Source organism: Citrus clementina, unplaced genomic scaffold, assembly GCF_000493195.1.
Source record: "Citrus clementina cultivar Clemenules unplaced genomic scaffold, Citrus_clementina_v1.0 scaffold_3, whole genome shotgun sequence".
Taxonomy (NCBI): domain Eukaryota; kingdom Viridiplantae; phylum Streptophyta; class Magnoliopsida; order Sapindales; family Rutaceae; genus Citrus; species Citrus x clementina.
This window is the reverse complement of record NW_006262339.1, coordinates 42,792,989-42,909,013: the sequence shown is the minus strand read 5'-3', so window position 1 is coordinate 42,909,013 and position 116,025 is coordinate 42,792,989. Positions and strand designations below refer to the sequence as shown.

General features: G+C 34.5%; 12 protein-coding genes across 23 annotated transcripts; 3 read left to right on the top strand and 9 right to left on the bottom strand.

The window, feature by feature from the left end:
* Positions 1-1,751: 1,751 nt before the first annotated feature.
* Positions 1,752-5,912, bottom strand: LOC18046548 (bifunctional TH2 protein, mitochondrial). Of its 3 annotated transcripts, XM_024188506.1 has the most exons (7): positions 5,259-5,912; positions 5,028-5,136; positions 4,324-4,614; positions 3,759-4,173; positions 3,241-3,507; positions 2,312-2,491; positions 2,129-2,199 (listed from the first exon to the last, which is right to left on the bottom strand). In XM_024188506.1, exons 1-7 carry the CDS (start codon positions 5,435-5,437, stop codon positions 2,195-2,197), a joined length of 1,446 nt encoding a protein of 481 aa, XP_024044274.1. In that variant the 5' UTR covers positions 5,438-5,912; the 3' UTR covers positions 2,129-2,194. The 3 variants fall into 3 exon arrangements, with proteins under 3 accessions (XP_024044272.1, XP_024044273.1, XP_024044274.1); XM_024188504.1 differs by having other exon boundaries at positions 1,752-2,491; XM_024188505.1 differs by having other exon boundaries at positions 1,752-2,491; positions 5,028-5,110; positions 5,259-5,384.
* A 14,346-nt stretch (positions 5,913-20,258) lies between these two features.
* Positions 20,259-21,744, top strand: LOC18046547 (photosystem II reaction center PSB28 protein, chloroplastic). The gene is made up of 2 exons (XM_006443663.2): positions 20,259-20,502; positions 20,809-21,744. Exons 1-2 carry the CDS (start codon positions 20,421-20,423, stop codon positions 21,276-21,278), a joined length of 552 nt encoding a protein of 183 aa, XP_006443726.1. The 5' UTR covers positions 20,259-20,420; the 3' UTR covers positions 21,279-21,744.
* A 39-nt stretch (positions 21,745-21,783) lies between these two features.
* Positions 21,784-24,293, bottom strand: LOC112100213 (subtilisin-like protease SBT1.2). The gene has a single exon (XM_024188938.1). The coding sequence runs from the start codon at positions 24,254-24,256 to the stop codon at positions 21,902-21,904; it is 2,355 nt and encodes a 784-aa protein (XP_024044706.1). The 5' UTR covers positions 24,257-24,293; the 3' UTR covers positions 21,784-21,901.
* A 1,609-nt stretch (positions 24,294-25,902) lies between these two features.
* Positions 25,903-28,904, bottom strand: LOC112100108 (xyloglucan galactosyltransferase MUR3). Its single transcript, XM_024188232.1, has one exon. It carries the CDS (start codon positions 28,103-28,105, stop codon positions 26,234-26,236), a length of 1,872 nt encoding a protein of 623 aa, XP_024044000.1. The 5' UTR covers positions 28,106-28,904; the 3' UTR covers positions 25,903-26,233.
* Positions 28,905-32,449: 3,545 nt separating this feature from the next.
* Positions 32,450-36,753, bottom strand: LOC18046229 (NADH dehydrogenase [ubiquinone] 1 alpha subcomplex subunit 9, mitochondrial). Of its 2 annotated transcripts, XR_002906442.1 has the most exons (13): positions 36,522-36,753; positions 36,333-36,432; positions 35,850-35,914; positions 35,596-35,681; positions 35,406-35,490; positions 35,238-35,308; positions 34,640-34,771; positions 34,199-34,314; positions 33,929-34,052; positions 33,786-33,854; positions 33,357-33,477; positions 33,022-33,228; positions 32,574-32,819 (listed from the first exon to the last, which is right to left on the bottom strand). XR_002906442.1 is itself a non-coding variant. In XM_006443660.2 (12 exons), the coding sequence occupies exons 1-12, from the start codon at positions 36,613-36,615 to the stop codon at positions 33,089-33,091; spliced, it is 1,203 nt and encodes a 400-aa protein (XP_006443723.1). In that variant the 5' UTR covers positions 36,616-36,753; the 3' UTR covers positions 32,450-33,088. The 2 variants fall into 2 exon arrangements, 1 of the variants encoding a protein (XP_006443723.1); XM_006443660.2 differs by having other exon boundaries at positions 32,450-33,228.
* A 2,231-nt stretch (positions 36,754-38,984) lies between these two features.
* Positions 38,985-47,518, bottom strand: LOC18046228 (ABC transporter C family member 5). The gene is made up of 12 exons (XM_006443658.2): positions 47,079-47,518; positions 44,537-46,771; positions 44,059-44,379; positions 43,894-43,980; positions 42,754-43,449; positions 42,455-42,619; positions 41,825-42,119; positions 41,252-41,466; positions 40,461-40,766; positions 40,048-40,111; positions 39,708-39,947; positions 38,985-39,577 (listed from the first exon to the last, which is right to left on the bottom strand). Exons 2-12 carry the CDS (start codon positions 46,643-46,645, stop codon positions 39,465-39,467), a joined length of 4,611 nt encoding a protein of 1,536 aa, XP_006443721.1. The 5' UTR covers positions 46,646-46,771; positions 47,079-47,518; the 3' UTR covers positions 38,985-39,464.
* Positions 47,519-55,942: 8,424 nt separating this feature from the next.
* LOC18046227 (tyrosine decarboxylase 1) lies at positions 55,943-60,823 on the bottom strand. Its single transcript, XM_024186885.1, has 13 exons — positions 60,647-60,823; positions 60,441-60,564; positions 60,197-60,269; positions 59,753-59,983; positions 59,178-59,341; positions 58,543-58,683; positions 58,046-58,105; positions 57,465-57,629; positions 57,312-57,368; positions 56,962-57,026; positions 56,624-56,747; positions 56,391-56,528; positions 55,943-56,258 (listed from the first exon to the last, which is right to left on the bottom strand). Coding segments are annotated over exons 1-13 (1,476 nt in total). The 5' UTR covers positions 60,649-60,823; the 3' UTR covers positions 55,943-56,126.
* Positions 60,824-70,008: 9,185 nt separating this feature from the next.
* Positions 70,009-73,500, top strand: LOC18046226 (WD repeat-containing protein 70). 2 transcript variants are annotated; one of them, XR_002906398.1, is made up of 9 exons: positions 70,009-70,695; positions 70,810-71,022; positions 71,102-71,302; positions 71,443-71,550; positions 71,725-71,862; positions 71,980-72,231; positions 72,394-72,714; positions 72,821-73,194; positions 73,281-73,500. XR_002906398.1 is itself a non-coding variant. In XM_006443654.2 (8 exons), exons 1-8 carry the CDS (start codon positions 70,207-70,209, stop codon positions 72,986-72,988), a joined length of 1,890 nt encoding a protein of 629 aa, XP_006443717.1. In that variant the 5' UTR covers positions 70,009-70,206; the 3' UTR covers positions 72,989-73,500. The 2 variants fall into 2 exon arrangements, 1 of the variants encoding a protein (XP_006443717.1); XM_006443654.2 differs by having other exon boundaries at positions 72,821-73,500.
* Positions 73,501-73,685: 185 nt separating this feature from the next.
* Positions 73,686-84,665, bottom strand: LOC18046225. Of its 5 annotated transcripts, none has more exons than XM_024188039.1 (19): positions 84,402-84,665; positions 83,456-84,140; positions 82,681-82,881; positions 82,167-82,250; positions 81,821-81,880; positions 81,525-81,569; positions 80,605-80,804; positions 79,979-80,482; positions 79,565-79,661; positions 79,279-79,458; positions 79,109-79,198; positions 78,630-78,692; positions 78,407-78,481; positions 77,848-77,898; positions 77,224-77,301; positions 76,471-76,605; positions 75,984-76,091; positions 75,827-75,892; positions 73,686-74,187 (listed from the first exon to the last, which is right to left on the bottom strand). In XM_024188039.1, exons 2-19 carry the CDS (start codon positions 83,795-83,797, stop codon positions 74,113-74,115), a joined length of 2,454 nt encoding a protein of 817 aa, XP_024043807.1. In that variant the 5' UTR covers positions 83,798-84,140; positions 84,402-84,665; the 3' UTR covers positions 73,686-74,112. The 5 variants fall into 5 exon arrangements, with proteins under 5 accessions (XP_024043807.1, XP_024043808.1, XP_024043809.1 ...); XM_024188040.1 differs by having other exon boundaries at positions 83,456-83,959; XM_024188041.1 differs by having other exon boundaries at positions 83,456-83,942.
* Positions 84,666-91,027: 6,362 nt separating this feature from the next.
* Positions 91,028-94,547, top strand: LOC18048554. 2 transcript variants are annotated; one of them, XM_024189142.1, is made up of 4 exons: positions 91,028-91,869; positions 92,870-92,956; positions 93,081-94,233; positions 94,390-94,547. In XM_024189142.1, exons 1-4 carry the CDS (start codon positions 91,567-91,569, stop codon positions 94,422-94,424), a joined length of 1,578 nt encoding a protein of 525 aa, XP_024044910.1. In that variant the 5' UTR covers positions 91,028-91,566; the 3' UTR covers positions 94,425-94,547. The 2 variants fall into 2 exon arrangements, with proteins under 2 accessions (XP_024044910.1, XP_006443715.1); XM_006443652.2 differs by having other exon boundaries at positions 93,081-94,547.
* Positions 94,548-95,026: 479 nt separating this feature from the next.
* Positions 95,027-100,759, bottom strand: LOC18048553 (ribokinase). Of its 2 annotated transcripts, none has more exons than XM_024189394.1 (13): positions 100,540-100,759; positions 100,355-100,409; positions 100,179-100,268; positions 99,830-99,907; positions 99,619-99,693; positions 99,252-99,304; positions 98,215-98,365; positions 97,790-97,900; positions 96,298-96,424; positions 96,048-96,145; positions 95,748-95,886; positions 95,522-95,574; positions 95,027-95,406 (listed from the first exon to the last, which is right to left on the bottom strand). In XM_024189394.1, the coding sequence occupies exons 1-13, from the start codon at positions 100,641-100,643 to the stop codon at positions 95,326-95,328; spliced, it is 1,215 nt and encodes a 404-aa protein (XP_024045162.1). In that variant the 5' UTR covers positions 100,644-100,759; the 3' UTR covers positions 95,027-95,325. The 2 variants fall into 2 exon arrangements, with proteins under 2 accessions (XP_024045162.1, XP_006443714.1); XM_006443651.2 differs by having other exon boundaries at positions 95,028-95,406; positions 100,355-100,406; positions 100,540-100,758.
* A 2,926-nt stretch (positions 100,760-103,685) lies between these two features.
* Positions 103,686-111,384, bottom strand: LOC18048552 (receptor-like serine/threonine-protein kinase ALE2). Of its 2 annotated transcripts, none has more exons than XM_006443646.2 (9): positions 110,743-111,384; positions 109,869-109,952; positions 109,291-109,404; positions 109,101-109,211; positions 107,086-107,454; positions 106,742-107,002; positions 105,340-105,729; positions 104,992-105,232; positions 103,686-104,662 (listed from the first exon to the last, which is right to left on the bottom strand). In XM_006443646.2, the coding sequence occupies exons 1-9, from the start codon at positions 110,801-110,803 to the stop codon at positions 103,951-103,953; spliced, it is 2,343 nt and encodes a 780-aa protein (XP_006443709.1). In that variant the 5' UTR covers positions 110,804-111,384; the 3' UTR covers positions 103,686-103,950. The 2 variants fall into 2 exon arrangements, with proteins under 2 accessions (XP_006443709.1, XP_024044347.1); XM_024188579.1 differs by having other exon boundaries at positions 109,839-109,952; positions 110,743-111,152.
* Between the last annotated feature and the right edge of the window lie 4,641 nt (positions 111,385-116,025).

Sequence of the window (116,025 nt, the reverse complement as noted above, 5' to 3'; positions counted from 1 at the left end):
AGAAGATGAATCAAACTGCTGCAGTAAAGATGCATCATATATTTTCTTCTAAAGACGTGTAAATGGAATAGATTAATGGCAAAAACTACTTTGAAATAGTACTTCAGAAGGGTGAGGAACCCAAGGCTGCATGGTGAAATGATTTAGATATCTTGGATCCAAACATTCCCAGGCTTTCCCACAAGTAAAGGTACTCAGCCAGTTAGCTACTAGATAGGGTAACTTCTAAGTATGACAAGGATTTAGGAATCATATAAGACTTTGATGTACATGTGAACAATTCAACCCACATGAGTCATACCAATGAGTAGCTACTAGCTAGAGCATTGTGTACTTATTTTATTCTTTTAAATAAGCGTACAAAATAGTCAAATATGTTTAAATCCTTGTTCTAAGTTGTACAATTAATGAATATTTTTCAAAGATGCCAGATCAAGCCCATCATGGATAGATTAATTTAATTTTAAGTGGGTTAGTTATTCGTTATGTATGATTGAAAGAGAAGGAATCTATCCATGTTAGGGCCAAAGCTAAAACCAACTTATTTAGAACAATGACAAAATAACCAACCAAGTTCTCTTCCTGCGTTCTAAGGATCACTCACTGTGGCCACTATGGGATCAGAAATTAAAATTCTCATTAAGTTATTAATTATTTTCTTAACATTAAGGTGGAATTCAATTAATTGTCCCTAATTAATTAGAGAATGGAGTGTTGTGCTGTATCGCCACTTGAAAACCAAAAGAAATAGTAAAGAAATAAAAAAACTAACATGATGAAGAAATGGGAGGAAAGTGAGAGAAGATAAAATTGTCAATCATGGTCTGATGAGACTGAGACTGAAACCAGAGACAATAAACTAATAGAAAACAGAATAAAAATATGAAACTTCACATGGAATCATGTGATATCAAAGTGAAGTAACATAAGAGTGGAATTATTTTTTTTATTTTTTTATTTGGGTATTATATTAAAAGTACGAGCAGCTTCCTAGGGAAAGGATCAATACTAGCTTCCTGCTTCCCTATTATTATTAGAGAGAGAATAATTAAAAGAAAAAAGAAACTAAATTCATATTGCGGTAACGAGTAAGGTGTTGAAAAAATAAAATGGGATTTGCCCATTTTGGTTCATGTGGAGATGAACTCTTACGCGGCTCCACATGTATTTATGCCAACCAACGCATCAGAAACCAGCCTTTGACGATCGTGAAAAAAGATAAAGAGAAAGAAATGAGATCACACTTGTGACACTGCGCATGTGCCACATGCTTATACATGTTATGTAAACTAGCATTAAGGTGGTCATCAAAAATTTAATTTCGGTGGTTTATTTGCTTTTCTTCTTAGGATTAGACTTTGTCAATTTCCATTTCCTTCTAGTTTGTCGGTATATAGACGATGATGAATTCTTTTATTTCTGATTTTACGTGAGTGTTTCAAAGACAAGGAAAGAATAATCAAATGTACATTTGTCACAAGTTATATTTATTGGTTATTATTTTATTTTTTTCAATTACATTCCTAAAATATACCTTAAAATTTATAACTAAATAAACATAATTGATAATGAAAATTTTATAAGATTCAGACATACAAAATTAATTTCTTAATCGACACATAAAATTTTAAATTTTGTGAAAAATAATGCTAAAGAGAGAGAAAGACAAGAGAAAATGAGAGAATTTTATCTTCTCTCTCTAAGATGGGGGAAAAAACATTAAACAAAATATACATATGACAGCATGTAGATATAGCATCCTTTTCCCTCTTTAACTAGGATAAGAGTTTTGCAACTCCAGTTCAGTTGCAGCAACAATCCTGAAAAGAACAACTAATGAACAGGGGGAGAAAAGAAGTGGGTCAATAACTTCTACCACGAAACAAGACACTTTTGACGACCCCAATTACAAGATCTGTGTATTTCTGCAACGCAGACTGACCAGTGGCCCTAGTATAAAATTAGCCACCATCTGTATTCTGTATATATCCTACTGTAAGTCTGTAAATGAATTTCCCTTCGGGTTCATATCTGTTTAAACAAGAAGACGCCGCAGAGAGGGAAAGGGTTCATGGATTTTATGGCCCCAAAATGAATGCATGTATCTCTGCCCAACTAGAGACTGTGTATAATGTGCCAGTCAGTCTTTTCCATTTATATGAGCTGCCATCAACGAGTTCCTTCTGTCTCTCTACTAAGCTGGAGAACAATGGGACAAAAGAAACACCAAAATGATCTCCTAGTCTCCTTAGACTTGAACTTGAACCTATTACAATTCCTATATCCGCTTCGAGAAGGCAAAGTAAGTCACCTGGTGAGCCTCCAATATAAACTGTCAAGTTCTGCTCATCATTACTGTGGTCCTTCAGAATGTCATTGAAGGCTTGAAGTTTTTCCAAGGGAGACTCCAATTTATTGACAATTTCACCAGTTGAAATGGATTCTTCATAGACTAACTCATTTGAATGCACTCTAAATGCATTTAGATCCCCTGCTCAATGTTAGGAAAGATATTAATATCATTATGATAAGTAAAAAAAAGTCACAGCAACATCTCATATTTTGGGAAACCTTGGAATGCAGCTTATCCACACAAATACGTGCATTCAAAAGGTATTAAATTGATCCTGTTAATACGGGAAATCATGGCATCCTACCAACAGCAACAGATTAGAACTAATATTTAACTACATCCAGTCCAGCTCAACAAACCTCTGACCATCCAACGATGAAAACAAGAAAACATCCTCTCAGACATGATAATTTTAACAATATCTACCTGGCAGCCAGCTCCAATAAAATTGATTTTGAGGAACAGAAATAACTCAGTGCACAGATAAAACTGACAGACAATTAGACACCAAGTAAATTATTCAAGAAATTACAAACTTCCAATGTTGATGCCAAAACTGACACCATTCCTTCTTAACCCTTTGTAGTTTTATTGAAAATTATTTATAAGCAAAACAACAGTCTCCTGTAAGCAAACAGCAAACTAGTGAACTTCAAAGACGGAAGAAAAATAAATTTCTTTTTTAAATCCCTTTAATAACTTTTCAGTTCTCATCTGAGGATACAGTTTACATATGCAGTGATGAAAAAGGTCAATAATTGTCACCAGTTCACCACCAACGGAAACATAAAATAGACCTGATAACATAAGTGGTGCAGAAGAGTTTTCAGACAAAGTATGCTCACGAAAATGAATGATACAAGATTTATATGTTTCAGAAAGGATACCTGATGCAAAAGCCGACCTAATGAGATCACCACACCAACAGTACGAAAGTACATGAACATCAGTTTTAAAATTAGTACTTTTTATGGTATTTTGGAAGAACCTTCTACATCCATCTTGAAAAATGAGATGTTGACTAGCCCGCTTTATGTCCTCTAGATTTAAACCCTTCAGTACTCCTGACTGAACCACCCTTGAATTTTCCTTCTTCTCGAAATATGCCAGTTGCTTGAGTGCTTCACGCAGACCTTCATATTCAAATTCTGCCACTGACAAGACAGGAAACAGGGTAAAAATAGAATTCCAGTAAATATTTCTTCTCCATAACACATAAAAGTGGGTGTGTTTAGCTTAAAGATTTGGCATTGATCCCTAGATTTACAACAAATCAATCGAGAATTTTGTTTCTGGATGAGCAAATGGAACTTTCTTTGAATAAAAAAATGGTAGATTTTATTGACACACTACTTTTGGACTATGAAACCATGTAAGTCAGGCATCCACCAATTAGATAGCATACCTGCTTCACTGGACATGATGCTTTCTATGCATTGTTCATACTCTTCGGTATACTTGGTAGAAAGAACATCCCATGTGTTCCTCAAGTCAGCTGATGACATCCGAGTAAGTTTGCCTTCCGATTGATCAGGATCAGACTTTTGTGCAGTAACAATTGCAAGTTCTGCTAAAATCGAAGAGGAGTCAAAAGCCGTGCATGTCCAGTCAAAGTCACAAAATAGGGTCAGATGACCTTCCACAGGGTCTTTCACCCAAGACAAAGGAACGGTGGTTTGCTGTTTAACTGGTTGAGCAGCGAAAAAATTCACATGAAGTTTTATAGCTTTATAATAAAGCTTTTTAATAACTTCAAGCTCTTCACCTGTCAACAAAACACTTAACTTATCCAGCAACTCTTCAGTTTGCAAAGCTGATTCCTGATATCAGAAACAGAGTCATTAGTACCATCAAATGCATTTTGGCAACCAACGAAATATGAAACTTTTTTTAATAATTATTTTATCAGCATAATTAGAACAAAACATTATAAGACGTCTTAGTAGTTGGTCATCTTATAAAATACGAACCTGAAAACTTTGAGAGCAATAGTAATCAATCCATTTCTTGTATAAGTGACTACCATCATCAGGATTTAGAAGAGCCTGGATCTCTTTAGCGATGACTTCAAAGAGCCTCATGCAGGGTGAAATAGCACTAAGTGTATAAGCAGCAACTTTTATCTTCTCAAACGGAGTTTCAATTTTCCCAAGAACTTTTTCTCCCTCAACTTTACCTGAAGCCGTTGATAGTAAAAAGTCAGTGCATTTGACTGTTGCATCGTCGGTAATGATCTCTTCTGGAAGTTCAAAGCCCCATTCCTGCACAAGGGATTCCTTAAGTTTATATACATAGATATACATGTGTAATAAGAAGTAAGATTTTCTCTAAGTGCCGCTGTGGCTGTGGAGCCAAATATTTACTACTGTTGAACTTCTTGCATTTCTGTTGAATCAAACAGAGAACTTGGTAGTACATTTCAGCAGACAAAATTTCAATTAACTGCTTTTATTTTTTTTATCTTTCCCCTGAATTAGCTTAAGGATTCAATTAACGGACATGCTTAACTGTCGAGTGATCACTACATCTGCTCCACTACATTTCAGAAATTTGCATAATTCTACGGTAGTGTGCTAATATCAAAAGTTAATCTTTTTAATCAACAAGTTATTCCAAAAAAAAAAAAAACTATAAAAAGGGAATAAACAAAGCTTGAAAAAAAAAGAAAGCATACGCGGACAAGGGAATCGAGCGTTTTAAGCTTTTGCTTGACCCGTTTCCTCAGCTTGCGTATTGCAAGCTTGTCCTCTTCATCATCTGCACATTCTTCAGCCAATTCATAACTAAAAAAAGAAAAAAGAAAAAAGAACGGAAACACAGGAAAAGTTGTCGTTTAATATATTGAGTAAGAACAGAACGGCAGAGAAATAAAACCGGTGATGAAAATGTGTACAGAAACTCTTACGCGAGAGCGAAGGCTTTGAGAAAATGGACATCTTGAGAGATGAAATGCATAAAAGTATCGCAGTTTAAACTTCCGGAGGCTAAGCAAACGAAGAATGGAGTGTACTTAGCAAAAACAGACTCATCCTTGAACTTGATCCACCACTTCCTCGCAATTCCTCCTTCGTCCGCTTCTCCCATTCTTCAAAACCGGCGCCGTCACAATCTTGCTAAATGAAGACAGAGATCAAGGCTGTTGTTGTGATGTCGTTTTGAGTAACGAGTCTGTTGGTGTGGTGGTTACGTTTATTAAATAAAGAAAAATATAGCCGGCGGTCAAAAGTGAAGGAAGGAACTCATGCGAGTTTTGAATGGAACCGAGGCGAGGAGACTGAGTCAGTTTGGCCCACTCGGACTCAGTTTTCAACTTCCATTCATGTTAAGTAAAGAGAGGAAGAAAAGAGAATGGTCAACGACGGTAAAAGCCTGTTGCGCCAGGCCGGTGGTTCCGCCACGTCAGATGAGGTTTAACACGTAGGATAACCATGGTGGATTTTTCAACGCGCTCTGGTTCCCTAAAGTCTCAAGGTTTCTCAACGAAGAAAGACGTAGATTGTCCGTTTCATGAAATAGGCCCCTGCTCTGTTGAAATTTGAAAATGAATGTCTGGATGAAATAAATGCCCCTTAGCACAATCTTTTAATGTAATGGGCAAAATTGACTGCGACATGGGTAATTTAGTCATTTGAATAAGAGGTAGGGACTTGTTCGATGCAAATGGACAAAATATGTGCTTATTTGAAAGAAAATATTAAGGATATAGCTATCTTGGAGTTGTTTTAAAATAGAGCATGAATTATAACTACACACATAAAGTGATGAATAATTAAAAAAAATTATTATAATTTTGATCGTATGGTTATAAAAAGGTACTCTACTTTAGAGTGGTTCCAACGTATGTAGACCCAAATATTAAAATTTAGAGGGAGAATATTATTATCTATTTTCAATTTCTCTAATGTAAAAGCGTATATACTATATCTTTACCAAAAGTGAAAAAATAATTTACTTGGTAACTATACTTTTTTCTTTTTTCTTTTTTTTAATACTAACTCACCTAACATACATATGACCCTCAAATAAGATAAATAATTGTTTGATGATATTGAAATGATACAAATCAAGCATTTTTCTTATTTATTTGAGTAAATGCTCAACCTATACCTTTCTTATAAAAATGAGCGATATTCGAACTCAATCCTTTCTCAAATCATAAAAATGAGCGATATTCGAACTACATACGACTATACTATGTACATATTTTTATTGAGAATTTACCAATTGAGCCAACAACATTCACTTGTATTCTTGCTTTGCAAATATTAGTATTGTGGTATGAGAGTAATGATGTTCATAGTTTTTTCTTTTTTCTTTTTTTCAAGTTAAACTCAAAATTATATTAAAATATAATTATGCTTCTTTATCAATTCGTTTAATAAAACTTCTCTTATATATGGAGCTGTTGAGGTTTTCCTGACATCCAAGCTCATTCAAGCATGCGCACCAGTCCTTACTCATGCTGGACGTGTGAGTGACTAGATCTCTTTGGAATTATGGTGGCCGTGGCCCACGGAGGATGTGGAAAGGAGGTGTGGGCGGCCATAAAATCTTGAAAAAACACTTTTGCATGATTAATTAATTAATAGAATATGCATTTCTTAATTATAAAATAAATAAGTGGAAGTGGATAAACATGAGAGCAGAGTACCAAGACAACAGAATTTTATTAAGACACCCCTTTTCCAAGATTTGCTGCTGCTTGGTTTGACACACTGGTTCTGTGAATTTCATGTACAAATATGTGGCGGCACGGCCAAAACCCACCCTTTTTTTTAATTTTTAATATAAGAGATTTTATTATTATAACTCATTTTTCTCTTTTGAGACTATTAAAACAATTGACTTATTAGTCCAATTCATGACCCCTAACTACATGTACAAGTTCGGAATTTGTATTAACTTTTGCTATGAATTGGGATTTCCCAAAAGTGCTCCAATGGCTTATAAAAAGAATCTTGAATAGTTGTGTGTAATCGCGTGAAATTAATTCTAAGTGTGCGTGGAAGACTTGGCACAATAAAAACATTGTCATCTAATACTTGTCGTGAATCATGATCCCAAATACAATATTCATTCATTATTCAAAGCATTTTTGGAAGTTCATAACCCATTATCCATCCCGACAAATATGGAGTCTCTAATCACATTGTTAACGCTCGATAAAAACGGGGCGGATTCATTTTCACATTGTCATGATAGATTAGACAGCGTAAATGCGTGAGGAACTAATATTTCACAAATAGAAACAATCTTGAATTTGAATCTGCCCATTTTATTACTATTATTGTGTTGATTATTTGAATTCGTACGCTACGATGGGTATTTCAATATGACTTGTGCATTATAAATTCTCCTCTAATGTCTTTACAGTCACATCTTGATTGATGCTTCTCGCCTTTATCTTGTAATTCTGCGCTTTGTTTGGTTATATTTTAGCCTCCATAGGAAAAAAATTAAAAGAAGACAAAAAAGGCCTATTTGAGGCATTGAAAAATAAATATAGTAAGGTAGCGTTTATATTTTGGATAGAAGTGTGAATCTTGAGATTAGGCGTGTGGAATAGAAGTGAGAGTATGTTGTTTACTGAGTGAAAGTATGGAATTGTCTTAAATTGGGAGTAAATGATTTTAAATTATAATTTTACCTTTATTTAAAGAATTATAATTTTTAATTATAAAATCAATAAATATATTTGAAAAATAAAATATTTATTTTATTATATTTATAAATGAATAATAATTAATAATATTCTTAATTATGTAAATCATAAATTTTTATTAATTTTAATTTGAATTATGTAAATAAAAAAACTATTAATAATAGCAACACAAATGAAATATTATAATTGATAATATAGTACAAAATTAATATTTTTTAAAAATAAAATATTTATTATTATTAAATAAATAAATATAATAATATTATATTTTCAAATAAAGATATAATATAGTAATATAGGAGAATGAATTTTCACTCTCACCTCCCCCATGGGAGTGGGAATCCCACTCCCCACTCCCTACTCCAAAATTAGGTGGAGCTCATGGAATGAGATTCCTACTCCCTTTAAAAATTGTAAGTAAGCATTGAAGTGGACATTGATATCTAGAAAGTAAACACTATATAATAGGAGTGAGGCTATTTGAACCCACCAAACCACTCATTAAACACATTTAAACAAAAAATTTATTAAAATACCTTATATTAAATTATAATTATGGACATTAAAATCTAGTAAAAAAAATAAAAAATTTTACACTTTGAACCCATCTTTATATTCAACATAATTTTGTTAAACTCTAATCATATTTTTGTCAAATCCTAATCAACTAGAGGCGTGATTTTTCTTCCAAACTACATATTTTTATTAATTAGGCAAATGTAATTAGATTCAGGACAATAAAGTTGGTGGTTACATCTTTGTTTGTGTTTGACTGTGGGCAACAATCAATGACAAGTAGTGTTGTTGAAAAACTTCTCTAAACCACTTCTAGGCACTTCATCCCCTGTCGCCATCAAAAGTTGCAGTGAAATATTGAGAATGTAAGAACACTGAATATGCAGGGGAAGAAGGAAAAAAGAGAGGGTCTCTTGGTGGCTAGGCCAAATTACAAGAAAGCCTACGTGACTCTGAAGAATCCAATATCTTCTGCCATTGACATGCCTTTTTCAGAGCTCAAGAGATCTTGAATAAATGGAAATTTAAGGCATATAAAATGTCATATATTTCTGTTGAAGAGATTGTATTTACACATTTTAAGCAATAGTCGGCAACATTGATCATTTTTAAATTTTCTAAAAACTAGAGTATGACAACAGGAGTAATTAAAAAAAAAAAAAAGAAGACAAATAGTGTTGTAGACAACCATAAAACAATTCTTATTTTTGCCATAACGCAATTCTTTTTTTTTTTATGCTGGTGATTACTGCAGAAGCGATGATAGATAATGTTTGTTTGTTGCCTCCATGAAGAATTTGTATAATTTTCATCTTGAATCAAAAGTTTGAGAATTTTTAAATGGTGTAAAACAGGTTGAACAAGGTCTAGTAGTTATTAATTGTGCTGCAATAAATTTATTTTTGAAAAAAAAATAATAATAAGAAGGATGAATATGCGCTGTAACTATTTTTTTAGAATCATATTCATAAAGAAAATCTTCAGTTTAATGGGAAAAAAAGAAACATTTATTTAGGGTTTATAAATGAATTTAATGGGTTTAATAAGTAAAAATAGTATTATTATAAAAAAAAATGGGTTTAATAAGGATATATTGGGTATTTATATAGGTTTGTTGAGTAAAATTTAAATATGAATTTATTTAGTAAATAAATTTAGTGAATGGTTTAGTGGATTTTAAATAGCATTACCCATATGTTTGTCGGGCTATGTCTTTCCCTTGGTCTTCATTTGCTAGTTTACTTTAGAGTCAGGCTTTTTGACACCCCCTTAAAAGTCCTTCTAATATATATTACTAAGGATACCCCAGTTAAATAATGCCAACTGAAGTCGTTCTAAATCTAATAACACCACATTGCTTTGCTTTATTAAGGGAGTCCTCCCTAGCGTCAACACCACCGTGTCATCGGCTGATGTGGTGACGTTGGCCAATTAGTTTTTGTCATGAGGCAGAGACTTGGCAGTTATTTTATTTTATTTTCTAATTAGAGTTTTATATTTTTATTTTCCAAACTTATCTTCATCGCCGCGTCTAGCTTCTGAACGCCCTTCAATGACTGGTCGATGAACAGCTTCGCTAGCTTGCCGCTATCGAGTTCGATCAAAATCGATACGGATTCTTTGGTGATTGAAACGTGATTTTGGGATTAATAGATAGAGTTAGGGGAGGGGCAGAATGAGAGAAAACACACACCACCATTTTTTATTTTTCAGTTACTGCCTTTATCCTCCCACCTGAGTTTAATAAGAGAAATTAGAATGAGAAAGCAGTGGAGCTGCAGGGAATCATAATTAATTGATGCTTCAGTAAAACAATTACCTCCCGGCTGCCAGATAAAACAAAATAATTGACCAATACTACAGCGGCGACCACTGACCTGGTGGTGTCGCTGCAACAATTTGTCATTTCAATCAATGGTGAAATCATAAATATTGTAAAGGGGTTTTATCAGGACTTTCCAGGGGTGTCAAAAGTTCCACCCTTTACTTTATTGACCCGCTTCGTGTTTTTAAAGGGCCCGTCGAAACTTAACACAGCCCATGTGTTATATGTTTCAAAAGAGGTTAGAGTGGGGGGGCTCCTGACAAAATTCAAATGTATCATCACCAACCGCGTGTCCACCTCGACTCTTCAACTCCATTTACTAAAGAAGAAGTATCTGCCCCACCAACACAACACGTGGCCAATATAAAAACCAAATGAAAATTAACCCCGACAGCCTGGCGAAGTAATCGTGAGTTCGTACAAAACGAGATCTATCCTTTAGATTTCTTGTAGGTTTTACTCCTCTACTGTCATAGCAGTTCCGTTAAACTGGTCCTGACCTTCTTCTTCATCAACGTGAGCCACCAAATAGTGGGTCCAGTTAAAAATTAAAACACTTGTCTGTCATGTGCCACCAACTGTAAGGCTGTAAATAAATGACACGTGTACCGAATCATCATCATTATCATCATCAAAGAGCGGGACGCAAACAGTTTGGCGCGGGGAGATGATAATTATAACTTACCACCCTTGATCTTCGGCAAATTATCACTTGGATGAAAAGTATCAACTACCAGGCACTTGACTCACTTGCTATTAAGTGTCAATTAAACGAGGGCATCGGGATCGGCCTTCGGCCGCTTAATCAACAGGGGGGTATGTTCCTAATAATCAATCTTTCCATTGGAGTGATAATTTCTCAAACCTTGGTAGCGGTAAAGTGATAATTCCGCCAGAGGATGTGATAACTTGCAGAAGCGGGCAGTGGCCCCCCAATGGTCTCTGTTTTTCATTTTTCTTTTTCTCCTGTTTTTGAATTTGAGTTGTCACATCAGCGTCTCTTTTGTCTGATCAAAATAATCTTTATTCAACGGCTACCATTCATGACTTTTCCCCCGGTTGTTTTAACCGGCACGTGTAACTCACGACATAAAATTTGATATCTCGCGAGTTTGTTAAAAACTCGTGCAACGTTGATAAGTGCGAGATTGACGAGAGGAAACCATTTCAAAACAAACAAAACAAAACCAAGAAAAGGGAGTGATTATTTTGCATCATTGAAGGTAACATTTGATATTTTGGTAAACATTTTTTCTTTTCATCGTCACCACGGACCACTTTGTAACATGTAACAATAGTGTTGTCACCAAAAACATTTTTTTTTTTAAAATATAACGTCTTTTTTTGCGCTAAAATTTGAATATGTTTAAATCTTTTTGAAGTTACAATGGGTGTAAACAAGAATATTCAGGTGATTTTTTTTTTGTATTTTAATATAAGTGACATTTTGTTTATTTTTATAAATATAAAAATTATACTTATTTGACATTTATATCCTTGTTAATCAAAAGAAAAAAGAGGACTAGATTTTATAGTTTAGGAAATAAATATATTTTATAAAGATATTTTTAGGATATTTTTAAAATATAATGTAAACTTCTCATTCAAAATTTTTCTCATTTAGATAAAAGTAAAAAAAAATTACTTTTTTCTATTAAGATATAAATATTTCAAAATCATATAAAGTTATGTTGATACCAAAGTTTGGGTCAACATTACGAGTTGAAAGAGAGTTATCTTACTTGAAGAATGGGTTGTGGGAGAGTTTGATGTTCTCATGATTGCCATTATTGAGAGTGAAGAGCTCAATGACCAAAATCGAATAAAACAATAACACATCAAGGTCGACAGAGGCGTTATCGGTGTAGATCCTCGTATTCTTAAGTTAAGATTGAAAATGACACGATAAAAAACAAATAATAAGAGAGAGAAAAGAGAGTAAGAGAAATGACTTAGATGATATTATACCACCTTCTCTAATATATCTATTTTTCTATGTATATCTTTGAGTGATAATCTCTTTATATAAGAGAAATTATCATAAGAATAATTAAGTTAGGAAAGCCTATCTCTTATATTGTAAGATTTGAGTTTGGCGAGAATTAAGACTTGTATTGTTTAATCTTGTTTAGATCAAGGCATGTTATTGGATGTGGCTTAGGCTTGGGGCACATTTGTTTTTGTCATTGTGTCGAGTTTGGTAAAAAAATGGATATAACAAGTTACAAAAGAAAAAGTAAATTTTAGAAAAGATTTGAAATTAATAAAATTTTAAATTTTAAACATTAGACAAACAACCCCTACATATTTATGTGTTTGTTAATGTACAATTTGAGAATTTATTAGGATCAACAATGGAAAATAAATGACATTGTGCATGTAGTTTGATGATAAGCTGAACATGAATTTAAGTTTTTGCAGATGTCACTTTAATATCGCTTCTAATTAATAAAAGTTTCTGAGTATCGCTCACTATAAAAATTGTACTATGAGTATATGGATTCAAACTCTTAGTAATTCAAATTATAGTATATTTGTATAAAAATGCTGTTCAGTTATCAATACCAATAATTAATAAAATGTGACAACACACAAACTTATAGCAAGTGTATAGCGTAGTAGCTCTTATTTAAATAAAAAATAAAAAAAGATATTTGCGATTCACACAATTGGTGTAAGAGTCTAAGAGTCTATGATTGTTTTTTGTAGGTTAATTCTACCATATTCCATACAGCATGTAAATTGAAAACATCAACCAAATTTTGAGTGTTCATGATTTTTACTCTCCAAAGCGTGCCTGCCCTTTTGCTCATTTATCCAAAGTTTCATTTATCTTCTTTTACGACAAAATAACAGAAGTGAGAGGTACATTTTAAGCCTTTGTACAACATACCAATGAGTCAATGACCATTCACAATCAAAGATGGAAAAAAAGAAAAAAGAAAATAGGGCCAAAGATGCCTTTCATCATTCTATAATGCTAGACAGTCATTAATAGCAATATTTTTAATGACGGGTTCAAAAATATCATATGAGTAACACTGTAAACTTCACCACCAAAAAGAAAAGAAACAAGAAACACTTACTCTGTAGCAATAAAGTGAGGATGAAAACGATAAAATGATACGATATTATATTTAGGGATATTATTAATATATCGCGTGGGACAGTGCATGTGATGATCACAGTTAACAGAGGGAATCTAATGGAGCGCAGTTGCCGAGACAGTTGGTGATAATAATAGATTAGAGGCTCTACCCACCCTCGCCCTCCATTATTAATTGGTTCAAATCAACTTCAACCCTACAGCACTATCCATACAAGAAATTGCTTCCCCTTCATTTCAACTTCATCTTTACCTCAAAGCACTTTTTGTGGTTTTGGGGTTATGAGTTTTTTTGGTTAGTTAAGCTAGGGTTTGACCGCCTGTTTGCTGTCGTTTTTCAGGGATGGTTCTTGAACGTTTGACTTAATTTGGCTGTTGCAGATGTATATTATATGGTTGCTCGTTTCGTTTAATTTCTAGCCAGGGTCCTTTCTTTATTGGTGGGTTGGTGGATCTGGAAGTTCCTTGAGTGGTTTTATAAATAGAAACACTGAAAATGTTTTAGGGTTTGTATGGATAGTCTGGATCTGTAAAAGATTCTTTGTGTATAAGCTACCTAACCAGTTTGCTTAGGTTTTCTTATTTACTTTATATTGTTTTTCTTTGTTTCTTGATGACTTGATAAGGGAAATAGGAAATAGTGCTCGCAGTTTGATTGTTAGATAAGAATGTTTATGCATGCTCTTCTTGATCTAGGGTCAGGGAAAAAGGAGCCTTGGGCTTTTTGATTGGTTGGTGATCTTGTGGGATTAATTAATTGATTGGTGGTAAGAGGGTTAAGGAGTGGAGCTCCTTGAAGTCCAAAAGAGGTTCTAGCAAGGGTAAATTGAGCTGCTGAGCTATGGATCCCACAGTCCTATGTATCAGATTTTAGGGTTTGTTTCTGATGATGGTGATGATAGGTTTGTGGCTTGCATATTTCTGGAGCTTCATTACCCCTTAAGTTTTACCCTTTTTTGGATTGAAGGGAGCTCTACCTCTCTACACACTACTCACTTTTTATTTGATTAGTTTCTTCTCCATTTACTCATTTTTTTTATTGTTATTAATATCTTGCTTGATGCTGTAAATATTGTTGCATAGATTTTGTCTATTATTATTTTGCAGGAAGCTAACACATTGCCAGAAAGCACTTGCCTTTACTTCCGAAATTACAGTCTCAGCTGGCTGCTGGGAGAATCTGACACAAGGTTTTTGGAGCTTGAAGTCAAATATCCTGAACTCTCTCTTATCTTCATGCTAAAGCTTGCCCTGACCAGAATAACACTCTTGAATTGTTTTTTTTTTTTTTTTCAAAGTTTCAAGCTTTTGAAGTTGGCAATGTTTGTAGTTTTTGTACTTCAGCATCTTTGTAATTTAAAACCTGGATCCCTTTAGGATGCCGGTTGATTCAGCTTGTAAATCTTTATCTCATTTTGTATTCAACTGGTTTTAAACTTGCAATGTTAAAGAAGATAATTATTATATGTGTATCATCCCGTGCTTCTACACTCGACATTTTCCAGTCCGGATTATTTAACAAGTTCCCTACTGCTAGAATCTGGACGCAAGGCTCGAGAAATAAACATATAAAAAGGGAAAAAAACTACTGATTTAAGTCTCTCTTTCCGTGGCTGGCGTCTTGGTCTGATGGCTTTGCCGGTCGAGTTATATCGTTTTCACACCCCTCAAATCTTGAAATGAATCTCTGGGGTCTGGAGGAGTCATTTTTAGGGGTACCGTTCGTTCGCAAATGTGTAGCTTGTACTCTTTAGACTGCGGATATCACTTGCAAATATCCGGATGATATTAGGGTTTTATGGTTTAGCAAATAGTGGATTGATTGTTTATATTGTGATGTTATAAACTCGTGCATTTGGGCAAGGCAAGCCGCTCCTTGTCCTTGATTGTTGGGCACATATTCTCTTTTATTTCTTAATCAAAGTTGAGAGCTCTCTAAGAGTCTAGGCTATGCTTTTAGTTCTCTCATGTGTGTTTTGAAGGTTGATGTTTCTTTTTATTTATTTTTTTACAAGAAAATACAATCGTGTTTCACGTGGCTTTAAAAAAAAAATTTAATATTATCATTTTTTCTTATTTTACATTTGATGAAACTGATAAAAAATATGAATTGATTTTTTTTAAGATGAGATAGCTTTATAAAAAATAAAAAAGTTATTAGCCAGCAATACAAATAAAAAAGTAATGCAAGATAAAGAATAAAATGAGAGAATATATTATAGAGTGATTTTATTCATTCTAATTATGTGTGTACAAAATAAAAAGATGAGCTCTCATTTTATAGTTATATAATCACTCCATGAAATTAATGAAAAATTATGAATCATAATTCCTTGTGAGATAGTGAGAGTTGTAGGGAAGCTAAAGGTTGCTAATGAGAGATAGTGGGGAGACTAAAAGATATATGTTATGAACATCTATATTTATTTTAATAAATTCATAACACTCCCCCTTAGATGTTCATTACAAAGAATATGACTCATTAAAATCTTTACATAATTGTTATTGTATAATAATAATCAAATTAATGATGAGAAAATGAAAAGTCAAATCCAAAAGAAAATTTCTCTATTTATTAGATAATAGAGAATATACAAAGATGAAAAATGGTGATGCCACATCACCTCCTCAAGTCCCAACTTTATATATATACTAGAAAATAGACCCGTGTTTCACGCGGCTTTGAAAAAAGAATTTAGTATTATCCTTTTTTCTTACTTTACACTTGATGAAACTGATAAAAAATAAGAATTGATTTTTTTTTTAAAGATGAGGCATCCATATAAAAAATAAAAAATAAAAAGCTATTAGCTAGCAATACAAATAAAGAAGCAACGCAAGATAAAGAATAAAATGAGAGAATATATTATAGAGTGATTTTATTCATTCCAATTGTGTGTGTACAAAACAAAAAGTTGAGCTCTCCTTTTATAGTTACATAATCACTCCATGAAATTAATAAAAAATTATGGATCATAATTCCTTGTGAGATAGTGGGAGTTATATGGAAGCTAAATGTTGTTAATGGGAGATAGTGGGGAGACTAAGAGATATATGTTATGAACATTTACATTTATTTTAATAAATTCATAACACTCCCCCTTTGATATTCATTACAAAGAATATGCCTCATTAAAATCTTTACATAATTGTTATTGTATAATAACAATCAAATTAATTATGAGAAGATAAAAAGCCAAATCTAAAAGAAAAATTCTCTATTTATTAGATAATAAAGAATATACAAAGATGAGAAATGGTGATACCACATCACATCCTCAAGTCCCAACTTTATATATATATATATATATATATATATATATAGATATAGATATATAGATTCTTTTGAAATTTTGAAATAGATTCCGCTAACTCTAAATTTAGGTATTTAAATTGTATTATTAAGGAATTTTTTTCTATTATTATAACTTACAAAATCGATTGAAGTAAGTTAGAATAAAAACCTGTGTCTTCGAAAGGCTTTTGTTTATCACTAAAAAACTTTATTATAGAGTTGATAAAGAGTTTTTAGCTTTAAAAAAAAAACTTTTAAATATCAGTAAATTATGATAAGATGGTACAAGGCGAATCGTCATGCTGCTCATGCATTCATGAAACAATCACCTTCTATACTTAAAAAATAATGATAAAAGTCAATTTACAGAGGCAACCATCGCACAAAATTACTAATTATTAATTGTCAACATTTGTTGAATAGTTTAATGGTTATAACGTTTTTACTCAAATAATATTAAATTTAAGTGAGAAAAAAAAAAGTTGGGCCTAACATTATAGACTCTACTGTGCTTTAGCAAAGTATCAGCACATAATTGGTGATTTAAATTAGGAGTGATACTATTGGCACCCCTCAATAGTTCCTATAAAACTCCACTACTATGTATTTTACACATTTAACCTTGATTGAAATTATAAGAACTCTAATTCAAATAAAAAAGAAATGAGTAATGATACAGCCACAAACTCTTGTACAAACTTATTTTGTACAAACTGATGTGGCATGATAAGATTGGTTGAATTAAATATCACTTGGCCCACATGATTTGTTTTTATTAATTTATATTTTCATTCAACCAATCTTATCATGCCACGTCAGTTTGTACAAAATAAGTTTGTACAAGAGTTTGTGGCTGTATCATTACTCAAAAGAAATTATAAGAGCTCTTTACACCCCTATATTATTAAGAAGCGAATTGTTTAAAAAAACAAAACGAATTGAACCATAAAATAACAAACCTAAGCAAAAGAGGCATAAATATAATTTTTCCCTTAATACGTAGAACTAGCAAAGTAGCAATCAAAGGGGTATTTAATACTTTCATTAAGGAAGAGTGGAGGTTTATTAGTCATGGTGGTTTATTCTTTAAATTTCATTTACCGGTTATGGAAAATGTTGTTTATTGAGTGTTATATCTAGCCGAATGTTACTACTGGTCATGAGATTTAAAAAAAAATATTTTAGGGTTCAATGAGGAGGAAGAAGATGGGGCTATTTGAGGAATTAAAATGAGTGTTATTAGTAAAATAGTAATTTTAGTACTTTAATTAATGGGTGCATTCAGAATAGGGGTTTTATGAGATTATTAGAGGGGTGTTAATAGCTCCACTCTTAAATTAGGGTGGGTAAAAAAATTTAGGCCCACGGATTTTGGCCCAATCCTCCACGTGAGGACGTGAATAAGGGCTTAAAAAATGTTGGACTAAGCTTGGTGGTTTATTTTTTTTTTAAATTATAAATTAAAGTTTTAAAAATAATAGATAAAATAGAAAAAAAATTTAAATTCTTAATTCATATGTCAATAACCTAACATTCTAATATTAAACTCCCTCTAAAGCATTAATTAGTTGAGAGGTTGCTTAGATCAAAGGTTACAGTAATAAAAAGAAATTAAATCTCTAAGCTCTTATTTACTTTATTTATTATTTTATTTCTACAATGGGCTTGAAAAATCTTACCTCAAACCTGCATTTTGCTATCCGTAATTGAAACTACTGGCACCCCTTCAAAGTTCTATTAAAACCCCATTTCTTCTTTTCATTCCATTTATATATATCATAATAATATAAATATTTAATGACACCCCTTCTAATTCGAAAAATAACCTTCAACAGACTATTATGTTCCAAACCCTAATATTAGTATGGTTCTTATTACTCACAAACTATCTTCAAACAAGTTTTTTTTAGTAAGAAATTTGTTTTTACTAGAGATTTAGAGCGAGACTAAGGGCGAGAGATCAAGCATGAGTGCGCGATGATGAGAGTGAGAGATAGGAGAGAGAAAGAATAAGTATATCCTTTCAATTTTAGAATTTTAGAAATTTAGATATTTATAAAAATATTTTAATAAAATAGGTTTTACAACCAATTAATACGTTATTTGCTGGCTATGTTTAAAATGGCAATAAATATTATCCTTAGTTCCTCACTCTGTTGCTAATATAAGAACTCCGGCAACATTACTACGTGAAATTTGAATTTCGGGCACAAACTTTCCTCGTTATACATCCTTTTTTTTTTTTTTTTTTTCACTTGTAGTGTTATGTAATGAATTTTAGTATGGAAAACGCTAAATGTCAAGAAGGTAGAGAGAAAAATGTGTTTCTATTAATTTTTTAATTTTTTAAATATTTAAATAATTCATCTTTCTCTCAGTCTTCTCTATATTTAATAGCACTCTTTTAGTATTCAAATTGCTGTGGAATTAGGACTAGCCCCATTAGTTGTAGAATCAAATGTTCAAAATATTATTAATTTGGTGTTGGAGAAAATGGGCAGTTTTAGGGAGATATATAAGACAACCTTATAAATCTCGAAGAGAATTAAAGACAACAAAAAAATTAAAATGCTTTATGTCCCAAAATATTGGAACGCTGATAAATGCTCCTCATAATATACCTACCATGTCCTTTAAATGGCTATATTTATAAATTTTTATAGTGACTTAAATGAATATCCCATTTCCCAAAAGAGATTAAACAGAAAAAGAAAAAAAGAAAAAACGTATGTTTGTCTTTTTTTGTAATTTCCATTAAGGGTAGGATCAATTCAGCTCAGTTTGATTTTATTTCAATTTGTGAATTTTTGGTTCGGCTCGGCATGTGAATTTAAAAAAATCATTTTAGATATTTTTATTCGGTTCAGCTTTGATATTAATCAATTCATTTTTTGACTTATAAACTACCGAACTGAAACTGAAAAAATTGAGCCGATTCAATTTTTTTAGCTCAATTTTTTCAGGATCTAGTTCGGTCCAACTAATCCTTGAACACCGCGCGACATTACTTTAATTTAAAAATTATTTTTTCAATTTTTCGGTTTAGTTTTTAGATTTGAAATTCTGAATGGAAAATTAAATTGGAGTATTCGGTTTTATGCCGAATTGAAATATTCAATTTTTTAAAGAAAAAGTAACTAACTGAACCGTAAAAAACCGAACCGGACCAAAAGATTTTTGGGTCCGATTCGGTTCTGCTCACCCTCTAATTTCAACCAAGTTTAAAATTGTCAATGTACAAGAAGGGTTTTAAGAGTACTTAAACTGGGTGCCAATTGCGCCACTCATAATAGGCCATGGGGGATGGTGGGCGGTACACTGTAAATTGATTTGCCGGTGACCTAAGTGAACTCGGGCTACTTACACATAGAATCCACAGGCCTATCAATAAGCCCAAAACAGAACACCCACAAGTGCCACGTAGGCAATGGTGTCGGATTCTCATGTCCAGCCATGCATGAAGTGGGGTAGGTATAACGTAAGCTTAAGCTTAACCAATCTTGTGAGTTGTGAGGACGAAGAGCTAAGAATTCTCTGGTAAGTGAATGGCTATCCTTCTTACACATAACTCTCCCTCGTCTCAACACAACACTTAACTCTCTCTCTCTCTTTTGCTACCTCCTTCTTTCTCCGACTCCGTCTCTGCTTCAGTGTCTTTGTGCAATGGCAGCTCTGCGGTCTCTTGCATTAGCCTCTCCAATCTCACACTGTTGGCACCCACAATCCCGCTCTCCCTCTCTCTCTGGTAAGCTTCTTCAAAAAAAAAAAAAAAAAAAAATCATATATGAACGTAACCTGTAACTAGAAAATACATTGTCTATGCATGAGCACGAATGTTTGAATGTGCAAATTTGTTGTTCTATGGGGCAGCATATCGAAAAATTTATGCAATCCCATAAACAACATAAACTGGATGCTGCCAATAGTAATTTGCGTATCTAGTTGGTTAAATTTCATTGAAATCCTTTGTCTTTGATAGAACCTCTCTTTGGTTGTTGTGAATTTGGTAATGTTAAGAACAAGACCTATCTTTGCCTGTTCTGTTTCACAGGTATTGTAACATGGGCTGTGCATGGAAGTGCACAATCACCATTCAACGGCCAATCTGTACATATGCCTCGTATGCGTTTGTCCCCGGTAACACGAAATTCTAAGGTATCTGGACCCATAACGATGGCGGTGAAACCGACAATTCAGTTCATCCAAGGAACTGATGAATTGACAGTTCCGGATGTGAAGCTAACAAAATCAAGAGATGGTTCAAACGGTATGGCCATATTCAGTTTTAGCGAACCCTCCGTTTTTGACTCGTCCGGTGAAATTGGTGATATCACCGGATTTTACATGATTGATGAGGAGGGAACTCTTCAATCAGTTGATGTAAGTGCCAAATTTGTCAATGGGAGACCTTCTAGGATTGAAGCAAAGTATATCATGCGGTCTCCCCGAGAGTGGGATAGGTTTATGAGGTTCATGGAGCGGTATGCTAATCAGAATGGCTTGCAATTTGTCAAGAAATGAGGCATTTTTTTTCTTCTCCTTTGCTTTGCTTTACCCTATTACATCTTTGGTTTTGTGTAATTTGGTCAGGCAAATGGTGAAGGCTTTGCTTGACAGCCATTTAAGTTTGATGCAAAAACCTTATGCTCTCTTCTCTTCAACATATTTTTGCTGCTGCTACTGATGTTCGATTTTCTTCCCTTCATTATGTACATGCAAGGTGATGGTCCGTGTTCTTGAACTTCTCTTAATGAATTAATCATCTGTTTTTTCCAAATTGTCTGAGAAGAGAGGAATCCGTGCATGTTTAATGATTTAGTCTATTATGGGAATGTATGTCTGAGAAGTGATGAGAATGTGATTCCTGGAAGATACAGCTTGTTAGATTAGATGCACTGCAAGTTGTCCAAGCTTTGGGAATGTATTAACCTTTTGTTGTTGATGACATGATATGTCTGCTTATGGATAATTCGATTATGTTTCTAGCTTATCATAATTTAGTATTTATTGATGTAATAATCAGAAACAAAAGGCATAATTTTGGAAATTTGTTCTGGAATCATCCTGAACATAAGTACATAACTATAGCAATCAGTAGAACTCTCTCAACTGTTAGCAATGCCGCCTCTGTCCCACCTCTGCTTTTACTTCCAAGTTACTGAAATGGGACTTCGAACCCTATAAAAGCTGCTGTTGCCCGAATGCACCCATGCCAACTGCCCTTGTGCGAAGCTCATTCTATCTTTTGTCATTCTTTTCCTTGATATAATCCAGATTCTATAAATTAAGCTTTGATTTACATATTTGAAAATAAGCCGTTGAGGCTTAATTCGCACTTCGACATCTTCCGGTGCCGTTACTTTCACCGAGTAGATGGAATTAGGGCTGCCCACGTTTGTCAATCGTCTTCTGATCATTGTGCTTTTCTTTCCATGCTTAAAAACTACAGAAATAGAGGGGTAATTGAGGCTGAAACCCCTGTTCATCCGCAAATTTTCATGGCAGCTTACATTCCTGTGTGTGATTGTAAAAATTTCTGACTCTGTGTAACCAAGAGTGCACAGATGAGTGACATATTCATCTGGCGTGATATCATATATCAGTCCAGGATTGATGGCTTTTTCTGGGTTTACATGCCCAGCTCCAATAGCAAACACCGCAGGAGGTTTATTCCCATCCATTATTGGTTTTCCGAAATGGTCATTTCCATCAGCAGTTGTCATTATTGCTGATTTGATAGCTGCAGGGCTCCATTTGGGATATGCTGAGCGGATTAGAGCTGTAATTCCACTGACATGGGGACAAGCCATGGAAGTTCCTGACATGACAGTGAAGTTCACTCTTCTATTATCTTCTGGAAGGCTGGAGGGGCCTAAGTTTTGTGGCCAAGCAGCGATGATGTTGACTCCAGGGGCGATTACATCTGGTTTGAGAATGGTAGGAGTATATAAACTTGGTCCTCTGGCTGAAAACTGTGCTACTGCTGGTGCCCTTGATCTTCCAATAACAGTTCCTCCAAAGATAATTCGAGCTCTAGCTCTTCTTGTGGAATTTATGTAAACCTTTAAGCGAACTGACTCAGCAAAACCTACCAATGTTGCTGGCAGGACATGGACATCAACTGAGTCTTCCTCCAGGTTTATCTCTGTATTTGCTAGAATCATTGCAGCACCACCAGCTTCCTTCACAACTTGACCCTTTTCCGCCCTTCCATTGACACCTCGGTCACATACCACCATTTTGCCACGTACTTCGGCTATTGGGAGAGACCCTTTCAAGCAAAATTCACTTCCCCCATCACCACCTGTCACGTAAATTAGATCAAGCTCCTTTTCTGTCTTTGAGAATTGGTTTCCGGGGTACATGGATTCTCCGTAAAGAAGTCCTCCATCAGCCATTCGAACAATAGCTGGAAATCTTCTATCAATCGTGCTTGCACCAACGGTAGCAATCCAAGGTGCTATGTTAGCAACTGAGCTTTGGAGTGGTCCATTGTTTCCTGCAGCACATACAACTGAAATCCCATGTTCCATTGCTCGAAAACTGCCAATTGCAATGCTATCATCAAAAAGAGGTAATGGGAAGCCACCAAGAGATAGAGAAAGAACATCAACTCCATCTCTAATTGCCACATCCATTGCAGCTAAGATATCAGAGCTGTAACAGCCATTGAACCAGCAGACTTTATATACTGCAATGTGAGCACCAGGGGCCATTCCTCGAGCCACACCACCTGCATTACCAAGCACACTAGCCATAGAAACCGAAGTCCCAGCAGCCGTTGATGATGTATGAGTTCCATGTCCAGTGGAATCCCGTGGTGACACATATTCCTGAATAATGTTCGGTGACACTGTGGTTGAAGCCACTCGATGGCCCTTAGTGAAGAACCTGGCACCAATGAGTTTCCTGTTACAATTTGAAGAATTGAAGCTCTGGCCCTCTTGGCAAACCCCACGCCATTTTTTTGGAACCGGGGGCATTCCATGATCATCAAAGCTTGGACTTTCAGGCCAAATTCCGGTGTCAAGGACACCGATTATTGATCCATGACCAAACTGTGACTCATACCAAGCTCCTCCGTTTGTGGGGCTCAGTCCTAAGAATTTGTAAGAGTAAGTTGTCTGAACTTGAAGCCTTCTGTCAGGCCTAATTGCAATGACATCAGGCAACTTCTGCAAGGATTCCAATTCTGATCGAGTGAGTTGAGCTGCAAAACCTTCCATGGCGAAATGGTAAGAGTAAAGAAGACGCGAAGCAGGATCTTCTTCGGAGGAAAGAGTTTGTTCAATGAATGAGAGATGCCAATGAAGCTTAGAAGTGAACAAAGAGCTTATTACGCCATGTGGGTGTAGCTGGACCACGTAGGTTTGGAGAGTGTTTGCATGGAGAGAAACAAAGGATAAAAAAAGGGTAGAAAATAGAAGCTGAGATTTGGCTTCCATTACTCGATAACAAGTTGAAGCTTGAAAAAGCATGCATGATTTGGTGAAGGACATTGTGGGGTTTTTAAAGATGTTGAAGAGAGGCCTGTGTGAGACTATGAAACTCGTGAAATTGAAGAGCTCTTCATCACGAGGAACGTTTGTTGTGACAGGCAGTGAGAGAAGAGGCTCTAGTTTCTTGAGGAGCTAAACGAAAGGGCTTAACTGTGTTAGCTTTCACGAGATACTATAGTAAGTTTTAATACATGTATGTTGATAATAGTTGATTCAAAATTCCTACGGGATCTTTTATGAAGCGAAAAGGTATTAAGGAAACAACAAAATATTAATGGGGGGTGTCATTAAATGCAAAGTTGGAAAGTACATAAAAGATGCATTTATGTCGGAGACGCTCTATCTATGTTATGCTATGACTACGACTGCAATTGCAAGCAAATGCAGACATGCAATGGCTCCCAGCTCCCCCTTGCCTCATGCGGCCTGTGCTTATGCTTGACTGCAGTCTGCTCCTCTTCATTTTGATGCTACTATTTTTGTATGTCGTGTAATTGAACACACACGTGATGGCTCTTTATTTTCAGGTTCCTTTGTTGGATACGTGTATTTTGTAGCCGGTCCCTGATTTTTCCAGACATTTTCTAGGAATAGGGACTTAAAAGTCCCTAGTGTTTAACCTTAAAAAGAATCTATAATAAAACTGATATTAATTTGTCCTGTTAATAATGAGGGTATATTCAAATTCAAGGGAGCAGAACTGAATTGAGAGCTAAGATTATTTAATATTCAGTTAAATTGAGTGATTACAGGGAATATTGACAGTGTTGGTCTGAAACACCATAGAGCACAGCCTACTGTTTATGCCCTGTTTCAACAATCTAAGAAAGATTTCATTGCATTAAAGTTGTTTTGTAACTAGAGTTACATGCAGCTGCTAACAAACAAGGAAGTTTCTCCGCTCCTAGGCCTATTAAATTGTGTGGGGTCTCTCATTTTGAGTATAATTTTATAATAAAATTAACATGTAAAAATCTATAGGATGAGATGAGGAGGGACATGGACCTTCTCCTTGTTCTTTATTTATTTATTTTTCTTTCAATCTCTTCTTATTAAATGAGTAGATAATATTGAGTTTTAAATTTTGATATTAAGAATTAGGTCATTTTTTTTTTTTACTTTTGTTTATAATTAAATTAATTTTTAAAAAATTGGATTTGAAAAATAGAGCAGAGTGAAAAATAAGGAGAAGATCCTAACTGGAGAAGGAGAGGCATTTTGATTTCATTGACAAAAGCGCGGGACCTATACATATTGGGCTGGGTCGACAGTCGATCCATTTTGGAATTTGGAAGAGTCCACCCCACCAAACACAAATCAGGTTGTGTCCAGCTGGGCTACTTCCGGACTTCCAGTTCATACATCCGTTTTGTTTTGTTCTGTTTTTCCAGCTCAACAACCACTTTCCAATTCACATTTCATATGACAGTCTACCCAGAAGAAGAGAGAAAATTACATGGAATAATGGGTCTCCCTCCCTAGGTATAAAAAAGTATCGAGCAGTATTTTATTACTAAACAGGAGATGGCGACTAACAGCTTAAGAGAGTAAGTGCTCACGACATATAGATAGTGAGTTGATTCTTACACATTCCATTGCTGATGACTCCGGGGGTGGCTACAAGACAAGAGTGTGTGCACTCAATGGAGCACAAAAATAAAATTATTGATTGTTTTGTAATAATTTCTGGTGTACACTGATTGGATATTATATTATAATATGGAAAAAAAAAATTGAATTCTCAACTACAGTTCATTACAAAGAATTTGCTTAGCAGATTCAAAATGCAAAATGTGAAAAAACAACTGTATTAGAAGCACCAAAAAAAGTGTCTATTATCCCCAGGAAACTTTATGGCAGTTTCAACAATGATCAATCCCGTAGGTAACATGCCTATCTGCACTTACTTTGCGCATCAGTTCAACTTCAATAGCTACTTCCTCAACTTCTTCTCTCATGAATGAGCAAGCTCTTAGCTCATTCTTCCATGAATTTTTTGCGACCGCGATCATCTCCATTCTTTGGTTTTGAGAAGAAAGGATCCCACTCATGAGGTCCTACTGAACGCTGTCCTTCATCTAGCAAAGCATATTTCCAGCCATTCTGCTCCACAAAATTATCATATTCTGGAAGACCTTCAATGGTGAGCCTCCTCAACCTTGTTACTCTGTCAATGATCGACTGTACAGCAACATCAAAAGAATCCTTGAAAGTCGCCAATTTTGAGCGAGGATCTGCATATATCACCCTTGGAATGAGATTGATAACCGTCTCCCTCATCTCCATAATCTGCTCAGGAGAAATTTGTTTCAGTCTTTCCTCTATGCTTACATTCCTCTTACGGATGTCATCCTCTGGAATGAAAACAGAGTATGAAGAATAATTCTTTGGGAGATGCCAAGTATATTGTGTGTAAGCTGACCCGGGATGAAAGAAAACAGGTATGCAACCTGCCAGTATAGAGTCGAAAGCAGATCTTCGTGTGTATGAATCTCCCTGAGGTTGCAGACAGAAGATGGACGTCTGAAACATCTGCATTATGCTGCTCGGAGAGTGACACTTGCTTTCCCCGAAATCACATTCCAAAAGCTTACCCACCTCTGAATTCCTACACTGTTCCATGAGCTGCCCTCTAATTGACAAGGGGTCTCCAGGCCGTGGTGCACCCGCAAATGAGAAGAGCCACTTCCTCTCCAATTTCCTCATCCGATTTTGCCAATCAAAAACTTCAGCATCCTTTGATGGATGGAAATATGTGGGATAAGGGATTGCAAAATCATTTGCACCCCATGGGCTAGATTCAACCACAAGCATGGACAAATTCTTTGTGGCAGGTAAAAACAGAAGCTTACTTCCCCAATCAGATTCCTCATCTGATCCTCTCCTGAAATCCCAAGTTATCCTCCCTGCCACCAGAAAGTGATCCTTCCCTCCCATGATACCCCACTCAGGCCTCTTCGTCAGCCAATTGACCAAATCAAGTGAGGCAGCATCTCTCATGGATATATTATACCCCCAAAGATACCTTGCTATGTCAAACCCAGCATAAAAAGGCACAAAAATTGCTGCAGCAATGGAAGAATCGTTTGTCAAGCACTTATACTGCTTCATTCGGTTGTTGAATATCACATCAACAGCAAACTGGTTTGTAGTATACCACCCAGTATTCGAAAACACTCCTTCAGTATTTGCAAGCGGAGGTCCTAATCCCGCATTAGCCGTGTACTTACACATATTGGTCCAAAGACTCAAACTCTTGCAATCCTTGAGCATATCCTCATTAAACCTAGAAGGAAGATCGTGCACATAAATATACCTACCCCCACAAGGATCACTCTTGTTTTCTATTGTTTCCAGTGCCTTCATAAATGGAAAACTCTTAACTTCATGACCAGCACTCTCTTGACTAATGGGTTCTGGAATAACGGGATTGGGTTGTGATGCGGGAGATTGATGAACAATGGGTTCTGGGTTAATGGGTTTGGATTGTGATTGGGGAGATTCATGAACGACTGGTTCAGGGTTAGTGGGTTCTGGATTAACTGGTTTGAATTGTGAATCAGTAGATTCACGAAAAGTGCTAGGCTGGGTGGCTTCCTTCCGAGGTTCTGCTAGATGATCATCATTAGTTAAATGGACAAAAGAAGATTCTGAGTTTTTGATACTGGTTTCCAATTGGTTAGATTCACTAACATTATTAGTCCCGAGCACAATAAAATGAAAGTACAACAACAGAATCCAAAAGAAAGCAGACAATGTAACTAAAAAACATAGCCTATTTTGATGATTCTTCCCGGCTCCCTTATCCATTTGCTCTGTCGGGCCACTCGCCGCCACCCGGCGTCTCATCAGATTCTAAATTTCCCCAAATAAATCAACCAATCAAACAACTTCCCATTTCACCAAAAACACTCACAAACCCAGTTATAATCTAACACCCACAACTCGCAAAACCACGTAAATTACAAAAAATGACAAACCCTAACCCTAGTTTCGATAGTTCAGCTTAAGTCTCCGGAAATGAAGCTTAAATACAACAAAGATAAAAAAAAAAAAAACTTTTAAACTGTAACCGACTAATCACCAAAAGGGTAACTGAACTATCAAATCAAAAGAAGAGGATCTTGATTTTCAAGAACAAACCGACGATTCAACATAAATGATGAGAAAATGAGGGCTACATATGATCTGTTACGGACATGTCAGCAGCAAAACAGAAAGAATTCAAGGACAGAAATGATAGAAAAATTAAGAAAGCAAAAGAGGAAAACAGAGGAGAGAAATAAACTTACAAGATATTTAATTTGATTTGATTTGGATTTTGTGCGAGATGGAGAAAATTTTGCTACAAAATTTGTAGAACAGAGACAGAGAACTCGGGGATGGGCGTATATAAGAGAGAAAGGGCAGCGTTGTCGGTAGCCGGTGGAAGAGTGCCACGTGGGTACGCGTGATTACGTGTCAGCTTTGTCACACTGGCATTTCCTGGAATTACGTCGTATGATTTGTTTATGATTGTTGATTTTGATGATGATGAATGTGATAGTCCAAAGAGGTCTTGAAACACCGAAACAGGATGCGTAGCACACGTGGCGGATATCCAGTGGAAGGGTCAAAGGAGACCGGTGACTTTTTAGCTTTTACTCAAACCCAATTGGCTGATTAAAAATTGAAATCAGCGTTTTGCAAAATTTGGTGTCCTTCGATTCTTGAATTGAGTTTCGTTCTGCGGAAATGACACCGAAGCTGCCATTTTTAAAAGGGAGAGAAAACCCCTTGATTTTTGATCGGTGGGTGGGGATTCATTTTTGAGTTTGTTTTACTAAATCTGTATGTAATTTGCGTTTACTGTTAATTAGACCAAGTCAACGGTGAAGTTATTCCATTGATTTGCATATCGGTCAAGTCAACGAGGCTGCTAAACTTAAATGGGAACATAGGATTCAGTGATTAATTGGGGGGATAATTTGGTGGTCCTAATTTAATTTTCCAAGGGGAAGAAGCCGGAGCCAGCTAGATGCACTTGGCGGCATCTTGAGGTATGTGACACGACACAATTAATGGCTGTATTTAACACTACTGCTGCAACCTCCTGTGAAGGCAGGATCCTTACTGTGAGGATAAAATTAACAAGATTTCAATTTGGCTGGTTATTTTAGCTTATTTCATTATTGAGATTAAGAGACTAGTTTTGGTCAAATATTTAGCTTGCATCATCACAAAAACTGATTTTAGGAAAAAAAAAAAAGGTGGAGGGGGAAGGTAGAAGAAGAAGGTACCTGTTTTAAAAGTTTTTAAGTATTTGCTATTAGAGATGGTCAACGAGCCGTGCCGTACCGGCCCAGGCCCATCAAAGAAAGCCCGCACGTGCTCGTGCTCATGCCGTGCCGTACTCACTATTCATTTCGTGTTGTGTCGTGGGCCGTGCCTAGAAAAAATAGCCTACTAAGCTTTTTTTCCTTTTTTATTTTTTTAAGAGCGCATGCCAAGTTGTTATCTTATTTTTTTAAGCATATGAACCTTTTTTGGATCCATGTGCTTTTATTTAAATTTAATAGAATAAAAAATTCAAAACTCAAGTTCATATTCAATAATAATAAATTAATAATAATAATAATAAGAGAATGTAATATTAGTTGCTAAGTTTGACTCTATGGTATTAGAATTCCTTTTTAGTACTTAACAATAACAATAATAATAATTTTTTTTAAGAGTTAACTTAATTGTTAACTTGAAATTACGTAGAGTCATATATCATAGTTTATAATAATATTAATACATATTTTATAAAATCATGATATTTATAATTTTATTTATTAAAATCATGATATCAATTATTTATTTAATAAATTATAAACATAAATCAATTATAATTTTTTTGAAACTAAGAATTAAATAAATTTAAAAAACTTGAGCTAATAAAATATATTAAAAGATTCAATTTCAAGTTATTTATAAAATTATAAAATTTTAAGTTTACTTTCATAAAAAAATGAAACGTGCTTTTTCGCGTGCCGTGCTTTGGCCCATCTCTAATCGTGCCTTATTTTTAAGGTCCACGTGCCTAGAATCTAAGCCCGGCACGGTCCACGTGCGTGCCGTGCTGTGCCGCGTGCTCTGCTGAAACGTATTCGTGCCGTGCCGTGCCGTGCCTCGTGCCGTCCGGCCCATTGGCCACCTCTATTTGCTATATTGGGAGTCTATTATTGATGCACGTTGTCAACTTGTCATCTCATGATTGCGCTAATCTTTTTCCCACTTCCAAAAGCGCACTTTAGACCATAATCTGATAATCAGTGACACATCAATGGTCATATATTTTAATATCAAAGACAGTGCAAAGTTAATCTCCTGAATCTGACCAATGCTCTACTTCCCTGAAGACTAAAGATGGAACCTAATTAATGATGCTCTCCAAATATCCGAGCACGAACTTCCTTCAGTTTTTATTTCATATGGGGTTGGCTATAGGAGAGGTAGAATTTACAATCTCGCATTAGATGCATGCAAACGTAGATTAATTTTTTTTTTTTTTTTTTTTTTTGCTAAATTCGAAATAGAATTAACCACAGCTGGAGCCTGGAGTGATGCAATTAAAATCGCTTTCAAAATCACTGCAAAAAGTAGAACCGAAACAAAATAATACCGCAACTGGACAATGGATGGACACCACAAACTTAATTGTAATTTGTGAACCACATATATATATATATATTTAACCTTTCAGTCCTTCCAGAAAAAAGTTACATAATTGATGGGCGTGGGTCAATACATACATAATATAATGTATTATGGTTTCATTTTGATAACAACGGCAAAGCATATACAGCCAAGCTGATGCTGCCTCCATATATTGTTAAAATTATGCTCCGGTTGATAGAAACGTACGCCACAAAAATTATTAATTATATTCGAACACGGTATATAAATCAATCAAAATCAATCAATCACATAGACACTAGCCGGCCGGCGTGGTAAAGTCAACGGCAAGTCAATTTTTAAACAGATATCAGATCCGACAATATAAGCAAGCATGAAGCTTGCTGAGTTGCGCAACTTGCAATGACATAAGTAGTCGAGTATCGAGCATGTTGCCTGTCTGCATGTAGGGAAGCTGGAGTCTGGAGGTTGGGCGGCAAACTGTTAATATGAAAAACATGACAACAGAAAGAGTGGATGGCCACGAAGAGTACTTTCAACACCGTCTTAATAATATATTAATTCAATCAATATTATAACGCTGACCGTACAATGTATCTGATTCAATATCTGTTAGTTACCGTTAATCATAGAAATGAAAGCAGCATGAAAATTGAGATGCATAAAAGAATAAACATCACGGACCAATCGGGCTTGCAACTCTTGTTATTTGACCCCGGCCGTCTCCTATTCAACACGACATCTCCGAAAAAATATATGCGAACTCCAGGATCTCTTAATTTTACCTCGCTTCCAACCAAAATGGAGTTATTGACCCCCTGAACGTTGTTGTTTATGTATATGTTAAGGCAACAGCAGTCTGGTGATGACTCGCCCGAGGCGTTGCGGCGGACGAACATTGTAGCCCCCACGTTCGTCCCGTCCAAGTTAACTCGTCGGAGGCAATCGTGGCTGCTCTCTCTAGCCATGACCAGGAGACTCTCTGATCGGTCTTCTTACTTTGGATTTCGCTCTTCCTTTCCCTTGTTTGTTTGTTTCCAAAGAATGAAGAAGCTACGGCTAGGTCTGATTGTAACAAATGTAGCAGCTATGTCCTTTACTTGTGTGCTCAGTTAGAAGGACTTTCACTTGCCTCTAGCTACAAGGAAAGTTTATGATCCCTTGGAATGACTTTATCCTCAAGGCATGCCATACTCCTGTTTTCATGTTATTCATACTTCTGTTTTCATGTTATTCATACTTTCTCTAGTTAGCGGATTTGCTCCTTTGCAAAGGCATCACACAAAAGGAAATCCGACAGTTGTTTAGATAACTCAAGGCACATTTTTCACCTACTAGTAAGCTTTATGAAAACAATGTATAAATAATACCAACTTCATAAGGGTTCAGATTGCAGGAAATCGATACAAGAGTTTGAATAGAAGCAGCTTCTCTTCTTATGGTTGGTCGACTTGATCGGAACATGAAATCTGTGACGCATTAGTATAATTTTGGTGAACTGAATAATATGACCATATAAATGGTATGGTAAGGTTAGGCAAGCTCGTACACTTCCTTCCATGCATATAAGCCTCCTCGGAAACACTCGCACCTTTGAGTGTACTTGTTTTAAAACAATATCCCAAAATTGAACAGAAACAACAACACTAAAGAAAGCAAAAGCAAAAGCAGAAGTCACTTTAAGAATGATGCAGAAGCAAAATACAAAACAATTTCCTAACAAGAACTAGAAATACAGGGCTTCAGAGCAAAGGCCAAGATAAGTCATTCCAAATCCTTTTAGAAAAATACAAATGGCCAGAATACTTCTCAGTAATTTTAAATCTGAGTTATTGAAGAACTCTCTCCACAGCGTTATTATTTCCTGGTCTGCCTCTGAAGAAACATCCTCCGTTCTGGAAACCTATTGGTTGCAAAGGCTCAAAGCTATTAGTATCTCCACAAAATCCAAAACGCTAACGCTTCAATTGTTATTTAGTGATCATCTACCCAACTTATTCGATGAATCCAGATGAATATGAATTTTTTCTCATGAGAGAAACAAACAAAAGTGTTTGCACTCAGAGGTCTTTTCACGGTCTTAGGGAAATGAAAATTAAACATACCATTCCCATATTTCCAAATAGATGGTATTTTCTGACAAACAAATGAAAATAGAATAGCCAAAGAAGATCATGGCCAAGCTTCCGGATTTATTCTTTCGCTGACAGTAGAACCAAATTTTGGGCCACCCTTACGATACCAGATAAGATATTCAGTTGGGTATCCCTTCAACTTATGTGGCACAATTCCCAGATCCTGAAATGTTAAGGCTGCAATGCACACCACAAAATGAGAAGAACTTGAGAGATTCAGGATGCTAACACGGAGACAACTAAACATGCAATGAATATGATTGGAAAAGCAAGTGACATTGTAATCCTAATAGTAATGAACCAACCATTGTCTGACACAATTGTATCTGAAGTATAGGCATTAATCTCATCCAGATTGAATAAGCCAGGACGGGGCAACGGAAAGGGAACCTTTTTAAGTAATATCTCCCGAGGCATAGCAACCGCCTGAAAACATTTAAGCCAAGATGCAATTAAATAGAGACTCAATTCCAAATTAACTGGGAACACTATCAGACATCAAAAGAAATATATAAATAGCACAAATGTTTTGGCAAGCCAGCACAGTGAAAAAAGACACGTAATTAAGACAGAAAAAAGGGTAGATTTATCAAATACTCAAATCTGATGCACCATATAAATTAATTATTTTATAATAGCAAAAACATCCAGAAGCATGTATAGAAATATTTCTTATCCTTTTAAGGAGAAATTTATTCATTCAAACACCCAGATACAACAGCTATATAATTTACCTTTGCAACAGGGAAAGGAACTTTCACATAGTGAGGATATTCACGGATTGTATCATACATAAGCTCTGCCTGCATGGCAATACAAGTTCAGAAATAAAAACCTGGAAAACCACAAGAACTTGAGAAGCAGAAAGAAAAATTACCAATTCATGCACTGTAAAGATATCTGGACCACCCAACTCGTAAATTTTTCCCATGCTGGTTCCATCATCTTTTAACGCTGCAGTGACTGCAGCAGCAACATCAACAACATATACAGGTTGGATTCTGCAAAGCAGGCAATGTCAGGAATATATCCACTAAGGATTCAAACGAAAAAATAATTTTCTGCCAGGCCTGCAAAACATTATAAAAGCCTTCAAACAAAGAAAACTTTCTGCATCTGCGATGGTAGTTGATGAGTTAACACATACCTGGTAGATCCATCCCCAAAAAGAGGAAAAAAATTAAATTTTTTCACAAACTGTGCCCACTTATTCAAAAGCCGATCCTCGGTACCAATCATTGCAGCAGGCCTCATAATTGTGGCCTACAGAAATTATATTATGTTAGAAGCTCCGCATATCGGCGTATGAGAGCAAAAATGTAACAATTAAATTCAAAAAGCATGTGATGGATAGACCTTGTAGGTGGTCTAACTTGAGATAGCTATGCTTGTAGTCTTGACTCAAACATCCTATCTAACTTAACATCCCCTACCAGATATTGGCAGGACAACGAAATGAGGTTTAGTCAGAGAAGAAGGGTTATGCAGAGATAAGATTAATTCACACTTGGGATGACCATGCTCTACAAAAAATTTCAATGCAAGGGAAAAAGCAGCCTAGCTGATGGAAAGAAAAAGTATAACTCACCCAAGGTAATTCTCTCAAAACAGCTTCCTCAGCAGCAGCTTTAGTACTAAACACTCTTGATGGAGATGATGAAGATGCCCCTAAGCAAGAAATTTGAATAAATCTCATGATACCACCATGTTCTTTTGCAATCTGGACAAATTTAGGGTAAAAGAATTATTAAAAAAAAAAATCAAATTATTAATAACCAAAACACCAACCTCATGAAAATAAACTTGGATGACAACAGAAGAAAATAACAAATACAAGACCGTCATAATGTAACCCAAAACCATACGTCAGTGAAGATACTGGTCCAGAAAGAACATGAAAATTCACAATTGATAGATATAAATGCAGTCAACAACAACTGCAAACCAGCAGCAATAGATAAATGTTACTTTTCAACAAATATTTCAACCCCATTTACAAGGTTTGGCCCACACAGAATTAGTCATTATCTCTATTACAAATCAGGTTCAACTTGATCTCCAATGAATACATGCAATTTTTCAATTAATTATTGCTCAACCACTCTATTCCTGATTCATACTCTGGCAAATATTACCACAGTTCAATAAAAGTTAAACATGACAAGGATGACTGTGCAAGAATCTACCCCTGCAATGCGCTCAGCCATAAAATGGTTCACATCCTCAAAGCTGTAGTTTCTGGTCTCATACTCTCTTCCTACCAATAAGAAATATTAGCAGTTATAGTTAATATTTTACATACTCCTAAGATTAAAAGGATTTAATAGGCAGAACTGCAAGTGATGAATGTCTACCAATAAGATTGATAACAACATTAGCCTTTGCCATTGTAGCCTTGATTGTGTTATCGTCTCTTGGGTTAAACTTCATCGGTACAATCTGAGAAAGAGAAATATCAAAAGATCATTGGATATAATCATAAATGCACAGCACAGAGATTTGTATTTCACGTCCATTAAAAGAAATTGCATACTACTACTACACCTGTCCCAAATCTCCCATCAACTTGAGATGACGAGGATCATCCTCACAGCCCCGGAAAGGAACTAACACTTGAGATCCCATTTTAGCTGGAAGAAACATAGAGTACAAGCGGTCAGAGGAAATAACCCAAAAAATTCACAGTTGAAACCTAAAAGTAAGCTGAAACAAAAATCAACACGATCGAATATCACTCGTCCACACCAGGAACAACATAATATCAACTAAAATCAATAGCTTTGAAACAAATAACTCACCAAGTTGTTGCACAACATAACGTCCAAGGAACCCAGTTGTGCCAAACACTGTAGCTATAATGCCACTGTAAACATAAGTCATCTTAGTCACAAGGCAATATGAAATAAAACAAGAAGAAAATTCTTCAAAAGCAAATTAAGGGTCCCTTTAAGGGTTTTTGGAAAAAATTTTTCCCAAAAAGGGGAAAAAATTTTAAAATTGTTGGTGAAAATTGCCCCTTAAAAACTTTTTCCGGCCCAAAGTTTTTTTTTTTTTTTTTTTTTCCCCCCCCCCCCCCCCCCCAACCAAAAAACCCCCCCCCCCCCCCCCAAAAAAAAAAGGGAGATAAAACACAAAATTACCTATCAGCTAAAGGCGACAGCGCTTTTGAAAAATACAAAAAAATGAGTACCCATTTGGTGATCACATTATCCCAAACAAAGTACTCAAAATATTATCTACATTTGACGGAAAATGCAAAGAGAAAATTGGATAAAAATTACCTAACAGAAGATCTTCCACCAGTGCCCTTACGAACAAGGTGGCCGGTACCGGGAGTGGCGATCGAAGTAGTTCCAAATCTCCGATGATCAGCTCCATTATCTGTAAAATTTTACAAAATATATATAAAAAAGGGGGGGCCAAAATTTGACGAACAAACCCTAAAAGAGACAAGGAAATCATGGAATTACAGTAATCGGAGAGCGGGTAAACCGATTTAAGAGAAGAAATGGAAGTTGCGGGCTGTAGAGATTGGTGCCCTAATCGCCTTGTGATGGCCTGCATCGTTGTTCCTTCTCAGCTAACACAGCAAGAGACACACACACACACACACACACACAAGAATCTGCTGAATGTAATTGGGGAATTTGGATTCGGAAACGGGGATGAACACTAATTTGGATCTGGGTCAGGTATTTACCAGGCCCAATGCCTCCTGGTTTATTTTTGTTTTTAATATGATTTTCTGTAATAACATTTGTCTTTTAATACTTTGCCTTTTAAAAAGATAATTTTTATATGAATATTACATCATAAATGGTGTGATCTTTTATCTAAAAAAAATTGGGCGTTGACGTATGCCTTGTTATTTATACTTTGAATTTATATTTCATGTCATTTACATATATTAAGAACATATATGGCATGTCATAAATTAGAAAGAAATTAAAATTTTACATGACTTGTAAATACGACACGTCGTAAACTTTTTACTTTGAATAAAAAATTATATGACAAATCATTTATAACTTCTACACATGAATAACATGTACCAATAGAATTAGGAATGTCAACTGGATCGCTCTATAATGGATATCCATAATATCCATCCAATTGGATCGGATAATATCTATCTAAAAATTTTTAGATCTTAAAATTAATATTTTAAAATTATATCCAGATGGATATGGATAATTATTTTTACCCAATGAATATCCGTTTAACCCAACACAAGTTTAAAATTTTTTAATTTTATAAAATTAAAAATAAAAATATAATAAACAATCAATTGTAAAAATATTATATTAACTAGTGAAAAATTTAAATTCTTCTTATATTAAAAACTAAAGTTTTCAAAATTACCCTTTAATTTTTTAACTTATTTAATACTATTAATAATTATTATTTTATTTTATTAATTTAATATTATAAATGGACCTACACCGGAAAGTCACCGGACCTCGCCGGACCACCGTCGGACATCGCCGGAATGTCGCCGGAATTACTGCCGGACCTCGCCGGGCCTCCGCCGGAATTCACCGGAAAGTTGTCGGACCGTCGCCACCGACCACCGGACCGCAATTTTATTATATATATATATATATATATTATTACTAATATAAATAGTTTAATAGCCAAATTTGATATTGGAATTTTAACTATTTTATATTATTATTTTTATATAATAAAAATAAAATATCCATAGATATCCATGGATCTACATAGCTATTTAGATAAAATCCATATCCATGTCCAATATTTAAATACTAGATATGAATATAGATATATCCATTATGGATAATTATGGATTTATGTTTGGATGGATATTATCCATTCATAATTGGATATTTGACATCCCTAAATAGAATCATAAAATTTACCCAGAAAATAAAATTAAATAATTGACAAAAATCTTACGGTTTTTCTTTCCTTTAATTGTTCTTGCGGTGTCCTAAAAATTTACCAATTTAAAATAGATATAATCAAATAGTGAAATTGCGTTATGACGTGCCTGTATATCTTAAAATTTATGACAATTTAAAAACATAACGTAAAGAATCATGTAATTTTAAATTACTTATTATTAGTAGTATTATTAATAGAGATATTTCTAAAATAAAAGAGACCTTTAAAAAACAACGGCCTAACCTCCTAATTCATCCTAGTGAAATAATCTTAACATTTTATATTGATTTTATTCATCCATTATTTTCTTATCCTTTTTAAGAGACAATGAAGTAGGTCTACACAAAGAGTTGGCAAAATGGATTGCGAAATCATGTTCGTATTGTGTCAAATTTGCATCGTGCTAAATTTAGACCAACTTAAACACGACCTATTTAGTAATCATGTCAAAATATTGAGATCCTAACTTAACACAGAAAACAAATGAGTTACTCAATAGACCGCTTATATATATATATTAGACATTTACATTATTGAAGTTTTGAATTTATATAGAATTATATTTTATAAATAAAACATCATGTATATGTTCATCCTACCAAAAAAAAAGATAATCACATCCAATACTTGAGTTTTGATGATGAAAACCTACAAATTAATTTTAGAAAATATAATTGTTATCAATCAAGTAGATGAGTAAAAACCTTCAACCCTAATCCAACCAAAATAAATAAATAAATATTGAACCCTGACCCAACCTATTTAATAATCATGTCAAATTTAATAACCTTCTAATCTAGAATCATGAAGTGAAGTCATTTATCAATTCAGTGTGACACACTAGATACAATTGCAGAGACGTGTAACACCCATTTATTCATGTCAAATTTTAATACCCATTTATTCATGTCGGATAACTGGACTGTATAAAATTTTGCAAGCCCTAGCAACACCTTACTTCTTGATCAACAACAGTTACAGAGAGATAGAATTAGGAGTGACCAGTGTAATAAGCATTTTTCATAATCAAAGGAAAGGCAAATCAGAAGCTAATACAAAAATATGGAACAAAACTCCCGGCCTTGGAAGCAGGCTAAAACTGAAATTCACAACTTGTAACAGTTGAATTGAATTCAACTATTATACCTCTTCAAATTTCCCAACTAAACAAGAACAACTTGGTTCGTCTCTAGACTGTTTCATTGAACATTGACGAACAAATATTATCAGCTGCCCATTTTCCTTAGAATATGACTATTCTGCCTACCAACTTATTTTCCGGTTAAAGAGCCCAAACCGTACATGAATTCCCAGTTATGCTTATGGGGGATCAAAGAACTCATTATGGACTTGAAGTAGAAACTAATTTCCTCCGATGGGCTTCTGCTTTAATAGCAACCTTTGTCGTTCCCCTTTGCCTTTGATTTTCCCGAAAGCCATAGCAGCAGCAGTTCATTCTCTGCTCTCGCAGTCGCTGACTTGAAAGGTTTCTGGGCATGCCATTTAAATTAAAAATCTGGTATGCCACTTGACCTTGAGGAGTACTCTGTTACCAACTTAAGAAACATGGACGATTTATCTTCCAAAAGTCTCCCTGGAGTATCAAATTCTGCAACTCGTCCTGCATAATCATCAAAAACTTTTTAATTACTGCATAGATGAGCACAGTGAGCTGAGTAACAGAACTGGTATTGGACTTCTGAGGAAAAGCTAACAAATTCAAATAAACTCATGAGTATAATTGCACGCACCATCACTTAATACCAAAACCAGATCGCTGTCAATTACAGTTGGTATACGATGTGCAATAGTGCATACAGTGCAGTCCTTAAACTCTGTACGAATAATCTTCTGGATAAGATTGTCTGTGGCTGTATCAACTGAAGCTGTTGCTTCATCAAGCACCAGTATTCTAGCCTGCTTAAGTAAAGCCCTACCAAGGGAAACAAGTTGACGTTGTCCCACACTCCAGTTATCTCCATTTTCTAGCACTGCATATTTGAACAAAAAACGCAACTAATGGATTAACTATCTATCCAAAAAGAAATGACTATATATTAACAACTAATGTTGAACAGGAGAGCTGTAAACCTGGTGTTTCAAGCTTTTGGTCTTTCCCACGAACAATGTCTCCAAGCTGAGACTTGTCAAGCGCCTGTCCGAAATCAAAAGCCATGACTTTATAACTTTGGGCAGAGCATTAAGCATTGGAAGTTAAATAATTTGGTAATTCAAGGATTTCTTTTGATCTCACTGTTATTGGGGAATAAATTCACCAAGAAAACACAAATTTATATATTACTCCAAGATTATCTATAACTTGGAGATTATTTAAAATAAGAGCTAAAACTTTAGTTATTTAAAAAATTAACGAAATATTAAGAAGTTAATAATAATTCAGTAAACTTTGTTCAAACAATATCTAAGGACATCTCCTAAACCAGAAAATTTAAGTTGCCTTGCACATGTAATTGAAAGAACATATATGGTGTGCGATATTATACCTCCCAAATTTCTCTATCTGAATGCTCTTCAAGAGGATCAAGATTGCATCTAATGGTCCCTTCAAATAAATTAGGATCCTGGGGTATAATACCAAGACGGCTACGTAGATCGTGGAGGCCAATTGTTGAAATATCAATGTTGTCTATAATGATCCTCCCACAAGCTGGTTCAATCAATCTAAACAATGCCTGAATCAATGTAGATTTGCCACTCCCAGTCCGCCCAACAATGCCAATTTTTTTTCCTCCAGGAAATGCACAGGTTATCCCATGAAGCACCAAAGGAAGATTCTCACCATAACGAACCTTAGAAAACAAAAACAGAAATGGTCAGCATTTTGTGACCCAACAAACAAGAATAAAGGAAGTTAATTTCTTATTTTCCTTCTTTTACCAAAAATACATAAATAATTACTAAAATAAAACTTGTACAAAAGATTACACTATTTTATCAGTTACTATTGCTTGGCCTCTGTTGCCAAGAACATTTCCCATTTCTGTAAAGAACAAAGTTTACCCAGAATCCAACTTTCCACGTTCAAAAGTCAACTCATAAAACAAAGGGCACAAATGAGCACTTTTAGTCAAATATAAACCGAGATGCCTCCAGCTAATTGTCCACGATCATAATATGCAAAGCAAAGCGGAAACAGATCTCAAACAAAATTTCAAAATTCATGTGAAAATATATCATTTAGTAGACCAGATATGAACAAAGTTCCAATTCCAAAAGTTTTTATCTTTGACCCAAAAGATTGAACAAGATGTACGGTCAATGCAGAACTGAGTACCTTTAAATCAATAAGTTCAATTGTTCCATTTTCTGGCCATGAGGATGGAGGGCGAGAATCCTCAATAACTGGTGGAGCTTCTCCTGGAATTTGGCTGTACTGATAAATCCTTTCAATGGAGATAATTTTGTTTTCAAGCTTGCAAAAGCTAAGTATCCACCGTGATAAACGTGCATTTAAATTAAGGCCATATGTCACTGCAAGGCCAGCCATGCCTGCATACAAGAAGTAATTGCCCTTAAAAATCAATTTACTCTTGATAAAAAAATTTAATAATCATTTTTAGAGAAATAAAAACACATTATAAGAATGCCAAATGGGATGCATCTGCAGTACACTATAATGGTACGAACTTCTAGGAAAAACTATGATAGGATACAACATACAAGACCGTAATAACTATTAGTTTCATCACCCCAACCATCAAGCTTAGCTTTTTCTCCATGTGCAGGCATTTTCTTTCTAATGGTTATTTCACTATACAACTTCCCTTTTGTTAAGTCTATACACCCTATTACATGAGATGGGAAAAAGTAGAAATATTAATTAATTAATAAGCAAATAATTACTTACTCGGATCAATAGCTCCATGTGGAAAACTCACAAGTAAAACCATGCAAAAGGCAAACACAAAGGTTGAAAGCAATTCCATGCGTAAGCAAAGCCATTCAATAGCTGCAAGACTGCAGAAGAATGGACGAGCAAAACAATCAAGAAGATAAAGATTCCTCTTCATAAACCTTTTTTCTTGCCCAAAACCTCTTATTGTGGATGCTCCAGCAATGGACTCACCAAAAAGGTGGATAATTGGAGATTTTTGGATGCTCACAATACGGACAAGTTCCCTGGATGAAGCCATGTAGTATTTCTGCATTCAGGATGCAATAACATTTATATTCTTTATCCATTTTCCCTTATAAGTAGAAGAAAACTGAAAATGAGGAGGAATGACACGACAAGCAGACAGTGGTGTACAAAAGGATAACCTGTAATAAAAAATTAAAAACCTTCCAAATAAACAGACTTGAAAAGTGACAATTTGATCCCTTGTTTGATTCCAAGAAAGAACACGGAAAAATGGAAATGATTCAAAAAGGAAGGGAACCTTGACAAATAGCCTTTCATTTTCCTCTATCTCCTTTACTTTAATAGAAAACACAATAATTGACACCAAAACCTAGGGGAAAAAAGATAATTAAGCACCTGCATCCACAAGCATGCAACTGCCATTGGAATGACAAGAAGCAAAACTTGCCAGGTAACCATTGTCATTACACCAATGATGCCAACAAGTTGTATTGTTGTTGAAGCAAACCCACCAAGTCTAAAAGGAATATCAAGATCAACAACACTTTGATCAATGGATACCTGAAACGTCATAAATAGTTGGCATTATATAATGTGAGAGAAGATCATATCACGCCAAGAAATAAAGGGAAAAAAAATGCTCCAAGCGCATGTCAAAAGGAAAAATAGATCAAAATTATTTTCTGAAAACTTACACGATTCAAGATCCGTCCCGCTGGCGTAGAGTCAAAAAACGACATAGGAGCTCGGAACACACTTCTAAGCATCTTTACAAACAATTTCTGTGCAGCTGCTAAACCAAATGTAGCTACTAGAACAGCCCGCACAAATATAAACCAGGAGCTCCCAAATGCAAGGGCCATATAAACAACAAGAAGAACCATAGGATTAACTTTGGGTTGATCTCCTTCAGTTTGCGGATTGGCCCAAGCCATCCACCAATTACCAGCTATTTGAAGGAATTGAAACAACACTTGTGCAAGGATTATGAGAGGAATCAGTAAGCCTCTATAAGCTGCAGCCATATATGACAAGTACACCTTCATGCTGACTCTTCCTCTTACTCTTTCCTCTTCCTGAACAAGTTGCTTTTTCCTCGAGCGTTTTGCTTTCTTTTTTTCTTTTATCGCTTTCTGCTCTGAAGCTGATGAACCATCTTGCACTTCCTTTGCCAAGTTGTCAATGTTATCTCCAGATGCATCACATTTTTTACAAGGTATAACACAACCATCCAGAGTCAGATTTTCATCTGAATCTTCTGACGAGTGATTTGGAATATCCATAGCTTCAATTGCTTCATGGTGAGCTGAGACCAAAGCATTAAAATCAGTCCCTGCTTGCAAGAGATCATCATATTTTCCTGCCTGTATGATCCGACCTTCCTTCAGAACCTACAGAATACACTCACCCAAAATAAATAAAAAAAGAGAAGCTTGAATCTTTAAGAGGTTGGACGCATAAGGTAAAGGGTAAAAGATGCTGAAACGTAAATACTTCCATCATTTAAATAAATAACTGTAAAATATGATGAATGTGAAAAGCCACATAAATCAAAAAACGTGTCAAGAAATGAAAGATTTCTAATATTTTCGAACTAAATGTCAAACTTGAATCATGCTGCTCCATCATTAAATGAAAAAGAACATTGTAGAATGAGTGGCACAAGCGAGAACAAGATGCCAAAAAAAAAAAAAAAAGTCAATGATTGACGTAAAAACACCATTATAAGCTTATACAAAAAGCCTTCGGAGAAGGAAAATAAAAAATAATAAACCTTTCTACTCGGTGTAAAGCCAACATAAAAAGTAAGTAAAATACTTTAAAAAATCGCATACCAGTATAAAATCTGCAGCAGGTAGAAATTCAACTTGATGAGTCACAAATATCACAGTCTTATTTGCCAGTGCTGTCATTATATATTCCTGTAGTTCAATAACAAAAGTTTAGCCAAATGCCATTTGCTGAATTGCACCATTTGTGATACATTGTGCAAGTCTAACCTTGAACAGTTCTGAACCAGTGTGCGCATCCACAGCACTGAAGGGATCATCAAGTAAATAGATATCTGCATCTTGATAAAGTGCCCTGGCAAGCTGTACACGTTGTTTCTGGCCACCACTCAGATTTATACCTCTATCGCCAATAATAGTCTGGTCTCCATGTGAGAAAAGTTCAAGATCCTTTTTTAGTGAACAAGCATGGATAACTTTCTTGTACTTTGCTTTATCCATGGGGCTGCCAAAAAGAATATTTTCTTCTATATTTCCAGATTGTATCCATGCTGATTGAGAAACGTAAGCAGCAGTACCACAAAGTCTTACCTGAAAAGCATTGAAATGAAAAGGGAAAAATATATGAGGACCTACCAGTTCTGACCAACTATGGAAGAAAAAAATATCATACAAAACATTTAAAAAGAAAACAAATTAGCATTGACAAAATATAATTAAATAAATAAAGTTCCATAATTTGACTTACTTCGCCAGAGATCTTTGGTATCTCCCCAAGTATACAAGAAAGCAAGCTTGATTTACCAGAACCAACCATGCCGCAAACAGCCACTCGCATGCCCCTGTCCACTTTCATTGATATTCCTGATAATGTAGGCCTTGAAGAAGAAGGGTACCAACAGAACTCAGCATTTTCAATTTGTATGGCCACATTTGTCATTCCTCGTGGCAGAACAATGGTTGCATCTTCCTGTAACTCCTCCTCTTGCAGAAATCCAGAAATCCGATCAAGAGAAACTTTTGTCTGAGCCATCATTGAAACTAAGTCGGGAAAATTCCTGAGTGGTTCTTGGAGGATTCTGAAAGTAGCCATAGCAGAAAGAACACTCCCTGCCGTGAGTTGAGCTCCCAACAATATAGAAGTACCAAATGTTACAGCAGCTACAAATATGGGGGAGCTCCAGAAAATGAATGTAATAAAAGCTTGAGAATAAAGCGCTTTTCGGAGCCACCTGAACTCTACACCTCGCATTTCCTCCAGCTGAATCCGATACCTGTCTTCCCAAGCCTGCAACTTGAGAATTCTCATATTCCTAAGACACTCTGAGGTTTTTCTCATCCTTTCATCCTTGGCAGCCATTAATTTATCTTGGTACTCTTCTTGGACCTTCGCCACAGGGACAGTAACAACAATGGAGATAATGGTGGCAATCAATGTTGCAACAGAAGCGATTCCAACATTTTTATACAAAATTGCAAGGGCAAGAATTATTTGCAAAGGAAGCATCCATATGTCATGGAGATACCAAGAGTAGTCCCCTACTCTCTGGACATCAACTGCCATATAATTAACAATCTCTCCACTGGTGTGACTTTGCTTAGCCAAGCTTGAGAGCTTCAGTCCCTTTCTGTAAACCATTGCTGTAAGAGCCGATCTTACATGCATACCCAAAATGTCAACCCCAAGATACCACTGCCGGGTCGTTATGGTCTCCACCAGCTTAGCCGAAAAGAATATCCCAGCAAGGATATAACCCTCATGAGGGAAAGTTTCCTTTCCCCCTAAATAATCAACAAAGTAACTAACCAAGTATGGACCAACATAGGAAACAATAGTGTTCAGCCCCGCAAAGACAGCATTCAAGGCCGCTTCCTTCCAGAATGACTTCAGAATTGCCAAAGCTAAAGATGGTGTCTTAGTAGGATTTTCAGCCTTCAATTTCTCCCAATTTGAATTCAAAGCCTTATAATTGGTCTTGGCCCGATCCTTCGGGGCAAGAAGAGGAATATCTTTGAGCTCAAGGGGCCTCTTTGCACCAATTGAAAGAAGTGGATTCAACCAAGAAAGTGTGACCAAGCTAAAGAGGCCAGCATCACCATAAGGAGTGACCTTCAGACACCCTGCCTCTTCTTCAAGAAGCAATGGTTCCTGAAGATCAGAGTTTCTACAAACCTGTAGACCAGTAACACCCCTAATTGCAACAAAACAAAGGAATGCAAGAGCTGGGGTTGCTGCGAAATTTGCCACAACATGAGAACAGAGGTGCTTTGAACCATCTACCAAGAGTCCTCGCCCATCAACATACAAAGCACACAAACAGATCAAAAATGACACAACCCACCATACCCTTAACAAAAATGGGAATTTCTCAGACAACTTAAATTTACAATGGAGAGCTGAAAAGCTCAATAGAAACCAAGCTAAACCTTGGACAGCAGGCAAGCAAAGTGCAGACCAACCCACTACCTTCCCATCAACAGCCTTTCTTACCAAGCCGACCCCATCAAACCCCAATACTAGAACTTGTACAAACAACACATAGAAACAACAAAAGACCGACATTTTAAACCAAGTACCAATCTTAACCTCTCTAATTTCTCCATCGACACTAACATTACGTCTAATCGGGCTGGAACTTGCAGCAGTATCATCCTTGAAAAACCGAATTCGACCCACACAAACAGATATCTGCCTAGCAGATATTATAAAAAGAAACACAAGGAGAAGTGTTAAGTTGATGCATATAGAAGAAAGCTCCAAAACGGGTAAGCCTTGAATTGCCTTGAAAAGGGCAAAATGTGATTGCCTTGTTGAATATGAAGCTGAGATTCTATCCAGCAAAAGAGAGATACCCATTATCGAACAAGGTGAGTAGGTGAAGAAAACGCTTATTTAAAATGAGAAGAAGGGAACCGAGTCGGTGTTGAGTTAAGCTAAAATAGAGATCGTCATCAAATCGTCCGAAGCAGGGCATCTCACCATCTGTACATGAGAAGCAGAAACCAAACAACATATAAAAAGAAAGTATTATCTGGAGATAGAATCTACGAACACATTGCATATAGAAACAAAAAATCCACACAGATATTAATAACCAAAAACAGAAATCCATATAGAAGAAAAAACACTTTTTAAATGAAAAAAAATATTTTTTCTTTATTTTTGTTTTCATATTTCACTTAGGCATGGAGACAAATATTGAGAGAGGGAGAGAGAGACAGAGGGGACGTGGGAGCTAAAAATCAAAGAAAATGAAGGAAACCCATTTGAGAAAATAACAAAAACTGACCTGGGTTTGTCCTTGAAAACCGTTTCGGTGGCGACAGCCGAGGCAAACCCTGTGATCTATACAAACAAAAATAAAACAGAGCAAACAATGCTCTGTTTCTTTCTTTTTCTTTTGTTTTTTTTTTGGGTTATATCCACAGAGGAATTAAATTACTACAACACGTACGATAATAATAATCAAAATGAGAGACACATAGAAGAGAAGAAGAAGAAGACACAGTGCCTCTCTCTTTCTCTCCCCTTCTTCTTCCTCTGTTGTTTTGTCGTTTCTATTTTTGCTTCAGGACTTGCCGTATTTGAGTACAAGACTCGAAGCAACAAAAATGTTTTTGAGTTTTAATGTGTTATGTGTTCTGTTTATGATTTGGTTCGGTGAGTGGAAAGCTGAATGAGTGAAATCAATTTTTCTTTCTTTTATTTTTTTTAATCTTAGTTTACAATATCATTTCCTCTGCTTTACTATTGTTTATATAGCCAGATTTGAGTCCGTCACAGCAAGAGAGAGACGGGTGAGAGATTAAAAAGGAATATTATTATGTAATCATCATAAGAATATTATTTTTTATTTACATGTGTCGTGAAATGTAATTAATTCATCATCACGATGGGGATCTCACCTTGCCTTTTCAAAGTCACTATTATTTAATTTCTGACCCTTGTTCAATGTTTCATTGTCTCTTTTTCAACACCCCACATTTGATATCTTTCCTTTTACAGTGTGGTGGGTGTTGTGCTTATGGTTTTGGATCCATTTCAATCTTATATTATGACGTTTTGTCTTACTATATGGTAACTTCATGTTCAACGTTAGCGTATTCATATATGTTTAGTATTAGTGATGGAAGTAGAGATGAAAACCGTGCGTAATTGAGTGAAATAACATTATACAATACAATCGTCGTTTGTTATATTGGCCACAAGAGTTTTAAGAAGTGCAACGAACTAAAAATATACAATTAGTATCGTTTGTCACTCTTATAATTTTGCACAACAACTTTAAGGTACACATATATTTTGAATTTTGATTGAATGTGGAGTAATGCTGTTAAGCTTTTCAGGTCATTATTGTCACAATGCCATGATTTATGGACACTTATGAGAGAAGTGGGGGGCTCTGTTTCTGAGGTTAGAAGAAAACCAAAAGTCCTGGAGCTGCACTTTGGTTTTTGGTTTGATCGTTGATGGAGAGCAGGAGAAGCACAGTGCTGGAATATCGCCGGAAGTTGCCGGAATATCGCCGGAAAGTTGCCGGACCACCACCACCACCAACCACCAGACCGCCATTTTATTATATATATATATATATTATTACTAATATAAATAATTTAATAGCCAAATTTAATATTAGAATTTTAACTATTTTATATTATTATTTTTATATAATAAAAATAAAATATCCATGGATATCCATGGATCTCCATAACTATATGGATAAAATCCATATCCATGTCCAATATTAATTATTGGATATGGATATGGATATATCCATTATGGATAATTATGGATTTGTGTTTGGATGGATAATATCCATCCATCATTGGATATTTGCCATCCCTAGGAGTGGGTCCAAGCCATAAAGTCATGATGGGTAATCCAAGTCATTTAGCAATTAGCAATTAGCAATTGATTTATGTTGAAACTTGAATATCCCAGCTACCCCACTTATCATCACACCGGCTTGTCTTGGCTGGTTGTGTGAAAAGAATGGAAGTAAACTTGAATATAGTTGTGTGAAAAGAATGGAAGTAAACTTGAATATATCACCAAAATCCTTTTGTTTGGTTCTTGGGAAAAAAGTGGTGGGGTTTGAGTTGAGGAGGCTGAATGGGATGACTATATTGTCTCTCTTTTTAGCATGTAAATGTCCGGGCTTTCTTGACCTTTTGTAACATCTTTATTCTCAATATCATATGTTGTGGTGTGCGTTGGACGCATGAATGTTAAAGAAAGAAGATTTAGTACAAATGGCAAAATCCCAAAGATGGGGTTTGTGTGGTTAAACTTTAAACATTCAGATATGAAAATGAAGTCGCATTTATTAAGCTAATAATACAAATCCAAGTAGTTTGGCATAAATTAGCTTTGGCCCTTTCTGAGAAATTCATCGTCAGCTGTCAATTATGATAAATTGGTAATGCTACATTAAGGTTGCATTAAAATTTAATGCACCTTTTTTATTTCCCCAACATGGTAGATTAGAAAGAAACCTCTCTTAATCTTCTTCATTTGAGATCCATTTAATTGCCGCGTACAGCTAATTGACATGCAGCTCAGATTGTATTGGAAGCCATTATTTGCTGGTAGTTTTACAAACAATTTTGCCTTTCATTAAAAGCAAAAGTTGATGTCGCCTTTTTTCATCCTTTTTAAGCTTTGAACGAAATTACTTTCCAAGGAGTTCAGTTCACAAACATTTCCCCTCACGTCTTGCTTAGTTTTTTCCACTAAATTTATTGCTTTAAAGCAACAATTAATAAGCAAGTAAATACCTCCCGGCAACAAATTTTCTTCTTCCAACTCAGATGTAACAGAAAAAAAAAACCCACATTTATTATACACTTCTATCATTTCTAGATTATAATCTAATGTATGAACAAAAAATTAAATGACATATTTACGACGTACTTTCCAAAACTTCTAATATTTTATTTGAAGGATGTAGTAATTTACCTTCACAAGTATTTTTTATTTGTGGAGAACTTGTGATCTCTTGTTGAACTCGAATCCGACAAGGTGGGTACCTGAAAAAAATACTCCAGCGCCCAAGTCAATGTTTGATTTAAGATTTAATAGGAGTAAGAACAATAAATAAGATTAAGGTTTTTCTCTTTTGAGGGGTGAACAATGCTCTTCTTTTTTGCTCATGAGAGATCTCATTTTTTCTTGGTGAGATGGTTCTTATTTATAGATGATGGGTGACATGTGTTTAGGGTTTTGTCTTGGCATATCTCCTTGATGACACGTGTCACCCACTATTTTTGTACACGTGGATGTGAATTTTGTGAAGCCGAAATTAGTTATATTCTGTTATGAGCTTGCTGAGGTGGCTGATGAGCTAGCGTTAGTGGGGTCCAAGAGAATAAGTAGTTAGTCATAATGGCTTGTTTCTGTTAATGGAAACACACGTGTGAAAAGCAGTATATATGTGTTGTTTATGAAGTTCGAGAGACAATGCTTTACTGCTTCATTACAGAGAGAAAAATGTTAAGCATATAGTGGTTTTAATCTGTATTGTGGAGTATCATTGTAATCAGCCATTCTTGTTCAATAAAGCTTCTGCCCTAGCTGGCATTTTCAGCCGTGGATGTAGGTTCCTTTGTGGAATTGAACCACATTATCTTTTTTTTTTTTTTTTTTTGTTCAACAGTTCTTGATTCCTTCTGCATTCTTACTTCTTGGTTTTCTTGTATTTGTTGGTTCTTAGTTTAGGTGTTAATTGATCATTCTCTCATAGCATTTCGATAGATTGCTCTGTTTTGCATAACAAATTTAATTGTAGGGAAATAAATATATTCATGATCCACGTCATTTATTCCGTACCCATGTGCTTATTTGTTTTTATGATCTTCGTTGTGGTTTCCTCAAACCCTGGAACTGAGAATTTGAATGAGTTTTTTCTCCTAATTGTTATAGTAAATTTATGGGGAATTTTATCCTAATGTTACTTTCTCCAAAATAAATTGGATATAATTTATTTATTATTTAATTTTCCAGAATAATTTCTTTCTTTTTTTTTTTTTTATTTAGACTCTTGGCGTAATTTAGTGCCTCTAAATTATGGCACCTACATTATTGCTTCTCGAAATTTATTGAGTTTGACACCTTAAGTTTTATAAAAATAATTAAATACTTAGGGAATTAATAACGAAAAAATTCGAATACTTACATTTTTTTCTATTGAGAGGGAGTGGACTCGTTTTACATATAATATTATATATTGCAGTTACACTTATAAATTGTGTTTGTTGTCACCTACCAGTCAAAAAACTTCGAAGCAGTGGGATTAAGAATTAGATAAAAGTAGTTTATTTGATTGAACGTTGAATTGTTTTTCTCAGAAGTCCAATTTGATGCTGACTTTGTGCCAATCTTGCCCTTGATTATCATAACACCGGTCGGACTCAAAACCAAATTGCCTGTGACCGACGGTGGCCCCACCGGTCGGACCGACCGCCCACACCATATGTCGACCGTCGACTCACTATTTAGACCTCATTCCTTTTAAAAATTAATTCAGTATATTTATTTATTATGTATTGAAAAATATTTTTTACCTCTTTTTTTAGCCACAAAGGCAAAATCAACTGGGTGTATATCCTTTTTTTTGGAAAATTATTTATTTAATTAAAATGGCTAATTGTTGACCTTTCGTACTGATATTTGTTGTACTTTGAGGTAGACACTCGGCACACGACTCTCATTTTATTTAAGCCCACAATTTCATTTTGTTGACAAAAACAAATAAAAATTTAAGCGGTAACGGAACTCCTTAAATTAAATATATTTCTCAGATTGGCGGCTGACGGCTGACGATTGACGAGGAATCATAGTCGGTTGATCCCAATGGGCGGGCAAAGAAAAGATGATAAAAAGATTTTTTTGTTGATTTTCAATTGATTAATTACAATTAAGACTAATGAAATCTCCACTCAACTGATTCCTTCCCGTGTTAAAAATTTCTGATAATTAATTAAATGACTTGGAGTGTCATGGATTAACGATAATTAATCACGTTTATATATATATATATATATATATATATATATATATATAGAGTCATATTAAGTCAATCTTGGTAACAGATTCCCCGGTATTGACGTCCCCTTTTTTAAGTTGATATCAAATCCATCAATTATTAATCAACAGCCATCAAGCTGCAAATATTCCGGTGATCAATATCAATTAATTAATTAATTTTAATATCCCATCAGTAACTTAATTACGATTAAGAGTCACTTTGGTAATGTTGTAACATTTTAAAATAATTAATATTAGTTATATTGAAAAAATAATTATTTATAAAGAGTATTATGGGTTTTAAAATGAGGTAGATGTGTTTGATAAATATTACTATTAAACCGTCGTAAGAATATAAATAACTAAAATAGACATAATGTTATAATAAAATTTGTTTACTTACCTGTAAGCATGCACATATTTTTTTTTTTTATTGTGTATATATAATAATTGATGACTAAAACATATATTTTTATGTTATTAACTTTTTTTTGTTATCTTAATATAGTTGACAATTAAATTAAATTTTTTTATTTCCAAATAAATAAAGATAATTTTAGATTTTTATAATATGCATAAGGATAAAGAATAAAGCCTCTATAACTTAATTCTCACTAAATTATTAACCGCTATTATATAATAATTTTTTCGTTGTCCAACTTGGGTCAAAGGGCTAAATTAATAATTTCAATAAATTAATAAGATAATAATTTTTTTGAAAACCCTTATACAACTATATGGTCTCATTCATATCATAAATTAATAATTTATCGAATTTATAGATATAATTGCTGTCACATTTAAAAAAAATAAATTATGACTCTATTGTTACTTCTCTTTCTTGAAATTTAAAGATAAGTGGATCTCATCTAGAATTTTGCTTATTGCTTTTAGAAGTTCCAAGGTTAAATTCTGAAATTCCAAGAATTGTAAAGTTTTTTTTAAATCTAATTTATATCAAGTGCATTAATTTATTTTCAATTGATTAAATTGGTAAAATATAATGAAGTTTTAGTCGATTAAAATGTATGTTCATTGAATTGTGATACACTCTATAAACTAATAATTTATAAATCAATAGGTCTTGTATGGCCTCAATATTATTAATTTATAATTTTTTTACAATATATATAGAATTGTATTAAATATAAAATTAATTTTTAAAATCAAATATTTAAAAGTTATTTCTTTTCTATTTTTCAAAATCCGCTATAGAAAGGGCGTGATTTTACCAAAAGTGATTTTTAAATCAAAATTAACTTTTAACTTTTCAAAATCAATTTTATACATCTCCATACATGAATGCTTACACATGAAGAAACTGATTCCACATACACCCATCCATGCATTTAAAAAAAAAAAAAGAGAGAGAGAAAGTAAGAAGGAAAGAAGCGTAAGCTTTTTGATGATCAAATGATATAAAAATAAACGCAATTTATTAGTACATGGTGTTATTCTTTGTAATTTTCTATTATATCTTTGCTTAGGAGCTCTTAAGGAATAATTTTGACGGTCTGTTTATTATAATCTTTAAGAAAAACCATCTGTCCGGTGCCCTGTTCGATTAAAGCGATGCGAGGATAATGGTATCTTACCACAATTTCCCTACGTAAAAAAGCACTTTTTTTTGCAGTTGCCACGTCTTGATTATGTGCTTGACAGTTAAATTAAGCGTAAAGCGCTTTTCGGAATTGTTAAAAGCAATACGTAACACAAAGACTCCAAGCAAAAGGTGAATTACCTGGAAAGCATTTTGTTCGAGACGTGCCTCTTGCAAAGTTTGGCATTTTTTTTATTTATTTTAACCTCGAGGTATTTTAGGGTATGTCTTAATTATGAGAGATATTTTTAAATCCGTATTATAATTTAGATTAAAAATTTCTGTTCAAATCGGGAGGCACATGTTCTCCCAATAAAAATGATTTTCCTGCGACTTGAACTGAGGAACAAACCCAATCAAATCACTTAAGGGAACTCTATTACCAATTGAGCCAATATTTTATTGGTTGCAAAGCTTGGCATTGATTCTCGAGCGCATGCATTATCTTTTGATCATAGACTATATGTTGACCTGACACATACATCACTGTATCTTGTCCACTTTTTTTCTAAACTTCTAAGCAAACTATATATACCTTTAAAATTGAAACATATATACACTATCTCTGTATCATCTATACCTTTAAAATGTGTGACTTTATTTTATTTTTCTTGCAACAGAGAGAGGAGTCTATGAAATGCACATTATAAACGAGTGCTGAGAAGTTAGATGCTACATTAAAGAAGAACTGTTTCCACCAACAAAGTGTTGGCTCCACTGGCAATGGAGTCCCCTTAAGTGGCTTGACTGGGTTTGCTCCCCAGTTCGAGTCGCAGGGAAGTCGCATTTGTTGGAAGAACCTGTGCCTCCCGGTTCGAGCGGAGACTTCTAGTCTGGGATGTGGTACGGGCTTAAAGATGCCTCCCACAGTTAGGGCCCTCTCCAAAATACCTCGTGATTAATATAAAAAAAAAAAAAAGAAGAACTGTTTCCCCTTAAATATATCATATTAAAAGGCACCTACACCCTGACAGGTTAAGGACCATGCCCTTCAATGTTTTCAAAAACCAATTGAGGAACACAGCTGGCAGCACCAACTTAATTGAGGTATATCTAACACGTGGTTGAATTGGTGTTTGCTTCCTGAGCCGACCTGTTTTGTAAGAATGAGTTATGAATATATGCCGACACATAGATTAATTTGATTAATGTTATAAAATTCTAGAATGCACATGAGTTTGATATGAGGCTCTCGTGGATTAATTAGTGGACGTTGATTTTCTTTTAAATATTTCAAAAGTTTATCGAATTTCTTAAAATGTCAAATAATATTCCAACAAAAACCACAAGATCATTTTATTCAAGCTCAAGTAAAATGATATGAAGATCTAGTGGAAATAAGTAGCAGCTCCCCAAGAATCCAATTCTTTCTCTTTGCTAAACATTCAAAAGGGGTTCTCATTCATCCGAAGTTGGGAATATAAATATAAATTAACGACGATAATTTGATCATTTTTTTAGAGAATGAAATATGGTTCCTTCTACCCCTGTCACTCACTCTGATACGTGGCTTTGCCAATTTGTAGTACCACTTTTTTTTTTTATTACATTTCTTAAACATCTATTGATATTTAAAGTCATGAATCTACTAGGGTCGGGGTTACATCAACTGTGTTATCATATTAGTAGACCTTAAAATTTACTAGAACTTGTTTGAATAGGCTTTATTACGAGACAACCCAGATACCAGAGACTATAACAAAAACCTAAATCTACGCTTTAAGTATTCGAAAGAAAATCTTCCCTCTAAAGATTACCCTATCTTGACTTTGTTTTCAATTTTGCCTTCGAGTATCTTTGGAGCATTGGGATCATATCTTCGGAGAAAATCTGCCCTCTAAAGATTACCATATCTTTGATGCATGTTTGTTTCTTGAAACTTCTTATTTCTTGACATTTGTCATGTTTTAATTTAATAACAAAACGAAATATATAAAAGACAGTTTTCAGTATATGCCTTATTCAGATTCTAGAATTATTCAAAATTTAAGTCCTTTTCCCGAGAATGGTAATGATCAATGAGGTAGAAGTGGCAACTTCATTTCGCTCATTGTTAACATCATATTATGAATATGCCAAAAATAATTCAACGAGCCAATGATAATTGCGGCCACGGATGAATAGGATACTTGTTTTGGATATGCTGCAAAGAATGCCTGCTGATATGAATATGCCAAAATAATTCTGACTGCCCAGTGCCCACACAAGGTCTCTTTTGCTGTAAGAAACTAACAAAAATGAACACTACCAGACATATCCAAACAAGCATCAAGATTTACGATCATTTCGGGACAAACTGGGACAGCTCTAGACTTGGGAACATTATCCAGATGGACCATTTTCAGATAGCCTGGACCATTATGGTGGGATCAGTAAGCAGAATAACTGAAGAAAGATCAAAGCAGAGGGGCAGTGCTAGCAAGACAAAACAGGAATGAAATCAGGTTGTGGTAGCTGTTCCAGAATTTATGCTCCATTTGCTCTTGCATAGTACATATTGGAAGAATTGGAATAACCTGGGCTAAAAATTGTGATGGAAACAACATGTATTGCTCGACCATATATATATAATTTTCTTTTTCGGGTTTTTTTTGTTGTTGGGGGGGGGGGATCCGTTGCTGTTTTGAGGCAATGACATAAATCAGGGAGATAAAAGGGAATCAACATATTGATGTCATCAAATAATGAAAGAGAGAACTTGAAACATTGTACTTATTCTATGGACAGCCTAGCTAGTAAGGCAGAGGCCTTGTCTTGCATAACTTCCCAGGCTGCATTTACGTGCCTCCATTCAGTCAATGGTGCTCCAACAGCAAATCGCAATATGTATTTGCCCGACAAAACCTGCACAAAATGGTTAAAGCATTAAGCACATTTCACTTATTGGCAGTTATAATCTGGAAACTAGACTTAAGCCACAGATAGACAATGGACAATACACATCAGCATACCGGCAAGGATAAATAATGAGCTTACTGTGTGAGATATGAAGATCTTCCCAGTGGAGTTTATATCGTCTAGGAGCTTATGGTTCAGTTTATTGCCATGATCTTCATCATTGTGTGGTGGCAGAAGGCGAAAACAAACTAAGGAAAATATCCGCGGGGTGACAACCTATCCTCATTGACCATGTTCAGCTTCAGTACAATGTAATAATGATTTCAGAAAAAAAATTATCAACTAGCAACAAAAAGAATGAGTCTAAATACCTCAAATCTCAAGTCTTGAGCAACAAGCCCTTCAAAATGCTTAGCCAGCTGGATATGATTTCTTATATAGCCCTGTAGATTTTCCAGGCCATAAAGTCGCAACACCATCCACAGCTTCAGTGACCTAAGAGCAATCAATGGATTAGTAGGGAAATAATTCACTTGAAATCTTTAGTCTTTCAACCGAAATTGATACTTAAACATTATACGGAGTTGATGCTAAATATTTTTTCTACAAACTTACTTTATAATGGAGCAAGTTTATAGACACGTGTGCATGCAAAACACTCTTTGAATGGAATCATAAGCATCTTTCAGGCAAATGTTAAAAGGCACACCTAAATCGGCGTCCAAGAGGAATTTGCCAATCTTTGTAATCCACAACCATGTTTGCTTGAGAGGCCTGAAATATCAGTCATGCTAAATTTGATTTATCCAAATTTATATAGGGTACCGAACCATTAACTACAAATAATCCATCTTGTATCAAGAGATCACCAATTTGTTTCCATTTTCACCTGATAATGTGCTCAACTCTACCACAGTCAACATCACATTGTTGAAAGGGTAGTCTGTTATGCAGTTAATATGCCACAAACAAAAACAAATGTGATTTTGATTTTAGTCTTGAAAGTTGCACCAAACAATAGTACAAGAATATATCATGATCAGGAAAGTAGAAACTTACTTTGTTTTTCAGAAACTCAGGATTTGTAGAGAGGGACTGAATCAACGTGTTTCTGTCCTGTTTTCATGAAAATTACATATGTTTAAATATTTTACTTACATATATGAAAAAAAAAAAAAAAAAACAACTACAGGCAAGTTGCTGACGTCATACCTTAACCCAAAGTGCTGAACAATCAAAGTTTGTTAGAAACCACTTATGTGCATTCATGTTAAATGAGTCAGCTTCTTCAACACCATCGATGTACTGGCGATATTCGGGACATATACAAGCACTTCCGGCATAAGCAGCATCCACATGAAACCACATTCCATTACTCTGTCAAGAAGCCATCCATATAGGCACTGTTAAATTATTTCTTCAACAAAACATTTTGAGTATCATTGAGTAAGATCTCTTAGACAAGTTAGCTTTAAAAAAATTTCAATAAACTAAGAAAAAAAATCAAATTTTTATTTCTTAGTTCATATGCTTTAATTGAACCATCTAGGAACTGATTACAACACTTTTCCACTTCTTTACCAATTATCTAAAGCTTACATTGATAACACCTTGCTGAATCCCTCAAACACAATCAAATAAAAAGAGGTGGAAAGCTGTACATGTCATTTCCATGTGTATGTGGACAACTGTACTCGACATTTCCATGTGTATGGCAAACTAAAAAATCAATATCACATTGGCACATGTAAAGCGTTTTTATAATTTCCTAACTCAATTCAAAAAAGTACTACCTTAGCAATATTTCCCAGTGCAAGCAAAGGATCAACAGCCGTTGATGAAGTAGTGCCTACCTGCACGTACAAATGGGAGGTTTCCTCAGCCAATTGAAACTCTAATTCTACAATCATGTTTTACAAGCTTATAAAAGCTATAGACATATGATAACTTATTTGTTATGGCTGATAAATTAAGCAGTAGTTGGATAACCTTTTTTTTTTTTTTTTTAAATCCAGCATGAGCACTTGCTTTTACACTTAAAACCTTGATGATCAAGCAGCACCTGGATGTGGTTGTTCATTTTTGCTAGCACCATCCTCTTCAGTACATAAATTAAAACTTATTATCATGAATGCAAACAGTGCATCACTCATAACCAGTTCGATAAAACAGTAGGCACTAACAATTGAATTCAAGCTTCCAAACTGCTCCCATCAATGGTAATTCAGATAAAGCATCTAGGGAAAATGTATGATTAAGGAGAAGAATGGAAAGAAACTAAATTACATACTGTAGCACATAGAAAAAAGGGGATCAACCCAATGGTGAGGTCGCGTGAGATTGCCTCAGCAAGTGAATCTGGGGAAAGTGAATAATTAGTAGAAGAGTCTGTTTTTAGCACCCTGAAATTCTGTGGATGAATTCCTCCAATCTGCCATAAAAATATAAATATCACATGCAGTAAACAGGCATATGATTACAGCACTATAACTTCATTCTGTAAGCTCTAAAGAGATTCCCTATTTATTTTTAAAAATATAATGCAAAAGGCAAATTGAAAAAAAAGAACAAAAACAAAAAAATGTTTATCAATAAATGAACTAAGGAATCACAGAATACAAACTTGGTTATAAACCATCATTCATAAGTTCGTTCCGGTTTTATCACGTGAATTCTAAATAATCTCACCAGTGTCAGCAAGAAACACTTAAATATAAAGTGTTCTGGGTAAAACAAGAAAATAGACCATAAAGAAGTGAAAATAAACGTAAAGAAGTTACATATCACGTGAATTCTAAATAATCTCACCAGTGTCAGCAAGAAACACTTAAATATAAAGTGTTCTGGGTAAAACAAGAAAATAGACCATAAAGAAGTGAAAATAAACGTAAAGAAGTTACATATCAATGCACATTTTAAAGATACCTGACAAGCTTTTTGTAATGCAGAATGTGTTTGATCAGATGCATAAACCACAAGCTTTTCAAGGGAATTTTTTCCGACCCTCTTTAAGGCCTTATCACGAGCAGCCAATAGTACAACCAAAACAGCTTCACTTGCCGTGCCTTGTATAACTCCGCCACCTTGTCCTGCAACATCATTCATGAGTTTCAGAGACTTGCATCAAATAAGCTCAATTTCAAAAATATCAGCTCCCGTATGGCTATCTTTGAGGTTTAAAAATTCAACAACCTTAAACTTCTCAAAATTCCAGCAATTGGAAACATCCAAAAGGTACATAATCTTAAGATGAGGTCGAAGGTTTCTTCCCAAAATGTTAGGAAATTTGTGCAGAGCACTGATTATCATTTTTCACCCATGAGTCACCTCTACTAAAATCAGAAACTCTACATATTCAATCCCTCTGTTTTAAGTCCATAAACCCTACTACTAAAAATTGTTTATCTGTCAAGGAGCACTAAAATTAACCTGAAGTATTCTCAGAATCATGTTACATCAGCATCTTCAAGCATCTCTTGAAAACAAAGAAAAAGAAATACCTGTTGAAAGAAAGTCTTCGGGCAACTTAAGCAATTTGGCAAGCCAATCCAGAACAATCATCTCAAGCTCTGTCGCAGCTGGAGAAGTTATCCAGCTGAAACCCACAATGTTGAGACCAGCACTGAGCATTTCTCCCAAAAACCCAGCAACACTGCTGTTAGAAGGATAGTATGCAAAGTAATTCGGGCTCTGCCAATGTGTCACCCCTGGTAGTATCTTTTCTTGAATATCTATAATCACGTAATATTTTACCCTCAGACTTTAAACAAAATATTAAAGAAAATTAACAGTACAATTTTAATTTAGCCTGAGTTATAAAGTAATTTTTTATCCCACACAATGATTGAATTATCAGTTGCATACACAATTGAGCTAAAAGAATGATTTTTTTTCTTTCTTTCCTAAAAGTTTCAAATTATAAGAAACCGATTGAATTACTTCACCATCAAGAATATTTTGGAGTGACTCCGGATGATGCGGTGCAGAATCCGGTATAAGGTTATGTAGATAGCCTGGCTGCATATGAAAAATGCACAGGGAAATGTGACTAATGAAAAGAATTGTTCTGATATCAGGTAATGTAATCATTGAAACAAAGCAAGCAAATGCAACAGAATGCAAATAAATAATAGCATATTTAAAAAAAAAAAAGCGAGGAAATAAGAAAGAAGTGAGAGAATGAGGAACCTGAACTTGGCTGAGAACAGGGAAATTCTCAATGGATTTGTAGTAATCAGCAATAAAATCAACCATCTTGTGAGCATTCTCTCTCAATTGCTCGGCATCCATTGGCTTCAACCCACCACTCTCCCTAATAAAAAGCAAACTGACATGTTCAGTGATCAGTAACTACAGCGTTGTAGGTACTTGTTGTAGCGAGTTTGTGAACTTACATTTTGGCGGCTATGCTGTGCAAATGCAGGGTGTTGCGAGTAGTCTGTTCCTGCGTTTGTTTCCTGATAAAATTTTGTTTGTTGTTTCGAATTTATATGGATGGAGAAAATCCAACATCAAACATCAGACCCAAAATTCTGAGGTCGAGAGGATGAGCGAGGCAGATGAAGAGCACGTAGCGCAAACTAAAGTTAAAGACAAAAGCCGATTGCCTACTCTTTTTCTATTATTATTATTTTTTTTTTCGGCTTGAAATGCTTTTCGTCCGTGATTTTTTTACTTTAGATATTTCAACGGCTGAGATTTTTTTACTCAACTTAAGGCGTCTCAATAAATTTTTAATAATAAATATTATTGGCCTTAGTATTCTCATAACAAGGAAAAATAATGACAAGAGATAGAAATAAGCTTTTACGTCAGAGCTCGCATCAAAATTCCAGATCCAAGATAAAAATTAATAATCTAGTTTAAGATGCGTTAACATTTAACATGCCATTTAATTCAATATTATCTAGGTTCATTGAAAAAAATATAATGATCATTAGATATAATTTTATCCATTACTATTTCATACATTTCCAAGATGAATACTTGCATTTTGGCAGTTATTTATACAGTGAAGATGTATGCTATAGGACAATGAGTTGAAAAAATAAAATCAAAATATAGTGGAAGAATTGGTGCAAGGTGGTGATTATTGCATGATCGCCGGAAGACTTACTGGTGAGTTTCAAATGCGTACAAAAATCCGTGATACATAACCAGAACAGTACTTTTGTTTTTCTCGAGTCCAAGCTCCTCATTGATGGCGGTCAAAACGAAAAATTTTTGGTCCTTACTCTCTTTTGATGACAAAACAGAAACCCCACTTGGTGATGATCATGTTTCTCCTGTCTGCACGTTTATTGATTTTCCTCTCGATCAAGATGGCATGTTTGGTTGCATCTTCGGTCATTGCCATGGCAATTTTTTTGGTTTTGCTTTAGATTCTGGGGCAGTCGTGTTAGCTAACCTTTCTCTCAGGGAATTCACGGAACTGCCTCAGTCATCTAATTAGCCTTGACACTTTTTTCCATTTTCTTTGTCTGAACACAAACTTTGTTGGGTTTGGTTATGACCCCAAATCCAATGACTACAGAGTTGCCCGATCTGATTCAACCGAAAGGGCTGAAGGGTATACCATGAGTACAGAGTCCTGGAGAGAACTCATTGGCATAAATCTTCGTGAAGCTAAGAACGGTTTTCATTTACAATTTTGAATGTTTATACTTTAGTGGAGCTTGTTACTCGATTGCATGGACACGGGGTGATCATCCTCACATTTGTCAACAGTATATCCTTTAATTTGATATGATTGACCAGGTCTTTCCAAAGACACCATTGCCTTTAATCCCACGCGAGAATCCAGGAATGTTATGGTGTTGAACGAATCTCTACTCAGTTCATAATTTCTGTGCAATATGGGTCGTGGATGAATCTGGTATCAATGGATCGTGGAAAAAATTAATGACTGTTGAACCGAATTTGGGAAAAGCAATGAGCTTATGATGGAAGCCACCAGTCAAGAAATTAAAATTCTTGTTGTTCAAAAGCGTCTTATAAAAATTTCTGCCGTAGTTTCAGTTTGAGAAGGTAACAAGCTTGGTCTAAGAGATTATGACTGATCTGTTACAAGTATATTTCTTATCATCTAATAAAAAGAAAATCGTAATTTTCTGAGTCTGTCCCTCGTCTTGATTGAAGCGTCTGTAGCTTTCTGTAGTATAAGTTTCTGCGACACTATTGGTAAGAGTTACAGCCTGTTTCATACACGATAGCTCTCTGGGGAGAATACAGATACAACATTCATCAAAGTAATGCGTACATGATAGATATGCACATTTTATTTACATTGGCTAAAGAGAAAGGCACCAAACATTAAGGTACCCAAGAAGATTTTAATAAGTTGACAAAACTACAATTATTTAGATACTTCACAGGGTCAATTTTCAAGAGATATACAGTCTGAAACTATAGTAAGGGAAGACTTTACTTTCCTGGGTTTTAAAGCTCCTATCCTGTGTCGAGCTTATTTCCCCCTCTGACTGAATCTAGACTGCTCATGTAAATTACAACAAAAAAATAATTTCTGAGATGCTTGTGAACTTGGAAGTTCTTTAATTTCTTGGGTTCCAAATTCGTAGCAGCACAGCTTTCCAACCCTGTCCGCCATGATAACCACCTCATTTTTCCAGAATGCTGAAGGCCATTGAAGTCTTTGACTACATTCTACTGTTACTAGTTTTTTCCGCATTCCATCGACACCAAATTCATCCATGACCCATATCTCAAAGGAAACATGAATTGGATGGGGCTTATGATAAACAAAAGCAAGAGAGCTTTTGATATTCTTCACCAGCATTAAAGGAAGAATCTGGTACGGGTAACTTTTTGAAGACCTCATCACTCATGTCAAAATTTTTAAGATGGAGATTGATTTTGATTTCTAAAATTCTGCTTTCATTACCCCTTAATTTTAATAATTAATATTATAAAATTAAAACAACAAAAGATACCACATAAAAAACCAAACTAAATCTGAAATTTTGATTAGGCTCGATTCGATTTTGTTATGAAAAAACTAAACCAAATGTCCAATCTTTAAAAAAAAAAACTCGATATCTTATTAAAATAACTTTTAATGATCGACTTATTAGCTCATTTTTCGATATCAATATAAATAAAAATTGAAAGCCTTTGCCTGATATATTTATATTTTGCCAATCATATTCTCTTATTCAGAACAACTCAGTTCTAAAGTAAAGTTTTTAAAATTTGGTTGGTATGATTGTAGTTGTTTTTATCTAAAATCGCATTCGAATCATCCAAAAACGTTATATACCAATTTACCATCTTAAAAACTTGATTATTATTTTATATTCACTCACATACTTTATTGTTTTTTCTTTTCAAATCTTTGCTTAAGAAATTTAATGGATTTTGTTTGATTTATGTTTTACCAATCACATTATTCGGGGAGCTAGTTGTCTCAATCGGTCAAATTTGTCTTGTTTATTCATACAATGCTCTCTTTATAACAACAGAGATATGAAAATTTCTTTTGTCAGTGTATAATAATAATAAAGCTTATGCTAAGTTACATGCATATAACTTAGGGGATCCTAATAATTAGCTTTTATGTCAGAGCTTATTTGATCCTCCACATATTGAAAGTACATACGCTGCTCACACGTAAAAATTCAGCTGAAAAATTGTATGTGATTTGTCCCAACCAAAAATTGGAATATCTCTAAACTTCTGGGGGGTTGTTAGAGTTGTAGAAATCACAAAGTTTTCATCAGAAAATATTTCATTAACACTTGCTGAACATGATAACTCCGAACATTGAAAGTACACAAGAAGAGCAATAGATTGACAAAACTACGACTATTCCTCCATTAGATACTTCTCTGAGACGGCTTTAAAGAGATAAAGGACAAGAGTTTTAATTGCTTTGCCGAGATATAAACTCCTACTACCCCGTCAATTGCCCGCCTCTTGTTGTTTTTGATCATACTCATCCTAAGTCCTAACTCCTAACCCATTATATTCTTTAAAATCATCAACACACACCTCATTTTGTTTTGTTAGTGACTTCAGATAAATAGAAACGGCTTTCTAATCCAGGTCGGGCCATGCTATGTTAAGGGTACCTTACCTAATAATTTGGGGACGATGATTAGAAAAATTAATAAAATTTAATTATCTAACGGTGTTTAGACTGTGAATACGAAATCTTTAGACTTAATAATCTTCTAATCCCTCAAAATAAAATAACTTTCTAAGCAAACTATATTTTTATATATTGGATAGCAATATTATCAAAGATGCCAAGGATCTAAGGGCACATTTGTTTATCTTTAAAATAACAAATCATAAAATAATAATATCAATCATATATAGACTATCATATCATTTATTTATTAACATTTTTAAAGGTCATGTAAACCTTAATTAAACAATATATATATATAACAACAAAGCTAAATCAATAGTTCAACAAACATATGACAAAGATGAAATATAAGAGCCGTCACATAATTAAGTTCACCAACACGAATAAAAGTAAAAGTAAAACACACACACACACACAAACATATTAACTAGAAACTAAAATCACTGTCATAATCTGAATCGACATCATTAGTGGGTTCATAATTACCAAATGATGATGGTCCTGCCTCCGAATAATATCTGCTGCTGGAACCCTCTCGGCCGCGCCTCCAGTATTGCTCCTCTCTGTAAGATCTCATGCTCTCACGAATGGCAGCCTCAATTTCGTCATCAGCATGCCTGGCAACTTTTCTCTTTTCCATCTCAAACGTTTGAAGGCTCTCCTTGACAGCTTTCTCCATCATAGCTCTCTCTTCCGCCTCTAAGTCGGCCGTAGCAGCGGAAGCAGCCCTCTTTTTGTTGTTATAATCTACTGATATCGGTGATGGTGGTGGCGGCGGCGGTGGTGTAACATTCATCAATCTGCTTTGCAATGCTTCTCTTAATCTTCTTTCCTTCTCTTCTCTCCTGAGAGAATGCTGAACGAGTTCTTTAATCATATCTTGTTTTATTTCTTGAGGGCAAGAGTCGGTACAAGTTTTCACGTCTGCTCCCATCTGAGCAATGTGTTCTTTGAAACGCGTGATCCCATGCATTTCATGCCCACAAAAGTTGCATCGCAAGTGGTTTTTCTTCTTGTCAATTATTGTGCAGTATTGCCAAGCCATGTCTAGTGAATTCCTCCCCATTATGATTAGTGCTAGTGGTCAACTTTCTCAGTAGCAAATTAACTAATCCTACAAAGACATAGACTGCAGTATCAAAAATCCATCCTAAATGCATTTAGCATGAAATGTCAATAAACTGTTGAATTGTAAAGAATAACACAGTACATAGGTGAACGAGCAATTATTCACGCAAAAACAAAACACTAGTTGACAGCAAAAATAAAAGAACTAGCTATTATTTCCCTTTTGTTCATATGCATTATTAAACTACTAAAATCTAAAATCAAGGGTAAGAAATTTACCAATTAAGAAAAAAAAAATATGCTAAAACTTACCACTTAAAAAGAAGAGAATAGCAAAATTTTCTGAGTGTGAGAAGAAGAATTTATGTAATATAGATTTTGTTATCTTGGTTTTTTAATAATTCATTGACTAATAAATTTAATACTTACAAATATGTATGAACTTTTTTTTTCCTCTTTATGGTGATAACCCTCATCCCCGCATCCATTCGGACCATTAGTCTACCCTGGCCAAACCCTAAATTGGGGGCGTCAGTCGGGCGCCTCAACTCCAAGATTCATGAGACAACAAATGGTGGAATTTTAGGCTCACTAGAAAGATCGAACCTTAATGGATCTAGATCTATATTGATTTCAGAGTTTATCTAAAACTTACCTAAAATCTTTCGAATAACCCATATTCAATACTGGTGGAAGAAAGGATTATTTTCTAGTCTAATTGGTAAAATATAATCTATTTGACTACCAAATTTGCATATATTCAAATCTCTATCATAGATTAAATTAAAAATTCAACTACCATAAATTAATGATAATTTATCTTAGGGTATTAATTAACCTAAAATAAGATATTAGGCTACAAGATATATAAGATCTCAAAACCTAATTATAATTTCAAGCAAAAATAAACTATTTCATTGACAAGGAAAGACAAAAGGGGAACACGGAACATACTCTAATTAAACCAATTAAAATATCAAAATAATCTGAAAATAATAATGAGTTGAATATTACAGAATACCTTTGATAAAACCTAAAAAGAACTCGATATCTTGTTGAAATAACTTTCACATATTAGTTTCATTCTTCTCCCAGACTCTTCAGTCAATTCCTTAGTTCGCACTTTCAATTGCTATGTTAAAATTTGAAAGACTTCATCCGATATTAATGTGTCTCACCAATAAGAACAACTCAGTTGTAAAAGAGTTTTTAAAATTTGGTGTGGGTATGATTATAGCTGTTTTATCTTAAAACGATGTGCGGGTGATCCAAACAAGTCTAATGTTATATTACTATTTAAAACTTGATTATATTTCACATCTAGGCGCATTCCTTATATATATCCTTTCTTGTGGAATTTATTGAATCTTTTGTGATTTATGTGTTTATCAACCGGTGTGGTTTACAAGAGCTAACTGTCTTAACTTTTATGATTTCTTGTGTTGATACAAGAAGTTTAATGTTTGAATTTCTCTTACACATGCGAATTGGCATCATTGAATACAATTTAACTTTTAATATTTACGATTAGATTGTGATGAGACTAAATGTTACTCTAGTACGAACGATTCTACACATGACATTTATGAATTTAAAGTAATAATCCCATAATTAAAAAAAATAAAATAAAAGAGATGATTTTATTGAATGAAAAAATTGAAAAAGTATTTAGAACTATTTATAATCTCACTTTTTAAAGGCAAATAAACACAAAATACTAATTAAAATAAAACAACAAACTCGACTTTGAGTACGAAAATTAAATAAGAAAATCCAACTAAAATAAAACTCAATAACACTATTAGTAGACTCCTAAACTTAAACTACACCAATACAACAAAATTTTTTTAGACAAACATTAGAAAAATAAAATTCATCGTTCTAAGTGATGTGATATCTACAACGAAAAATTAAGGACACTGCGTCATGCTTATCCATACGTATGTGGGACCCGTTCTTAATTCTTAGAATGGAATTTTAAAGTTTCCAATTCGGCTGTGGATTAATACAAAACCGATCGTTTAAGTTTTAGTACTTTATCTTAACCACCCGCACGCGAAACATTTGTAAGAATTAGAAAAATAAAAATAAAAAATGCTTATTTTCAGGCTTTCTAGACATGGATTCAATCATGAGACGACCACGTGGGTGAGATGGGGCCGATGCCGCGCCCCCAATTTAACTTTTAGAGTGGGGCTATCGGCACCCCTCTAATATCCTTTTCAAACCCCTTTTTTTTTTGTTTATTTCCTTCTCAATTCCTAAAATAGCCTTTATCTGTCATTTTTCCGTAAACAAATTCAACCTCCTTTCAGTTATCATTCTTCAACCACTCCCACTTCAAGTTTCTTCTTTTTGTAGGAAATGTTGTTGATAACAACCCAATATTTTGTATCTCATGTGCTTAATTTATTATGAGGCTTCTATTTGTTTTAGTTTTATACTTTTCAGTTTATGACATTTTATTTCAAAATAAATATGTATAAAATACACACAAGGTTTAATTATCTCCTAGCATTCTAATAACTTTAGTAATTTATGAAAATTTTATAAAATTATCTTTCCTATAAAAATAAATTGTCAAGTGAAAAAAAATACTTTATATCAAATTCTTACTCTTTTACAATTGACCTTTTTTTTCCCAAAAAAAAAAAAATTAACTTTTAAGAGCTTTAGTAGAGAAAGAGTCAGCCAGAAAAATCATATATGGATTTAATAAGATAAGATTTTATAACTAATACAATTCAAGATATAAGGGATAAAATTGTAAATGTATAACAAGAGGGATTTTATAAGAAAAATACAGGGGTGCCAATAGCGCCACTCTAACTTTGATTGTTTAAAGAACCCTTGAGATGAGATCTCTTTTTTATTTTTATTTTTATTTTCAAGGGTCACAATGATTGTTGAGTATTCTAAATTGCCCTTACTGACACTCATTATTTCACACAAACCCCCCACGTTGAATCCATGTGCGTAGCTGATTTTTTTTTAATTAAAAATAAATACTATAACAAAATTGTGAAAAACAAGGCCCACTGATCTTTTGGATTATCATGTGGCAAGCTGGCCTGCGAACTCACGAGGGCCTTTGATTTCGGTACATCAAGGACGACTGCTAAATTCAATCGCTAGCTCTACGCATATATAAACACATCACTCAGTTAAGAGTTGGAGCTAGCTTTCAACATCCCTCGAGTATCCTCGTAATACCCTTGCTCCCTAAAATACCCTTAGTTTAACTGTTAAAATAGAAATTCATATATTAAAATTGATCATCTTTCCAAAAAATTTTACTGAAAAAAATTTTCATTTTAAATTATCCTAAAATATAAATTTATCTTTTTTTTAATTTTATAATTTCGATCTTCATACCTCTAAACTCCTATATTATGAAATGGATTGAGTGTAAAATATTTGTTAAAAGAATAATTTATTTAAATGTTTTATTAAATTTTCATTCAAAATAAGAAATGAATTAATTTATGTTAGGTTATTTAAATAATTGCAATTGAAGAAAAAAAGATTTTACAAGGAATTTTAAGAGTTATCAAAAGGCCGACTCCTCAGTCAAATTAGGGATGGCAATGAATTGGATTTGATCCAAGATCCATGTGATCCAAATCCAATCGGATCGGATTTGGATCGGTTTAAAATGGATTTGGATCGGATTTGGATATCGATGTACGGATCTAAGACGAATCTGGAGCAGATATGGATCTATCTTAATATCTAAATCCATATCCATATCCACTCATCTTTTAATTTTATTTTATTTTAAAAGTTTCTTAATAATTATGGAATGATAATGATAATAAATTTTATTCATAGCATATTAGTAGTATTTACCATGAATTTAAACTCTTAAAACTTAAAGGTTAGTTTTGTAAATTTAAAGGTCAGCTAGCCTCAAAGCATGTACATGCAATATTCAAATTGCAATCTAAGTAATATAACCTGGTAATTTATTTTATCATATTGGCCAAATAATTTTTAAGAAATATAATTATTCATATATTTAGTCAAATATGGTCATAATAAAAATAATAAAGGACTGAATATAAATCATATTTAATTTATATGTCATTATCTAATGTTGTAGGAATGATGGTAGGTGTATAGTGGATACTAGAATGATGAAGGAGACAATAGAATATTATATTGATCTTACTTCTGCAATTACTTCTGAATGATATTTTATTATCTTTCTTATCTGTTGTTTTGGTGTAGAAGTATAAGCTACAATATTTATTATATTTTTGAGAAAAATTATATAATTTATTTGTTATCAATACATTTTAGCCTTCAATTTTCAATCTAAAAAATTATTACTTTTTTATTACGGAATTTTAGAATTCATGACGGATCTAGAGCAGATTTGGATATTAATTTTTTTTTTCGGATTTGGAGCAGATATAGATATTTATTTCTCTTTTGGATCTGGATATGGAGCGAAAAATATGGATTCATAACGGATCTGGAGCAGATACAGATCTTAATTTTTATTATGGATTTGGATCTGGAGCAGAGTAGATCCAACCCATATCTGCCCCATTGCCATCCCTAAGTCAAATACCCTGCATTAGAAAACAACTTGAACCCGAAAGCCTAATTAAAGCGGGTCACTGGGGTTACCCGGCCCATCATCCGCTTTACCTGTGCCTGCTCCTGCGGGAAGGAACTCCAATGGCGGCCAAGCAAGCGTATAAATGGTCCAGAAATTTAAAAGGAAACAAAGATCACTGATAAACGACGGGTAGGTGCGAACGAAACAAAATGGAAGACGAGGCAGAGATATATGATGGAATTAGGGCCCAATTTCCTTTCACATTCGGGAAACAGGCAAAATCCCAAACGCCCCTTGAGAAAATCCACAACGCCACTCGCCGATCCGACCCCTTAACTACAACAACCGCCGCTACCGATAATGAGAAAAACAACCTGCCGTCTATCTCTTCCTCCTCCAAGGAATGGCTGGGCACGCTTCGAAACCCTAAGTCTTCGGACGCTGCACCAATTGGACCGCCACCTCCGCCTCCCCGGCAGCAGGAACTGAAAGCCGATGACGGTGACGTGATGATTGGGCCTCCTCGGCCTCCGCAGCAGCAAGAGGACGATGCTGACAGCGTGATGATTGGGCCTCCTCGGCGGCCGGCAGAGTCAGGAGATGATGATGATGATGATGATGTTGATGAAGAGGAGGGAGAGGAGAATCGGCGTCAAATTCCGATGAGCAATGAGATTGTACTCAAAGGGCATACTAAGGTAATATTTTTATTGAGCAGAATCTATAGCCTGCTCTTAAGTGGGTGGATTAGGGTTAACTTTTGAAAGGTTTTGGTTTATGCTGACAACGACATTATGGGTGTTGCTTGTCAGATTGTTTCAGCTCTTGCAGTTGATCACTCTGGTTCTAGAGTTCTTTCTGGAAGTTATGACTATACGGTACGCATGTATGACTTTCAAGGAATGAATTCCCGTCTACAATCTTTTAGGCAGCTTGAGCCATCTGAGGGTCATCAAGTTCGTAACTTGAGCTGGAGTCCAACATCTGACCGTTTTCTCTGTGTGACTGGTTCTGCTCAAGCTAAGGTACTTGTGCATGCTAGCTTTTTGTTGTTATTTGCTTATTGTTGATGGCACCTCTCTCATGTATAACTTTGTATATCAGATATATGACCGAGATGGACTTACTCTAGGAGAGTTTGTGAAGGGTGATATGTATATACGTGATCTGAAAAACACAAAGGGCCACATTTGTGGATTGACTTGTGGAGAGTGGCATCCTAAAACTAAAGAGACAATTTTGACATCATCAGAGGATGGATCACTTCGCATTTGGGATGTAAATGAATTCAAAAGTCAGAAGCAGGTTTGTTTATTTTATACTTTGTAACTTTGGTTAAGATATGCCAGGTGGATATATGCCAAGCATTCTTAACTCTTATGAAGTGAGTTGAAAGGAATTAAATGGCTGTCAACTGATGATGCGACTTTCTCTGGATTGGATAGGTTATCAAACCAAAGCTTGCAAGGCCTGGAAGGGTTGCAGTTACCACATGTGCTTGGGATTGTGATGGGAAATGCATTGCAGGTGGTATAGGAGATGGTTCTATACAGGTATTTGCTTGTGATGCCTGATATCTCTTTTGTGTTTGTATACTGTAAGCTAGGCTAGACCCTAGGCTTTCCCAAATTGATGTTCCTATCAAAATTCTCTTTACTTTATGCTTCTTTGACTTCCTGAACTTTGCATCAGTTCTTTTCACGTGCCTTGTATTTTCACTCTTGCAGGTGTGGAACCTTAAGCCTGGATGGGGGAGCAGGCCAGATATTCATGTTGAAAAAGGTCATTCTGATGATATTACTGCACTTAAGTTTTCTAGTGATGGGCGAATTCTGCTCTCAAGGAGCTTTGATGGTTCATTGAAGGTAGCAATTGATATCTCCACAACATATTGCTGTTTACTTCCTTCAACGTATATGTGTGCATGCTCGAAATGTCAATATGTTGTCACTATTCTTACATATTCTTGAAATGTGTATCAGGTTTGGGATTTGCGCAAAATGAAAGAGCCTCTTAAGGTGTTTGAGGATCTCCCCAATAACTATGCCCAAACAAATGTAGCATTTAGTCCTGATGAACAACTTTTCTTGACTGGAACATCTGTGGAAAGAGAGAGCACAACAGGAGGTCTTCTATGCTTTTATGATAGGGAGAAACTGGAACTTGTTTCCAGAGTTGGAATATCACCGGCTTGTAGTGTGGTGCAATGTGCTTGGCACCCAAAGCTAAATCAGGTAATCTACACTTTTGCTGCCTTCCCCAAAAAAGGTTTGAGCTATTGTGTGTGATGAATCCTTTATGGCTTCATTTCGAAGCAAAACACAATCACGCATATGGAGATACACTCATCCGTTGCTCTTTTTTCTTTTTTTCCCCTTAATTTCCTTTTTTTGAAGATCTTTGCAACAGCTGGAGATAAAAGTCAGGGAGGAACTCACATATTATATGATCCAAGACTGAGTGAGAGAGGAGCTCTTGTGTGTGTTGCACGAGCACCGAGGAAAAAATCTGTTGATGATTTTGAGGTGGCTCCGGTTATTCACAATCCACATGCATTACCCTTGTTCAGAGATCAGCCAAGTCGCAAGCGTCAGCGAGAGAAAATATTGAAGGATCCAATTAAGTCCCACAAGCCTGAAGTTCCTGTTACAGGACCTGGCCATGGTGGGAGAGTTGGTGCGAGTAAGGGAAGCTTATTGACCCAGTACCTTCTCAAGGTAATCTTCAGTGCCCTTTTTTCTTTTCTGGTCCTTTCTCTCAACTCCTTTATGTTATACAGGTGAAGCTAGTGGAAATTAGCTAATATATTGAGTTTCCTTGCAGCAAGGGGGTATGATCAAGGAGACATGGATGGAAGAAGATCCTAGAGAAGCTATATTGAAGTATGCTGATGTTGCAGCAAAGGATCCTAAATATATTGCTCCAGCATATGCACAAACCCAACCTGCACCGGTGTTTCAAGAGTCTGATTCTGAGGATGAAGAGAAATGATTGGATAATGTTCTGCTATTCTTTCACTCTTTTCGGTTGCCAAGTTTCCATTGCTACTTCTTGATGGGATTATGATACTTGAATGAATCATATTCTCTTCATTTCTCTTTTTTTTGCGGCCGAGTTTGAATATTACCTACCTCTCACAACACGTGTAATTTGGGCATCTGAGGAAGACCTTTAACCAAGCATGGGTATGTTAAAAGGTATTAGCAGGACTTTGCATGCTTTTCCTTTTCCTTTTCCTTCGTGACTTAATGCATTTTGAATTTACTACTGAAGTTCTTGACAGCTTGACAGCTATGGTATAGTTTTGCATGTGATTTGCCATTTTCGGACGGGACGTTTGCTGATGGCACATTTGCTGATTTAAAGTTCCGAAACAAGTTTAGTATGAACCCTGTAATACTGTATGTTCTGGAATCTTCCAATGTAAACTTTGTCATGTATCAACATCAAAGTCTGCCGTCACCAACTGAATTTGTCATGATGTGGTGTCGAATTTTAAACCATTTGCTGGCTCTGTTGGTTAAATGGCAGGTTTTCACGTGAATGAGTGTCGTAGACTATATTTTCATGACATTGTTGGAGTATGACATCATATAGATATGTTAGTGTGGTGCAAGACAGCATCAAATAACATGGTTCAGCCTTGTTTTCGACAAAATAAAGTGAACAATTCAGCAAAAGGACGAGAGAAAGCAAGTTGAAGAACATAACAAAATGAAGAGTTAATCACATTTAACTGAAATATGTTTCCCTCTAAATAATTTATTGTCACTCTATAAATAATTTTATTCAACATTTACAAGAATTTGTTGCAAGACAGATCTCGGTTAAGCTTGACATCATATCCCTGAAAAAGAATGGGATTGATGATCACTTTGTGGTGGGCAGTAGTACAACAGACATAAATGGCGTGAGGCATTTGTAACCAATACTATAACATTGTGTTACAGAAAAATAAAGCTTAACAGCACTCCTGGTATGTTTCTGAAACTATTGTCATAGACAAAATACTGGCTGTCAGGTCATGAACAAGAGTAATAGAGGCCATTTCCCTACGAGCTTAATTGCTTTGATCGTATCTGACCTGACTCATCAAACCTGTTAACTGGCTAAAGTTAGAAGTACCCATTCTCGAAGTTTGACAAACGAGAGTCTGATAGAACAGTGAACAGTTGTGTGTCTACAAATGGCTGCATAAACCAGAAAATGAATGCATGAGTTGATTCAAACTTTTCTTTAAAGACTGCAAGAGTATCACCAATGTAAAATAAAAATGACAATTAAATAGACTCAAATAGTCCGTGAACAAAATAAACAAGAGTTCCTCAATTGTATTACTAATGATGAATACTGCCTTATACTTATCCAAGCAGTTCTACAACCCAAGGCAGCGGAAACAAATGTAGCAGAACTTGTGTTTCTCTAAATGCTTGATGAATGCAGACTGCATGCCTAGCTCAATAATATTCTTTCACCAGGTTCAAACAATCAGATGAATACAAACAAGATTGGGAAAGCAAGTTAGAACACAGCTGAACATTAATACTCTTAATAACCTTCAAGTCCAACATTCTTGACAGATACAAACAATGTTTTTTTTTACATTCTAAGAATGGTAACAGCAACACCTGATTGTGCCTTAAAAGTACCAAAATAGTTGTGCTGTTGGGGAGAGACATTTCAAACAACATATAATGAAAGATTATAAACCATCTCAGACGGTAAAGCTTGGTAGTCCTACCAAGCTGAAGAAACAATACCAAATCATAGCGGAAGACATCACTGAATCTGTCAGCTCCATTTTCCCTACACTGAGTGAATACATGACTCTTCCAGAGTATTTGACATGTCGCAAATATTTATAGTGTATCTCTAGATCAGATTATCTTCTATTTTATATTCTCTAGTCTATCTTTCTTTCAAGTGACATGGTTGAGCCTGCCCCAAGTGCCACTTTACTAAGGGTAAGCAGGACCAGTCCCAGGTGCATACGATCCTTGATCCATCTACTATATCCAAACTTCCTTTGTATGGATTAAATTGGAGAAGAATTATCTTTTAACTGTATTGTTCTATAGTGGGATGATCACCACTGGCTTAGATTCTGTCTAGCCTTCACATTGACTCAGATTTCTGTTCAATGGTTTATGGGGTATTTGCTAACAAAATGTGTCAGCTATCTGTTTGAGAATTTCCAGCTAACGAACTGTGTTCTTGAGAGCTCAGAAACATTGAATTAATTTAAGAATTGGAGAGAGGACCACTGAAGAAAAGCTATTAATGATGATCCAACATAATAAATTTGTGATCAATTTAATTCTGCTGATTAAATAATCATGAGTCATGAATTCCATGATTAGAAGTTCAGAACCCCTCTCTTGCAACTAAATTTAATACCAATATTCAACTAGTTGATAAACCAGAAAAAGCATTTATCACACTTTCTTGAGTTATCCTTGACCCAATGCAAGACAGATGCCAAATAACCTTGTCATATGGATCAAGTCCAAACAGAGTATTAGAAAGGAAAAAACATGTCCACACAAATAGAAACAAAACAAGCAAATACAAAGGCAAATCAAATGGGAAGATTCATCCTAGGAGGACCTCTAGGTAAACTTTGGCTTCCATACTATGTGAGGCAAACACTTGAGTTGAAGCTTAAGCTTAATCATGTGTAGTGATAACTTAACACACAGTAATTATAGTAAAAGGGTCATAAGAGATCACCATTTATGTTGAATTAGTGCATAATAGCTACTCTTTTATGTATTTGCAATAGTGAAAGAGATTTTTTCAAGGCAAGGACAGATTAAAATGCAAAACTACCTTGACAAATGGTCTGTCCCGACTAGGAAAGGAATCAATAAAACTATCTTTAAGAAGTAAAGAAACCTGAAAAGCGAACCAGAAATTCATATGTTAAAAAGTTTGTGAATACCAAAAACCTTGAAGAAAGTAAAATTTCTAGGGTAGATTGACTGACCCTGTCATTGTTTGATTGTACATTAGTTATTGTGTGAGAACTCAAATCTGAACAAAGAGACTCCATGTAGCTGCCCATGACATTCAAAAATTGGGCTGCAGCTTCAGCCTGGAAATGAATTAAGATGTTAGTTCCTGGCTAAAGAACAAACGGTGAGAGATACTCACAAAAGATGGTAAAAGGTGAAAAGAAAGCACAAAAAAACGAATGTAACTCAGCAATTTGAGGGCCAAAGGGGACAAACACTCTAATGGCATTAAACCCATAAAAGTACTATTTTTTTTTTAACACAGAAAGATTCAGTCTACTTTATATCATGAGAACAATATCTTTTTATGCATGAGAAGCATTCCACTAAATTTTTATTATCAAAAATATTATTTAAACTGATGATAACTGATCCTGCCTGAAGACAAAAAGTTTCCAACTAACAAAAAGACACACGATCAAAATCACTAGGTATGCAATAGCTGCAATCTTTAAATACCTGCACTTCACTGCACCTATATACAGGATGTCTTCTAGCAATTGAACTTTCAAATGACAGCCGAGCATGTATTGGTCTAAGTTCAGATACAAGTTCTCTCTGCTGAGGAAGTGCTGGCAAGTGACATGATTTCACCTGGTCAAAAGCCAACAATAATAAGAACACAAAGCCTTCTTAACAATTCCATTGTAATTAAGATTTTCCATTAAAAAAAAAAAAAACTTAGGATATTGTACAAAAACAGAAACAGTTGAAACTTTCCATAAAAATTTCTTAAGATTAACAATCTAGAAAAATATTTGGAACTCTCATACTTAGTTTTGATGGCTAGAATGAACATGTGTGATAATCTACCTTTTCAGGGACAGAGTGGATGCAACAATAGATTAGCATATGCAAAATAAAGCAAAAGTTGAGGAACAATAGATTATATTTGCTAACTAAATAATAATATTTGTTATGATAATAATATCAATAGCAATAAAAATAATGAATGGGCATTTTTAAGTCGCGCAATTTATAGTCACCCCTTCTTGAGGAAAAAAAAATCAAAAAACCAAAGAATTGTTATTTGAAAATAAAAAATGAAAGAAGTTTACAACATGGTTAAAATTTCTAATTCCAAACTGTTAGGACATATCAACCATAGGTGTTAGATCTGATTTATAAAAAAAAAAAAAAAAAAAGTTAGCCATTCGATTCAGTTTCCAGCATGTCCGGAAAAGATCCAGAAAATGAGAAAATGCTACACACCTGGTCCTTGAGAACATTAACTTGTACAAGATTAGATGTTTTTATCTTCAAATCAGCAGGTTTGGTTTGAATGCCAGCCTGTGAATGATAGAGACAAAAGTATTAATCAAAATAGTATCCCTATTATTTATTATAACTTCAAATAAGGCCAAGAAATATCTAAAATAAACCGTCTTAAATTCCTAAAGCATATAAATCTCCTTTCAGATGGACAGAATAGTAAGTTTGAACAATTTAACCAATATAAGCTCCAGGAAAATTTTCACATAAGGAATCTCAAAAGTACTTGATAATTAATCCAAGACACTTTTAACAACTGAACTAGCAGGTGAAATAAATGAGCAAAAGAGAAATTTTATTTTAGCAGTCTGTAAAAATAATGTGTTCTCAAACCAAATATAGAGTACAAGATTGATGTTTAACTCAAAGGTGCAAGTATTTGAAAGGAATTTAATCAAGTTGTAAAACTAGGATAGCTATGGCTCCGTAGTTCATCTTGAAAAATGTAATTGCTAAATGGTGTGAAGTGTCTTTAAAAGGGTTTACTCCATAAAAGGTAATAAATTTCAGTAGCATGCTACTTATGCCATAAACATGCAATATTATAAACTATATGAAACTCACTATAAAGGGAACTGGCGCTTCAAGAAAATCAAGCATCTTCGCTGGAAGAATCTGTACAAGATGAGGGGATAGAAGAGAAAACCAATTATTCCAGATCTTATACATGTCAATGCGTTGCAGATAGCCTCTGTGCAAAAACTACATGAGAATATTGTTTTAACGAAAGGAAAATAGTACAAAATCAACAATCATAGCTGCCTCTGTAACATGGTTTTGAACTAAGCACCAGCATTTCATCCATCCCATTAGAGGATATTTCAATTTTGCCCCAGATAATTAAATCGAGAAGTTTCAAATTTCAAGAAAATAGAAATCATGCATCAAATGTTTTGCAGTAAAAAAATACAAACCCTTCACAAAATAAAATTTCTTTCAGTAAGATGGCCTCAGTAAAACAACCAGTAACCAGTAATTTTATGATTGCTTTATGCCATGACAGATTTTGAACAGGAGGACTTATTTTTAGTATGAGTTCTCAAGAGTTTAGGTTTAGCTCCAGATGTTATCTCACATCTCTGAAGGTTCAAAATGAAACCAGCAATGACTAAATGCTACTTACTGGAAGAAGCAAGCTCTGCCATTGAAATGGACGAATCATGGGAATCAGAGATAGGACAACAGCTGATAAAACACCCTGCAACAGTAAAAATTTATGAGAGTGAAGAGCCAGTTGATAACAATCTGGTCATTTAGAAATCTTCAACAAATAGAAACTGTATTCCCAGAAAAATTATTTATCTATGGCTTAGCATACTTACTTTCAGTAACAGAATCTAACTCACCAGATTAGGACACACTACCACCACTTGTTTTTCCAGTAATACTCCTGCAACCAGTGCCAGAACCTGGAAATATAATTCATCAAGATCAATCTTTATATTGGAATGCATATGCGCATGCTAGGAGGAATGCTTTAAGTACTAGGGCAAATTTAATAACTCAGATGGTTGTTGTTATTATTATTATTATTTTTAATTTAACATCAAATTTGTCCAAAATCGAACACTACATTTTTTACGACATCAGGTATCCAATTCTGTATCCTTTACACATTTAAAATTGTTTCCATTTCACATATAATCACAGTACCCATCGAAGTTCAGGAGCTTTTATTTTTCTCCCAAACAAATATAGCATAAGAAAAATAGCTTGCAACACACATGATCTCAGGAACTACTCCAACAGCAGAAAATATATTTAAAAAAAGAAAAAATAGTTTATATGACAAGCCAAAAAAAATAGCAATTAGAAAGAGCATTACACTTTCAATTGACAGAACTCGACAGATGGTTGCAGTTGCCCATATTGACAGCGCAAGAGCTTCTTCAGCAGCAGCCAACTTTGCATTGACCTTTTTATGAATTTCAGTAATATTGAGTGCATATACATGACGAGGGCATAGCTTCAGAAAAACTATGAACAAAGATATACCTCAGCAGCTTTGAATGAATCCAAGGATTTTTCACAGATGCCCAGGGCACAAATTGGAGGTCGGTTGTACTCAATAGCCTGTAAATGCTTAAGTGGCAGGAAAACTATTCCACTTCCTGGTGCTGGAAGTGGCAGAGCATGATAGCCACAAACTATTTGCAACAAATCATTCTTATTTTCCTGCAGAGGAGGTACGAAAAAGAAAAAGAATTAATGGTCAAATGGTAATTATGATGCCACATATGCTAAATTGATGTGTAAATGTAGGAAATGACGATAAACTCACCCTAGCCCATTCCATTATCAAATCATCCCCTAAATCTTTTTCATAATTCGAGAAAAACTCATCATCTTCCTCCTCCGATGCAATGCTTCTAGCTGGACTGCCAAAGATAAGAATATATTATTGAGATTGTCACGAAGAAGGAAGCAGACAGATGCATTAGATGGTGAAGAAAATGAAAGTTATCTAGTTAACTTATGCCAATAAAGAGAAAGCAGGAAAACTAGTAAACTAGAAAGCAGGAAAACTGATTTGAAGTGTGAATCCAGACCCGATCTCAAGGAACTAATCAATAACTAGCTGATCTCACAGAAGACAAAATCTGGACACAAATTAAAAATAAATTCTATTTATTTCAACCTAAGCCCGTAAGCCAATATTTTATGAAAGTTGATAATAAGATAATTAGAAATCTACCACCTGAATAGGGATTCAGAACTTGCAAGACGCTCTAATGTGCGGGTCTTAGATCCAGAAAATGTGCCAACATCTGGGGAAGCATGGCCATTCTCATAGGTAGCACACATTCTTTCCAAATTATCAGAACGATTTTCCGAGGCCTCAGAAGCAAAATCATCAAAATACGGCAAATTCTTCCTATCATCTTTATCTATTTCCCGTAATTGACTAGTATCTGAACCCTCACTAGCAGTCACACTTTCAGGAGTCCGAGGTTCTGATATCTTTATCGATGAAGATGTGACCTCATCATCTGAAATAATTCCAGCAGCGGCCGCAGTTAGAGCCACAACACTGTCAACGGGGATTGCAGAGGCTGTCCAATCATTATAATCTTCCCTTTCAGGTGAGTCGCTGTCATTTATTGGATCATTTAGTTTGGGCGTTGAAGGAACGATATCGGTGAGTGACATCTCAGCAACAAACTCTGTTATCCGGTTCAGGCGCTCCTGTGCTATGATACTACATCAAAGTATGAACTGTGTCAGATCTGTTACGAAGAAAATGTGTGTGTGTACAAGTCTCTCTCTTATTCAGAAATCAAGGACAAATAATCCTCACAACAGAATGAAAGAAATATCAACCTGTTCAACATCTCAAAGTGTAACTCAAAGAAAGGAACTCTGGTTAGCAAACAATAGCAGCGAGGGGCAGAAACCAAAAAGCGGCTACATCTTCCAGATGATTGAGAACGTGATGGTGAGGTACCTAGAATACCAGGTGGCCTCTGAACAATTTCTGATACGTGTAAGCAAACTCCATAAAGTGTAGCATTGTCTGCAACCTGATCAAGGGAACAGAAAACTTTTCAGTATCCGCCGAATCATGTTTATGACAAAAACCATTAGTCAACAGGAAGTGAAAAGTTACACAACCAAGTCACAGTAAGCAAAGCAGCCAGCAGTCCAAGAAGTCCTTTCTCAATACAAAAAATTGGAATATATGAGCTTCATGAAAAAGTAAACTGTAAAAGGAAGTAACTTGTTTCCAGAATCAATTAGATACATATAGCAGCTTGCATATCAGTGTAAGAAGACGAAGAGTCTGAGGGGGAAAGCACATCAAAAACAAAGAGAATCTCAGAAGACAGCACTCCTAGAGTCAGAGAAGGAGAAAAAAAAATGGACAACGCACATCACTATTGTACAAGCTAGGTACCACCACAACCATCTAACACATGAGCAAGAATTTCGCCTAATGAACCCAAGAAACACTACACTATACTTAACCTGAAGACAAAGACCAAAAGTAATCTAAGACAGTGGAAAAGTTACGGCAAAACTCATCAGTAATTATTGAAAGTTACCGTTGATGACAAGAAGTAAATCAAAAAGTGATTTTGCTTACAAAAGCATCCAAACTCAAAATTCATTTATAAGTCAATATTGCCAAAAATAAGATTCCCAATAGAACGACTAGAGATGACCAGGGTAGCACTTTGTTGAAGCAATAAAATAACCAATGTAAACAAACATGATAAAGAAGATACATGGATAAAATATACCTTGAGTGAAAAGATAAATGATGAATCATCTCTGCCTAGATGCTCCTGTTAAGAGCGTCAAAGAGAACAAGTTTACAGTAAACAATGGATAACAAAAAGCATATCAAAGTGCAAAAATCTACTGCAAGATGACCTGTGAAAAGTAATAGAAATTCCATATATACAATAGAGAATACATAATCATGTTAAGTGCGTAAATGTTGTTTACTAAAGAAGATAATTAGCAACAGTTAGACGCTGGAAATGTAGATTTTATTTGTCATGGTAGGCAGTACAGAGACATTAGATTTGCAAACCTGTCCATAAACAAGTTCATTTAGATCACTTAGTGATGGGGTCCTCTCCACCAATCTTGCCTGTAGTATAAAATTCGTGAGTAAGACAATGGCTGATAAACATGTGCCAGTGCAGAATAGAATGAATTCCAATTGACAGAACGTCAGCCATCAATTTTCAGATTGAACCACATCAGAAAATTATGAAGAAATGTGCAATATATAATGTAAAAGACAATACAGTTATTGATCAAATTTATATGTTAACATTCCAGTAAATTAAAACAAAAAAAAAATTGTAAACTGCTCCACAGTAAATGAAAATTTTGGCAAGTAAACAAAGTATCAGAAAATATCAGAATCAAACCTTAACCCCCCCAGGAAAACAGAAGGCAGTTAAATCCTTAGGGCGCACAGCTAACTTCTTGCCAGGAGGATATTTGAAAAGTATCTGTAGATATCAGAAAGAAGAAAAGAAAGATAATCAGTCCATATCTTAGTTAACATGACAATGGGTAACTGTTTATCAAGATCCTTAAAAGCATTCCAACAAAAAGGAAAGCATTCAAACAAAAAGGAAGACACATAAACCAAGTCATCAATGTTGGTAAACAAGAACAAATATACTTCCACAGGTAGAAGTACCACAGAAATTCGCACAGAGATTTCTTGGCATAAGATACAATTGCATTTTATTTCAATAAAAAAAACATAACCATAGATTGTGCAGTCAAATAATGAGAAAATAAAGTAAATTCCATTAAAGTGTATATCTTGAGTACACTTGCGGAAAAAACAGCAGTTATACAGTATATTTTGGATCATATTATTAAAAGTAAAGAAGGTTTCCAGGAGAGCACTGATTTATTCATGCAATAAACCTGAGGTTCCAATGTCGGAAGTGAAGGACCCGGGTATTGTAGAACTCTAAGGTCTAACATCTCAGATTTTGCCATCTCTGACTCCCATTTCTTCCTTCTTGCAAAAGCATCCTCCACACATACAAGATTAGCTTCAGGATGAAGCCCCACGATAATAAAGTGCTCAAATAGTGAGGTGGGCTCCTTGTATTTTGTATGATCCTACAAAGAATTTCTTGTATTATTTATTATAGAATCAGAAAGATAAATGCGGTTCATAAAGTCCTCAACATTACAAAAGCTACAAAGATATAACTGAGAACAAAATTGCCAACTTGAAAACTAAAAAATATTTTATGGAAAAAGAGAAAAGAGAGGGAGTAAGTGAGTGAGTGAGTGAGAGTATATAGCATGGCAAATGACCAAGTTAACTAAACTACAAGAGCATATGAATCACAGTCCAAATTTTGTGTACTTAGTTACAGCTGGTTGTTTCCTCTGAAGCAGTAGCTGGAAGTGGTAGCTAAAATGAACCATCCAACTCATATCCTCATAGCAGGTGTTCTCTTCAAAAAGTACTTGTAGATGTGATACACACAAAAAGAAAGTTTAAAAAGAAAAAGTATCCCTAACCTTGAAAAATAAAAAATTTAGTTTCAAGCTGCCCGAAAATAAAATTAAAAAATAATAATTAATGAAGGAAAGAAAATTTAGACACCATTATTTCAACTCATATAAAATTTTTCAGACGACTGATTGAATATAAATAACAAAGAAGCATATTAAGATAGAATACCGTAGATTTGGAGTGACGCTGATACCACAGGCGTTTTTGGTTTGCCAGGACCTCAGGATTGAAACTAGACCGGTAACCATTTTCCCGAGAGAAGCCACCCCACCGCCAAGCCCTTTGCATCTGACATTTAAATCTCTGGAAGCTATTAGTACGTGTATGTCCCGCGGTTAAAACCTCACTCTGACTGCGCCTATGCCGTGGCCCCATCAGATTGGAGCTTGAGTTACTGTGTGAGTACACACCTTGCAGAGCTTCTCCAGCCACTCTAACTGCCTCCTCCGATATTTGTTGTAAAACATGATAAGGCGATGAGGCCTTATCTTCTTCCTCTTTGGTATCCATTTTTAAACACTTAAACTCATCTTGTAAATGCTCATTTCATCAACCAAAAGCAAATCCTCACCTAAATTGTTCAGGAAAAGCCCCCTAAACAAGCATAGCTTTCAAGCCATTTCACTTATTTTGACAGGTTCATCACAATACCTACCTAATAAATCTCATTAACTGCACCTCATTATAAGCAAAAATCAGCATGAAACAACCATGGATTCCCTTTAAATAACGTTTATCCTTGATTCTAAGATGGCCCAAATCATAAATACGTTCAATATAATCAAAACAATTTTCACAAAAAGCTAACAACTTTAACCTGTTTTGAGCCTTATTGGTTCATAAACTGCACACCCTGAAGGCAAAACGCATTAAAAGCAATTCAGATATTGCCAACTTTTAAAAACAAGCATCATATTGCACATAATAAAAGACTCCAAATCAAGAATTTAAGTATGCAACGGCTCCATAGTCTTCAAAACGGGGAAAAAATAATCAACATTTGTAACTGAAATTGAAACTGAGTTAATGCATTAGCAAATTAAAGGTGCAAGCTTTAACTTTTAAAGCAAGGCGATGATGATCAAAAGGAAAAAAAGAGATTGTGCTCGCATACCTCTTTGTTGGATTAGGATTGTTGTGAGAGAGAGAGAGAGAGAGAGCAAATGAGTTGCTAAAAATAGAAGGAAGTTGAACAAGATACAAGAGGAGGTTACCCATGAGAGAAGGAGAGTTTGTGTTGAGTTTTTATACATGCTCTAACTATTCAAAAAATAATAATTCAGATATTTCGGCAGAATTCATAAAATTCCCCATGGCTTTTTGAAATTTTCAATGGATACCCAAAAATGATGGGAATTTATTATATTTCTTTATTTCCCTTCAATTTTTGACAATGAGAGAGTTATGCTGAAAAAAAATTCATTCTTTATATGTTAATGAAGTTCATTTTTGAAATGTTTGGCGTTGAGTTTTATATATGCTCTTACTATTCAACTGAAAAAAAGAATTCAAATATTTCGGCAGACTTCATAAAATTCTCCATAGCTTCTTCAAAATTTTCAATGGATACCCAAATTTATGGGAATTTATTTATATTTCTTTACTTCCCTTCATTTTTAGACCACGAGACAGTTATGCTGAAAATTTTCATTTTTTATGCGTTAATGAAGTTCATTTTTGAAACATTTAGTGAAAATTTATGCCATCAAATTATACGTCCTTTTATAACATAAATAGTATAATCGAAAAACTATAATTTTAATTCAATATGGATTGAAGAAAATGACCATATAAGACTTAATCTATTTAATATGAAAGTATTAAATATTAATAGATAAATTCTTCTATTTAAAGGAGATAAAAACTTAAAAATTTTAAGACTCCATACAGTTACCGTAATTTATATTTTCATGAATTTTAATTATCATTCATAATGACAGATATGAAATAGTTTGGATGAAAGATTAGCATTAAAATATCCTTTTTAAAAAAATAAAAAAAAAAACAAGTTATACCAATGTTCAATATCTGTACTTCGACAATCATTGTTGTATGTAACATGTATTTAAAGAAAAATATTTATAAAAAAAAAGGAAAATTAGAGCAAGGGCGAAGGGGGAAATACAATAAACTAAACTAATAAATGATTATATTCGATGCTTTCTGAAATTTACAGAGCCACGTGGAGTAGTAAGAAAATAGAATATTAAAAGTATTAAATAAATATATTAATAAGAAAATGGAATATTAAAAATATTAAATAAATATATATCGGTAATAACTTCCATTTACGAGAAAGTGATTTTGACTTTTACAAATTCAACGTGTCTCGTGATTCGTGTGGTTACTACGACCACATTTCCTCCTTAGATCCGAGCCGTTGAATCAACATCTGCGGCTCGAGTTCGACATAGAAACTGAATGAATCTTACTTCCTATACAGGACCGTGTACGGGACGCAGCCCACTGACAGTAGAGCGTGTGACGGACGCTCGTAAAAGGCGGTGGGTGTACTACTAGAAAGGGAAAGCGGAAAGTAAGAAGATCAACATGATATACGAGGATGCACATGATGGAGAGAGTGCGGTTCTAATCTCGAGAAGTGTAATAACATTTTAGAATTTGTTAACTTCATGAAAAAGATTCCCGCAGCTTAAAAGTTTTTCTTTTCTTTCTAAATATTCAGTAATGTTATGCTTATGCTTGTTCATTTTATATATATTTAATTGCGATAATATTTATGTACAGAGTATTATTAAAAGTCTCTTTAAATTTTATTGTCTATTTATTTGTAGTGAAAAAAAATAAGTTCTTCTCTAAAAAAAAATTAAATAAGAATAAATTAATATTTTTTTAATCAAATATTTTCCTTTAACAAATTTAACTACAACTATTTTAATTAAATATTTGTTTCTGAGTAATTTTATGTAACCTGATTTTAAATGTCATTGTTGTTGTTGTGTTTTGAATTTTTTTTTATAAATAATTTTATTGATGTGCTCTCAATATATTTTTCCCAATATGTTTGTCCATTTTTTAATTTAATGCATGCTAATTAAAAAATAACTAGTAGTTAATAAATTAAAAATGTAATATTAATTATAAAATTATTACTTGAAAACATACAACAATTTGAAGAAAAAAATTTATTGTGAGATGTGTATGAGTCTAATAATATTTAGTATGTTAAAAAAATTAAACAGCTCATTTTCTAAATGAAAAAATAAATAATACTTATATTTATTTTCTCTCTCCAATAAAAATTATTAATAAAATAGCAAGAAACTCACTCGACAATATTGAATAGTGAAAATAATATTTTATTTAAAGAATTCTAATTGAAGTGTCTTTTGAAGTGTCTAATCCTTATGTAATTCTTCAAATAAAAAATAAAATTTTATTTGAAAAACCTTTCGATAGTGCACTAACATCTTAATACAGTATGTCAATCATTAAGCAAATTGTAAAACTAATAGATTAATAATTAATAATAAATCAATTATTACTATACACATAACATTAAATTATTAGTATCATATCAATTAGTATCTTAATTAAATATTTTTTCGGCATATTAATAATTTGGTATTCAAATACCATATTAGGATCCGACCAATCCAATATCCGAATTAAATATCTAGCACAACATTGTTGATCAACGCCTCAAAAATTCAAATGTGAAAAAAGACAAATGTTAAATATCTAGCACAACATTATTGACTCTCTTTCAATTGATCAACGCCTCAAAAATTCAAATGTTAAAAAAGACACTAAGAATCCGATCTGCCCTACATTAAACTGTTATTAATTTTGAGAAAACTATTTTAAACTTCATTTTAATAATTATTTTGTGTTCAAATGTACTTGATAAGTGGTAGACTTCGTCGTTTTCGGAGTAGAAAATAATAATGGTAATCAGTTTCACTAGATATATGTATTTTCAAAAGCACCCCTGAAGTTTAAAAAAATTGTGGGCAGATGATCCTAAAACAATTTGCAAGCAGCCAAGTCCACGCAACTTCTGGTGAGTGCAACTAGAAAATTTTAATGCCTTTCGTCCGGCATGATGATGGTGATGCCCCAATTCAAGGAGAGAGACCATGTATTCAAAACAGGACCACCTTACGGCTTGGTTGCTTAAAGGGAAGACATACTCATACAATCTTTGCATGGGTTAATATTTATTTATTGTCCAGCCATCGTTAACGCTAATACAAATACACTACGAATATAAAATATAAATAGTATCGCACGAGTTGGTATTGTATGAGAGTTTGATGGACCACGACTATGCTCGCATTTGAGGGATGATGATAAATTTTAATAGCTATTGGTGAAGCACAGACAAATTCTATCAAACCATATATATATATATATATATATATAGGGAATTCCTATCTTACATATATGCAAGATACATTCCACTAATATAAATAGTGCATATGTGGAGCTCACGTACTGTTCATGTGAGATGGATGTATCTTACATGCATGTAAGATAGGGAGATCTATATATATATATATATATATATATATATATATATATAAAGCTTGAAAAGAAGTCGTTTTTTTTAGTTGTCATGATTGACACATTTCCGTACATATTATATATTTTCATACTGTTCGTGTTCGATCATATAAGGAAAAAAAAGTCTTGTGTTCTTGGAATTAATATAATTAGTAAAAGATAGTGGTTATGGCAAAGCTGCTTCACCGTATAGCGTTGATGATAACTGTTAAATCATAACAGTAAGTGTAGATTCAATATTTATTTTTATGATCGTACAGTCATCAGTATTATTCCACTATAGAGCAATTTCAACTTAGTAAAATTTATTAAATGGAAATAAAATATCTAGAATCAAGTGAATAGTGGGTCTAATTAATATAATTTGTAAAAAGTAGTGACTATAGTGGAGCTTGATGATGACTGTTAAATCATAACCGTAAGTACAAATTTAATTTTTATTTTTATAATCGTACGGTCATCAGTATTACTCCTCCATGGAGCAATTCCAACTTAGTAAAATTTATTGAGTGGAAATAAAATGGTTAGAATTCAACCCATTCAGTTTTTCTTTTTTCTTTTTTTCAATAACGGAAGTGCCTGTTTACTGCGTATTAAAAGAGAGACGTGAATAAATAACAAAGCCACAAAACCCAAAATGGAAATAATTGCAAGCATGTGGCTTGCTCTATGGACCAACAAATTAGGACTACGGCATCGTAGTTTGGTCCTACTTGTCTACACCACCAACCACCATCGCTATCATTATTCATTGTCATTTGCTAAATTAGAAGTTTCAATAAGACTTTATGTGACTCTCTTGAGAATATTTTCTCTTGACGATAAACCACTTAGGGATTTTTTTTTTCAATAATTTGGGACCGTGAGAATTTTTTATATTTTTGGGATTATTTTATTTTATTTATAGTGAATTTCACAAAAGTAGGAAATTGTTATGAAAATTGAGAATTTGGTGAGACTTGCGGATGGACTTGTTCAATGCACGAAAGCTACGAACAAGTAAGGTAACCGGTTTAATGGGTCGGCTTTTATGGCCCAAAAAATGCCTAAACACTTGTGCCGAGTTTTTTTGGGCCCAAATTGAGCCTATAAAATTCAGAGAAGAGTACTATTGGCACCCCATTTTTTAATCTTATAAATTCCCTCTAATTATTTTTTTAACTTACAATTTTATTTCATCTGCAATTTAAACTTTTTATTGTTTTTTTATTTTTCATTTGACAAAATTTCATTAATTTCTTGGAATTATTGTAAAAACAAATCATAGAAACTAGAGAATTTGTTCAATAAAAAAATAATTTCCATCATTACACTAGTTGAAATTTGAATTTGACAAAAAATAAATGGATTAATATCTAAAATCCATATACCAATTTTGCAAATATAAAGGGTTTTAGTAGAATTTATGATATTGATAAAATATTTTGTGTCGTGTATCCTTAAAAGAATGGAGATTTATAAGATAAGAGATGGGGGTGCCAATAGCACTGTTCTAAAATATAAGCAAGCCCGTTATTTTTCGGCCCAATAGTGGCTTTGGATTGGACCTTCTGCTTTTTTGTAGCATACAAAACTCTTTTACAGTTTTACCTTCCAATTCCATGCCGTCCGGCGTCCGTTCAAAGTGATGAGGAGAGCAATCGTCATTTTCCATTCCCAAAAATCAATAATATCATGTCTCCTAGTGAATGACACCTCATCCCCTAAATACGAGGAAGTAACTTGTCATTTTTACTCTGACCAACAGATGAAGTGACGGGACGAGTAGAACCAGCCGCATGGGATCATCGCAAAAATTCAAATCAATTAAATTGACGGCAAAAATTCAAATCATCATTGACTCTAACATGCGTTGACCTAGTCGTTTAATAGATCTTTATTATCACTGACTTTTAGAAAACCGCCTCATTTTGATTAGTCCAACATTCACTTAGACTCCGTATATCTTTTTAAATAATTATAAATTAAATTTTTATTAAAAATAATTTAACTGTTTGATTATTAATAAGAGTTTTTATTAAAAATTTATAAAATTATTTTAATAGATAATTTTTTTAAAATTATATTATAAAAAAATAAAATAATTAAATAAATAGAGAATATTTTATATATTTTAATATTAAAAAAATTAATCTTTATTTCTAAAAACTTAAAATTTGAATTTTTACTAGTAGAGATAAAATAACTTATTTATCTTCAAAATCTCTATTAGAAAAATCACCAAACAATAAAAAAATTATAATAAAAACTTATAAGATTAAATAAGCACTTATGACCATTAAATAAGTCATATCAAATAGTCATTTAAACTCGTAACCCTAAAAAGTATGAAACAAACAACACGGTTTTGCAGTACATTAATTTTTTAAAGTTAAATGCAATTTATTTAGGCTCCTTTTTACTTCTAAAACCACCATGTAATTGAGTTGATTGGCACATTAATGATTCAAACTTCAAATCTTTTCTTTTGTTGTGGGGGGTAAAATAAAAAACCCAACAATGATTATTTTATTTCACCTATAATTTCCTTTAATAGAATTACTTCACTCAAAAGTGAAGTTGAAAATTATATATTCCAAATTGTCCCATTTTAATAAAAAAAAATAAAAAGATTGGATTCACAAGTATCTTCATCTTGTAAACAATAGTTTTAATCTTTCTTTATTTAAATTTATTATCATATATAAATAATATTGTTTAAGGTTTACTAGAACTTTTGAATTCATAAAATTTCAAAAATTAGGTTTCAGATTAGCAGTGTCAAGTCATGTCTCCGCAGATTTGTAATTTAAATAACAATAAAACTTTTATTGTGTGTAATATTAAAAAAATTGTTACGGATTTTAAACAAAAAACAAATAATTTTTTTTTCAAAAAAATACATGAGGCTAAAGATTCAATAATACTAAGAATGCCAACAAATGAATCTCAATTTGAGTTCAAATGATATACATCACTCACTCGTTTATTGAATAATATATTTTATATTTAAAAAAAATATTTAACTATTATCTAATGAATAAATATCACATTTTCTAATTAAACCTTAAATGTTGAAAAACCTATCATTATTCTTAAAAGATTTAACTATACGGAAACGTGCGGCAAGGTTCGCGACATGAGATGACACTTTGGACCACACACTTGACCAATTTGTACACATCATCACATCATGGCACCTTCTTACCAATTACAAAGCAAACGCATAAACATTTCAGTTAATGCCAGTGATGCCCTCGGCCTGTCACTCAAATCTCAACTCTTGTGTTTGCTCTCTCTCGACTCAATAACTGTGCGTCTCTTAATATTTCCTCACTCTCTCTCACCACTCCGAACATCTTCTCTGTTTTTCTCAAAATTTATTTTCCCGATACATAAACCCCACTTAAATTATTTTTTCCTTTTTTAACCATTGATTCCCCCCCCCCCCCCCCACCACAAACCCTAATTTCCTCATTTTCGCATAATTTGCCGCGAAAGCTTCCCTCTTTAATATTTTATCTTATTTTATTTCTAATTATTTAATTAAAAATTAATTTTTTTTTGGAAAAAAAAAAAACACACTATTTCCAATTTCGTATGGATTCCAAGTCTTTCTTGTTAAACGATTTTCTTTCTTTATTTGGAGATCTTCATCACTCGGATAAATTTGAATAACTTTGATTTTCGTTCATTTTTTTCTTCTAATTTTCCCCTTTTTTTTTTATGAAGAGAAGTCATAAATCCCGAATTTCGTGCCTTTTCTTAAAAAAATGGAGGAAAATACAGTGGTATTCGATATTAGTTCCGACGAAGAGCCGGCCCTTGACGTGGCGGCGGGAAGCGATGACTATGGCTGGATATCAAAGCTACTTTGTGATGAGGTGGACGACTCTGATGACGTCGTGGTAGTGGGTGAGATAAAGTCCAGGTCTTCAAAAGTAACGGCGAATAAAAGTTTTGAAGACGACGATGACTGTGTCATTTTGGATGGTGACCCGGATAAACCAGTAGCCGTTAACGAGGATAAGGCCGATGATGGTGACGATTTGGTTATCGTTAGTCAGAAGGGGCAGGTATACTTCGGTTTAGTATTATGTTTATGTAAAAGCTTTGTTCTTTTTTGTTGTAGAATGAAGAGAGAAGTTAATGATTATGATAGAATTTTAATTTAGTGACATGGGTATTGTCTTACAAATATGTTATGCCTTGTTGATTTTGTTCTTTTGATGTTTCTTCGATGATTTTGTTTGTCCCACATGAAGATCATTGGTTTTTGAGTGATTGGAATTCTGAAAATGGGGTGTATTGGTTGATGGTTATGTTTAGACACTAAATAGGCTTCTGGCTTTTGAAATTTTGTCGCTAGGAAGTATGTTATGGCTTGGGAGTTTTTGTTGCTCTTTGAGGTTTTGAAGGCAGCTGGGTGATTCTTTGCTGTTTCTAGAGGTTAATTCTATTGATGGGGTTTTGTGAGAATGGTTATCTTGGATATGTTTATCTGATTGTGGTCTTTTGTGAAGTAGACATGATATGAAATTGGAGCAATGAGGTTAAATTAAAGTGAATCTCATCCTCCTTGATCTGCTGACCATACCACTTTATCCATATGAAAGGATGGTGAATCTGTATATCAATTGATCTGCTGAGCGCTTCTAGCTCCAATTTGCAGGAACTTGCAGATTGCACATTAATTTTATGTGGGTGCATCCATATGATTGGCTTAATTTCATCTGGTTATTAGTGGTGGTGCCACACGTCACTGGATTGGGTTTTCTGCTGCAAGAACACTCTATGCATGGTTCAGCAGCATGTGCTAGTTTGGATTGCAAACTGAAAGTGTGATTGTTCACTCTTTTAGTTATCTGGATAGAAAGTAGGCTTTTCGTTCACTCCTGTAATTATCTGGATGATTGCTTTTTTTTTTTTTTTTTTTTATAATTATTATTTTTACTTTTAACCACAACCTCCAAAAAGAAAAGGTAGAAAAAGAAGTCACTTATGGAAAATGCTATTTGTATTGATTCTTAGTACATTCAGACACTAATGTTGGTTCTTTGTTTATTGTTGTTGCAGGTTGCATGCAGAGACTATCCCCATCCACGACATCTTTGTGCTAAATTTCTTTTCAGTTCTACTGCACATGAAACTCACTGTAATCTGGTAAAGTCTTTTGTTGCTCTTATCTTTTTGAAACATTGGCATAGACCTCATTAGGAAACTGTCTTATCTATAGCCTTTAATGGTTAACATTTCTTGTTCTGATATATGCTGTTTCCGAGTGCAGTGTCATTGTTACGTCTGTGACATACCTGCGCCATGTGCACATTGGGGTACTGGAGTTAACAGAATTGACCACTGTCATGCCACTGAGAAAGAGGAGTTTTGGAAATCTCAGCGGAAGACTTTCAGGCGGGAGAAAGATGCTCCTTTACCTGTTCAAGTTCAAGTTCCCGATACTTTGTCTTTGCCATTGCCCCTACCTAACCAAACCCCAGCTCGTGATATCATTCGATTGTCTTCGAATTCCTTACCACAGAATCAGGTCTCCAGGCCTGCAGTAATTCGTGGTTGCTCTACTACCCCCAGGTTGACCATTCCAAACATGATAAGCCAGTTTAGAAGCCAACAGTCGGGACAAGTTCGTAGCAGAAATAGGATTCCAACACGCTCAGTTTCTCAGCCACCGATGCTTAGGGTACGTGGTCCAGGAATGTTCAAAAGGGCTGCAGTTGCTGGAGGTGGGTTGGAGGGGAACCAGTTTGTATATGGCTCATCAAACATCAGAAGTGGTTATGGATCACAGTGCTCACAAAATCCTGCTCCACGGGGAACATCAAATGACAGGATTGATGTTTCATGGGCCCCCCGCATGAATCATGATTCATTTACATATCAAAGCACTTCCCAAACTGGCATGGGAAATGTCTTCACAAGTACAGTGCCCTCCCAGACCCAAGTGTACAGTCAGCCACTTCCTCAACCTGAAGTATACAGCCACCCGATGGCTCAGCAACTGGTATACAACCAGCCCATTCCTGAACCTCAACTATACGGCCAGCCTATTCCTCAACCTCAGTTATATACTCAGCAGAGTCCTCTGTCAAATGAGGGCCAAAATGCCAATGAACTAGGAAATCAGGTGCAAAATTCCACAGGTCTGGATTTGTTGGAATTTGATGAGTGGGCATGCCAGACCAATCTGAGCAATCAACAACCACAAGTTGAAAATTGTCAGCTTCCTAGAACAGTGTGCATAAATGAGCCGTCGCCTGCTGAGGAGTTCAATTCACAGGGTAATGGAAGCGCTAAACTCTGTTACAACAATTTCAGTGAATTGGAGAATTGGTATCCAGACAATCAGTATGGTCAGGTGTCAGAAGGATATGTCCCTTCGGACCTGGATGCTGTAACTTCTGATCCTGCAGCATTTGATGCAGGTATGCTTTTTTTCGATTTTGAAACCTCTTTCAACGGTCTGGCACGTGCATAGTTAGCAAGTTTTGCTGGTGATGTTGATTTAAAAAAAAAAAATAGGATGGTTTATTTCCAGCTGCCTATTCACAGAAGAAGCTAAAGAAAATTGTGTTTTGTAGGTTGGGCTTACACTTTATCAGAGGACCTATTGTAGTGTACAAGTATTATGAGATGAAGTGTACTCAGTGCCTAATTGGATGAATGAAATTGTACAGATGCTGTTTGCTCGTTTAATCTTTTAGTTTAATGAAATCCGATGCCAATATGTTAAAAATTATGGGCCATTCTTCTGCGGTTTCATTTTCCCTTATTACTGCAACTTTTGATATTTTTGTTACTTATCATATTTATAGTGATCATCTGTAAAAGGAATTTGCATTTTCACTTTTATTGATGGAAAAGCAGGTAATCTTGTCGGAACTTTTACATAGAAAAATAGCTTTGAGTTCCAATTCCAGATCAAATTCCACTTCCATACATCTTGATTGTATTTTAATGGTAATACCTTCTCCCGTGTGCAATTATAACAACGGATGTCTGCGGTAATTCATAAGCTTGTGCAAATACAATTTCAAATATCTTTTGAACATCTTTGGACACATGCATGAATCCACCTATCCCCCTGTAAAACAATATCAAACTGAAGGCTTGAACACTACCGGTTGTTATTATTGTTGTTGTTTTTAAGAATAATAATAATGATTAATAGCAAAGACGAAAAGAAAAATTGAAAAACAGAAAGTAACTTGGAAATTGTTTTAAATGAATGATCGTCTAATGAGATACTAAAGAGTGGGAGCGTTGCATAAGTAAATTATAAATGAAATTTACATATTTCCAGACGGTAAACATAAAAGTTGCCAAATCACATCGACGAGATCATTGATAGAAGGTAATTATGAACATTCCTTTTTGTCGATATGTCTTCCTTCTTCATGTTGAATTTTTATAAACATTTTGCGAAATACATATGGCGTGTGAGAGACCTCGAGTCCTTCGCCTAATGCATGTTTCTGTGCCAAAGTGCCAATTACCTGATGAGGCTGGCAGCTACACTACAGAAAAGATGCTAACCGAGGATCTGTCCTATGTGGAAGACTGGTTCGAGCTCCCAAAGCCCTACAGCCAGCAGCTGCCTGCAATCAGCACACCAAATCAAAAACATCAGACAACTTTACGTGGCACTTGCAGTATTAGGGCAGTTCAACTATATCAGAGAATTAGCAACTTGGGTAGAAATAAGTTGCCTACCACTTGAGCCGCAAATGGCAACATCTTCTCTGGTGGCATGTTGGCACAAAGAGCTGCAAAACAAAGTAAGGACAAATGCATCAACTTTCCAAAGTTGAATATGAAATTGACAATGGTGATAAGCTACTTACTGTTTTAACAAAAAAGGTACAAACAAAACTCATGAAGATGAAAAATACACATTTTTGTGTGAAGTGAACATAATGTGCCAAATGGTTTAGCTTACCATAAAGTACTGCTCCAATGAATGCATCTCCAGCACCAGTGGTATCAACAAGTTCTGATGGTGGTATTTTCTCAGCTGTTCCAATATATAACCTCCCGCTTACTGTCCCTATCCCCTCTGCTCTCAGTCTTGCCTCTAACTGGGAGATTGAAAGGGTTATTTTATTTCTCAGAAGCTTATCTTTATTTCTGAAGCTTTGCCTTAAAGAGATACAGTTCAAGGCACAACAGAAATTGAATGATGAAGTTTGTGTTTACTGCTCAGCGGCAACAGTAAGTTTCTTATGATGGAAGTAATTACCGAAGATATACATGTTGGGACTGCCACTCTATCATCCTTCCTCTGTTTCAACTGTTCCAATAAACTGTCCACGTCAATTTCTTCTAACTCAGGACTTTCTGCCAGTATCAATGAAATAAAAACCTGTATATTTAGCATAGAAGTACAACAAGCTTGGCCGTTCCAAGTCTCACTTCCAGCACTTCCAATTGCTGTAAGTGCACAACATCTTCTCACTCAAAAGGCAAAAACTGGGTAATTGAATACTCACCGTTGACACTTCTCTCAAGCATTATGCATCCATCTTCACCCAAAGTCACAATTGCAAATCTCAAATTTGGCAATCTCAAAAGCATGGAAACAAGTGCACTTGGAACAGAAGGTGCCTCTGTCCAGACCTGTCACATGAAAAATTCATAAGTCTGACATAAAATTAAGCTGCAACATAAGATATATTATGCATTATGGATAAAGGCTTTGAAAATCCAGTTCAATCTAACAAGACAAAAGGACACAAAGTAAAAATGATGTAAATCAACAAAGAGCACAAAAATGAAGAAATCATTTTCATCATTCCAATATTAAACTTCGAAAAAAAATATACTTGAAATGAAAGTGATGGATGGTATAAATAAAGATATTAATGGAAAAGATAACTTCCAGAAATGAAAGGCAAAACTGAGGTGATGGTTATTCGGTATCACAACAGAAGTATGCCAAGTGTTTAGCAAGCCAGAAGATATAATGCTATCTCAAAGGAAACACAACTCTCATTGTCAAACCAAAATCCTCGACAGTGCTGCTTCATCTCTCACTCTCCCAATCTTTCTCTCTGTACTAAGATATCTGAGATTGAACCAGCAGACCCTACTGTCTTTCTCGACTGATAAAACTTAAATCTGATCTCTAACTCTCAGCTAAAAGCCTAAAGATTATTTTCAAGAAAGTATTGGCCACAGGAATTTAAAAAAAAAATGGCACTTCCTCACCATTTTATTCTCTTTCTAATTTATAATATAATTCCAAGTGGTTGTCTCAAGACAAAATTTGTGAATTATAAGGTAAATTTTGACAGTGAAAAGAAAAGTGAGCTATAAATGATTTTGATGATGAACCCCGTTGATGTCTCATTGAAGCATACAGTGATTTCTCATATGGTGTTGTTAATGGAATTAGTGGAGATTGCACTTCATGTTGAGATACTGTAACATGAGAACAGGAGGATCATTGTGTATCTGCATGCAAGTTTCGGCCATGAATGAAAACACAGGCGAAATAGACTGCAAAGAAAAGATTCAATATATACAGTAAACAATTGGAATGAACCAGTAGAGAAACAGACAGCATGCCTAATACCTCGAGTGAAAGCCAAAAAAAAAAAAAAAAATCCATTATGCAGAAATGAAATCTTAATACCTGCAACCAATGAATTGGCTGAAAATTAAGTTTCAGGTAATCAGCCAGTTAACTTTCTAGTCATACCAGAGACCTGGAGTCTAATCCCACCATATGGGAGGATTCTAGAGAAGATGGAGGGCTCCACAAATTTTGTAGACAACAAACTTTATGGAAAAGAAAATAAGGAATAGTTTGAAACAAAGGGAATCATATGTCTTCATAAGCAGGAAGAAGAGAAGGAAAGAGGGGGTAATCAAGACAATTGATTTTGGATACTTGTTATAATCATGCTGATCTAAGATAGTTGACATTTCTTAAAATGTCTGGCAAATGAACTCAACCATCAATAGTAGTTCCAAACTTGCCTGAGGAAATTTCGCTGAGCAGACTGCGTAACTAGCCAATTTCAGAAATTCATCGATCCTTTCCCTTTGCCTTTCTGTGTCTATCAAAATAGGTATATTCTTGCGAGCAGCCTGTACTGGAAGAACCCAATAAATGCAGTTTAATTCCTATAAGTTGGCATAAATCATTTAATAAGGTTATTTTTGCAACATCATCTCCCCCCCCCCCCCCCCCAAAAAAAAAGACATCTAGCAGAGAAATGCTGCATATAAAATGGCCAAAAAAAAATGGCCAAAAAAAAAAAAATCACAGAATATCTTTTTTCCAAAATAAAATGAGCATGTTCTCATTCTATTTCGTCAACAAGATGAGAACTCATAAACTTCATTTGCCGAGCAAGGATTATAAGGAACTAAAATAACTTAATTAATAAGATAACAATTACCTCCTGTGCAACAATTATAGCAGTGTCAGGCAACCTTCCATCGAGGTAGAGAATTCTTGCTCCATCCAGTGCAGAAAATATAGTTGACTCTGAAAGGTCATCCGGTATCATGGGAGGGTCTCCAGGAGTATGAATACATGTACGAGTTTTCCTGAAATCATTAACAACAATTAATCATCTGGAACTGAAAGCAAAAGACCAACTTAGCTGCTTATCAAAAGGAATGAAAGAAAAAGGGAACCCGCATGAGATGTTTGATAATTCATTCCAATTTAAGGTTTAGTACACACAATATATTTTAAGTTTCTTATGAAACCTCACTGATGTCAAAGATAAGCCAATATTGCGAAGGATACACTGGATCAGTGGCACAGGGAGAAGCTGGTAAAAAAGAATGAAGACTCTTGGGAGCAACTAAGGTCTGATGGGGAAAGTAGCAAAAGGGCTTTAACCAAAAAATAAAAAATAAAAAAGGACCCTAGGAACCTGCACTAACAGATAATAAATTTATTCCAACGAAGCTGTCAGAAGGAACCAAAGCTTTGAAAGCTATACATATTAATGCAACTAGGATTCCCACATGCCACTATTCTTTTAAAGGGACTAGAAAAGGGATAGGAGGAGAAGACACAGAAGAGAAGAATGTCTCTAAAGTATGCAATAATTTGTTCTCTCTTCTGTCCTGCAGCCAACCTTTAGTTTCTCTTAAATGAAAAAGATAAGTAACTTGGGATCAGTTCCCAATACGATATTTACAAAACTTAATTATTTCCTGAGTGAATTTATACACATAGCACCACCATCTCCTCCCAAAATTTTTCACTAAAAGGAAACCTGGAATCTGTTAGAAGTCAGCATATGCAGCATGAACCATGATTACAAGTAAATTCTCCAGGACGATCTAATGAACAGACATTTGCTCCAGACAAATCCATAAAGTCAGAAAAAAGGTCAAATCGGATTTTTCCTGTTCTACTTTTTAATAGCTTGCAATAAGATGCCATATCAAAGATTGAATGAAAAGCAAAGGTTCTCACATTTGGTTGTCAACAATTACATAGGTAAATGGTGAATTACCGTCCTTTGAGACCTGAACATAAGAAAATGGGGAGGGGAAAAAAAAATAAGAAAAAAAGATGTAAGATTGTACAGCAATTATGGCAAATCAAAAGTATCACCTACAGAATATATCAATCAATAAAGGCAATACTACTAGTTAAAACTGATTTGTTCAAGCATGAGATTACAATCCACACCAAAGCCTTCCCCTTTTATTGCAGCTGGCACTTGAAAGTGAAAAACTACTTTAACTCCCAATTGAATTAACGAAACGGTTGGTAATCCTGTAACTCATGCTTTGTCAAGATTATGAATTAAGTACATTATCTGAGCTCTGAAGCTTACCACAAGAAAAGAAGTATCCACGCCATCGGCTTCAAACTCCTCCCTTATACCCTTTCCCTGAGGGTCGTCAGCAATCTCGCCAAATTACAACAAAAATACATTTAGGAGAAGTTTGAAATGTTAAGACATATCAGCAAAAAGATCCAAACTGTTGCACAAAGTGGAATATGTTTCAAATAGTACAGGAAAACATGATAAACAAAACAAATACCTTTGAGATTATCCTTGGGTTTAATCCCAATCGAGCAGCACAAGTCAACGCATTTCCTGCATTTCCACCTCCTTGAACCTGAAGAACACAAAAACATGATCATAACAAATAATTTTTGCAAAGCCATAAAAAAAAATATATATATTCACAGTTCTGCTTATTTTCCACTTACTTAAAATCCTAATATGGAGTACCAAATAGGGTCAATTGGGAAGCAATATGAGAAATTAAATGGCATTGGCTAATTTGGCTATTTAAAAAAAAATATCATTGTAATGAAGACTAGAAATAAATAAGAAAGCACAAAAAGTTCAAATAAATAAATAAATAAGAAGAAGAAGATAAATACCCTCAAGCTTGTACTTCGGATTTTGTCGTCCGGCTTAGGATAAGAGGCGACTGCGGCCAAGAAATCCAATCCCACGCCGCCACAGCCTACCTGTGAACAACACGCGCCCCCTCCACTTCATTAGTTAGCATGCACAATAATAACTACAAATAAATTAAGAAAGATAGAAGACGTACAACGATGCGATTTTCGGGGAGAGAAGGTAAAGGATCAGATGACATTTTGAATCTGCTGTAACAAACAACATCTTATTCTTATCTATCTCAAATAAAATTTAAAATTACAATTATTTTTGGAAAAAAAAGGAAAAAAAGAAATGCAGCGCAAGTCGAGGTGAGAGTGACAGTGAGAGTGAGTTGACCTGGAACTTGAAGCTGATGACGAAGAGGAAGAGGTTGAAGGAGGATGCAAATAGCGAAAAGAGACGAGCTTTACGGCATTAGGACATGGCGTCAGGAATTGCATTTTTTTATTCTTTTTTTATAATTAATAATAATAATAATAACAACGGCTGTTCAGTTAGCGCGTGTCGTGCAATATAGTGGGAAATCCTATTGATTTACATGCATATGGATGCGGTGCTGAAATGTATGTTGTACATTTGGAGAAGGGTATGTATGGCGTCAGGAACCTAAAGTCCATATTATTGTTAAAAAGTTCAGGTTCTTTATAAGTCCATTCAAGTTTGGACGGGCCGGGCCTAAGCTTGGTTGAGCGGGCCTGGGCCAGCTTAAATCGAGCGTGAGCTTTCATTAATTTTAAAATAAAGTTTTAATGAAGTAATAAAATATAAATTAAGAATAATTATCCAATACATAATAAAATAATAGTCCAGTACACAAAATATTTAACACCATAACATAATCAATCATAAATATTGATATAAAAAAACAAACTAATTTAATATTTACAGGCAATCTTCTTCTTCATCCTTCAATTTCTCACTAGTAAAAAGTTCTTCAAGAACTCCACCTAACAAAAAAAATGGTAACATAAATAGTAAAGCAAAAACGGTTAATAATTGATTTTATTTAGGAGGAATTAAATAGAAAAATAAAGTATCTTGATTCATTAGAACACCAACAAATTCTCAATTTACGGAAAAAAATACAAATTTTCAGATAAATTTATTCCATATTGTCATTACGATAAATTAAAAACATAAACTTAATTTATTTGTAAATAAATCCACGCAAAATTAAACCATACTTTTTGCAATTTTCCCCAAATGCACTAATAATAAAAATTAATATCCAACTATTGAGGCAAAAACTAATAGCTAGCATGTTGCTGCAAAAATTAAATCCTAATATAGTAATCCCAACTCACAGAAAAACAATTAAGGAAAAAAAAATAAGGATTAAAGAAAAAAATTAAGGAACAATAGAATAAAAAATCATCAATCAACACAACTCACAGGTGTAACAGCAATGACTGGTGATGAGCTGAGGCGACAACGACGGCTAAGAACTGCTCATTATTGGCGAGGTTCGCTGTTACGCCGTTTATTGGGTTCGCGTGGCTACATGCTAGGTTCGAAGTGATTGGACGATTTATCAGTGATGACTAGATGGTGAATCTATGGATGGCTGCAATCTTTGGGTGGTTGTGAGGCATTGACTAGTGAATGTGCATGTCGGCTGTTTTTGTTTAATTTTAGAGAATTTTTCAGTTTTCATTCTTTTTCTTTTTATTTAATTATTTTCATATAAAATTTTCACTAATCCCTTAACTAGGCCAATCTATGCAAGCTTTTTATTTGTTGGCCCATATCCATTAATCTACCATGCGAGCTGGCTTCGTGCCCATGGCCCTAGGTCGTCTCGGCCCCGCGTTTTTTTGCCAACCTTAACTAATTGTGTAAAAAGCGCTAAAAGAGTGGTGCATGTGGGGACTATGGAGTTAGATCCTTTGGAGTTTAGGTAGGCCAATACTATTGGGGAAGAGGGCACTATGCCAACCATACACAAACTGGGCGAGAACTAGGGTCGTTTTCATTATGAAGATATTGTTCCATTTCTACTAGGCTTAATCTTGTAGTATGGGATGCAAAAGTATCACACAGAGTCATAAGCTCTTGTCTTGCGATAGTATCAGAGCCACACTTGCTATTTGTCAAATTGCTCTCTCAGTAAGCTTGCCAAGCACTCTAGTGTTGTCCTAGGTAAGTCCCTACCCTTTTGCCTAGTAGGGTCACACACCCCAAGCACTTACATCAAGCAGAACAGTGTCTACACACAAGTCCTCTTCCTGGATAAGGATGAGTAGGAAGGGAGTTCACGGGTGAGACTGTGGAAGGTGACCTTTACGCTTTTGCGATGGAGGTGCACACTTGCGAGGCGTACTCTTCTAGCATGAGTACATGCATGGTCATGGTGGTGGGAGATTGTCACAGACCACAATTATGACACCCAATTATACGCATAGTACGCTAATGTCGACTTGGTTGTATTGATTGTGTGAGATATGCTTCAGAAGAAGGTGCGTGTGGGGAGTATGATGGAGTTGGACCCTTTAGAACTCAAGCAAATTCAATTTGAGGAGCTTGTTACTTGTTGAGGATTTAACATTTAAGAGGGGACTAGGCCAACCCTATACAAACTAGTCAGGAACCGGAACTGTTCTCTTGATGAGTTTAAGACAGGACGAAATCAGTTGATATTGTACCACTTCCACTAAGTTTACTCTCATAGTATGGTATGTGGGAGTGTCGCATGGGATTGTAACCTCTCGTCCTGTGACATGGCGTTGGAGCTAGTCCCTATGCCCCACTTGAATTTGTTTGGTAGTTGAATGAAAAAGAAAAAAAGAAAAAAAATGTTCAATTATTAAAAAAATTACAAATGTTATAATTATTACTTCTATCATCCAATTGATAGCTTCGGCGAACTTCTTACATCTAATCTTTTCTCCCCCTAGAGAAACCGAACCATTATTCAAAATCTGATCATTTTGTATGTTGCTTGTTCATAGAACCAAATTCAACTTATCCAAAATTATATTTTTGCTACAATTGTTTACTCAACAGATAAACTAACCAAGAACGATGATAGAATTCAAATATCCATTGAAGTTTAAATCCTTGAGAGTAGAGAGTAGTTGTTTCACAAAATTTACTGCAATGGATTCAAGTTGTAGGGTATAGTTGAAGAGATATTAAATTTTTTATCAGCACTGCAGTAGCAATGCTTTTAATTTAGTCTTCATTTTATAATTTTTTTTCCATCACTACTCTCAATTATTTTCTATCCTAGTATTATTTTGTTGTAATATTTCTGTCTTTAATATTATTATTTTTTATAAAATTTCTTAATCAAATGTTTTTTATGTGTGGCCCAGCCGGCTTGGCCAAACTTTCTACGAGAAATGCATATATAATTTATAGAAATAAAGAGTACATAAATTTTTAAACAAAAGGCAAGAGAATAAAATTATAACATGAAATGTATTTCTATTTTGGAATTATATAAAAAAAAGATTGAAATGATTTTCCAGCTGAGCATGAAATTGTTAATTGATACAGCATTGAACCATGAATAAATTTTAGCAGAAATACAGCCCACACCTCCAACTTTGTATACACTACTAATGAATAAAGACTAGTCAAAATTAGAAGCCAAGGTCATTTAGCCAGAAATCAATTAAAACCCCAGAAATTCTCAAACACCTACACTACACCAATTGACCGCTTTACTCAAAAGCCCTGGCCCTTTTGAACTGTACAATTCACAGGAAAAAGAACGAACAATCAAGAAACAAGCCTTCATGTTCATCATGCCCAATATTCATCATTCCAAATGTGCCTCGGAAGGAGTCCCCCATGTTCACTCATACTCCCTCTTAATCTGTAAAAGTTTGCCTTACTTCGGACTGTTCTCAACGGGCCTGACCTATTTCTATGTCTAGTTGGTAAGGACATCCCATCCCCAGCCAAACTAGAAGCTGAGAACGCTCTGTTTTCTGTCTCTTCAAGTGGACCAGAACTGTGCTCCATTGTTATGAAAGAAGAGGCTTGCCCATAAGTCAAGCGAGGGGTGAGAGCACCGGCATTCCACCAACTGCTATCCGAAGGCACAAGCTCGCCTTTAAAGTCAGAATCTGGAACAGAAGAATCCTTTGGGCTACAGCAGTCCCCACAAGTTTCGTCTGTGTCATTATATATCAACTTCAAGGCCTGCACAACTTCACCCATAAATGGTCGGTGAGTAACCTCGGGGTGAACACACATGGAAGCAATGGCTGCCACCTTAGCCATGTCATCAAAATCATAGCTTCCTGCCAATGAAGGATCCACCAACTGCTCCAAACCTTCTCTAGTTGTCAGTAGTGGCCGTGCCCAAGTCACAAGATTTTCCTGTCCCTGGGGTTGGGACATATCCACAGGTTTTCTTCCAGATAGAAGCTCAAGCAGCACAACCCCATAGCTGTAAACATCACTCTTCACAAGTAAATGCCCAGTCATTGCATATTCTGGGGCAACATACCTGCAGATCATAAAATAAGCATTCCATTAAAATAAGCAATATGCTGCAAGTTACAGCAACATGTTATTGCCTGTGGTAACAAAAACTGCAGTAACAATAACAAAATGGGTTCAGTGGTTTTATGGCCTAGATAAACCTTTAGGTTTCAAGAAAAATGATAAATCCTACAGATGTCTTTAGGAATATTAACATGGGAATATTGGCGTGTTATCGTGTAGGTAAAAATAAAAGTTGGGAATGATTAATATGACTTATATGATCCAATCGTGTTTAGTTTCAAAGGGAAGAAGAGGACATGCTAATTATTTACTCGCTTAAAATTGAAGTACCCGAAAGTTCCCATGACCCGAGTAGAAATATGCTGACTGCCTTCAGTTGCTTCTCTTGCCAACCCAAAATCTGAGACCTTCGGGGTGAAGTCATCTTCTAGCAATACATTACTGGCCTTAAAATCTCTATGAATAACACGAGGATTAGAATCTTCATGAAGATAGGCCAGTCCTCTTGCTGCTCCAAGGGCAATCTTCATTCGTGCTTCCCAGTCAAGAGGTCCTCTATTCTTGTCAACACCTAAACATTAATATTAAACCGACAACTGATTAGCCCAACTATGTTAACAAAGCAATTTCTAGCGGTTAAAAAAAAAAAAAGTCAAAACCGTAAAGAGGATAACATACCATGCAGGTGTGACTCAACACTGCCATTGTGAACAAGTTCATACACCAAGCAGCGCGTGCGTCCTTCAATGCATATACCGATCAATTTCACGAGATTACGATGATGTAATCTGCTTAGCATCTCTACTTCTGCAATAAATTCACGGTCCCCATTCTGATTATTTCTTGTTAGCAGCTTCACTGCAGCTTCAGTTCCATCGTCCATAACACCATGGTAAACACACCCAAAACCTCCTTCCCCCAAAATTCTCTTGGAACTGAATTTCTCTGTTGCCTTCTCAAGATCAGAAAGTGCAAATGTTTTAACAGAGAGGATACAAGTAGCCATGGTGGACATGAGCGACACTGAGGTTGAGCTAGCAATACTACTAGATAAGATAGACCCAATGCCTGCATTACATGTAAGATCCGGTTATCTTCACTCAGTTTATAAAGTACTGATAAATTGGATTGGATTAATGAAATATAAAATGCAACTGAGCCTTGTATCCCGAACTGGATCTTCCAACAAATAAAAGTTTTTGTCCTTCCTAAGCTTTGAACCATCAAAGATATTTATAGTGCAACCTCGAAGTGATGATAATGGTAGTAATATAATAAATAAAGGAAAAATGGAAAGAGAAGAAAAAACTACTTCAAGCAAAATATTGAGAGAATATTTTAACATTTTAAGTGATATTCGTAATTTAGTTACTTTCCTGGGTACAAGTGTAGGTTAAAATGTTAAAATATTCTCTCAATAATGATAATGGTGCATTATTCATTTTAAAGTTGACATTCTTAAACTATCATTACTCATTCTAAAGTTGACATTCTTAAACTGTGGTAATTCTATTTACTCTAGCATAAAATGTGAAAGGCATCCCCCTAGGTAGCTAAGTAGCATCACTTGTGTGAATTGAGTCAGATTTGAGTTTGGGTTTATTTGAGAACAACAAAAAGGCCTTCTCCAATGTATATCTGGAAAAGAAAACACTGAAAAAAAAAATGTTGTGATTCAATTGTAAAGTGTGGTAATGTGGGTGCGCCCCTCGTTGCAGTTTGGAAAGAGCAGATGATAAAACAATAGGTTTATCACTGCAAGAAGATAATTGACTGCTCACATGACAGTATTGACTTGATTTAGATAAAAGACACCAGGAAAAATGAGAGAAAAGTAATATAATCACACCAGCATAATGCATTAAAAATTATACAGAACTTTCTTGATGTTTTCCAACAGTTAAGCAGGAAGACAATAAAATAGTAAGACATGACAATACAAACATAATATAGCTAAGCAGAACTAGCAAAGAATCAGTGGCATGATGGAGATCATTCTCACTGTAAAAGTTCTAAGAAGTGCCTCACATTCGATTTCAATGTAAGAGCATCTGAACACCAAAATCAAAGACAGACTTACCGGATCTTTTGTTTATAGATGATGCAAAGGCAGGGCCAACAGCACTTGATGGTTTTCTAGCCTTCCTCCATTTTATAAGGATGGATATTGCTCCAACAAAAACCAGTAAGAGTACAAATGCAGACAAAGCAATGATAGCAATGGTTCTGAAATTCATCCGCTGATTTTTATTTCCAAAGTTTGCAGAGATAGGGAGAGATCCAACACTAACACTTGGACCACTCTCTGTAGAACTCTCATATGGCGGAGAAGAAGGAATACCTGAAAAAGACTCTCAAGTCACAACCTCATTTACAATTGAAATGGTAAAGCACTGAATTTTAGAGGAGAACTGAAGTTCCTACCTGGATAGCTGATATAAATGACTTCATAAATACCAAATAGAGTCAAATTTAAAGGAACTTTCTTATGCCACAGTCTGTCATATGTCAGAACTGCTGTGGTATTATCAAACTTCTCTCCCAGTGGAACCAAGTTAATATCCACCACTGTCTTTCCTTGATTTTGGCTATCAGCACTGGCACCCATAATTTTCACCTGACTTTGTTGCAAATATGTTCCTGCCGCAATTTCAATCTCCAGCTCATTCATTACAGGAAAAACACTATAGGGCGCTACATCCAAAAGAAGTCTCACTTTCATGGGAAACACACAACCACAAGGTGATCCATAAGGAGTTGCTGTAAGGGGCTCCACACATATTTGATCACATCCTGCCAAATGTTCTATTATCAATACCAGAATATAAAATAATCTTGTCAGGAGATATCTCATTCCATGAAAAACTCAACCTTCATAAAATGCAACACTAAAGTGCAAAGCACCTTAAATTCTTTCAAATGTCGTGCTATAAAGCGCCTTACACTCTTTCAAATCTAATACACATAATGTGAAGCAACTTTAACTCTTTTGTAGCATCCAAGAAAAACAATAATGTTCATCATAAATGCCTTCACTAAATTCTAAATCATTTCAGAACAATATAGCTTTATAATCAGTCTTTGGCTCTTTGTCAACTTCAAGATACCAAGTTGACAGACAGAAGTGGCAATAATGGGTTTATCCAGAGAGTTTGTGTAAGGTTAAACATCATAAAATTCAAATCCAGAAGAGAAAACACATCAATAAGGAGTTGATCTTATATACACAATGATGCAAAGAGACTTTTAACTCTTTTGTAGCATCCAATAAATCATTTCAGAACAGTATAGATTTATTATTAGTCTTTGGCTCTTTGCCAACTTCAAGATATCAAGTCAATAGACAGAAGTGGCAATACATATGGGTTTATGCAGAGAGTTTCTGTAAGGTTAAAACATCATAAAACTCAAATCCAGAAGAGAAAATGCATCAATATAGAATTGAACTCACATACACATTACACAAATTGTGACAGCAACCATAATGCATAATAGATTAAAAGAATTGAAAAAAGAAAATGCAAAAGGAATCATTTCTACCATTCACACCATACATGTCCCATGCCAAAATAATTCAATTTTCCTAATCCCATGCACATACTAACATTATTGAAATTCAGAGAACCTAGCAACAATATCCAACTTTGTCAGAGAAGAGTAAATTAGCTAACCCATTCCAAAGGAGCACCATATACAAGAAAACCCACTAGATTAAGTATGCAGTATGATTCCTTAGCCAAGGGATGGATGACTTTGGCTCAAGAAGGCAAGGTCAAGCAGTTTTGGTGGAAGATGGCCATAACTAAAGAAACGGGAGATTATGTTCCCAAATGGGGTAACTACCAAGAATACATACATACATATATATATATATATATATATATAGAGAGAGAGAGAGAGAGAGAATCCACTGGGAGGCTAATAAGATAGGCAAGGCTTCATTGGTGATGATCTTACTCTGTTTATTTCTTGCTTTTCATTTTTTTTTTAAATTTCCAGGAGTTGGTTTGAAGCTTCCCAATAAGTGATGCTTAATATCAAGAAAGAGTGGAGATAACGGAAATCCTGAAGGATAGCTAAAGATATTCCAAGTAAACAAAATCAAGCCTATTGTTTTTGCCCCCACACTAGACACAGAAGCATCATTTGAGTTACTGCTGTTGGGTTCCTCTTAGTTTATATCTCCTTTGCAGTTTGCATGCCCAGCAGGATCCCACTCTTTCTGCACAACCTGCTGGTCTAGCATGTATATAATGGCCAAGAATATCAGGTTCAATCTTCTCCTATTCCTATCATTGATTTATGATTTCCTAGATTAATTCGACAATGATGATTTTCAATGAAATCCTCCATCTTTTTCTGGTCATAAAATACAATAGGGGAAGAGAGCCAGGGAGGTGCAACTACTCCATCAAAAGGAACAACAATCAAAATATTACCAGGTCTTACAGAAGAAGCAGGGGTGACTGCATGAGGTTTTGAATGGTGATGATGATGACCACCTCGATGACGTCTTGGTAATGGATCAATGCCAGGAGTGGCAATGGAGGCTGACAAAGTGTAGCTAAATTAGTGAAATGAGCTGCAATATGCTGTAAGCATGTCAAATATCAGATTGCAGTAAGTTACCTTGATGGATTGGAGATGGTGCAGGTGCCATGTATGGTACAAACGAAGGTGCAACTACATGCATTTGATGTTGTCTCAATTGAGTAAATGACAACCTCATGGAAATTGCCTTTGCTGCCACCAGGACAACAACCATGTCAGTTATCCATAGGTGAAATTATTAAGCCAAGTTACCAAAAGAAGTTGAGAGAAACTCAATGAAAGACTACAGTGAAGATGAACAATTTGAATGCTATAATCTTCTTTCGTCTAAGAAAAATGAATTCCACATTTATTTGGAAACTTCAAATTGTCTAATTCCCTTTTCCATATGTCTGTAATATGACAACAACATCAAAAGATTTGATCATCAGAGGGCATCACTTATCTCTATTACGAATATGATTAAGTTGAAGAAAGATTTGATCAGGTGAAACATGGCACTTCAGAAAGTTTTATTCAAAGTGTATTGTTTTGCATTCCAAAATGTTTGATTAGGAACTAAAAATTCCAATATCAGAAATGCAATAGACGTAGGAAACATACAATAAAAGTAAACTTGTACTCACTCAGTAATTTGTAATAATTCGCAACCTTACCGTGCTCGACTAAAACTTCTCTGGTTGATAACAGCCGATTCGATTGTACAGAAGGAGACAAGTTTAAATGGAATAGTGGATGCCCTAAAAAACAAACCGAATATATAAGTTAGTTTCCTTAAATGCATCATTTTTAGGAAACATTATAATAGACGAGACCATGCATCTTACATTAAAAATGAGCCACATAATGAGTGCATGGAAATCAAACAAAATTCTTGTGAAGGCAATTTAAAAGCGTTTCAATGACTCTTTGCTTTGCAGCTCATGTATCAGAAAAGAAAATTAAATTAATGTGCAGATGACCGGACTGAATACTTAGGGACTCAACACTACACCAAAGGTTTCCCCACTCAGATAGAAAATGACAAAGAAGAAATCGGGGATTCATAGTTTTGAGAATGTGTTTCAAGCCCACAATCAGTTCATTGGCTAAAACATGCATCCCATAGCCTAAACATCTAGAAACCTCCAAAAGCCTTGCCATAACAAAGCCACACTACTTATCCATGCTAGAAGTCTAAACTAAGCTTTACTAGGTTACCAATAACACCTGCAGGCTGCAGTCACGCTTATCAAGCAAACTACAGTGTTTTCGCGCCCGCTGTTATTCAAACACAAGATATCTGGTTCCCAGTTCATCCCAATTTCTGCCCAGAACACTGGGTCACCGATTCGCATTAATGAAACAATATCCTAGACAATAAAGAACCACCTGAATCCAACTTATTTGAGTTCAACCGTACAGAACGCCAGCTGAGTCACGCTTGCTTTTTTGATAAAAGACAAAACAATACATTAAAAAATCAAAACTTTTACTTTAATTTCTTTTCCGCAAAACTTAGCCAACCGAAAAAAAAAAAACGGATGATACCTAAACAAGCGGAAATAAAGCTCAGGACGAAGTGAAGAAGAAGCAAAATCAAAGCAGGCATCTTCTCTCTTCAAACCAAACTCCAAACAAAACATTGTCAGTAGCCAACACATTCCAGCTCAACCACCTCGTCGGAGGCTCCTGGCAGCTTTCTAGGGTTCCGGCGAAGCAGTCGCGTCCTCCAAACCTCTCCATCGCACTCCGCCGCCACCATAAAACCCTCCATCGCTAAAAACGAGGGCAGCAAATCATGAGCTCAGCTCAAAAACAAAACCCTAGGAAAGAGAAACCATAACACAATGCAGGTGGATAATAGTAATAGATTCACAGATCCGTGAAACGCGGTGAAGATCTAGGAACGCAAAATTTACAAAACACGTAATATTTCTTTTCAACGTGTTTTTGTTTAAAAAAAAAAAAAGAAGGAAGAAGCTGTGAGAGGCTTTAGAGAGAGAAAGCTCGTGACCGGAGTGATCTAGATAGAGAGAGAGAGAGGGGAACAAATGCAAAAAGATCTCGAAACTGTTAATGGAGTCGTTTTGGATTTAGATTTTTAAAGAGAGTAGGAGAGTTTGGTGAAAGCAAAACGAGTGAGAGTGAGGGATTGAAAGTGCGTAGGTGTTTTTCAGCTACAAGCTTATATTATTATTATTATTGTTGCTGCAGCACATCACTAGCCTACATTAATGATGGCTGTCTGGTCCCCACGCTTCGTTTGAGCGCGTGGTGGGGACGCCTTTCCAGCGAAACGACAAACCGGGGGGGGGGGGAGGGGTGGCGTTTGCTTTTGCTACCGTCTTTTGGAGGATCCGTTTCTGTTTTTTGGATTCGGAATTTTAGAAAAGGCCAAAAAGTAAACTGGAAAAGAAGCAAAAAGAAGAGAATGGAAAGAAGAAAAGGATTGCGTTTTTGACTTTTATATGAAAGCAAGCCCCCTGAATCTGTGTTAGTAGTCAAACTTTATCATGTGAAACCCGGATTGAAAAGATTAGTTCATATTTTATTCACATTAAATATTTTATTAACATTAAATATTCATTAACCGCTTTTAATGATTTGTTTACTTTTGTATTAAAATGGATGATGTCTGTTTATTCATTGCCAGTGCGAGTGCTGATGCTGAATTTAAAATTAATATCTTTCTTTAATGTATTTTATTATTTTATCATCTTTCATTTTTTTAAAATATTTTTCCTCTCATTCTATGGTGTGTTTATTTGAGCATTTAGAGAATGAGAATGAAAAATTAAGAACGAAACTCATATTTACTTGATAAAATATAATTTCAAAATAAAAATAAAATATATGAGTCCCACATAATGAGTGTTGGGAATGAGAATTCTCAATTTCTGAACTAACTTTTGTATTTCTCTAATTTTTTTTCATATTTTCTAAATTACACTCGTTCAAATCACAATTAATTTTATTATTTTAAATGTCATTATTATTATTACTAAATTTTATTAACTTTATTATTTTAGTTATTATTAATATTATCATTATTAACATTTTTTATTATCATTATTAATTAATATTATTTTTATAATAATATTTATACATGTATCTAATTAATAAAAATTACATTATTTAATACTTTTAGTATTTTGGTAAATTGATTCTCATTCTCATTCTTCATTCTCATTTATTTTGCCAAGTAAACACATCAATGTCATTCCAATATATTCTCATTCTCATTTATTTTTGTCAAGTAAATATTGAAATCTCATTCTTTTTTTCAAAGGAGGGATGAAGAGATGGTGATAAACAAAGATAAATTGATAAAATGAGAGAATAAATAAGAATTTCAAGGTCGTTTCTGACTTGAGAGTGGAAATGAACTTGGAAATAAATGAAGATAGAAAGTGAACGTAAAATAAAATGAGATAAGAGAATGCGTTTGTTGTTATAAATAAACAAGAAATTAAGAGACCAAACTAGAAAATAGATTATGGTGAGATTATTATCCATAAATTTTTGAGATAAGTTACCAAAATAAATATCATGATTTTCAAGTCCACGAAGATTAATTATACAATAGCCGCTAGTTTACTATTTTGTAAAGGCACCTGCCCCAATTTAAATGTAGCCATTACCGGTTAATTTATTCTTCTTGTACAGAAAATACTTTGAAATATTTTTAATTTGTTTATAACTCATGTAAATTTTTTATACATACATACATACATTTTATAGGAGTAGTTTTCTAGTCAGAGATTTTAAAGTGCAGAAAAGTCCAAGAAAACTTTAAAACCACCGCACTTTAAAATTAATGACTGGAACATTTCTCCATTTTATAGATATATATTATATATATGTATGTATGTATATGTATTAGTTTTTTACTACTTAATAATATAAAATAATTAAAGGTCAAGTTATTTTAACTTGAAAATTTTCTCGCTAAATCATTTATTTTAATCAAGTTTTTGTTATCAAAATAATTATTGACAAAATCACATAATTAACCCAATTTTTTTCTTTTCTCTTTCAATTCCTCAAATTCAACGTTGGCTCCTTCAAATGTTTACTTTTAACTGTAAATAAACATTGATACTTGGTTGCCAATTTTTCGGAATCGATTTCATTATGGGCTTCACCAATTAAGAAGAATGAAACCGAAAATTCAAAAAATGAATATCACTTACTGGTCATGAAAGCTATAAAAATTTCTTTTACTTCTAAGTTTGGAAAAGAAAAGCTAACAATACAATAACGGTGTATATCCCAAGATACTTATGTGACACATAATTTTAGTTATCAACTTGTTCTAAATCAAATTAGCCCCCCTAAAGTATTTTATACTGATTCTCGTCCCTTTAAAAATTAAACATCTTATTTTTATTTATCATTTTTCTTTTTTTGCAAACCATCCATCAGATGTATTTCATCACAATAAAACATTGCTCGGAATCACAATAGTTCAGGATCGATTCTCTAAGAAAACCAACAAATCTACTTCTCACATCTTCAGCGAGGGTTGTATCAAATTTACAAGAATCACATGCTTATTAAAAAAAAAAAAAAAAAAGTGGAGGCAAATGGCTAGCTTCGATACCTGTGTGATGATTTACTGAAAAATAAAAGAACCATTAACCAAAAGAATGAAATTGAAAGGTCAATTTACATAATGCGATAGCGGGGGGAAAAATATAATAGAATACGAATATGAAATAGTGAATACAGAGTAATTTTGAGATTTTAAAATTTCGATAGTTGATAACTAAATACATATCTTAAACTTAAATTAATTTTATTAAATCATTTAATCAGTTAATTATAAGACATATATATGTTGAGAATATAAATTATCATACAAGTTCCAAAATCTGTATGACACGTCATCCATTTGAAAATTTTACAACCTCCAGGTCACGCACGTTTTACACCATGAAAAAGTTTTATAACATGTTATTATTGTCATTTGCATGGCGAAACCATAAACGATTTGTCATATGAGTTCCATTAGTTGAACAATCTGTCATTTACATGGCAAATAAACGACATTTCACACTTTTATACTCCGGAGTGAAAATCATATTACATATCCTCTATGTTATAAATATTCAAGCAACCTTTCATACAGACTCCATAAATCTTTTCGACTTGCCATCTATACGATAAAGTTATAAAATCATAAAGTTATAAAATCGTACACCAAGTTTAAATATCTAATAAGGGTCCGCCTAACTTACGTTGAATGTAAGTTACGGTCAGCCTGTGAATTTTCATCTAGCCCCCTATGCTCTATATTATTTATATTTTATTCATGAATATTATAAACTTTTTGAAATGTAAAATTTCGTTAACCCCCTCTACTCAATTTTATTTTATTAAAACCATAGAGTATGAATTCGCCCCCATAATTTTAAATTCTCAAAATAACCTCCATTTAATTAAAAAATATAATTATTTTTAAATGAATTATAATTATAATTATAATTTTATTATAATCATAAATATTTTTTAATAAATTATTGTTATTATTAATAACGATAATAAAAATATTATAATTAATTAATCTATTAACAATAATTAATAATAATTTTTATTAAATTGTTAGTAATAATAATAATAATAATTAATGAATAATTAACATATTTATGATTATAATAAAATGGAATAAACACTGAGTCTATATTTATGTAGGAGACTCTTTTATATATCTATACTTTTTTAATTTCAAGTACTTTCAAGATTTTTGTTACTTTGATAAATAATAGTTTCGTAGGCATCTCATTATTAAACGGTCATTTTTAAGTGCTTTTTGCTAAGTTGTTACACCTTCGAGGATGTAAACACATTTTTCTTGCTTCTATTTTTTAAATGCAAAATTATTTTTATTGGGTCAAGCTTAAAATTTTGACAGAAATTGTCATTTATTGGTCTCTTGAAACTCGATAATGAGTATTTAAAGTCGAAGGTAGCATTAGCAATACATTTACTATTAGTTAGATAATCATTAATTATTATTATTATTAACAATTTATAATGCTTTTTATTCTTGTTATTAATAATAACAATAATCTATTTAAAAAATATTTATGATTATAATAAAATTATAATTATAATTCATTTAAAAATAATTATATTTTTTAATTAAATGGAGGTTATTTTGAGAATTTAAAATTATGGGGCGAATTCATACTCTATGGTTTTAATAAAATAAAATTGAGTAGAGGAGGTTAAACAAAATTTTACATTTCAAAAAGTTTATAATATTCATAAATAAAATATAAATAATATAGAGCATAGGGGGCTAGATGAAATTTCACAGGCTGACCGTAACTTACCTCCAACGTATGTTAGGCGGACCCATCTAATAATACTTAATGAATTGATTTTGATATATTTTCATTTTAAGTTTTTTTTTTTCTTTTAATTCTCATATCTACCCTAGCTATTAATAAGAGGGGAACTAAAGTCCTTGCATCAACTTTTATGTGGTGTTTGGTTGGGAGGAGAGAATGGAGGAGATGAAAGGAATTTCAATTTTATTTTTATTTCCATTGTTTGGTTAGACAAAATATATAAGAATTTAATTTTTATTATAATTTAATATACATTATAATGTAAAATTTAAATTCCACACCAAGTAGTGAAGAATTTAAATTCCTCTTATGTTGGAAACTAAAGTTTTTAAAATTACCCTTCAATTTTTTAACTTATTTAATGCCATTAGTAATTATTATTTATAATTTTATTTTATTAATTTAATATTATAAATAATTATATATTAGTTAAATTTAATAAATGATTTAAGAAACTTACCAAAATAAATAAACT

What these genes read in the sequence shown, in the direction of transcription:
- LOC112100108 (XM_024188232.1), bottom strand. Translation starts at nt 28,105, where the DNA reads ATGAGACGCCGGGTGGCGGCGAGTGGCCCGACAGAGCAAATGGATAAG.
- LOC18046548 (XM_024188504.1), bottom strand. Translation starts at nt 5,437, where the DNA reads ATGGGAGAAGCGGACGAAGGAGGAATTGCGAGGAAGTGGTGGATCAAG. An exon ending in CGCTCGATTCCCTTGTCCGC is followed by an intron (nt 4,615 to 5,027) that starts GTATGCTTTCTT and finishes TCCCTTGTGCAG; the next exon opens with GAATGGGGCTTTGAACTTCC. An exon ending in CATCATGTCCAGTGAAGCAG is followed by an intron (nt 3,508 to 3,758) that starts GTATGCTATCTA and finishes CTGTCTTGTCAG; the next exon opens with TGGCAGAATTTGAATATGAA.
- LOC18048554 (XM_006443652.2), top strand. Translation starts at nt 91,567, where the DNA reads ATGGAGGAAAATACAGTGGTATTCGATATTAGTTCCGACGAAGAGCCG. An exon ending in TCGTTAGTCAGAAGGGGCAG is followed by an intron (nt 91,870 to 92,869) that starts GTATACTTCGGT and finishes TTGTTGTTGCAG; the next exon opens with GTTGCATGCAGAGACTATCC. An exon ending in ATGAAACTCACTGTAATCTG is followed by an intron (nt 92,957 to 93,080) that starts GTAAAGTCTTTT and finishes TTCCGAGTGCAG; the next exon opens with TGTCATTGTTACGTCTGTGA.
- LOC112100213 (XM_024188938.1), bottom strand. Translation starts at nt 24,256, where the DNA reads ATGTCCTTCACCAAATCATGCATGCTTTTTCAAGCTTCAACTTGTTAT.
- LOC18046225 (XM_024188039.1), bottom strand. Translation starts at nt 83,797, where the DNA reads ATGGATACCAAAGAGGAAGAAGATAAGGCCTCATCGCCTTATCATGTT. An exon ending in ATGAACTTGTTTATGGACAG is followed by an intron (nt 81,570 to 81,820) that starts GTTTGCAAATCT and finishes CGCTCTTAACAG; the next exon opens with GAGCATCTAGGCAGAGATGA. An exon ending in GGCAGAGCTTGCTTCTTCCA is followed by an intron (nt 77,899 to 78,406) that starts GTAAGTAGCATT and finishes CATCTTGTACAG; the next exon opens with ATTCTTCCAGCGAAGATGCT.
- LOC18046227 (XM_024186885.1), bottom strand. An exon ending in CTGTTCTCAGCCAAGTTCAG is followed by an intron (nt 60,270 to 60,440) that starts GTTCCTCATTCT and finishes TTTCATATGCAG; the next exon opens with CCAGGCTATCTACATAACCT. An exon ending in CATTACAAAAAGCTTGTCAG is followed by an intron (nt 58,684 to 59,177) that starts GTATCTTTAAAA and finishes TTTTTATGGCAG; the next exon opens with ATTGGAGGAATTCATCCACA.
- LOC18046547 (XM_006443663.2), top strand. Translation starts at nt 20,421, where the DNA reads ATGGCAGCTCTGCGGTCTCTTGCATTAGCCTCTCCAATCTCACACTGT. An exon ending in CCGCTCTCCCTCTCTCTCTG is followed by an intron (nt 20,503 to 20,808) that starts GTAAGCTTCTTC and finishes TCTGTTTCACAG; the next exon opens with GTATTGTAACATGGGCTGTG.
- LOC18046228 (XM_006443658.2), bottom strand. Translation starts at nt 46,645, where the DNA reads ATGGGTATCTCTCTTTTGCTGGATAGAATCTCAGCTTCATATTCAACA. An exon ending in CTGGTTCAGAACTGTTCAAG is followed by an intron (nt 43,981 to 44,058) that starts GTTAGACTTGCA and finishes ATTGAACTACAG; the next exon opens with GAATATATAATGACAGCACT. An exon ending in CGGGACGGATCTTGAATCGT is followed by an intron (nt 42,620 to 42,753) that starts GTAAGTTTTCAG and finishes ATGACGTTTCAG; the next exon opens with GTATCCATTGATCAAAGTGT.
- LOC18048552 (XM_024188579.1), bottom strand. Translation starts at nt 110,803, where the DNA reads ATGCCTGCTTTGATTTTGCTTCTTCTTCACTTCGTCCTGAGCTTTATT. An exon ending in ACCATCTCCAATCCATCAAG is followed by an intron (nt 109,212 to 109,290) that starts GTAACTTACTGC and finishes ACACTTTGTCAG; the next exon opens with CCTCCATTGCCACTCCTGGC. An exon ending in CGGGTCATGGGAACTTTCGG is followed by an intron (nt 104,663 to 104,991) that starts GTACTTCAATTT and finishes TATGATCTGCAG; the next exon opens with GTATGTTGCCCCAGAATATG.
- LOC18046226 (XM_006443654.2), top strand. Translation starts at nt 70,207, where the DNA reads ATGGAAGACGAGGCAGAGATATATGATGGAATTAGGGCCCAATTTCCT. An exon ending in GCTTTGATGGTTCATTGAAG is followed by an intron (nt 71,863 to 71,979) that starts GTAGCAATTGAT and finishes AATGTGTATCAG; the next exon opens with GTTTGGGATTTGCGCAAAAT. An exon ending in TGACCCAGTACCTTCTCAAG is followed by an intron (nt 72,715 to 72,820) that starts GTAATCTTCAGT and finishes GTTTCCTTGCAG; the next exon opens with CAAGGGGGTATGATCAAGGA.
- LOC18046229 (XM_006443660.2), bottom strand. Translation starts at nt 36,615, where the DNA reads ATGCAGGCCATCACAAGGCGATTAGGGCACCAATCTCTACAGCCCGCA. An exon ending in TGATGGGAGATTTGGGACAG is followed by an intron (nt 35,491 to 35,595) that starts GTGTAGTAGTAG and finishes TCTCTTTCTCAG; the next exon opens with ATTGTACCGATGAAGTTTAA. An exon ending in TACAATTGTGTCAGACAATG is followed by an intron (nt 33,229 to 33,356) that starts GTTGGTTCATTA and finishes TGTGCATTGCAG; the next exon opens with CCTTAACATTTCAGGATCTG.
- LOC18048553 (XM_024189394.1), bottom strand. Translation starts at nt 100,643, where the DNA reads ATGCAATTCCTGACGCCATGTCCTAATGCCGTAAAGCTCGTCTCTTTT. An exon ending in TCCCAACATGTATATCTTCG is followed by an intron (nt 95,887 to 96,047) that starts GTAATTACTTCC and finishes TCAATCTCCCAG; the next exon opens with TTAGAGGCAAGACTGAGAGC. An exon ending in TGCCATTTGCGGCTCAAGTG is followed by an intron (nt 95,407 to 95,521) that starts GTAGGCAACTTA and finishes TGCTGATTGCAG; the next exon opens with GCAGCTGCTGGCTGTAGGGC.